This window comes from Apteryx mantelli, chromosome 8 (genome assembly GCF_036417845.1).
Source record: "Apteryx mantelli isolate bAptMan1 chromosome 8, bAptMan1.hap1, whole genome shotgun sequence".
Lineage (NCBI taxonomy): Eukaryota > Metazoa > Chordata > Aves > Apterygiformes > Apterygidae > Apteryx > Apteryx mantelli.
The window spans coordinates 6,961,622-7,105,800 of NC_089985.1; positions in this window are offsets into that span (position 1 = coordinate 6,961,622).

Here is a 144,179-nt window from a genome sequence, read left to right on the forward strand (position 1 = left end):
TGATTGTGATGATTCACCAGCTAGAATAAAAGCTTTTAAACCCCCTTATATTGCTCTAGGCATTGCTATAAAGGGGGCCGAATAGGAGGTAAAGATCTCAAATACCGTATTTAAAGAGAAAGCTTTTCCTGCCGAGAGTTAGTTCCATCAGTCCTGGGATCTCCTTCATACTCTGTGTCCACACAGTCTAAAAGGAGGACACGCGTATGATTAATTCATGAGTTTAATTTCCCTGAAACATTTTGGTGCTTTAAAAGTGCAAAAACAGCAATAGTTTACATGCTAAAGTATTCTGGCTTGAGAAACAGCCACTGGTAACACTTATGCATTTATACCTCCCAAAATTACAGAAGGAGGTTCTTCTCCTGCAACGCAGTGAGGTACAAGCACTCGTCAAGTAGATCTCATTGCCTCAATGACTCCTTAGATTGTTTGTTTTTTACAATAATATGTGAAAACAAAAAACAAACAAACAAAAAAAACAGGGGGACAGAACCAAAAGGAAGACTTCAGGATTAAAACTTCAAATAAATATGATGCCTCTCCTCTACTAAATAATATTACCGACATTTCCATGTGAAGTTCTCAAACTAAATATTACTATTTTTAGGAAAAAAACAGAGCAGACACTGACCTCATTCACACAGCTGAAAATGGTACACTATTGACATTAACAGATATTGATAATAAGATATAATAGCATAAATGACAATAAAATTCTGAAACTTTATCCCAAATATCAGCACATACCATCAAACATCCATGGGAAATAATGGATGTATACAACCCTGAACTCAAAGCCTCCTCGAGAAAGCAGTAATGGGGAAAACGGCAAAATACAGCATACTCAGAATAAGTTGGGCACTGGTGTACATTGCACTAGCATAATTTTATGGTTATTATGATTATCAGCACTGCTACAGAAAGGCCATTCTAATCCAACTCCTTAACGGATTATGCGCTTCAAAAAATAAGAGAGTTACTGACCTCATTCCCAACTTACCACCTTAAATATACAAAGATGAAGCACAGAAAAGAATACAAATGGAGAAGGGTGAAGAGTTTAGCAAGAATTATGTAACAGATCTCACAATTAGCCTTGAATAAAATCCTCATCTTCTAAATCTAAGGCTAATGTCGTTCTCAATCTTATCACCATATTGCAGTACTGCTGTTGTGGGTTTTTTTTGCAAAGGAATTTGCTTTGTTTCCCAAGTGTTTACATACACAGACTGTACACACACCCCTTCTTTGCAATTTGGCAATAAAGCCAAAGTACGACTGGCATATAAGGCTCACTGGAAACCACCCGCTCTGATGGATAAACGAGGACGATGACGGTGAGGCTCCCATCCTACCAAGCAGCGTACCCCCGGACAAGTATAATGAAGTGAGTAATAGTCACACAGATTATAGGGAGTCAGGCAAAGGGAAAAGAATAAGCTCTTATCCATCGTGCAGGGGTTACATTTTCAGAGAATAGAAAGAGGAAGAGAAGTACAGCTCTGCTCTATGCATTCCTTCAGAAAACATTTTGACATGAAGAGATTTTTAAAGTTTCCATATTTTAGAACACAGTTGAGAAGGCGAGATGCTTTCTTGAGATAAGACTAATCTTTTTATCTATTTTACACAGGAGAAAAAGGAAACAGCATGGCTCAGGTCTAAGATGCTACAGAGCTGGGTAATGCTTTATCAGTTTTGCAATAGGATTTTCATAACATTCAGTTCCAAATCCCTTCCAAGACCATTAGACTGGAGCAACCACAGAGACAAAGGCAAAGTGAAGGGAAGCCATCAATGACATAAGCCTTAAAGACTAATATCCTCAGCTGAGGGAGACAGATTGTCCCTCCTGGCCCTGACACCTGTGACACTGAACACCCAGCCAACACCAAGATCTTTTGTAGCAAGCGCTGTTTCAACACAAGGATCCCACCAATGCTGGGGGGGGGGGGAAGGGGGCTCTGCTATCCAAGGTTACTTTCTACAGACCTTAAGCCTAAGTAGTAGAGAACAGCTGAAAGTGGAATAAAGCATATGCCCCAAGATTAAATTTTGGTCCTGACTGAAATGAAGGGGAGCACTGCAAACCTTCTCCAGCATTTAGGGCTCTACAGTGAGAATTTCTTGATCTGACCTGAAAAATGCCAACTGCCTGTTCTTCCATCAACAGATGTTGGTCCAGGTAAGGTTCACAGGCTGTTCTAGTTTCACATCATGCCCAACATGTCGCACATACGGACATTTTCTGTGCGGGTATGTACACACACCATTATATAACAGCCAGCATTATTCTAGACTTTGGTAATTGTGTAAACCTCAGTCCTCTTCAGTTGCCATAGCAACAGGGCACTGCACTGAGATATGAGTAGTCTTGCCTTGATATGATTTTGATCAGCTCTTTCTGTTGCAAATTAATATTAAATTGGAAGTCAGTAATAAATGAAAATACCTTTCTAAGCAGCAACTGAGGATGTTAACAGGATGCACAGCAGGAAGTATTAAGCAATTTAGCAGTCAGCCACTTCCACTAAAAAACGGTACAATACAGAAGGCTACTGAATTTTATAAAAATACTGTGAAAATAGCTTCCAAGAGGGAATTTCAGTGCAGAACCAGTCATCTAAACAGCATGCAAAATAACATACTACAGTCTCCTCTTTTCCATTTTTAGGCCTTCATTTCTAGCTTTTAATTAGGCATTGTTTAATTCATCACTTGTCAAAAGGACTCAGTGACTAGAAGTGACACGTTGACATAAATTTTCCCCCCTCTCCCCCTGCCATCATCTCATGTAGGTAAAGCTACACTTATAAGCTTGTGTGCAGAAAAAAAAACAGTAACCTGCAGGAGGAGAAAGGTCAATTACTATGAAAACAAGGTGTGTGTGTGGGGGGGGGGGTACGTAACAAATATATTGTGCTTGACAGCATTAGCTGCCTTTTTCTTTATAATTAAGAAAATGTGAGTCACACTAAAACTGTAAAACCACATTAAAAAGAAATCAAAATATTTAGTTTAAGCTTGTAGAAAAGTGATTACATGACTTTGCAGCTAGCATCCAAAAGTATTCAAAGAGAAGTCCAAGCAATTTATGCAACCATCTACCACAATCATTTCTGAGGATGGAAAGTAGCTTGTCATGCGAGATTTACATTTAAAAAGTCAAAAAATAAACAACCCCACACAGACAAGAATTTCCTATTATTTACAGGGTTTCCCTAAACAGATTTTCTTTTCATTGGGAAATTCTGACAGCAGAAAATACAAGGATTTTGCACACGTGCTGCTGGTCTGATTACAAAAATCCTGACAGTTACACTATGTGCACACCCACATTAACTGCAGCATATGCCTAGCACACCCACAACTCTTTCTTACTATGAAATCCTTACAGCTTAATAACAAAAGCCCCAACAGAAATAAAAGCAGTGATCACAATCTGGCCATGCATTTTTCAGACATATGTATAATTGTATGGGTTACTTATCATAAAATTACAACTTAGACTGACATTCTTTATTTTTAATAGGTAATTGTTCATTTTCTACCAGATGAGCACCACTTTAACTGCTTTTAAAACACAATTTTTTGTGCGTGAACAGATTGTTAAAATATGGAGGGTACATACTCTCCAACAAGTCAGAAAGAAAAACTCAGCAGATAATGTGAACAAGATAGCATATATCGTACAGATCTCTATGCTCACTGTTTTTAAGAGCCACCTATTAAAAAAAAAAAAATCCCAGTAAACAATTCTGCGTTGGTTTGTTACATTTGAGGCAGCCTACTCATGAAAAACTTCACTGTATGGCATTCGTTGTCTCAAGGCATTTTTAAATTCTCACATCAAATGAAGCTCGTGCACCAGTTTTATTAGCTTCTTACACCATGCTTTGCCAAGAAATGTGAGACTCAAACAGTTATGTAAATTCATTAATCTCATAAAGCAATTAGTGTAAAATCCAATGACTGCTAAATGATTCCAAATGAATTAGTTGCAACATAACATTTAATTTTCAGGATTGCGTTGATTTATTTATGTAACATGGCAATCTTTACAAGACAAATGCAAATATTTAGGCCCTAATCCTGCAACCCCCACGAAAGAAAACAAGTTTTCCTCACTGTTATATAGGAAACGGTAAGGCTGTTTTCTAAGGAATGGATATTGAGAATCCCACAATTAGGGATCGGTTTCAAGAAAGCTCAGTTGATGCTTAGGTTCTTCAGCGTGCTCCAGATTTTCTTATTTGTTGAGAAGAGACTAGCTAAAGTTAAGATATTGTTAGGCAGATTATCAAAAATAATAATAGTGCTCAAAGCACTGAGCTCATCTGAAACTGATCTGCTAGCAATCTCCAGGGTCAGATATGTACAGAGATGTCTGCAATGCCACCAAAAGCAAATATTACTGAGAATTGCACAATGATGGAACACTAAGTTAACATAGATGACGTGGGAAACTAATACTATTAACAATGCTTGGGATTAGATACTCTCTAAAGGGATGTATATACCTTCATCATGAAAGGACACACAAGTTTGGGTTGGGGGTTTTTTTGGTGGTTCCAGAAAATGTTGGTGGGAGAAAAATGTGATCTGCTTGCCAAAAAGACCATGCAGAATCAAAGCATGAATGGTGCAGTTCCCACCTGGAGACACAGCGGGTCTAACAGGTGCATAGCCAGTGGACTGAGGGATGCAACTACTCAGTGCTCCTTGCCCAGCACCTGCTAGACCACATCTGGAGCACAGTGCCCCAGTTTTGTTTGTGGATCTGCATCCTTGGAGGTTTTCAAGACCCAAGTGGGCTGCTCTCCGCGGCCGAAGGGATTTGACATTTTCATGAAAACATTTCTTTTAGACAAATTTCTAACTATTTTCCTGGCTTTGAATCTCCTATCATACCTCTCCCCATTTTCTTTCCTTCCCTCTGTAGGCCTTGATCTAGTTAGAAATTATCTTATTAGATAATCATCTTAAGTCACTTGGATTCTTAGCAGGAGAAGAGCCCACAGAGTTAGCCATACATTTGCATCACTGAATGGGATCTTGTTTCTCTCACTTTCTCTTCACGTCCATTCAAAAGAATGGAAATATAATTTTATTATTCTTAACCCAGAAACTTTGGTGCTTTTGAGAAATGTTCACATAGTACACCAGACAATATTCTTAGGCAATGCAACTCAGTGTAATACAAATTAAGTTAAGGGAGATGGGTTGGTTTCCAATAGCTTAAGATTTGCCTTCCCTTTTTGGAGGAAACAGGAAAAAAGATGCCTCTTTCCATTTAAAATACATATTTTTTTCCTGAATATTTAATTTTTACCTAATGCAATAATAGTTCATGTCATTCATCAAGGTCATTAGACCCAATTAACTCTGAAGTAGGAACAAAGCATTACTAGCTATTACTTTATTATTAAAATTGCTAAAATAGCTGTATTAAAACAGAGCAATGGTTAAATCAACAGTTACTGTGTTTTAGGTTCTAAAGCACAGGTTTTAGGTAGTTTTTGGTTATTACTCCCTTTTTTACCAGCTAACTAAGTAAGCATTGGAACATGCGCCTTTTGGCTAGTAATAAATTAGAAGGGACAGCAAATACAACCAAGGAGACGGCAGGCTCTCTCTGAGGGCTGCATATTAAAACAAACAATTAAGATACACATATGTATTATCAGAAGCATTATTTAGTTTCTGAAGAGAGATTAAACTTCATTTCATAACTCATATTTAAATACATAACAGAAAAGCATGGGAAGAGAGTGGAAAAACTCCATCAGGAAAAAAAAAAGGCATCCCTAAAATTACAGTTTAAAATATGCAGGGTTTGTTCCTATGCTTTATTTATTTATTTATTCATTTTATTCTTACAGAGCTTCCCCTGGGGCTGCTTCAAGTACACATTCTCTTATGTCAATTAATTTCCCTTGAAAGTAGAACTGAAATGCACTATGATTCTCTATATTCTTTTGAAGAAACCATTTCTTTTCTTGGCAGTTCTTGAATTCAGCTGAAAAGAGTACATTATGTACCAATCATGTTTTAAAATCCACAAGTACAGTATACATTTACCTGTAAGCCTGGACAGGTAAGAAAGAATACCTATCCAGGCTTACAGGTAAACTTAACCTGTATATGCTTAAATTCTAAGGTCCATATGATTGTGACTTATTGTTTTATAAATTATTTCTGGCACTATTTAAATGAACATTTCATATTAGCTGGCTACATCCATGTGTTTATAAAACAAACAAAAAAAACAACAAAAAAATGACACACATAAAGATTACCCAGTTTCATAAACACCCTTGAAATATTATGGCTTCTGTAAGAGAACATGACAGGTTCTTTGCCCTTGTAGCCACTACAGTAAGCAAATCCAGTTTGTAAAACACCGAGTGGCTACATGGCGTTTTTCCCTCTTCCAGTGTGTGCTTATTGTCTTCAGCTTGAATCAGTAAAAGCGCAAAAGAGGAACGCCCAATGACAGAACCAAATCAATGAAATTTTACTTGCAGGGTGCACAAGCATAAAATTTATCATTCAATCGAATAACTAAATCCAGAATATCACATGAGTTGGGTTAGACTCCCTGTGCTGTGAGCTACGATGAGAGGCATGAAAATGGAAATTTATAGTAGAATATGCACATAGCAATTCCTGGAGGAAAATCTTGTAAGGAAAAAGGAAACAGTGTGTTCACAGAGCTGATAGAAACAAAGTAACAGCAACGATGCACTGAAGTTTCCAGGAACTATTTCATCATGACAATTCTTCGAAAAATAATTTAGCCCCCAGAGGAGCATAGTCTTCATTTTTTCAAATATACACAGCTGAAAATTTTCAACCTAGCTTTACCTTCTCCACAAATAGGGCTTTTATTTAGGCCAATGCATCTGTGTGTTCTCATGCATCTCATGTTCACCAACTTCTGTCACTCTATTTCAAATTACACTGTCTGGTATGAGGTTCTTCTGCCTCCCTCATCCCTCCATTACCCAAAGAATTAGCAATTTAGGAGTCAAAAGATGGAGCCTACAGCCGTATGAGGTTCTGCGGCCTGGGAGAGCAGCTAGGGAAAGTACTCCATTTGTATTTGGCAGAGTCATTTTTTGAGCGAGAAAATTTCTCAAATTGTCCTGCAGACCACAGTAAATACTTCTGGACTAGTTCCTCCACCAGCTTCTGTGATAGTAGCAAAGACTTTTTTTTTTTTTTTTTTAAAGAACAAGTATACACTGAAAATGACTGGACTTCTGGGATTTATACACACTGCAATGTATAGTTCAATTTATATTTTTCTTCTGGCTGATAAAGAAGTATTAGGCTCTCATTAGGACTGATAATCAATACCTTTCTAAGAGAAGACAAATCACAAACTTGGCTTCTGTTAGGTTTTGTCCACATTAGCAATATCAATGGATATAATGGATATCTCTCAAATCATCTGAAATTTACCTTGCATCCACATGCAAAATTGCTTCAGATGATTGATAGGGAGGCCAAAACTGACTGAAGTTACCTTAATAACTTTCAAAGGTAAATCTGTAACTCACTTCTCAATCCTTTTTGTAGAAATCTGCCTTAGAGCTGTGCAGGCACAAATGTGGTTTTTAAACTCAATGTATTTTATTACATGAACTAAAACTGTTCCAGTGGCCATTGGGTTATTTCAAGATGATCACTATGACAAGCAACAGCGACTATAAAGTCATCCTTAACGTAGCCAAAGCAGAGGCCTGTGACACCTCTAAGTGTATTAACCAGAATATAATTAATCTTAGCTGGCCCTGAACCCAAATATAAGCATACTAAAAATAATAGTGAACAAGTATTTCATAACAGTGTGACAGCATAGTGAGACACAGTGTTTACAGAAGCATGAGTAACGTGACCACCAAAGGGGCAACCAAAAGATGTGGGTAGTTGCATATAGAAGACACACAAGTGAAAAAATAAGTTGCCAAAAGAAAAGACGAGCATGAGGGACTGCAAACAGGCAGAGCATTCTGCCCAACACACAAGAAGGCTGTCTGACAAAACCAAAACCAACATAAGCAATACTGAGAGCAGACAAGATTCCTTTTTAGGGGAGAAGGGCAGTAGCATAAAAATCAGAGAAGAAAGACAACAGATTCCTGTTGGTTCCAACTTCTTTGGTCAAAGATCTCTCAAGATTGAGCGCTCTGACTTCAGTTACTAAGAGCCACCAAGGACCGAGGACCATCAGCACTATCAGCTCCATGATACTCACAGCTATTTTAGGATATGATTTCTAAAGAATAACAGTTTTCTATAGATGATGATACATAACATGTAAGAATTAATAATTAGCAGAAAGCATATGATTAAATTTTATTAAATTCATGCATTAAAGTTTAAAACTGGCTTGACTGAAAACAGTCTTCTAAACATTACCAACACAGCACTTTTAAATTCTCTGATACATATTATACGTGCATTCTACATTCTCTTGCAACATTAACATGTATTTTACTGTACATAAGTGTTCTTAACAAGAGCTTTGATAGAGAAGCTTTTTTAAAAATGTGGATTTCTGTTGCACAAGATGGATTGCTTAGTTTTCTTGTTGAAAGACAGGAATAATGAGTCCAAGCAGAATGGATATAGAGCCTTATTGCAACGGCACTTTTGAAATGCAGCTCTACAGAGTAAATTTAGGAAACAGATATCCAACAGAAAAATTCAAATAAAAGGAAAAAGGTGAAGAGAAACTAAAAACCATCCAGTTCAAAATGTCTATCTGTTGCTTTCTCAGACTTTCACCAACTTTGGAGGTAAGAATTAGGTAAACAACAGTGAACAAGGACAGCCTTTCAGGTAAGGCACTAAGCTGTACCAAGGACTTTCCAACTGCAGTTGCAGAAATACCTTAGTCACTTGGTCACAAAGTATTTAAATACAAAACAACTTAACCGTACTGATTTGTGATTTGCTGTCAGTGAAACAGTTGTATAGATCTTGCTTTTTCCTACCTAGTTATGCTGTTACAATTGTTCGTTGTGTCAAGTAACTTCCCCCTGCCATGGTGAAACTCCATAACCAGCTCAATGGCAATCTAGGATATCATCCGCTCTTCAACAGCGGCCAAAAGCAAGTGTTTAGAGAATAACAGAAGAAAAGGGGCAAGGGTATACACTGTCCTAAACATAGTCTCGTCATCTCCAAACGTATGAGGCTCAGGAGAGAAATCACGCAGTTGCAAAACATTTCATAACCCTTCAGGGCTCTTCGCTCCAATGTATCTGCCCAGCTCTCCCAGAAGCATGGGGCACCCCCAGCACCCGGGGGAAGGACGTGGCCCACCTCCCTTGCGATTACCCCCCAACCACCCTGGAAACCCTCCTACAGCTTCATCATCCACCTGACCTTCCACAGGAACCTTTCATGCCCTTTATTATTATTATTATTTTTTTTTTGATAAGGCACTCCTGTAGTATATACCAGTTAAGCCAATTAGCTACTACCAGAGATTATCAAATAAAGCAATAAATGCCAAAAGCTAACACATGTGTCCGTATGATCTGTTGCTATTCAGTATGTTTATTAATTTGGGGTCAGAACATGGAAACTGTTTATATAACTTCCAAGTGCTCCAGCAAGGCAGTGGTATAGTCTGCCAGAAAAAAATATACAGACCCTAAAATGCTTTGCTTGGATGATTACAGTAATTATTTCAGGAGATTATTCACCAATTAGGGACATAGGTAGCTTCAAAATAGACTGAAATATATTGGTTGTGTGTAATAATATGGATGAATATTTACACCAGTCCAACTGGGTTTGCTCAAATTGTACATACATAAGCATTAAAAGTTTAAAGAATTATATATGGACAGGGTTCAGAAGCAAAAGCCTCCTCACAGTTCCCAAAATCAATCCAATTAGTACAAGGTTGCTTGCATGCATTTTTAGCCATGTACAGTATTCTTTCGATTTTCAGAGTTTGGTTTCTTTCATGTATTATTTTCCTCTCCTCTGAAAAGAAATAATGTACATTTGCCCACTAACACAGTATTGAAATCCCTGTCAGAAATATAGTTACTTCCTGATAGTAGCTTTTTAATGAATGCTAATAGATTTGAAGGCCTTATTTTACAGACAAAGGCATTTTTGGCATTAAAGGTCTAAAAGAATTTAAAGTCAAACTTTGACCTTTGCCCTATGCTCTTTGGGCGTTCTCTGCTTTATAAACACATTGCCTCACGTGTTTCAGAGCAGATAAATTAAAAAGGTAAAGAAAATGAAACTTCATTTAAAAAAAAAAAAAACACAAGGAGAGAAAACATTGCTGTCAAAGACAGGTTCCAAATGCCACAACATCCCCTCAGTTTAACCGCGGTGGAAGTCACACACCTTTAGTTTTCTCTTCTTTCCCATCCCACTCAGGAAACCAGCATCAGAGCCAAGAACCTTCCACAACCCTTAAAGACCGCGCTGCTCCCGCCTGACCCGGACGCCCCGCCCCCACCCAGACCGGTTGGCCGTTGGGGCCGCCATTTTGTGACTAGGGCCGCCATTTTGTGACTAGGGCCACCATTTTGTCGCTCCTGCACCCCCGGTGCTCTCAGGCTGTTGTGTGGTGAGCCAGTACACAGATCCGCCACAGCAGGACCCAGGAACTCTGCCCCATCTTTTAGAAGCAATGAATCAATGATCGTCTGGAGAGGAGGACAAGGTACCGTACTTAGAGACAAAGTATCTGTAGATTGTTCATCTCTGGTATTGGTGACTTCTGCGTTAGAAGTAATCTTGTGGCAAAGTCACTGACATATGAAGAGCAGTGTTTCCTTAATCAGACACCTTAGGACTTAGGTATTATATATAATATACACATATATGCACAAGACACTTATTATTTGTATATAAACATGCATGGGCACACACAAAGAGATCTCCCCAACAGCAAGCAACTCTCATATTTAGACTCCAAAAGAAATGACATACTTTTTATATTATAGTTACATTTTCAGGTAACATTGTACCCTTTATAGTGTACATCCATATATTCTTTATAGTACCCTTTATACCTGTTATCTATACAAAATATGCATGATGTCAGAACTTTTATTTTGGAATATTAATTATCTTATAACAAATATATTTTTAAAAGAATACCTTTAGGACCGTCAATGAGTTTGTTACAGTATCTGACACATCAATGTCAACTGCTGTAAGAACCTGAGGTGGGGGAAACTGTACGCGTGCCTGACTTTTTTCTACATAAGTCAGATATATTTTAAATGAAACAAAATAAGAGAATAGAATTTGCTGTGTGAAGAGCCCAACAGAAAGTCCACTGAAGACAGAGGACAGATTCTTTTGAGGCTTTGAGAACAAATGGGTCAGGATATGAATAAAGGAAAGGAGCAACCACCTTGCAGCACTAACCGCTGACTGAGGACAGTAAAATACGTCCAGTCTGCTAGAGAAAATTATTTACCTTTTCCTTCTCCAAAAGTCAGTTTGACAAACTTATGCGTTAGACCCATTGTGTGATACTGGCGTAACAACTACTCGAGTGCCAAATGAAACGTGTATGATACGTTATACATTCTGGGCAATTCAAAAGGACCTCACCACTGTGTCCCTTTATTAATCAGCCCCCCAGGTTTTGGTTCTGGAACTGTTAAAGCTATTTGAACTTCATGCATTAGGCATATGCAGGCATTACGCAAAATATCAATACACATTCATTTTGTAGAGGACTATATATTGGGAAATACAGTATTTGAATCTGTGAGAAAGACCTAACGCTCAAATTAGTACAGGCAGATGGTTTCACTCTACGTTTCTCCTAAATTTCCCTGAGTACTCCAGGAGTCAACCAAACTTTAGTATATTTTAGCTTGTTTATCTCTAGATACAAAAGTAATCTAGATCACAGGAGAGTTGTGCTGTTTGGTTAACTGAAAACTTTAAGGTACTTTGAGGTTCTTCTGTGACGTGTTATACATTTGGAGAGTACTAGTGTGATATCTTCCCCCCACACACCGTCACCTCCGCTGGGAAGGTTTAGTTATTTGAAAGCACTGTTTACAGATTATGCTAAATAGCATGTTGTTCATCACTGCTTTCCTATATAATCTCCCTGACATGCTGACAACCTTAGATTTGTAAGTTGTCTGTTCTGAATTGACATTGGCATTGAAAAAAGCACTTAATGAGTTTATAGTTAACATTGAAAGGGAAATCCATGAAGAGGAATAGGTGGAGAATTAATTTAACCAGCCTTTTAAACAATCAAGCTTGCAAACAACCAATTTGCAAGATGTCGAAATCCAATATTATGCTTACACAATACTTTTAATCTCACTTCATAATAGCAATTATTCCCTTTTAAGTCCCAGCTCTTTGAGAATGGATAGTAGTAGTAGTAGTTGTAATTCATAGTAGTTTCCTTATTAAAGGAGCAGAATTTGTGTTTGGATATACAGAATTATATACTGCAGTTCAGACGACTAAATATTCTTTCGCAAAACTGGGTTGCACTTTAGCCTTGAATAATTGCAATCAAACATGATGAGGCTGGATAGAAACAAATATAGTAGAAATGTGCAGTGCTAGTTATTACTAGCTATGACTATATGACTAGTTTTAGCTAAATAATACATGTTAGAACTGTTCAATGAACTACTAAAATTGTCCAGTATTGGAACAAGGTTTTCTACAGCACCAGCCCTTTGACTGAACAGGGTCTCAAAAGCTAAGGAGCATTCTGGTATTTCAGCTAAAAGACAGGCAACCAGGATAAAGGGGAAAAAAATCCATTTCTGACATTTTACAAAGTAGCTGACACTTGTGAAATCACACCCCATATTTCCTTGAAATAACTTGCTAATTTGCCAATAACTCCTCTAAAATAACTAAATAACTAAATCATATGAGCCCTTGCAATGCCACTAATGTTACTTGAAATAAATAAATAAAATGGAAAACAAGTAAAGGCTCATTTCTTTGACAGCTTGGCTGACTGGATTGAATAGCAAATCATGCAAACTATTACTTCCTTGCTCCAATTAAAGTGATTGATACAGAGGCTGAACAATTGAAAATGCACAAGTCTGGCAATATCTAATTAGCTAAAACTAAAAAACGTATTACATTGAGAGCAGATCTGGGCAAATAATTGATTTAGTAGAAGAAGGGGGAGAATGAGGAGGAGAGTCTTGATCAAAGTAAATATTTTGATGATTTGTAGTGAAAGGAAGAATAGTACTTGGTTTGCATCAACCTGAAAATGATGTGACATTCTTTAAGGTCCATTTTTTCATCATTTTAAATTGTTTACCTGAAAATATGCTTAACTGAAATATGTCATTCTGAAATAAACTGAGAAGTTAATTTTGAAAGTGTCAGAATAAAATATTCAAGCCAATACTGTTTGTCAAAAATTTCAGGATATTCACTTTCTATCAAAAGCTCAAATGCTGGATCAGTGCACTTCACTTTAACTAGCCAAACTTGTGAACTTTAGCATTAATGATATTTGAAAAGTGTCCTACATGACACTATGTTTTAATTTGTCCATACTTAATTATATTCAGCTAAGAATTGGTAATTACATGCTTTCCTTACCCAACAGCTTTTTATCATTGTTTCAGCTACAGTTTCCCCCTTCAGTGTATGGGACACCCCGAACGTTCGACTTAAACCTTCCTTCACTTTCCCTTCTCTCTGCCATCTCAATTCCCCCGGTCTCATGGTATAATGAAAATCTCACACTTTTCTCAGGTGCTGCTTTTCATATGGACCCAGCATGACCCATTCAGTGCCGTCAGACCACTCAGCATTACTGTCCGCAAATTCCTGTTCAGTTCTCCAGTTTGTTTCTGTCGTTAGCACTACCTGTTTAAAGCATACACACACATAAAGGTACTTTATGTTAGCAGGTACTTTAAATGGTCCTCCTTGACCAAGGACAAAGGATTACATACATAAGCATCTTCAAAACAGCTTCCCTTGAAATCTTGACTTTGCTTCTCTCATGTTTTGTGTATGTATAGTACCAATCTCATTTCAAAAGTTTGCTTTACATTATCTGAGAGACATTGTACTAAAAATAATGAGCAGCCTGCAAAACCAGTCAGAAGCACTCCACTAATTAATTCAGAGATACTCAGTTAAGCATGTCAGTGTTATTATGGGAAATAAGATGAATTATCATTGTTCTGACTTCTAGCCCATATGACTATTTGATTTTGACAATTAAGCAAATACCTAAATAACCAGTCAAATTAAAAAAAGAAAAGAACTTCCATTATTGATATTAAGACATGAATAAATATATTGTAGGACACTAACAGTCTGAAATAAGGCCCAATTCTAAATATAGTGAAGTATTGGGAAGGCTGTCATTGACCAGGCCCTTCATGAGAGGTCCAGACATACAAGCCATCCCGTTATTTTAGGTGATCCTTCCCCTTTACCCAGCACTGGTGAGAACATGTCTGGAGTGCTGCGTCCAATGCTGGACTCCCCGGTAAAAGAGAGATGTGGAGCTGCTGCAGCAAGTCCAGCAAAGGGCCACAAAGATACTTAAGGGACTGGAGCACCTCATACAAGGAGAGGCTGAGAGGGCTGGGGCTGTTTAGCCTAGAGAAGAGAAGGCTCAGGGAGGATCTCACTAATGTATAAATACCTGATGGAGGAGAGTATAGAAGATGGGGCCAGATTCTTCTCAGTGGTATCCAAGTGCCAGGACAAGAGATAATGGGCACAAGTTGAAATACAAGAAATTTAGTTTAAATATAAGAAAAGTCTTTTTTTTTTTTTTTTTTTTTTCCTTCCACTGTAAGAGTGGTTGAACACTGAACACTGAAACAGGTTGCCCAGAGAGGTTGTGGAGTCTCCATCCTCAGAGATATTCAAAACCTGACTGGACACTGAACCTGCTCTAGATGACCCTGCTTTGAACAGGAGGTTGGACTAGACAATCTCCAGGGGTCCTTTCCAACCTCATTCATTCTGTGACTCCAAAAACCAAATTAAAGAAACACTAATGTTCTTATTCCCTGAAGGGTGTATTATTTTAATGCTCATATAGCAAACACTGAACACATATGAAATCATAACCAGAACCTAGCAACTGAGCAAAAGTTTGAAGCAACTGGTATTTTATAGAGAAAGGGCTATACATCATACTGTTCTAGGCTCAGCCTGATATTTTGTTGTCTGCTACCAAACCTTTAAAGTTCTAACATCCCTAACACTGTCTTGCTAATTACTTCTTGACCATTACAAAAGGTAATTCCGTCTTCACTTTCACCTTCTCTTAGTAAGACCTAGGACCCTTCTCTCATTTCCACCATTTAACGATAACTTTCTCCAGAGTCAAAGATGTCAGAGTTAGCTTTCTATGTCTCCAGAAGCATCCTCAGGACTGCGTGTTTGACAGGACACCTGTGTAGCAGCTTTGAGGTTCATTGTCAGCGCGCACAGCAAAATCCACTGAGAAAACTAAAAATGGTAAGCAGAAGAATAGTCCAGCTGTTAGTAGCCACTAAAAATGATAATCTGAACAAAGTTTGGATTATCAGTTGTATTAGTATCATATCCTACTGATTTCAGAGCACTTACTTAGCTTTTATTTAAACTGCTGCAAATTAGATGAGCAGAAGCCATGCAGTTTAACAGGTCAGCACCTGATTACTTTTTTTCTGTGTCCCAAGAGAGCACAGTGAAAAGAGTGGAATGATGGAGAGGTCGGTGCCATGGTTATACAGGAATGACAAGGAATAGTACTCCTTTTGCTATTACAGTATTTTTCCATCTCTCTTTTTCTCCCATGTAAATCAGTATTTGACAAACCTTTAATAAATTCAGAAACTCACTTTAAATAACAGCCCCAAAGTTACAGTTTTAAGATTCCAAGTTCTTCAGGTCTGCAAAATTGAATTGAAAGTGTTATAAGAATGATGCCTCCCCCAGGATTTATGCTGACCGGTTCTGTCTCATCAGCTAATTTGCTTGAAGAAAATCTTTGCGGTATATTGACATGTTTGTTTCTATCTGTCCAGATGAAGGAGGATCAAGACTGTGTAAAAATTTCTCACTGAATTTATTCCAAGTTTAATACATTACTAAAAAGTTATTTTGTTTTCTCTGTTAATGAAGGTTTTCTACAGTCCTTGTTCATTAAAGCAATGGATATGTTTATTCCTCCCTTGAAGGCAAGTACATATGCCCTGACTTGTAAATAGCTAGTTTTAGGCCTATTTGTAAAAATACCACATATTTTTGTGTATAAAACCATATGCTTAAAGCATAGATCTGTTTAGTTAGTCAATACCTTCACAGAAAGAAGGTGTGTTTTAAAAAACATGCAAATGAAAAGCAGTAACTTTACAAGCACCATATACATACAAGTGACATTCACATGAAAATGAACACTACGAAAAGCCTGATCCTCTTCTTACTTGCTGGCTAATCAGGCTCAAAGCATACTAGCAGATCACACACCTACATACTCTCCCGCACAAATGGGTCTTTCTGATAGCTGGTGTGGACCTATTACCTCTCCAGTAGTTGATTCTCAGACCTCTGGTCTCTTTGGTATCTGCTCAAGGCTTATAGTCTCTCCAGTAACCTGCCCCTGGACCTATGGTCTCACCAGCAGCTGGCTCTTATCCTAACTGCTGACTGCATCCATCTTGAAGTTCATTAGTATCGTACACACAAATGCATCTCACCAGTAGCTGGCTTTAGACGCTTAGTCTATCCAGCAGTTGGGCCCCAGAGCCTCGGGCAGTCAGACCTGTGGTCTCTTTCTCCAGCTGTTGCCACCCAAACCTCTTCCTCCACTTGACAGCTAATCTGACTTGAAGTTCACTAGGAGATCATGTGCATGAGCACACACACAGGATAGCGAGCACACAGACAGAAAGTAGTTACGTATAGAGCTTAGTAAAAATAAAGGATACACTGCAGTGATCAAACACCTGGCTTGGCCAAAGAAGCCTCTGACCCTCAGTTTGCTTACATGCAGCAATGCTCCTTTTATCCCCCCTCCTCTCTATTTTTCTATTCTTGTTCCACCCCAATCCACCTTGATGCCTCACTTTCCCCACCTTTGGCCCTTCCCCCTAATGTTTTGCACATTCCCACACTTCCTTTGAAATATCTGATGTTTGTTTTTTTCTGCTGAGACTCATGATGATCTCGTTTCCCTCTGGCTGAAGCTCTCCAATGCCATGCATGAGTGGTCCCTTCCATCGCCCATCCATTCATTACCTGAGGGCTCCACCCTCCACTTTCTCTCTTGTCTACAGCTTACCAGGGTTTTGTGTATCACCGTATTTAATTTCTTACTTTTCCAGATGCTTGCTTTTATCTCTTATGTTGAAAGGCATTAACCTGATAACCTTACAAACCAGACCGCTTAACTTCAGTCTCAGATCATGCAAATCACTGGCAAAAATGTTAGGGGCCTCAGTGCACCAACAGGCTCTCCAAACTCTTCCCCCTTGTCAGGGAGCAGCAAGGGCTGGCTGCTCCCTAAGGGAGAGGAGCCGAGGGTGACCACAGCACAGACAGTGCCCTCACTGATAGGGCACAGTCCCACAGGGTCTGGATACAGTGGGCAGAACCCGGTTCTTGTGAGGGGGTCCGTCGACAGTCCCAGACACAGCAAGTGATGAATCAGGTCTGGGGTCCACGCAGGAAGCCTAGTCAGGAGCAAAAGGAGACAGGGCAAGAGATGGGACTGGAGACAAGACTGCAGCATGGGTCCAAAATCCACCCTGGAGACAGGGCCAAAGAACAGACAGGAGACAAGCTCCAGTGTAGGCACAAGGGTCCATCCAGGAGACAAACCACCTACAATGTAGGCACAATGGTCCAGGCAGCAGGGCCAAAGACAGGTTCACCTGGGCCATAGATCAGACAGTGGCTAAAGGGGGCTGAGATTAAATGGGGCTCCTGGGCCCATGGGCAGAGGTGTGGAGGCCCCAGGTGAGGCTGGTCAGGGCCATTAAGGCCTATTGGTGATCACCAGGCTGACTGACCCTGGTTACTGACACCAGACCTGCTCTGCTCGCTTCAGTCTGATTTCTGCTTCAAAGATCTCAATGCAGTCTGTGCATCACTCCCTCACTCATCATAGTTATCCACACTTATGACTGCATGCTGACATAAAGTAACCTTTTTAACTTACTTTATTTCTTCAGAAACTTCTTCAGAGGGAAATTCTAATAATTTAGCAAACCTTTCTTGTGCAAAACTCTGTGCAGATGTAAAATACTGTCAAAGGATATATACAAATAAATGTAGTTAATACAGTGTTTGTGAAAACCTAGCAATAAAAGTAAATCTTGGCAGTCAAAGTCTTGCAAATGTACTTCCAGCTTTGCTGCTAGTAGAAAATAATTTGAAATAAATAATTTGCAATATGATTGTGGTATCCAGCAATTATATTAATATGCATTATAAATACTTGCTCATTCCACAAATGCCTACATTATTGTATAATTTAAAAGTGACAAGATACAGGCTTGCATATGTCAGGCAAAATCTCTAAAAAGGTTTGTTTTGTTTTTATTCTTCCACAGACTTCTCTCATTTATTCTCTTTTTTTTTTTTTTTTTTTTTTTGGTATTTATTCTCATTATTTCTCTGTCTCATTTATTCTCAGACACATCAGAAAAAGAAATACCTTTAACATCAGGTAGCCTAAAACCTGGCAAGTCTGATATGCAGTTGCAAATTCCAGCAACAAGGATCTCTTCACACAAGTGCTTTTAGCACCTAAACTCCAAATCTTCAGTGTGTCAGTAGATCCATAAAACTCAAGAAGTACAGCTGGTTCTAAAATACATGGGTACCCAGGACACCATTTTCTATATGGCCATTCTTGCTCTAAGCTGGGAGAGGCCGGTGCAAGTTAGACCTCAGAGACAGGCAGCAGACCACTAAACGCAGGGAAAGTGGAATGCTCTGATACATCGAATGGGGAGAAATTTCCAAAAATCTCTGCAAGTACCTGGGGTGAAATACTAACCCCATAACAGTCAATGGCAATTTTCCCCTCTTTTTTTCCCCCTTAAAGAGGCAGCTTTTCAGATGTGAATTTTTAGATGCAAATGTAGACCTAATGCAAGTTTTCACTACCTTCCCTGTAGTTGTTCTCGTTGAATATCAAATGAAGGATCCCCACAAATTGATGACTGGATGTTGCAAGTGAGGCTGGTCAGGGGCTCACCATACCTAATGCTCACTATACCTAAGTGTTTCTCCAAGTTTATAGACATATAGAAATCCTGTGGCTTTAGCTGTAGTAGCATTGCATGATGTAAGAGAAAAAACAGGGGGAAAAGGATCTGCAATAAAAAAAATAACAGGCAAACTCTTCAAGTACAGTTGAAAAAGTAAGTTTGAACCCCCTTCCCAACGCTGGTGTGTAATCCTTCCTTTACTTATCTTTCCACTATCTGGAGTTTGTTATACTCCTTTCTGCTTAAGGGGATCTGTTTTTTTTTTTTTAATTGATGCTGATTTATGTTAAAAATATTTTATTAATTTGGTAATCTTTATGCAAGGCTTTCAAAATGCAAACAAAACTCTCCTCTGGGAAATACACTCCGTTGGCTTGGGGCTAAAATAGACTGCTTTATAATGTCAAAGGGTGGCATAAGGGTGAGTTTCTTACTGATCTGAGATGCACTGCATAATAGTATCATACCTACAGCCATAATTTTAATGATAATTTATTGTTACTGGGAAGGGGAAAAGGAGGTCAGATCTGTATATTGGTTCAGTAAGCACGTGCTGTTACTCATTCCCTTGCTCACTTTTTGCAGAGATGATGGAGAGGAAAAATAAAGCATAATGCATTCTCAAGGTTGCCAGGAGCAACTAATGCTTCCAAATTGGTATTCATGTTTTATTACATCTTAAATTTCAGCACCTTAAAAACAATAAAGGAAATTGCGTTTTCACAAAGAATCTTTCTTTTGGGAATGTACTTCAAGTTTACTGTCTTTTTCCTGATGTCTTTGTCCATGTATTACAAACTCCTTGTTTCAAAAAGGAATGTGTGTGTGTGTGTGTGTGTGTGTGTGCGTACACCTATATATATATATTTATATATGTTCAAGGACAAGTGTATATAATTCCATGTTCCTTAAAGCTTACAACTTTGGTTTCTCTAAAGCATATATGTAGGGCCATAGTAAATCTTTTAGAGTAACCATATTTGTAATTTTTAAGGAACATGGCATTGTCTATGCATGTTTTTGCACAGCGCACATGAAATATGGGCTTAATCCAAGGGCAACTAAATTTAAAGGAGGACTTCAACTGATTTCAAGTAATGCCTGATCTACTGATGATGAACCCTTTTTTTTATTAAGAACCAATTTGACATCTACTTGGTACAGCTTCTGACTCTCTTTACCTGCAATCTGCCTGTATCTATGAGAATTCTCTTTGGGGCCACTTCTTTTATTTAAAGGTATAACTAAGCGCTTCCACAAACAACAGCTGGGGTGGGGGGAGGGATGAGGGAAAGCCTATGTCCACCCTTGTTATTTAACATCTATGCAAGTATTTTTAATGAAAAAATTGTCAGTAGCAATCAGTTGTTCCAATAAGAATTCTATCAAATTAAAATATTATAGGGCAAACTGTTAAGCTCTAATTTGTTCATACTGTACATGTAACTCGCACTGGTATGAAGACCGATGGACTGAGTACAAAAGAAATGGATATGAATGGATGTAAGAAAAAAAGGAGTAATCGTATCTTTGAAGTTCAGAATTTATCATTTAAGAGAGTTAATACAATTTGACTGTGGTAGTTAAGGGAGTTAATACATTGACTGTGGTAAGGTACTAATAAAAATATATTGATCAGAAAACTTTTATACACTATGAACCTTTAGAATAATTTTACTTCACACAGGTGGTACCTTATTAAAAGGAAAGAGGTCTTCAGATGAACTGTAAAGAAGCCATTCCCTTTTTGCTACTACACTTTCTTCTACTTTGATATAAAAAAAGAAATAATAGCAGTGAAAATTTTCTGAACTGAATTTTGACTGTAACAGATAAAAAAGAGTTCTGACATTCAGCTGCATTATATTACCCTACTCGGAAATATTTTCAACTTACTATTTCAGAGGTGGGGTTCAAAGAAACAAAATTTAAGTGCAGAAAAGGCTGGCATAGATTATTTCTGCCAATGTCATTATCATAAATCCAGATGAACTCTATTAGCTTTCCTCTGAGTTGCTACCAGCCACATGACTCCATCTCCCTTTTTTATAAAATGTATCAGCAGAGTTGACTGCCTGAATTACTAATCCTGATAATTATTTCAGTTATATTGCTACTTCCATTTGTGACCCTGGAAACTTTCTCTAATTTGATGATTCACAAGAAATAGCCTTTTTGCTAAATCTAAACATCCTTCCATGCCTTATTTCCACCTACTTTACAAAGAAATTTTGTAGAAGTATTATTTATTTTATTATGTTGTATGCTAAAGCTGTAAAAACTCTGTCTTCATGAAAATTACTAAAAATTCAAGGCAAAGACTACAACCTGTTAGAATGTAGGGAGTTGCATGAGGAAGGAATAATGTGTTATTGTTCTATTCTCAATTAAAATGTTATCTAAGAACATTGAAAAGCCAGTGATCATTTCTCAGAATATTTTTAAAAAGCATCAAAAGTCTAGAGATCACTAGCATTGGAAGAATGTCTTTGTTGATTTTGCAGTTTTTTTGCTTTACTTGTCAAAATGTCTCTAAAGCAGAATGAAAGGCTAAGGACTGTAAATGATCCACTAGAAACAGAGATAATGCTTCCTCTACCTGTGGATTCAGAACTCGTGTGAGGAAATGACTTTAGTGTTTCAGTATTCTCTGTCTGAGCTTTTCTTACCGATTCCGTTCAATTTACCTTAAATACTTGGGCATGTAATCTCCTTTTCTTATTGTTTTTCATCATATCTCCAAATGCCAATTTCCCTCTGCATTTTCTGTCTTGAATAAAGCTACAGAAACTATTCTTTGCTTCTGTCCTTATTCAAATTTCTAATGTCCCCAAACCCAGACTTATCTTCGGTCCTTCTGAGCACCAATCCTGACGACCGCTGTGTTTAGTTCTTTCACCATTTGTGACTTGTTATGTATCCTCATGCCATTCCCTATACCCAGGTAACTTAAAATCAAAACCACTTTTATTTTTCAAACAGTTTCATGAGGGAAGTAGAAAATGTTTCAATTCTTCAGAAGTAGCGTTATCAAGCCAGTGGGAAACTGGTCTCACTCACAAGATCTGACAGTATGCTGTAGTACATACCCAGTAGAAAAAAGTAACAATAAAGATCACATAAACTAGTTTGAGTTTTCAAGCAGTCTGTATCCTTCCAGAGTAAGATTCAGACTTGTGTGTTCTTTTCCGTATGTGATTCATTTCCAAAGCTATTCTTCACTTTATAACAAAGCAGCTGCCTCCACAAAAGATTGGGTACCATATAGGAATATAATACAAAGGAATCAGAAAATCAGATCGCATATGTTTCATTTTATACTTATAGGAGCTTAAGTGATTAAAGTGGAAGCAAAAATGTATGTAAGGAAAAGATACAGTACTATATGGTTCATTATTCTCAGGAAGTGACATTACAACTAAATCTACCCAGAAAATGTGTTTAACTGGTAGGTGCTATCTCCCAGTTGTAATGACTGGTTACAAGAAAGCCAGCTAACTCCCTGGGTCAAGTAAAGATGGGCTATAAGTGATGCTGAAAAATTTGCCAGTGTACATTTTTTCAATTATCCTTATTTCTATTGTTTCCTACTTCTTATGGAAGCCAGAGAAAAACTCAGTACAGGAGGACTGGGTAAAAAGAAAAGAAAACATCTGTTAACCTGAAGGCTTCAATTAACCTCGGTATGCTTTGGATTCGGTCTTGGGATCTTTTCATTTTAGGCTTACCAATTTCCACTGGCAAATTAAGAAAGACCTTAATAGGTAAGTGTTTTCTTGGGCATATTCAAAACTCAGCTGAGCAATCTGACCCAACCTTGGAACAGGCCTTGTTTTGGGCAGCTGGTTTGACCAGATGACTTTCAGAGGTCCTTTTCCACCTAAATTATTTTATGAATTTTTGAGTCTTAACATCCCCCTTCAAAAAAAAAAATTACTACAATTAATTCATATAACTAGAACATGAACTTTTATTTCCCATATTTTCATAAGGAGAAAGAGAATTAAACTCTTCTGAATGGCAGCTTGTAACGTAAAATTTTATACTGTATCCACCTTTCTCTTGTATTCTGACTTTTTCCATACCAGTGCTTGACTTATGTTTTGTGCACCTGATAAAGCAGCATGATACAATAATTCTTGTCCTTATTATTTTCATTTCTTCATTTTGTTGAAGAGCTCCTGTGCTCATAAAAGTTTGAATTTGCCTACTGGCATGATGCAGCAGTTAAATGTGATAGTAACCTCGGTAACAACAGATAAATGGCTTTAGATACAAGGAAAGTCAAAGAGATTGCCCTGGGGTGACTTGACAAATGAGGCCATAGGTGGCTTATGCCAGCCCTCTAAGCTATAAAGCAATAAATAGTGAAGACAACTAGCCCCTCATGGGGAACATCCATACGCAGACATCCAATATTGTGTATGCGTCTGACCCCGCAGTGGGACCATTACGCACAGGGTCTGGGCAACCAGCCAGGACCTGGACACGTTGAGTGGTCAGATGTGAGCATCCCGGCCCCCTGGGTCCGTGGTGCTGGTCTGAACGGGGCCAGAGTGGCTGGACCTGGTTTGGTGTGAGTGTGTATTCTGTACAGGATGTGTGTGTGTGTGTGTTGCGGAACAGAAATCTTGGAATAGAAATCGCTGTCCACCTTCTATACCCATTCCCCTTAATATTTAAAACTAAAATTTTATGTCACTGAGAAGCATGGTTTTGTTCTTGTGGCTACCTCACTCCTAAATCCCCCCATGACAGTAAGTCCTGTTGTAGAACAAATATTGCCACTCAAAGGACCAACTAGCAAATTCATTCCTTTTTCACTCTTGACTATTATGAACCTACTAAAATATCACCAATGACAAAACAAAACTTTAAGGATTTTGTCTCCATTTAAAAACCAGATACAGAACCACACAATTCTGCATGTTCACCGGTCCTCTTACTTTGAAATGTTACATCAACAAATAAAAATTTCCTTTAAGAGCAATATACTGATATTGGCCAGAATGCAGCGTGGCCCTGTGGAGGTGGTGTATTCAGGACAATCCTTCCTATAAGTTTCCACAAGTTCAGCGAGGTCACTTACGCTCCGTACTTGGACAGAAGCCCTCTCCTGTTGGCCTTAGTAGCTGAGGAGGGGAACTCTATCCTGCAAGTCGACTCTGAAAGAGGCATCGGTAATATTTAAGGAGCTTCTGTTATGTCTGAGGGCTGTCTTTCAGATGGAATGCAAAGCCAAAGCACTGATGATACACAGTAGTTAAATACCCCTTTGAGGAATTAGCTTATTAACCTTGTGTCCTGGCTAAATCCCAACTTGAGCAATTACAAATTTGCTTTCTGAAATTCTCTCTGCAGCACATGATTAATAACTTCCTGTCTTAAACTCTGGTTCTATTTTTACTGAGATGTTTAAGGGCTGTTGTGTTCCACTCTAGGGATGGAGGAACTGATTCAGATCCACTTTGCAAGAAGGTACAGCAGCTGCTATTTAAATGGAGGCCACTAACATGAATATCATCTTCATGTATGTAAGAATCAGAAAAAGTCTGCCAGGTTTTTAAAGACATTTACCATATAAGGCCAAAGAAAAATCAACAAAAACATAATAGAATCAACTATTTGATAGAAAATACTGGAGTTTCAACTGCAAAATTGTCACAACTATTGCATTTCTAAAATGGCAACTCTGTTATCTTTACAGCTCAGAACAATAAAACCTAGCAGAAGCAAAACAGCTACTTGAGAATAAATACTTGGTTCAATTACACTAAGAGGGCAACATTGATTAATTTTTCCTTTCTTGCATCTACTGTATAATGTTTTTCTTTAAAATACAGTCCTAGGAAAAAGAGGAAGGAAGCAGGATCAGCTGTCTCAGTCTAAGAAATTATAAAGTTATTTGAAAGAGCATATTAAAGTATTTTTATTTATGAAATTTCTATTTATACATCAGTTTCATTTGTGGAAAAGGTTCAGGTGATGTGAATGTCATCTCTTTATTAAGTACTACACTCTGGGTTTATTACTAATTCCCCTCTGCACCAAATTAAAGAGTGCATATGGTTATAAGTTTGATTTCTTAATTTCATGAAAATTACCCAACCAACATCTGGTCTTGAACAAATGAGTATGTCAGTGGCTGATTACAGGTTAATGACATAGCTATTCTTCAAAGTGGGGGCAATTTCTATTCAAATTTGGTCCAGGAAAAATTTAGGATGTTTAGTTAAAAAATAGGAATATCAAATTTATTCTTTCAAATATTCTTAGTACACATGGCTAGTTCTTACTAAACATTCTAAGAATACTTTATAAAGAACTATAAAAAAACCTGTATTCTAGGTTACAGAATTGTTCAGCTACTTTGTATGGCTGATGTTTCAAGTGCGGCATGAAGTGACTGCTAATGAAATGTGTCTCAAGGCAGCAGACACTAAAACATTAAAGCAGGTTTATTCAGGGTCTCTATCTTTTTTAAACTTAAGTTTGGCTTGTACTAAATTAAACTGCCTTTAAAAATATGATTTAACCAATCCATAGCATTAGCAAAGCATCCATTATGATCTGGGTTTATATAATTAAAACAGATTTGAAAATCTGGAAAACAGGCAGGACTGAGCAAGCCTAATTTGCATGTTAATACCACAGTGTTGAAGTAACAACGACATATATTTCCCATGCGTCTCTGACGTGCTACTGGTAGTTTTGCAGGTCTCAGTCCACAAGCCAGGAATGTCATAGATAGTCCAGAAATGCAAAGAGTAACTCATCTTTATGTTCATGCTGTCACCTGAGGTTCTGACTAAGTAGGTTCACATACCTGTTAGGTACAATCGTTAGGCGCCCAAATAATCTTTGAAACTTGACCTATAATCTCTCCTAAAGCACATTACAGAACTTGAAATTCCACCATATAATTCCTTCATTAACTTTGAGGTGCAGACTCTTTCCACATTAGATGCTCTTTTCTGGGGTCCTTTCTACCCTCTCTTGATTCTAAGAAATTCGCCAGCTGGAGAATCCGTTACATCAATAAGTATACTGTCCCTCATGGCTTTTTCTAGATATTTTGCCTGGTTTAATCTTCTAGACTTTGGTCATTATACTTCTGCTAAGAGATTTTTCTGCCTATTATTTTTCTTATGCAGGGTTCTGTAGATTAATCAACTCACCTGTTAGTTTTATCTTGAATAAATTAGACTTAGGTGTTTTACTATAAGGCACGTATTCCATAAGCACTCTTTTTGGACCATTTTTCAACTCCCTGCCTGAACTATAAACACCAGGGCTAGGAATACAGTGTATGTACTGATCAGTGTATGTAGGATTAACATCTCGGTCTTACTTTTGCTATTATCCCACATAGTCTTCCAGAACTGAACTCTCTCTTAGCTAAATCCTGCGCTTGAAGCTTATTTTCAACCACTTGTCACAGTCTGTACTTACATATCATTGCTTCTGCATTTCAGGGTAGTCTCCCTTTTTCCTCCCATCCCTATCCCCTTATGTGATCCTTTTTCCCCACAGACATATATTCTTATTCTATATCTGGCAGCCTAAAGAGTCCCTTGGACCCCTGCTTAACTGACAGATCCCCATTATCATTTTCCCCAAAACCAAGAAATGCATCTTGTGCACATACTGCCACAATTAGATGCCTGAATTATATTATTGTTAATAGCCTGGCCTTTTAATAGCCTGTAATGTAAAGATATTATGGAGGTGGCTGTGTTAAAAGTGTCTGAGAAATGCTACCGTGGATTGCCAATTCAAAGCCCGCTAAGCACTTATGAACGTAACATTATCTCTTCATCCCAGTCAATTTTCTTTCTGAATATTTACTGAATACTAAATGGATATCAAAGTCGGCAGCCATGGAAACAAAGGAAGAAGTAGGACATTATCCATCCTTTTTCCCGCCTTGATTACCATATGACAGAGACAACTGTAAGGATCACTTAAGGATTAGTTAAATACAGATTGCATATATTTTTTAAAAGTGATACCCTCATCCAAATATTCCCCAAATTTCCAGTTGATTTTTTTGATGATTTAGTTTAGACACACGCTTATTTGCATTATTTGGACCTATTATTCTAAATCTTCGTATTATGGATCCCCAGTGGGCCAAACTTACAATAAAGTTGGTCTCCTCATTAAAAAAAATATTTTTCTTTGGTTTCAAAATACAGTCCTATCAATTTTCCCAATTTCTTATTGACAGAATATGTAGCTTGAATGCAGCGTAATTAGTAAATATGTTTGTTTGCTGCAGGTGAAGGAAGTCTAGATCTTCTGCGCATCTGCATAGTTAGATTAATGATGACTGTTTAGTATTATTATAGTTTAGATAAAATATAGTTGAGATAAATTTCTCTGGTAAGCAATCTAACCGAAAACATTTGTAGTTCTGTGGGTCACAGCTATCTCTGCTGTCACTTCTCCTAAATGACTTATCCTTCGTTGTTATTTTCCAGATTAAATTGTGTTTGAAACAAGGAAATACAGCAGTGCGATTTTCACTGTAAACAGCGATTTTGTACACATATCAAGTAGCAAACTCAAGCAAACAAAATAAAAATCCATCAAGCTTTATAAAAATATTTTAGAGCCTTTCTAATTTTCTCATTGTGAAAGGCTTTATAAAGTTTATTTCCAAGAAATGAAATTTCCTTTTTATCCTTCTTTCTCCCTTTGTTCTTCTCCCTCAAGCCAATAATATATCGATAGCACATATTTCAGAGACATCAAATTTTACAACACTGCCAGTATCTAAGATCTCGTATCAAAGAGTCAGTATGAAAAAGAAAACAGCAGCTAAAAATAATATATATCATACTAAACTGTTCTTCTCCAAAACTGAATCTGAAATAGCTTTGCCCATGAGTATTAGCAAGGTAGTTTGGGGGACACAGAAGATGTTGCATCAGCTTTTTACCTCCAAACTTAATTTATCTATCTGCTGCAGTATCCATCTCACCTCAACTCATTTTATTATGCTTTGTAGGGTATTTACCATTAGCTTGATTCCTCCCATCATAATCTGGATGAAGAATATTTCTCTGTACTTTTAACAGAGCAACTCACAGAGTAAAGGCCCCCTGGAGTAAAAATAGGGGTGATATGACTAGACTTGATATTTTAATGAAAAATCCCACAAACCTGTAATGCTAAACACCCATTTAGCAATGCTACTCTCAAATGGTTTCCTCTCTTAGCAACTTTGCAGACTCAAATTCTGCTCTCCTGCCTGAAGAAGGTTTCTAACTATGAGATTTCCCCTGTGATCCCCGAATTGCAGCGTCTTGGCAAATGCCAGGGTGAATTTGCTGTCACCAGCTTTCACCAAAAAGGATGTCCATGATTTCTGCTGCTAGTGACTGTTTTATACTGGCTAGTAAACAGCTCTTTACTTCAATGACATCTAAAACTCTCCCCCTCCTTTCTTTTGTAGTTACTGTATGACTATACGTTTTATATCAATCTGCATAGTAAAAGAATACATTATACAAATATCTGAACAGGCTTATTTCTGGCTCTTATCTGAAACCAAGCACAATGATAATTAAACACTTTGGGATGCCAGTTGGTTTGGGTTGACTGATTCTCAACCTCTTCTTCTATAATATTAATCCATACAACTAAATTATGTGTATATATTTCTGTATAAATCTGTACTTCTATATGCATGTATGTCCATATCCACCTTTGTAAAGGGAAGTTTTGCCTATAACTGCATTTCCCTCTGCATTGCTTGCTAACACTTTTTTCAGCTCTCCAACCTCTCATAGTATCACCATCATCCATGTCATTTAAGACTCTAAGATTTTTGGAACATGGAAATTGTCTTCATAATATACCCGTGAGGAGAGCACATCTGCTATGGTAGAAACAAATGCTAAAAATTTTAGTCCTTGCAGCACCAGCTCCTCATTCACTGCTTCATTTTCCTATTACACTGAGGAATTCAACATGGGTCAAATTCTAAGTTAAAGAGTAAGAATTTTCTTGCTGTGAAAGAAAAAAAGTAAAGGCTGTGTAACGTGTAGCCAGGTTGATGAAGTATCTACCTCTAATACTGCTTGCTATAGATTTTTCATAGTGTTCCTGAAGCTGTAGAAGGCCTGCAGCTAGGGAACAGATGTGTTGCACTCAAATTCTTGTTGCAGGCAAAAAGGGAACACACCTGATATGTAAACCCAAGAATTTATTACTAGTACAACTGAAATCTTAACAGCGTAATCAAAGAATTAGTATTAGTCCAGATCCAATTATTACAGCAAAAGAAGAAAAGAGAATACTATTACAGAAAAAGTCCTAGCAATAATAGTACAGTTAAAATTGTTGAACACATACTTGCTAGCATCTACCCCTTTTCCCTGATGTCATGCTCCTCTGCACCTCTGGGTCCAAAGCTTGATGACTTTAGACTGGGAGAGGGGAGAGTGTGGCAAGTTGTCAGCATCCTTCGCTAGGAGGACTCTGATACTGATGCTGCTTCTTCCTCACTCTAGGATCCACTTGGGGTCATTCTTGCACATTTGCTAACATGCGCTATGCCTTACTCTCTCTTTCATCGGCTCCGCATTGCATCCAAATTTACCATATAGGGAGTGCTTTAGGTATATTGAATATGTGGGTTCTCTGGCCACTTTTTTTACCGTTAAGTTCTTGCCCATTTTGCATTTTTTTATCTGACCTTTGGGTGAGTTGCTTATAGCCCCGAGGTCTCCTGTGCCAGCCTGTGCCCCATCTTTTATCACCCCATCCCTGTGCTCCTCTGCAGACCATCCTGTGTCCCCACTTTCAAACCTCCCCTATGATACTGTGCCTTACAGGCAAAGGTCTGTGCAAGGCAGTAGATACACACACTACAAAAGAACTTGGAAAACTTATCAAGTGCATGTGTGCGTGCATGGATTTTTATTTTTTTATTTTATTTTTTATTTTTGGAGTTTAAGGTTCCATTTCTATTTTTCATTTAAGCTTGCAGGCATTTCTCTCTTTGGTTAATTTTTAATACAATCTTCTCTGATCAGTGCTGCAAGAATAAACTGATATTTGGAACACTTCTGATTTCATATTTATAATATTCTGTTGTTGTTAGAAGGTTGGGTGATTATGCTATTAAGTAGCATTCATTTTCAGTATTAAAAAGGACACTTTTTTAGCAGCCCAGCTAAAGAATACTGGACAATCTATGGTTGAAAAAAGATGACAGCTTACTAATTAGAATTGTTAAAAAAAAAATCTGTCTCGCTGCACAGGTGACCTGTACTTATTAAACATTTCTCTGTTGATTTGAAGAATAACCATGATCTTTTAACCATGATTATAGAGCTATATTCAGCACTTTATTTTCCACAGTTGTCTTTCTAAGAGCTAACAAAAGGTAAGAAAGACCATTCCTGAGAGAGGCTGAGCAGACTGAGCAAATAGCTCTGTACACCAACAGATTCATATATTTTTGATAGTATAATTCTGAACAGATTTGAAATCTAATATTCCAGGGGAAGAAAAACAACAACTTGATCTTTGAGAAAGGGGTTGGTGGGAATCACACACATACACATGCACTGAGAACAGTCTTGCGGGACCTGGGTACATGCAAGTACATGCAATCAAGTGAATATCCAATACTGGAGGAGGAACCTAAAAATACCACAGAAATATTATTTTTTGATTATTATGAGCAATGTGAATTCTTGCTTATAGTAGTGCAAGTATGTAAAAATATAACTCTTTTAAACAAGTAAAGGGTGAGTAGCCTGACAGTCCATTTGCAAGCTGTATGTAGACAATATACTGTTCAGTGTTACAGAGTATGACACAAGGCACGCTACTGATGCTATTTTAGTGCTGCATGATAGATATTAGCCATACACCCTAAAATTCATTAGTCTTTTTCTCAGATGCTGAATTTTATGGTGTGAACTTGCAACTGTACGGAGACAGCAGCACTACGATTGATAAACAGCTGTGGAGCAGGCCAGAAGATCCTGTTCCAAGGCTCAGCAGTTGCAATATGTTGTGACTGCCTCCTGTTATTTTGCCCATGGAAGCTGCGATTTCATCACCTCCAGGACCCAGACAAGAGGTATTTTTTATTCCTTCTTAGTATTCATTTTCTGCAATAACAACCTTAACGGTGCCATTAAACTATCTGTTGTAGAGCCACTGCTGTTTGCAAACTGTTTCGTGTTTTGAATAGTCACAATGTAAGCTTTCAAAGAGCAGGGTCAGCTCTTGGAAAATCCAACAATAATAATACGTGCATAATTCTCCAGAAATTAGCATCTACTTCTGATTCCGGATGCTTTCTTTTGACTTTCCATTCAGCAAAAGACTGAGGTTAAAATGCTTGCCTCATTTTGGCACCCTTTTTAAATTTAACAGGCTAAATACAGATGTGCTGCCTACTCCTTTTCAGGGTGCTTTATTCTTTTGCCAGTTTGCAAGCAGCATGTTGGATCAACAGGAACAAAGCCCTAACAATTACATGTTCGTAACAGCAAACTGCTTAAATTCCAGTGCAACAGCCACTACAGCCCACTGCCACGCATTTGTATGCCAAAGGTGTATCAAAATGGATATAATGTAGACAATCAGAGGTTTAGCTGTGTTTTCTTCTTGGAAATCCATCCTGCAAAAGTAACTGGAATAACAGTGTTACTTTGACACCGGGTTTTTGTTTTGTCTTGTTTTGTTTTCCCCTCCGAACATGAACAGATCTCTGCCTGCTTCACTGTGAAAGCGAGTTCCTCCTGCAGTACTGACCTGAGTCCCTTGCTTGGCTTTCCTCTGGCATAAAAGTTGCAGACTTTCACAATTTCAGTATCACTTTTCAATTTGAAGCTTGTGTAACACATTTCTGGCTTTTTCTGTGGTTTCCACAGTTCCAAAATGAAGCTTTTAAAAAGGTACCATTCCTCACAATTTACGTAGTCCTACCTAGTATTGGCAGATGCATTACTGCTTTTGGAGAGGTTGTGAATAAAGCAATATGGTACAAAGTAGGATGTACTGCCTGAACCTGATGGTTACTCAATCACATTCAATTAGGTGGTTATACCATTTTAATGAAAAATGTTGCTTTATTGTTTCACCATCCCAAATTAGGCCTGAATTTGAGATAAAGAGCCAAGTTTTTTGAAATACAAAATGTTTTAGCTTAGAGGAAACAAGCCGCCCACGGCTGTTTGCAAATACGCCTTTCTGAGCAGTACCTCTTGCACGTGCATGGGAAATACACCTTGGATTTTAACCTTGTACATTCGTCCCCATCTTGAGAATATCAGCCAGCCATTTTAAGGACAGTTACTCGTCGAAGCCGGTTTGGGGGTAGGCGGCAAAGAAGCTCAAGGAAGAAAAAGCCGAGCTGCTGTATCTCCACGTATTGCTTTAGGGACAGTGAGCGGAATCACCCGCCACCATCACTGCGGCTGGGCAAATCCACACGAGGTCGGTTTAAAAGAGACGCTGTTCCTCTGTATGTGCCAATGGTTTATCCAGTGTAAACTGTCAGCGAAACTTTTTGCAATGTGGTGTCCGTGAGTATTTCTAGCAACCAAATGCATTTAGGAAATCAAGATAAAGTCATCGAGAAACTATTATAATAATGATAAATATGGGAATTATTTAAAAATACTATAGAAACAGAAGTACTTTCTCCTACTAGTGTTATTCTACAAACCATAAAATATTTGTGTAGTCTCTTAGGTTTTGGGTTTGTCTTTTTTTTGATTTAACACAAAGCATGAATCAAAGTCTCCCTTTCATAGAGGCTGCAAAACAAGATTTCTTGCAAAACAAGAATATATCTCCGAGGAGGGAATTAGTTGCTTCATATCCCAACCTGTCATCCAAGAAACAATTCTGATGCTGGCATGATTGATTCTTAAGCCCCAAACTGGCAAAAGAAAATATTAAAATCAGAGATGGAAAATTATTAAAAAAAATATCCAGCTTTCAAACAACATAGCTCAGTGTGCCAGAGAAATCATCACTGGGAAAAAATGCTGTAAATGGAGAATGGGTGATCATCCCAAACTGCCTGTCACCTAATCTCTTATTTGAACATATCATGAGGGAAAGAATAACATGCTATAGCCATAGTGTTACATTATTAGTATCGTATTGGTACCTGTCTGTCAGGAGCTGTCCCAGAAAAACAGACATTTTAAAACAAATAGCAAGACAGGTTAAGGCTAAAGATGCAATAGAGAGATGGTTATTTTCCAGATGCTGATTATTATTAAAAAAAAAAAAAAAGTAAATATTCTGAATTTGAATTTCTGCCTGCAATCATGGCAGATAAATACCGGACAGGCACTAAATGGTTTCCAGCTAGGAAAAGTTAATGCTGTCTGCTGATGGGACAGGTTGCTCTTAGCTCGGCGGACTGAGCTGCTGGTTATAGTCTACAAGGATGGCCTCAAGCCCCAGCTGAAGGGATGCACAAAATCTTTAGATAACGAGTCCTGTCACTAGATGGCAGAAGCTTCTAATTAGTTCAGTGCAATTTGTTATTTAACCACCTCTGGGAGCAAACTTCTGTCTCAGTTACCAAAGCAGTGCAGCTAGTCTCGCTGGGCTTAAACTCTGCAGCCAACCAGTAATCTTTGCTGCTGAATCCAGCCACAAGTTTCTGTCATTTAGTGGTTCCTCCCAGGTATCCCATCCAGGGGAAAAATATTTTGTGTTATATAAACTACTTCAAAGCAAGCACAGAGTAATGCTGTACTAGTAATTCTGGCTCATATTTTCAAATGCCTCAGTATGGATTCAGTAGACAAATTTTAAGTCTTTGTTTCTAAAGTCTTTCTACAATGCACACTCAAAATTTGTTTCGTAGCGTTTGCTGTAGTAGCACGGAAAGCTCACAGCACTTGGACAACTGTAGTGGAAAATAAGGGTATCTTACCAAAAAGTGAATCCATAAGAAACAGTTTTTCTTATAGATTCACATTTTTGTAGCAGCAAGAAAGTGAAAGCAGCTCATCCTGCCCAGGTGGGTAGAGACTAGGCAGAGCTTTACTCAGCCTTACATGCACTGGTACCAACTCCAACTGGGAATGGCGGAAGGTGGGGACCAACAAATTTCTGAGCATTTCACTGTTCATCTTTATGCCTGCTGTCAGTAAGGAAACACTGCAGATTTTACAGATGGAAAATACATGGTTTTGTGCCTTAAGTGATGTGCCAAAGTCGCACAAAATTCAGAGGAGCACAAATTTAAATCTGAATTTCCCAAGTATCAGCTGAGGACACTCAGTTAAGTGGATTTTTACTCTTACCCCAGAATGAAAGATAATGCTTTGGCTATTTTTTTTCCTGAAAAAGAAAAAGGAGGTTGTTAACTGTGTGGGGATTGCATACACACACCACATTAAATCAAATCTTTTGTGTGGAAGACTCTTAAAAGACAAGGCCCAGACTTAAGATCCATGTTGGAAAGACCCTCCTACAGTAAGGGTTCAAGTGGACGACCTGGACTTGCTTATAATGGAGGGTGATGACACTGAGAAATATCAACTCCCGCAGTTAAGGTAAGGAGAGGGAATAAAAAGCAACTAGTGAAAAGGTCCAGAATGATTGCTGCAAAAAATACAGTAGCATTATCTCTGGTGCAGAAAGATATTGCCTAATGCAGCATGAAGTCTGTAGGCTTCATTTATTTATTTTAATAAATGATGCAGCAGCTTTTAAAATGCAATGAGCATTTTTAGATCATAGCTACTACGTTCATCTGCCTGCTGCAAAATCCTGACCTGTCACTTAGCAACCTCACATGGCTTTTCATCCAAAACAGCCCACTAACAAGTAGTTGAAGAACAGGCAACATGGCTGAACTAATGGTATTTACAAATAGCTGTGGAAAACACTAATCACTTAAAATTGTTTTGCTGCATGCTGGAATGCTCTGTTTGAATGCAGACAACCTACAGACACAACTTGGGATGCTAAGGGCAAAGTTGCCCACCAGCTTTGCTGATCTAACAACTCAGTACTACTGAGCGGGGGCATTTTCTTCCCTTCTCTCACTTTCTCCACTATGTCAGCAATCATCAGATCCTCTGCAGAATCAGTACAAGTTGCTGTACAGGTAAAAAAGAAAAAAAAACTGACCTGGCAAAACTGAATGATTGGGTTAGCAAATTGAATCAGCTCCAAGCAAAGGTCAGAGAGGGAAGTCACAGCCAAGAGAACGAGGAAGAGGCGAGTGGACTCTGTTCTGGAGTGGGAATTTGCAGGATTAGCTCAAGTGTAAAGCATAACGTCATTAAAATATCTGTGTTGTGTAACAGCGAAACCGATCCCCAGACTCTGCTCCTGCACTTGTGACTCTACAGCCCCTGCATCTCTCAGGAGGACACTGCCTCTGCAAACTTTCTGGGACACTCAAGTGGCAACAAAACCAGTATTTTGATGTATGTATAGGTTTTGTAGTGCGCCTTTGCCACGTTCATACTGTCGGTCTGCTTCTATTCCATTCTCAAAACAGAGCAGGAATTTCAGAGCCCTGCATTACGATGGTAACACGACTGCATTACGACAGTAGCGTTAGCTCCAGCATGAGGTGATTTGGTGACGGTTGACATAGGTAAGGCAGAGGTATTCAACGCCACCCTTGCCTTCGGTCAGCACCAACAAGGTCTCCCGGCCCCCCGCGCTCAGTGAAGGGGTTCAAGGAGGAGAAGAGCTCCCAGCGTGGATGAGGGTTGAGTCAGGGGTGACCAGGCTTGAGAACTCCGGTGAGAGAAGCCAGAAGGGAAGCGGCCTTCTTTCCTTCTTCTCCATCTTTCCTTTCTTGGGGCTGATATTTTTATGCTACTTGTCCCCCTCCCAAAAGGGGGATCTCAGCTGCTCCTGATACGACTGATTTTGTTTTTGCTTTGCCAGCCATCCTCCTTGCGTACAGGGAAGGATGTGCTGCCCATTTGCAGTCCCTCGTGCTTATCTTGTTGCCTACCTTGCAACTGCTTGCTACTTGGGTGCCTCCTATGTGCAGCTACACGCACCTTTGCCACTTCCGTGGTCGCATTGCTCACGTAACCTTATAAAATGCTTATATGCTGTGTCTGTCTATGCCATAACAAAATACTTGTATACTCTTTTATTATGCTTATATTTGGGTTCAAGGCAAAATAATATTAACTATATCATGATTGATACGTTTCCAATTTATAGGTGTCACAGGCCTCTGCTTCAGCTACGTGTGGCACTGAGTTTGAAACCTGTTGGCACAGAGGCCAATCAGAGCAGAGCTAGTACACCTCGTGCTAAAAAGAAATACGAGTATTCGCTAAATATTCTTAGCGAAATATCATATGGTGCTTATTCACATCCCAGTGTCTTGACCGGCTGTTACCCATTAGCCTAGGGATACACACGCTTTGGTCCCTGAGGCTACGCAGATGCGCTCTGGGCTACAGCAGCGGAAAGATTTAGCTAAAACAGCCATTGCAATGGGAAACTAGAACTGCGATGCATTACTCCAGTTCTGCTACCTTGATTAAGCCTGCTCCCTCTATGAAGTCTCATTACTTTCATCACCAGTTTTCAGATTTGGTGTTTTTTTCTTAAGTCACCAAATGCTGAAGTTATATTATTATGTGAAAGTCTCGTTTCTTTTAAAAATAAAAATAAGAGTGTCCAAATTTCATTGTTCTGAAATCCAAGCTGGAAGGAAAAAAAGATCCCCAGACTTCCCTAAATCTTACTTTGATTCCTTTAATTCCTGGAACTGGGCTTGGAAGTGCACCGGGTGCCCATCTGTCATTCCCCAGCTTATCCCTTAGTCTTTGAATCAGAAGGAAAGTAACTGTAAGAGGAAAAGTATTCAGTAACATACAGGCGCTCTCTCTTTTACCTGTACTTTACCTGGACACTTTTTTCCAGTCAGATCGAACTTACAGAAAACAATTCAGTGCTTGAATTTTTAATATCTTTTATTATTTTTAATTAGATTTTTGCATTTGTCAACTTAAAGAGGAAAGGTAGTAAGTTAACTGGATATCACAAAGCTGAAAGTGCAAATCTGAAAAATCTAAACTATTCAGGCCCAAACTTAAAACATACAAGTCTTCAAACTCTCAAACAGGCACAAAGATAAGCAAAACATGACATTACTATTACACAAACTCAACAAAGCTGGCAGGCTAAATTCAAGATTTCCTTTTTTAGTTTAAGAAACTACAGTAGGAGAGCTTGGAAAAGGCGTGTAAGAAAGTATCTGGACATCAAAAAAATTGCGGTTGGACATCGAGTCAACAGCTGGTGATGTAAATACGGTCAGACGGAACTTAAAATAAGGTCATAAAACTCTGACAGTGGGGAGGAGAGACCAAAGTCAGGCAAGCAGGCAGCCGCGGTAAGGTGAAGATAACCCAAGCAAAGCAGCTGATGCATCCTTTCTTTCCTGCCACGATCCGAAAGCTTGACTGAAGCCAATGCGAAAATAAAATAATGTGAAGCAGAAAAGCGGATAGGAAACAGTGCAACTTGTCAGGACGGGGACGAGCTAGCTTTGGCCAAGATGCATGTGTACCGCAGGTCCCCACTCTCCTAGGAGTCCCCATACCTGGCTGGAAATTGAGATTTAGGGGCTAGCTGAGATTTGCAGACAGAGCAGACCTTCGTTTCCTTCCATAGTACAGACACAGGGGTGAGATGAAGGTTTTTCTAGCTTTCAAAGCGGAAAAGAAAATCTTTTCTTACTTTCACTGATTATAGTGAATCATTTTAAAAACAATATTTATGGGAAATAACCCAACAAATAAAAGGAACGTGTAAAATAGCACAAACACTAAATTTGTATACAATTGACTGTAGCTTCTGAAATATATTATTACCTCCTGAACTGTTGAATTTAGGGTTTTTACAGGAAACAAACAAAAAGCACAGTCCGTTTTATTAACGAGATTAGGATGGGATGAATTGAAGAGTCCCTAGTCAGAAAAAAAAAAAAGTGCAGGTTTTGCAATTCCGTTACAGCGCTGCCACATATGTAGAAAAAGCGCTTCAGCGTCGGCAAAGCTCGGAAGGTGCTTGGCGCATTGACAAAGTAGCTCTAAAGCAGCAGCAAATTGCAGCTGCCCAGGCCTCTGGAGGATGCATGTACAGTCAGTTTGTTACAGTTTGACAATTACCTCCGTGGCAAAGCAGTTTGTTATTAGGAATTTAGAAAGGTGCTTTTTCAGAGAGCGGGAAAGACATCAGCAAAACCGGCACCGCGGAGCTCCGAGAACAGCCCTTGCTCACACAGCTTACCATAGAAATAGGAAGAAAGCCGCGGCTCGCAAGAGGCTTTGATGCCCTGCGTGCGCAGAAAGCAAAGGGCCCGTGCTGGAAAGGGAAGTGACACTGGCGTTGCATATAAATAACCGTACGCACAACCCTTAACAGGCACGGGCAGGCACGGGGGGAGTGCGGGCAGCCTTCGGCCCCTTGCTGCTGCCCTTCACCTCCTCCTCTGCTCCGGTGGCACGGACGGAGGCAACGCAAGGTAGGGCACAGAGAGCAGAGGTCTCTCTTTCTGCATTCTGCATTCTTCTTTCTTCATTCTTCTTTTTTTTTTTCTTTAAAGGTAGTATTTTTGCAGTATCTTCCAATCTGCCACCATGCTCACCTGTTCTGCCTGTTGCCCTAAGGAGCGTAGCCCACTGGAGGGCTCAAACACATCTTAGGAAATACCATCCCAGTCCATGGACTGTGCTTGGCCACCAAGCAGGGATGAGGCACGAATGTGCTAAAAGTGACCATTCGAGGGTCTAGATATCCCACACTGTGGCTAGGGAGATAAGAGTTATGAGATGGATATTAAGTTGCCCTGAAGTTTGATTGGCACATTCCTCTTTTTAGCTACGTTTTGCTAAAAAATAACAGCAGAAGGAGGAGCTTCTAAAGAGGAACTAGAAAGACTACCCTTGTTACATTCAGCGCTTTAGCCATAAAGTGACTCTGCTTTCTTGGAAGGCTTGGAATAAAAACCTTCTCCTTTATTCTGAGCTAAAATCTCTGAGAGTAAAATAAATGCAGCTAGATAGCAAACAGACCCCTTTCACATTGTAGCATATCAGGGTGTAACAGCCAAAGTAGTGTGATTCTTGCAAAACCATGTTATTACAAATTGATATTTTACTAATTTATTTCTAGACAATTTTCAGAAAGATTGGTCAAAGTCTTGATGAACTGAAAGATGTTCATTAACTAGGTATTTAATAGCCGGCTGATACGAAGGAGGTCTGACTTCGGTGCGTACATAATTGTTAAAATAATCTCTCGTGTACTGTGGCATGAAAAGAATGCGGCTAATGCGGCTGGGAATATCGTCAGTGCAAAAACAGGTTATGTTTACTACTGTAGTGGCCAGAAGATCCTCACTGAGATGAGGCTCCACCACGTCAAACGAAACACATGAACGCGTGGTGTAAGAGACCACACTCTCCCGGTGGAGCTGAAAATATAAATGGACTCCAATTGAAGCAAAAGGGAGTGCAATTATCACCCTTTTTCAGCTAAGTAGAAGAGACACATATTGAGATTCACTGTATATAGAGGTCATATTTTCAAAAGGGTAGGAACAGATTTTGAATGTTAAAAACCTTGAAGGCTGCCAGAACTGATAGATCTCATGACGCTCTGATCCATGAGCAATCTCACTAAAAATCCATGAACTCGCCCCTCTCTTTAAATGGCTTCACCGGGTCAAGCCAGAGCAGCCAACCAAAATGGCTAAGCGCACAAATAGCTTCTCAAACACCTCACCGACACCGCCAGAAGACGTTGACGGATGGCTTTCCCCTCCAGCGGGCCACGCAGCCCGTCCCGGCAGCACGGTGCCAAGCCCGGGGGCTGCCGGCGGCGCCACGCGGTGGCCCGGGGGCCTCTCGCTGGGGCTCCCAGCGCCGGCCCGCGCACCGCAGAGGCGCTCGAGCTGTCTGGCACGCTGCCACCCCCTCGCTAGCTCAGCCCGGCCCACGCTCGCCCAGTGCCGGGCCCGAGCCTCTCCCTTCTTTTTCTTTAATTTTCTTTCTAGACATATTCAAGCTTAAATCATGAATTTTGTTACCTCTTGTTAAACAGGCTTTTTATGCATACACTTTTAGAAATAAATACTTATAACAATTCATATATAAATCTGTATCTATATATGTATAAACAGAAATGTTGTTTGGACATATTCACTTTATATGTTTGTGTGTGTGTGTGTGTGTGTGTGTGTATACATATAAATATATATTATATTTACATTTATTCTATACAAATGACCTCACCCTGCCATGTGGCTCTTCCTCATGAAAGCCCGTTTGGTCCGGCTCAGTGAGCAGGAGTCTTCAGCAAGTTTTAGCTGATACTGGTCCCACCTAACGCTTCCTCCAACGAAGCTGCATTTCGCTGAGTATAATGTACGCTTCAGGCTGACCCTGTCCTTCAAGCCTGTCATTAGAGGAAAAAAAAAATAAAAATTTGCAAAGGAAGGCTTTCCTTTGAACAGTTATGAGCAGTCTTATCCCTACAATTAAAAATTTGGGGATAGTGACGTGTATGTAATGTTTTCCGCACCTATCTTGAGAGCAGTGGTTAAATCAATCGGTCGTGGGGTTTCAGTGAACCTGAAGGACGATAGCTCAGGAGAAGCAACCACAAGGCACATATGTGCCAGCTTTCTTAGCTCGGATCCCGTAACCCGGTCTCCGAGGCAGAATTTTGTCGTGGCTCTGGAACCCCTCCCTACAATACGTGTAGGGCTTTTCGCAGAACTGGAGTCCAAGAAAAATAGCTGATGCACTTTGAGTTGTTGTCCGATTATATAACCATAAAGGCATCTCTGGGGAAAACTGCCGTCATATTTGCAAGGCCTGCTTCAACGTAGCCAAAACGCCACCAGTAGTATTCCAACAGTGTCTGCTTCTAGGTAAAGATATATTTGAAATAATTATTTGGTTAAAGTTATAGTAAGATAAGAATAAATGTTTAAGTTCTTTACCCTGCGTTTTGTTGGTCATAAAAATAACATGCACTTCCTGGCTGCTACAAGTTTCCGCAAATCAAGTGCTACCAAAAGTCCCCGTGTGCTAATTTCCTTGTTGCACTATCAAACTTGAATTGCATCGCTGCCTACACAAAGTGTATATGAAGGGCCACCTCGAAGTGTATTACTAAACCAAAGCTGATACATAACTAAAACAAGTATTAGCAACTGCTGCCACATAACTCAGGCTATTAAATTCTTTCCCAGAAATAAAATAAAAGCCATGTCATGTACTGTTTATTCTTGAAAGTGAAAAATTTATTATACTCACAGACTTCCCTTTTAATAGGATTCAGAGCAAATCACCTCCTTTATTTTCATTTCAATTTTGTAGCACTCTTCTGTGCAAAGTGCTGGAAACTGAAGTTTTTCGCATTTGTTTGCAGTAATGGTAATGTAAATATCTCGAGGCGTTTTTGCAAGTCCAGTTTGGTGGGTACTGCTTGGAGTTTAAATGCATATGTCACATTTTGCGCAGTTAGAATCTGCTTCAGGTGGATAAGCAAAATACTAAGAAAGGTTCGATCCAAAAATTGCTTTTTTGCTGAGGCAGCCACCCTGCGTTGTAATTTCGGAACTAAAATACTACGAAAAGATTGTGGTACCTTGCATCTCTCATACTGAAGCCTTGTGCCCCTCACCAGCTGTTATGTCATTTTTTATATTACATTAATTATAAGAATATGTCACATTAAAAGAGATGCTTGCAAGGCAGCCTTCTCCAAGGAGCGTGGATATATTTGCTCTTTTTTTTCCCCATCCAATTAAGCTTAATTGGAGTATTTAATTCTGAAGATTTTACCTTTCATCTTTAAATTATTGTTTAATATCATAGGCTATTAATACGGTTGCATTCTCCAATGCAATTACATCCTGGCTTTTGGTTTTCTGCAGCTATCACTTTTCAGGACAGCTGGAGGAGGAGGTAACCAGCATCTTTTAGGTCTGTGGCTCTCAGCTTCCGATTGCCCTGCCAGGCAAATGAGGAAATGTCGAAAACCTGGCCTGGTTTTGCCTTCAATTCACTCCCACACAAAGCAAAAAGTTGCATTTATTTTGGGGGGGGAAATCCTGAAATGGGAAATCTCCTAGCAGGGAATGAGGAAGAAACTGTCCATTTTGGAAGGGAACCTCTACCGAGCAGAGGGTGCGTTACAGCTAACCAAGGCATACGCTTTTGTTTGCCCGGTCATTCCGTACTCGGGTTCACATTGCAAAATGTTATTTATCACTTTATTTCATTTGTGAGTTTGTTTTCCACTGTATTTTTTACCTTTCACTGTCCACTCTGTTTAGAAAGCGAATGTCAGTTTTCCTGAAATATAGCTCCGTCAACTGTCCTCTGGCCATCCCACACACAGCACCATCACACGTTCCAGCCGGAAAGGCAATTTTCAGCAAGAACTATGAAAATGTATGAGTTCCTAAAAGCCAAATCAAGATGTTTCTGCTACTGCTATTTATAAACACATATTTTTAAAATGCAGAGTGACTACCCAAGTAAAAAATAAGAACATAAAAACTAACAGCTAACAAACAAACGCTGAAATGCTGTAAGACATAAGACTGTTTTTCCTGAGTTAAATCGGCATCTCCTTCTGCATGCAGAGCAGCTAAGTCAAAGAAAATAGCACTCGCTCTATCCACAGACCAAGAACATCCTCTGTTTAAGCTTAATGAAAACCATGCTGACCTTGACTAATGGGCTTTAGCTGGTCATAAAATACAAAATTAAAAAGGGAACAAAATAGTCAGAGCAGCAATTTCTTAAGCAGCTCTAAGTCAGAAACACTCCGACCCGAAGTCCTTAAAAAGCTGTGTATTGCTCTCCTCTGACGTTTGAGCTCAGACAGTGGGAAAAAAAAAGGTGCAAAGGGGGCTAAATCGTAACTGGACTGTTTGAAGAGGCATACCAGCTTCTTAAAGCCATGCAAGTACAAAAAAGCCAAATAATTAAGACTTAGAAAAGAAGCAGCAGTGAAATCCATGTGCATGACAGCATCTGAATATTGCAGAACAGGTAGGAGAAATTAAAGGCATAAAAACACCACCCGTCTCTCCTCGAGGTAGCTGGTTGTAGCAGCTTTAGAGGTTGTAGGTCTCAGTGTTCTGTTAGCATTATATCAGCTATATGGAGCCGGTCCAAACGGAAAGGTGAGGATGGGAGGGCAGGCATTAGAATAAATAACAGAAAAATAAATCCCATTTGTGTACAGAGAATTTGGGGGTGGCATATGTTGTTTTGATGTGGATGAGCCTTCCTTCGCAGCCTGGGTGACTCCCCCCAGCCCCTTCCACACGGTCCAGTGAGTCACCTCACTTGCTTGCACTTAGGGAACACTGAAAGTGTAAAAAAGAAGCAATGTCCTGCTGTTTCTCCTGGTCGGTTAAAGGCCCGGCAGAGGACATAAGCAGAATAATATCTTCTAAATTGAAAAAAGCAATCCTCCCAAATGGTTCTTCCATAACTGACCACCTAAGGAAACAAATACGAACTGTATTTTAACGTTCTTCTTCAATCCAACATATATTTCTGCATTTCCACCCGGAAAGTGTCCGAGCGCTTGGGAGCTTGACTCTGCCCCGTACACACGGCACACGGGGGTTTTCCGATGCTGCCTCCCAGGATCGTGCGCGTACTTATGCAATAAGGGTTTCACAGAAACTTCATAGAGCAGCCTGAAACTTGAAGCTGCCAGATTCCTTCCTCTCTTCCACTTAAATATAGCGGTTTGTACGCTTAAATATAGCGATTCGCAGCCTGGGGGGAGACTCTCAGAGGCCCCGTGACTCCCTCAGGCAGGTCCATCCTTAGAATTGACCAAACTGAACCAAAATGGAGCATTTTAAGCAGCCAGCAGAGGCTGCTCCTCGTTTATTGGAGCCCACCCACTCTTTTCCCTTATTGCAATGCAAACTTTTTTCCGTTTATTTTCCAAAAGTTACAGCAAAATGATTCAACACACATTCTGTGTTGCTGAAAAACTAACAGCGTTTCTTCAGTTAAGCCATTCAACTGATCAAAAGTGCTTTAAGCGAAAATATTGTATCTGGTAAACATCCTGATAGCTTCACATTGCAACCAATGTGATACTGAAAGCAATTTGGATGACTTGAAAATTTATTATATTTTATTTTATCCAGCCCTGACAGTAACCATAACTGACTCCTGTTCTTCACCCTCCTTAGAAACTCCACTACATTATGTAAGTCAGAGCATGACTCAGTCTTCTGAAATTAAATGAGACTTTTGCCAATTATTATCCCATTAAAAACCACAGCATTGTTTTTCCCCATCTAAGATTATTTCTAAAAATGATCTACTCCAGGCAGTCCAGTGATCAGTTCTCTTCCTCAGCACAATACTTAAAACACGGGGCAGAAATCAGCAGCTTTGTCAACTATGCATTAATAGAAAGAAAAGAAAAAAAAAATCCCTAAGCACAGGTTAATAGAATTAAAAGGGTTCCTTTCAGAATGAGATTAGAGATGACAGAGACTTAGATATCTGTGTCAGCAGCAGCAAAACATCTCCGTATATTGGATGTAAAGGTATTTTGAGGACCTTTTTTTGATAGATTATTTTTTCCAGGGGAGCTTGGGAGGGTAAAGGGAGACTGCTGAAACTATGGCTCTGCTTTCCTCACTTCTTTTCAGTGGCTCAGAAGGACCGTGGGAAGCAGAGGCTTAATCTCCTCGGTGCACCTGGCATCTTGTAAACTCCTGCGAGCTTGGGACCATGCAAAGGACTGCGACCTCAGCCAGCCCTTCTGACCTGAAAGCCTGGAAGACAGTGTTGAAAACACGGAGAAGATAAGCATTCCCAGCAGTGATACCACTAAACAAGCACATAAGCAATTTTTAATAGAAGTGGCCTAATCACCTGTGAGCTGAAGGACCTTTATTAAGTATACTAGAGAGTACCATCGATTATAAAAAAGGTCTAGGAATACTGGTGAGTCTTCATACTGACATAATTCAAGCCTTTGCTTCTTCGCTAGGACTGTCCACTTCGCTATTTTAAGATGAGACCAGTGACGTTCAGACAAAATGTAACATTTCCCTGTTTGTTTCATTACAGAGTAAAAACTAAATGTCTGAGCTGCTGAAATACTAATCTAAAAGCTAAGGAACCTCACGTTCCCACCTGATTAAAATTCAGTCTCAAAGGGTTGTAAAAAGGACTGGACACAGATTATTTAGAAATGTGGCAGCCAACCAGTTACCCCATAATAAACTGGTGATCGAGAACGATGAGACTTCACATAACGGTCAGAGCTGGCCCCTGTCACTGACAAAGTAAGAGGGAACCTGTGCAACAGAGATGGACCCTTTTAGTATGAACTGCCTCATCACTTCTTACCTGAAAAGCCTTCTACTGCAAATATCAATAACATGACTGCATCTAGGACAGCGTGAGACTTCCACCTTACCTAATGCCTTCACCCAAAAGCTGAAGTCCCTCTCCTCTCTTCATTGCTTTGACCCCACTAAGTTGTCCAGTGCTCTGGGAAGAATCTTCCAAAACTGTTTCCTCTTGTCTCCAAAGAGAGCAGCTTCCAGGTGTAACCAGCTCCCTCCCAAAGCAAAACATTGCTCCAGCACATGACAGCTTGCAAGATCGCAAAGAGAGCAGATGCAAGAACTTTGACTTGCTTTGCTAAGATTCTCTGTGTCAGGTGACAGATAGCAAATTGTCTGGGAACCTCAGGGAAACAGATTCAGGGAACGCTTGTCCATCGCTGCTCCACCAAGAAAACGTTCTTCGAAAAAGAAAGAACAAATAACACCTGTAGGCATGAATGATTTATGAAACCGGAGCACCTCATTTGAGGGTTACATTCATATAGTCTGTGCTCCAAGCAAAGCAAAAGACCAAACACATGCAGCAGCTGTTCCCTGAAACCACCCCCTGGGGATCCCTGCTCCCCAAGCGGCTCCCGCAGAGGGAACGGAGAGTCTCCTGCACAGCTAGCCTGGCACCTTCCCTGTAAAAATCCAACTTACTGCATTTCTCTCCAGATGAAGGTCTTCTGCGGTGTTACTGCTTGAGAGCGCAAAGAGGCAGGGTGCTTTGTAGTCCTTTGGCATTGTTAAACAGAAAACAGCCATCAGGAAAGGAGAAACTGATGTCTAGAAATATCCTAATCTGTAAAAGTTCCTGAAAAACAATATGCCGTGTGCTTTACGCCCCCCCCCACCCCATTTCCAGAGGTGGAAATTCCTCCCCTGTGCTTGACTTTTTTGTGTACAAGTTCTATCACTGTAAGCTGTATTATTCACTTATTCTGATGTTTATGACATCAATTTTTATGAAAAGGTTGAAGACCTAACTAATCCTCTTCTCCTTAACTACTTTTTTTTATTCACTTAACCAAAATATAATTCACATAACATCCATGCTTATTTACTTCTGGAGTTGTATTTTGGAGCATGAAATTACTTTGGGATTTAACCATAGCAAGCATAGATTAGCCACCCTTGTGAAGTAGCAATACCAAGAAAAAAGCTGTGAAGGACGTGTATGTCCTGATGACAACCATACATCATGCCAGGGCGTTAGCCTGTAGCGAGTGGGGTAAAATCAGAACTGTCTTTCTCTGGATAGCAGGACTGGGACTGATTGACCAGCTTTGATAACTGGAAAACATGTTTGGGGTTTTCCCAATGGAGATCGTGAGGTGTGTACAAGTTTTGAAGTCCTATTCACGCAGAACGGTGACTATTTTGAAACTCTCTGCTGGACAGCACAACCGTTTAATGCCAATGGTATGGATTAGCCCCCTTTGATGTATTGATTCCTTGGGGGAGCAAAAGGACATCTAACATCCTTGAAATGGCCACCGTCTGTATTTTGTTCATTTCTGTCTTTTCCTTTTAGGACCAGGACATGTTTATACTGTGCATTGCGTTCCTAATACAGTAAGACTGGTATTCCAGTTGGATTTTTTTTTTTTTTTAGACCTACCATGCTATTATTATATTTCCCTGAAATACAGTTTTCTACCTTGTTTATAACTTGCTTATTTTTTCCTAGAAAGGAATTCTTGACCTACTGTAGCTGATGATAAGTTGATTAGGTTTTCCTGAGAAAACACAGGCAAAAGTCCAAAAGCCAACACTTATGCTCAAGAAAGGAAAGAAGGAGGATCTGGCTAACTACAGTCCAGTCAACCTTTCCTTAGTCCCCTGGGAAGCTACGGAAAAAGTCCTTCTTGGAAGACACTATTTCCTTCTCCCCAGCCTCTGGGGGGAGGCATTGGCAGTCCCTCTAACTGGAGATCTGAGAGCCATGTCTCCATCCAGGGCTTTGCTTGAGTTGAAGTCTCTGTTGTGCCAGAGAATTTGCTCCTGACAGCGCTGGCGACCATAACAGGAGGCACGTCACCACCAATTTTCAACAGCTTCTAGCAGACCTTTAATTCAGACCAGAGCACCAGCTCTTAAACCTTGTTGGTACATTGGTGACTCTTCAGAGAAGTGAACAGAATCACAGTGCTCTTCCTAATGCAGCCCAGGATACCACTGGGCTTCTTTGCTATGAGGACACACTGCTGGCCCATGGTCAACTTGTTGTCCACCAGAACCCCCAGGTCCTTCTCTGCAGAGCTGCTCTCCAGCAGCTCAGCCCCCAGCCTGTCCTGGTGCATGGGGTTATTCCTCCCCAGGTGCAGGACCCTGCACTTGCCTTTGCTGAACTTCATGAGGTTCCTCTCTGCCCATCTCTCCAGCCTGTTGAGGTCCCTCTGAAAGGCAGCACAGCCCTCCGGTGTATCAGCCACTGCTTCCAGTTTTGTATCATCAGTAAACTTGCTGAGGGTGCTCTCTGTCCCTTCATCCAGGTTGTTAATGAAGATGTTAAACAGTATTGAACCAAGCATTCACCTCTGGCCTCCAAGGAGCCTTAGTGACCCTGATCACAACCCTCTGAGCTCTGCCTTCAGCCAGTTCTCAATCCACCTCACAGTCTGCTCATCTAGCCCATACTTATTCAGCTTGCCTATGAGGATGTCATGGGAGACGGCATCGAAAGCTGTACTGAAGTCAAGGGAGACATCCACTGCTCTCCCCTCATCTACCCAGCTGGTCTTTCCATCGTAGAAGGCTATCAGGTTGGTTAAGCAAGATCTCCCCTTTGCGAATCCATGCTGACTACTCCTGACCACCTTCTTGTCAGTCCTGAACTAATTTATTTATCCCGGGAAGTACCTTCAGAAAGTGTTTAACATGGACTCAGAGGAATTTTTTTCCAGAGCTTTTCACTTTTTCTTCTCATTTGAACAACATACTCTATTAATAATCTAAGGATCTGTAAGTGAGGAAAGTATCACACGATGTAAACAACTAAGGTATTGGTGCAGTTCTGATCTCAAGGACACATACGGTGTAAACATGGCCTATGATACTGATTTGAAAAGAAGTTTGATAGACGTTGCATTAAGTTTATTCAAGATGTAACACTTTGAGAACCTCTCCTTCTTTGACGTTTATTTTCTTGTAATAGGTATTGTCCTTGAGCCTGGAAGTGGGCTGTAAGTGCAGTAATAAGGTGGGAAAACAAGAATGTACTGGACAATAAGCCTAATGAAGAGATGCTATCCACGTCTAAGAAGGCAGCCAGTTCCATTAGCAATCTTAATGTTCCAAAGCCCTTCTTACAATTAATACTGCTTCCCATATTAATATTTCTTATAAGTTATTTGTTCTCGTTCTGAGTCTAATTCCATTTATTATGCTTGTTTTATTATATTGAAATAGGAAGATATTTATACATTCATTATTTTCTTCAATTACTGTTTTTCTATTATTTTAATAAATTGACCCTGTTGTTTTTCCCCCGCTGTGAAATGGCAAGTTATCTTTTTATGTTTTTTTTTTTCATTTCCCTGCCTGAATTTTTAAGTCAATCAGTTACGCAACCTATGGTATCAGCAAGAAATAGTATATTCTCCATTATAATTGAACTGAACTATGAAAAATGCACTTGTTGAGTTATACAGAAAATTATTTTTTCAGTGTTCATTAAATGAATCTAGTGAGAACCTGTGTCATTCTACATGTTCGGTACTCTGTGGTTTTTGGTGGAAGTACTATTCTTGGTGGAATAAATCTGAAATTGCTATCTTCTTTCCATTATCCTATTTTTAAATTACATGCAGCATGTATTCTTTACCATGCTGTTCTTTGGCAGGCTATTGTTTATGCACCATTTTATTTTTAATTTGAAGGTAAACACTAGATTCTTTATAACAACAGCTCAGTCAAGATAGAAATAGGAAATATTTCCCATTTTTTAGACATAACAAGATTAATCAGAAGCTGACTATCACTTGTATTCTTGTTTCCTCCTTTTAGCAAGCACTTAGGAGGAAGAAAAAACATCTCAGTTTACCTGTGTTTTTAATTTTGAGCAATCACAGGGCTGACCATATTTCAAGCATATTTCATAGCTGCCACAGACCCCAAAGAAACCAAGGGGTGATCTGACTCAGTGCATTCTCAGGTCTTAGTTTCAAAGCACCCCTTAGCTTGGCTTGTGCTAAAAGAACTACACGTAGTATAAAATGCACAAGTACCAGCCTCTTCACCTAGATCAGATCATCTTTATCATTTCCCTAATAAAACAAACGGATAGAAGTTTTCCTACTTAAATATGGCTCCGATTAACATATGTCAGTAGACGTTCATAACATTATCTTAGATCTGTTGGTTGGCCATTCTGAAGCGAATTAAAATTTCAAGTAAGCTCAGGAAGAGTTTCCTGTTTTTCATTCTGAAGGTCCAAAGACCCAGCACAGTGAAAATGTCACCTGAAGCCATTCTGGGACCTACACTGAAGCTAATACAAAAAACAAACGATGACGTCCGACACAAAGCCTTCGGTCTTTCTCTGCTTTTCTTGAGATACCACCTGCAGACCCCTGACGTACCCAATTTCATGATTTGAGTACGCAGGTTCTTCTCTACATCTGTGTAGCACGGTGCTTCCCTGGAGCGAGGCCCACCTGGAGGAACTCTCTCGGTTTAGATGCTATGGGGGATTCATCCCCGATATCCAGCTTCATTAAGATGCAATTCCTTCCAGTTGCCTTCATTAGGAACAACATTAATCACAGCTTTCTCAGACACCGTGTACCTCCCTAAAGCATCAGCGGCTGACCAGTTTGGAATATGTAGATCAGAGAGACTGTTTTAATGGCTTTTGACACTCCTGAGCGGGTTTTGTGAGACTAGGAAACGGTTCAGTTATTTAATAGCTCTAAAAACATTCCCAATGTTATAACGGACCACATGAAGCAGGAAGATAATCAGGTGATGCCAGAAGGTTTTCGGCGCTTTTTGCCTTCTGTTTTTCCCCTAATTTTGACATCCCCCTTTCTTCATATGAGAAGCAGCAGCCAGTTGTCCTTTCATCCTCCGCGGTGTCTGACAGCGTACAGTGTGCAGGCCAATAAAAGTTGTGCCTGAAATAGAGGATATGTCTGGGCTTATTTATTCCCGAATTTATCTCTTCTTGTTACTTTCGTATTGAGCTTCCTCTTGCAGGAAAACAAGCGCTGGGAGGGGGCTGAGGAACTAAGACTTCAGGGAGAAGGAGATGAAATACACAGAAAACGTGACAGATCGTGGTGACACCTAAGTGCAAGATGAATCACTTCATGAGGCAGCAAAATGAATTCCCCGACTGCATGGTCCATCCCCCATTATCAGCCACTCCTATATTCAGGACTATTTACAAAATGAAAGAAGAGTGGGTTTTTAAAGAAAGCATTTTTTTTCACAAAATGAAAACCAGTGGGCTTTTAAATAAATAAATTAAACATCTACAAGCAGTAGGTGGTGTAAGAGCTCAGAAATAAGACACCTGGGGGATCTTATTACTTAATTTTAAAATACTAAAGACTCCTGAGTGAAAGTTTATATTCATCACCGCAGAACCTGACATCCCCGCTTCTTCACGTACGCGTTATTGCATGTTTCCTCCCTTAATACGACAAAGAACACGGAACAAAACGGACCAATTTTCATTCTGGAATTTCCAGGAGGAACATCTCGGACTGGCACATCCTACAGGATTATAACACAGGGTTTTTGTCAAATGACTAACGGAGCAAGAAAACACCCACAGAATCAATCCTTACAGAGTTAATCGAAATAAAGACACGGGGAAAATAAAAAAATAAAGAAAAAAACAACAGAGCAAGAGCGAGGGTGCACGGGCTGAGCTACCAGCTTGGAACAAATTCCGAGTTTGACAGTATTTCTATTCAGCGTTTTGAGGCTTAGGTAAAGGCTGTATCTTAAACACTATGGGTCATTTTCCTGTATGGCAGACAACACATCGACAAAATATGTTAACCCTTCTCTGCACTAGCAACATCCTTTTCTTGTCTAAAGGAGAGTGGAAAAGAGGTAAAATGTAGCTTTTCATAGAACAGAACAAAGTTATATTTTAACGAGAAAACATAATTACCTTAACCACTATGAAATGAGGCAATATATATTTGTTTACAAGTTTCATTAAGGTTTTGAGGTTGGATGGAAATAACACAATTATAAATTACAATACATTCATATTGCTTATTTGAACTGAACGTGCAATGTTTCAAAGCGGGTATTTTAAATACAGAGAAAAACAATTACACCATACGATAGGAAAAGACATACGATAGGAAAAGACAAACCTCTCTCCTGACAAATCCCTAAAATTCAGGTAGCTTGCAGCGTTCTGCAGCAGCACGTGCATTGGGCATAACTGTACAGTGCCGGTTCAGCCAGGAGGATGACTGTGATACACCATGAGAGGATGCAGTTTAGGCAATTTACCTCCCCTTTTGAAAGGCAGATATCTGCAAGCACTGAATTTGCCAGCCACCAGGTAAGCCACTTTAAAAGGATTATGGCAAAAATATCTCAAAATATTCAAAGTAAAGGCAGAGGGGAAAAGGCACCTACTTCATGGCAGGCAGTAAGATTTCATTTGGCAGTCTGTTATTAAAAAAAAAAATGAGGAGGAAAAGAATTTTACTCCCATTAAAGTTGTAAGTTGTCTTCCCAGATTTATTCTGGGTTTTCTTTTTTTCCCTTATCAAGTATGCAGAAAGCACATCTGCAAAGTGAAAAAAAGAGGTTTGCAGGCATCTGTCTATAAAACTGGAATAATCTCTCTTTGGACATACCTAAGTGAATATATATTTCGCTTTAAGCACCAAGACTGTGAAGACTTTATAGTTTTCAAATCTATTTTAATATGGAGTTTAATATGGAGACAGACTTTGTCCTTTGATATTTTTGCCACAAAATCCCCTCTGTAGATTATGCTTGTAAACCCTGGAGATTGTCCACCCGAAATGGGGGAGCAGACGCAAACAAATTTAACATCTCTTAATCTGAAGCCGGACGCTATGCCTTGGTGGCCTGGGGACTAATGTCCTTCTCAGCTCTTCTGGGTGCCTCCTCCCGCCGTCACTGCTAACACTGCCGTCACCTGAAAAGCTATTTCTTATTTCCTCTCCTAAACCCCAGAGGTACCTTCCCCTCGGTCTTAAGAACGGTTGGAGATAAGAAATATCAAATCCTCTGACAGTAAAAAAAATGCTAATAGTTTCAAAAGAGCGTCTTTGGCCCAGATGGCAAGATTTTACCCCATGTTAAGAAGGGCACAAGGGTCTAGCCCCTACATTTGCTCAAACTGGGCAGCCTCTGGGGCTGGTTTCAGACATCAGTTCATGTTTGCAATATGCAGCCTCTTCCACCATGCACCAACTCTGTTTTTCAGCAGTGGGGCTAGTCTATTAACAGAACATATATCCATCCTAATACATATATCCTAATACACATATCCTAATACATATAGCCTAAGACATTTTTGTGAACTATTGCTCTTCGCTTATCAGACTTCCAATCTTCTTGCAGGAATTCACCAGCCTAATAAGTAGCAAGATCCTCTCTGAATCCACCTTCTCCTACTACACTACCCTGAGCAGAAGTCTGACATATGATTCATTAGGAGGAGCTGAATAAGGGGGGAAAAAAAAGCAGGAGCAGATTTTCACATACTATAGTGCTCCAGAGCCAGGTACCGAGGCAGCAGCTCACAAACAGCTCCAGGCGTCAGTGTTTATTCCAGGGATCTTTAAATCCAGTATAAACCCTTTCTCACAGAGTCTAAAGTTGGAGATTTCTTTCTGAAATAACTATTTTAGCCAGTTATTTCCTACACTACCACCATAGAAAAGGCAGGAGTAGTAGAGTTTGGGGGGATCATTCCCACATAGGTAACAGGTGGAGAAGAGAGAAACGGGATCTTCATGCAGATGGTTAACCAAATTTCTGGGACAAACCAAAAAAAAGTTGCCCTCCCAAGTGAAACTTAACTTATATCGAGGAAACCTGTGTCGTTAGGAACTCCGAGTACCTACAACAGGAACAGGACTGGAGGCAATGGCGGATCCTCCTCAAGGAAAAGGCATTATTCCTTGAGGCATTAGTACTTCCCAGTTGATCCACATTTCCAACCTGCTAGGCTTTAGATCACATAAGCCCTGTTACACTAGCAACCGCTACACACATCAGGAACAAAATGCTTTTCATTTCTAGCAAACTGTATTTTAGTATAATTTCTCTTTTCCATATGCTAAATAATTTTTTTGAACAGCTTCATATCGAAGTGCTGTGTAATACTTCAGGCTGAGATTTTTGGAAATATATTCCAAAATGCTGCTATTAAGTCAATATATGTATCGGTGACATGGGTTAATAGCACAGTTATCACATGATTCTGTGATATGGTAGTGTTAAAGTTTTTTACCATACCCAGAGGTACTTACTTCTTCTTCTTTTTTTTTTTTTTTTTTAAGAGTGGAAATAACATCTCACTGGAAAGATGTTCAGGGAAGTCTAATGGGAAATGTAATATATTGCAACCTATAACCAGAAAGGAATTTGTTTATTTATTTATCTTACAGTGGTACTTTATAAAGCATTGCACAAATATAATATATGAAGCTTTGTTCAAAAACACATTTGCAAGCTGATTTTGTCGGGAGATTTATAGTGCTCATCTCTGGTGGTGTTCAGTGATTGTGATGGAAGGCAGAATAAATACGGTCTAAGTAATTCTATAGCTTAGGTGAATTGCCTCCCCTCCGTCTGCGAGGAATAAAAAACCCCTCAGCTATTTTCTACCGCAGAAATGTCATACTCACTGCGTATGCATTTAGAGAGACAACATACGAACATGTCTGGATGTATACGCAAACGGCTACACTGTGAGACAGAGCAGACATATCTGTATCGGTTATATTAAGTCATGTAGTAAAATAGAATTACATTTGGCACGCACACCGTATTCTATATATATTCTGTACCCCAAAACCTTTCATGGAGTTGGGACCTCTCAGTCCCCTCACCTTCTCGGAAAAGTCACTCCTGGTTTTCCATCAATGTATTTGTAAAAGGGACCTGCCACGAGAGATCCTTCGCTCTTCCCATGTCAGACACGCTTCAGTCTTAACTCTTATAATGAACAGTGATAACTGTCGTGTAAAACACATGAAAGGTCCACGAATATGTACACTTTTTTTTGAAGTGGAGTTCAGGGCTGGGGACCTTCTCAGAAGCGTGGGGCACAAGGGTGGAAAACACAAACGACCGCACGCTGCTCCATATGCGGCTGCAGCCGGTATCTGAGAAACATTACGTAAAGTCCAACCAAGTCTGGAGAAGTATATAAAAGGTATGGCTATCTTTAGTCTTTTTTCTTAATCCTTAAAATGTCTTCTGAGATCATTCTCCATGGGGTGTGAAGAAACTTGTACCGGTTTGCCCAATCATGTGCTTTGTATGAATGAAGAGGGGATTTCTGTTTCCAGTAATTGCCGTGGAATATCTTTCGTACAATTTAGAAAATTAGTATTAGATATTTACTAAAGAAATATAGTTCCTTTTTATGAAAACTGTGTATATTTTGTGGATATCTTGCTTCCCCTGTCAGTTCATTTCTCATTTGGCTTATTAGACTCTTCCAGGTGGGGACTGTCTTGTCATCTGTGTAACAACGACTTGGAAGAAAAACAGGCAAACAAGCAAAAGCAGATCCGTATAAGGCTACTGGGTATGAAAATAGAAATACTACATACTATTAATACATTATACATGCATATCATACAATTAAAACAGCCCATGTTGGAGGAAAAGGGAATAAGCTAAACTCACAGAAATGCTAGAAAAGAATAATTGTACTTTTTGTCTAAACCTGAAGACGTATACGGTATTTGTCAAAAAGACCAACATGTATTTCTTCTTGTGAAGGGAAAAAGAAGTAGAAATACAAAGACTTTTTTTTAGGTCTTTTATGCAACTGAGTAAAACCACCATTTTGAGAGACAAAAGAAAAATCAATTAATAGAAAATATTTTTAAAAAATACAGAGCATGAAAGTAGAAAAGCCAGAAATCTTCCATGATATCACTGTGAGATGTAACAATTAAAATCAAATAAGAATAATTAGGAAATGTCCCCTTTCTAGATCTTACTAACTATATATTAAATGAGTAAAATTAAGCAGTCATTTAATATTTAATGAAACTTGCAATTGATGATCCCATTCAGCACATTATTTCATCTAATTAAAAGGTCATTTAAATTTTGCAACATATGGCGGTTCATTGTTATTATCATTGGTTACTAACCCAAACAGTTTATGGGCTCTTCCTTACAGTCTGCAGACCAGCTGCTATTGAATTTCTCTGTTTTTTTATCCAGTGACTTGATGAGAATATAATTCACGGTTTACGGAGGTGTAGTTTTCCACGTGTTCAGGGAGAGGCGTACCATCCTGACTGCTTGCTCTAAGAACATATATGCTCGCTCAAATGTAATTATAGTGATAACGAGTCACAAAATAAACTAAGAACATTTTAAAATATAAACAGAAAATACGCTGCGTGGCTGAGAAAGCAGAGCAACATACTCATCAGGGATCATTTCGAGCTCAGCTGAGCCAGACAAACTTAAATCTAAATTTTGTTAAGTCAAGAAAAGCATTTCCATTAACTCCAGAGGCCTCTCTGCTACCACCTACAGAAGCACAACTTGAAGAAAATATCATCATTTGCCGGTCCTCTAAACTCACACTGGACGTGAGGGCAGGTTGCACCAAGGCATCCTGCCCACTCGCCAGTCTGCCCACGTTCATCAGTCCTGGAGAAAGCTGGAAAAGCACTATTTACCGTACACTCAGTAATAACTGTCATTAATATTTTTAAATGACAGCCTCGATCTATTAAAAAAAAAAAAAACACAAAACTTTCTTCCTCTTGCAGGTATACAGGGCAAAGAAAAGCATCTTTAACCTGCCTGCACTGCGAGACAGTCCTTGAATGTCTGATCTGTCTGTAATCAAGTACAACGTATATTCATATAAAAGCAGTGCACAAGAACGAATCTGAGTTACTTTTAGATAGTGTTTCAGTATAAAACAGATATTATTGCAGCTACAAATAGAAAAGGTTGATCAGGAAGTTGGAAGAACAATATATATTTTTTCCAAACATTACGTTCTGTAAAGCAGATCCTACAAATGTCAAATAATAAATCAACACCACAGAGTTATTATAAGCTAAATGACAATTAAAACTTTTAAATGCACCTATCATACCGTGGGAAATGATAACAATATCGAAAATCTGCAGCTAATCAGATACGTAACAAGTAAAAAAATATAGCAGCTTCCAATTAAATCATCTTAACAAAAGAACAGGCGAAACAGTGATTCAGCAGGATGAGCAACACTTTGGCCATGGCACAGCTCGCGGAGGGGCCGCTGCTCCCTGCAGTCGAGCTGCTCCTGAAGGGAGCTCGCGAAGGGCCTCCGCGCAGACCTTGCAAAGACTCAAGCAAAACATCAACATATTCTTTGATTAGCAAGTAAAAATATTTTTGTAAGAAATTACCCTTTTCTGTAATTAGTTGCTACGAATATTCTATCCTGCAACCGAAGTAGCACTAATTAGATGATTTTAATATTTTAAGACTTTCCCATCAAAAAAGTGACAGAACTAAAAATAAGTTTGTGGGGTTTTGAATCTTTAATACTTCAAACCTAATTTGTTACTGCCACAAGAAGAAATACAAGTGTTTTATTACATTCATTAGAGAATTAAGGTGGATAAGACTGATAACCAGCCAAAAATAAATCTTTCAGCAATACTGAGAACTGAATATGGCAATAGCTCACTGTTGTCATAGAGGAGCACGTTTTCCATGATTTAGGGCTGTAATGAATAAAATCTTGCTCTTACAGCTATGCCAGGATTAACCTGTAACATCAAATGACTGAAGCGCCTAGGACAGCGGTCAAATTATAATGCAAGTTTTTTGGCCACTTTGGAGTTCCTAGTCCATCTAAGACTCATTTGCACACTTGCGCAAGAAATAAAGCAGCTGCTGAAATACATGATCGGCTTGGATGGAGTAAGCTGTATGGGCCAGATCCATCATTTCAAACCTTGCTGAAAGCAGGTCTTCAGTGAGCCTGTCCTCAACGGACTTTGGAGCAAACCTTCTTACGAAGCACATAAAAAGGAGTTGGTGTTTTATATTTCCAACTTAATAGGGAAAACACCCATGTCAGACAAGCAAAAGACTTCTCTAGCAGAAATGAAAAATTCATTGATGCAAAACGCATACATGTTAGCTATACCCATAGTTGAATATAATATATGACTTGAAAGAAAAGGAGATCTCTTAAAAATTTCCTTGTCATTTAATCTAATGTAGTTACTCTTGAAAAAACTAGCTTCAGGTGGGATTATTAGGGGCTTCTCCTCCTCCGGGTGTTGAGCAGCTGGGAAGTCAATGCCTGCACGGCTTCCAATATAAATACTGCCTTGCAGCCCCAATTTGGCAGCCATGGGAGACTTATCTCGGGGGTGCATTTCAAATGACCTGCCGTACGTTATTCTGTCCGCCCTGAACATCACTTGAAGGATATTTTCGACTGAAGTTTTACGGTCTGACTCAAACTCTTTTGGCTTGCTTTGCCAAACGCAACCAAGGACGTGGCTTACAGCAACGTGCTCCAAAAGGGGCGGTTTTTGAACGGCACAGGGGTGAAGTTCCCTGGCTGGAACCTTCCCAGCACGATCTGCTGTCTTCTAAGTTCTCGGAGACGCCCTGGGAAGCGAGACTTACCTTCACCTTTTGTATTCCTCCTGGTAACTAGGAAAAAAGGCTTTATTTCTAACCGTGCCTTGCAACGGTACGTCAGTCGCGCAGCACCATCAGTAACTGAGGCTCATTCGACTAAAATACCCCTCATCTATTGCGGAACTGCCCCGCTTGTGCATGTGTTTAGAGACACGTGTGGATATTTCTACCTCCTGTTTCTGCAAGTGGCCTGCCAGAAACGAATCAGAGTTTCATCTTTATTAAAAAAGAAAAAAAAAAATCACTCCTCAGCGATGTACAATAGTAGCAGTAGACAAAAAGGAGCATTTTGGCCTAGAAACACAGAAGCTCAGTTCGAGTTTCTGTTTCTGCTAAGAGCTGAAGTTCTATTTTCCAAGTTTCAAAATTAATCTCTCCTTAACCTTTTTATGAAGTCTCAGATGGGGAATTATGACCTAAGTATTGTGCGTCTTTTGTAGTCCTATATAAACCACAATTCTGGCAAAAAATATGTTGTATTTAGATATGCTTATCTTACAATATAAATTTTTTTATAATTAGTAAAAGCCATTAATCTTTGATGCCAACTGTCAGAATAAATTAAGCTTGGGAAGAAGCAGCTATTGTTTTTCTTAGACTGGTCCTTGGCTAGTTTTTCTGACATTAATGCAGGCATTTTTCCAGAGTGCAGCGAACCTAAGCAGCGAACAACATAAGCAGCTGCAGTTTGCAGAGTGGTTCACGCAGAAGGACGAGCACAAGGGAGCCAGAACCCCTGCAGAAGACAGCGCAGGACTGCTCAACGACATGCCACAGCACCAGCAGCCCTGGAGGCAACAAACCCGGCACTTGAGAGGCCTCTGCTCAGGCGAAGCCTTGGCTGGAGATGTGGCCCCGCAGGAACTGCCAGTGCTTCTCCCACAGATGGGGACCTGGGAGGTGGCGTCCTCCGTTTGAGGGTGAAGGAGCTGCGGGAGCAGGAGATCAGACTATGCAGCTTCCATGAGGAAGAAGAGGAGATCAACAGGGTCTTCGCAGAGACCATGCAGAGACGAAAGCCTGAGCCCTGCTTTGCACCAGAAGAGGAAGAACCAGAAGTTATGCTCAATATCAAGGGCAGGTGGAGGAGATGTAGGAGGCTGGAAGCTTGTGGGTTCTGGTACCAGAAGGATGGTCCCTTTCCCACCTGCACGTCTGCAACGGTTGTCAGTAGGTTCAGTACCCTGGTAGCAATGAGGGGGAAAAGGCTCAGTAAGAGCGGATGCATTACACAAAGTCAGTGCCTGGCTGTGTGGCTGGTGTCCTAGGCAGGGCTTTGGCTTCTGAGTGGTCAAGAAAATAGACAGTCAAACTATGCAAACAACCTGTTAATCACCAAGAGGAGCAGAAGTGTCCAGAAGTGTCTGGAGCAAGCAGATTGGTCTTAAACCTCAACACCCTGACCTGGCTGTCTCAAAGTTTCTCAGTCATCCAGGCAGCACTGCTCAGGTTGCGCTGGGCTGGATATTACATTTATTTTCTTCCCTTAAATGCACACATCCTTGCATGTCTTGAGCACAGACCAGGATTCTTATCTCACCAGAGCACCAGGCATTTCCAGACTCTTTCATAGTATTTTAAATATGCTCTAGCAAACTAAACACACTCATTCACTTCTGAGCCATCTTACTGTGCTGTGCAATTTTCATTTCCTCAAAGTAAAATGCAGTTTAATTGTTGACAGATGAAAGAAAAAAACCCAAACAGATGAATGCAAACATTAGAATATCATTTCTGAGAGGATTTTGTTGGTTTTTTTTTTTTGCTTTTGTTTGCTTTTATTTGTATTTTGTCAAAAAAAAAAGAAGAAGAAGAAGAAGAAAACTGATCAACTTATGAGCTACAGTAAGTCAAGAATCCCTTTCCAGGAAAAAATATGTCAGTTATGAAGAAGGCAGAAAATAGTTATTTTCAGAGAAAACCTATTTTTTCCTCACCATTTTGATAATATTCTCGTAAGGCTTAAACCAACCTTCTTGTATGAGGAAAGCAATTCACAGCATGAACATGTCCTGGCCTCAAAAAAGGAAAAGACAGAAGTGAGCAATATACAGACTATGGCCAATTCTAGGATGTTAGGTGCTCTTTGGATGAGTTTGAAAAAAAAGAAGTTAAGGAGAAGAGGAGGATTAGTTAGCTCTTCATGTCCAGGACAAGAGACTAAGTTATATTCCAGATCTTAACCTCCTTTTCTGTTTCCAGAAAAAGTGAATTCTCTATGATGCTTTGCTACCATGAACGTAGGAAGAATGAATGTCTGTTGTTTAGAAGAACCTATCAAAGAACCTATAATCACTTTGCAGGTGGAGCTGGGTTCCAAGTATAACACTTGAGTTTTGATACTGTGGGGGGAAAAAAACCAAACCTGATGTACAAAAATCTTTAGCAACCCTGACTCTCATCGTATTCCAATACCACCCTTTAAGATAGTAGTTGGAGGTTCTCATTTATTACACAGAAATTATTTCTCCTTTAAACAGTCCATTTTGCTGAAATGGCAATGCCTCATGGAAAAGAGAGAAATTTGGTGAATTTCTTTCTGTTTTGGTTTGAAAAATCATATTTTGAGGTGAACATCAAATCTCAGTTTTTTTATAGAAAGAAGAAAGACCGCTCTATAAAGCAAAGCAGTATCATATGCAAAGCAAGAGGTCTAAAAGGCGTGGGAGTGGGACGGATTTAAAATAAATTGCCTGCTCAATCTTTTCCCATAGAAAACAAACCAAATATTTTCTCAGTTAAAATAGTCAGGTTGTACTTTCAGTATTCACCAATACACTGTACAGCTGATAAATGATCTCATACTCAAGCCTTCGCTAGAATTCAAACTGAAACAAAGCCGTTCCTATACAGATACATAGACTCCTACAGCTCTGTGTTTAATTCTGACTGATCGTCCAAAATAGATTAATTTCCAGAGTAGTCAAGCAGGAGGAATGCCCTATGTAATAATTTATCCAAGCATTCAGGTAACACCCATATTTTTTGGCAGTTTCTGAGATATTTCCCCCCAAAATGAAGGGATGTACTCATAGGTTACAAAACGTGAAAAACGGCTAGTGTACGTTTACTAGAAAGGAATATTTGCAATAAACAAGCTAATTTTCTGAAAGGTAACAAAAATAAGATTGCACCTTGCAATTCTGTGGAGACTTACGGTCACTATAGAAGAGTGAAAGCAGAAGAGAATGCAAAATCCTATAGATATCCTGCAAAGTCAGTTCTTAATCTTTACTCTAAAGTATGCAACGTTAGTTCATCATTTTACCTGTATGTGCGTGAAATCTGTCTGTACAAAATCACTACATTTATTGCGATTTCAGTTCTACTGGAACCAAAATGACAACACTAAAAACTACCACAAACACCACAAAAGTTTCCAGAAAGTGGACTATGCTTTTTAAAGGACAGCACAGAAGTGACAGTCTGAAAGCTGTCTGGCCTCGACCAGTTCCCTAGCTATCGCCATAAATCAGCACGCCGTAAATGACTTATTGCTGAATCAGGCACTGCAAAAAGCCTAACAGGTGTTAAACCCACTGGATTTTAAAACTGTGTCTCTGGGTATTATAAATGTCTGTAACAATATGCTAATTACAAAACTATTAATGAAGTAAGTAAGTTTGCTGCATATCAGCATATGCATCGGGATAAATGCGATTAGCTATGAGCACTGTCACCAGTTATCAGTGACGACTGGAACAGCAATGGGATTTTCCAGGAAGAGTGTCACCTATCTCCCCAAATGCCTCTTTTAGATCAAATGATACACGCTGTTTTCTGCAAAAACTCGGCCACGTCTTAATTTGGTGAGTCTACTTTGTGCGCTCACTTCTGCTGAGGGAATTTGCTTTTCCAAAATGAATACGCTAAAAAAACCCAGGAAGCCTGGGCCAAAGACATGAAAGCGGTAAAAGGAAAGCATTCAATTATTTCAAGGGATGGAAGATGAATAGATTTCTCATTGGCTATTGATTTAACACATACCTATGAACTCTTTAAATTTTAGTTTCATTACTATGAAATTAGTGAAAGCTCAGCAAATATTCCTTGCAAGATACTTACTGGTGTAGAAAATGCCGATAACTGTGAAAAATGAGATAGATAGTATAGTTGTGGTATTTGCTATTGGTACATAAGAAATCTATGTTTTCAGTTCAACTAATGGTTTTCCTTGGTCTAATGTAAGTTCTACTGACTGAAGATCAGATTCATCAGGAAAAAAAAAAAGTGCTGACTACGGGAGCTAGAGGATGTCTTTTACAAAACCTAAGCTTTTCATGAGAAAATTTTCAAATTTCCACGTGGAAAAATCAAAACGATGGCCAGTGATGGGAATATGTGTATCAGCGAAATGAATTTCTCACTTACCTTTAAAAAGTCTAGAAAATACCGTGAAGAAGAATACACACTCTGTACTTGTTTTGTCATCTTCAGGGAAGATGTCTGAAAGTCCAGTTTACACAGTGAGGCCCTATCTCTAGACTTCTGCATTTTCTATCGCTTCTGGAAGAAATATATACAAGTGACTCTAGAGCCAAAGACACAGAATTCAAAAAAACAACAAAAAAAAATGGTTTTGGCCATTACAAAGAAAAAGCTTTGACAAGGGCAAAGTCTCAGGATTTGTCAGGGCTTGCTATGGCCTCAATGGGCTTCAGCTGTTTGGAAAGCTTTCTGATGGTCAAGTACCAACTGTCTAAACTCTCTTACCTTAAGCTCTAGGAACACCACATATGGAACAGGTCAGCATAACGTAAGCCCTTGATGTGAACCGAGGCTGAGGGAGCTACTGTCCCACATCCAGTCTTCGGGGGCAACAATCAGAAGGAAGTAGATTGTGTTGAGAAAAGTTATAAAAATAAGCCCTAGCATAGCCAAGAAGACGAGGAAACCCCCATGATGAACATCATGTTCCTCCTGTCAAAGACCTCGGGATGATGCTCATGACCCACCACAACCCCTCCCTTCCCATTCTTCTGGAGGAAGCCCGGAGTGCAGACCCTAGGCCGTAGACCAAAGCGTGAGCATAACACACAAAAAACACAAAAAGCAGAAAACCTTGGAGGCTTTCCATGTAATTATTTTCACTGCATTATTAATGAGGTTTCTTTAGGCTGATTAGATCATTTGGACTATTAGACTGCTAAAACATTCATCAGACTAACAATAAATTCTTCGCTGCATATATATGGTGTGTTCCCTTTGCCTGTAACAAGATTTTGGGTGTAGGAGCATTTAATTTCACCGTGACCTTGGAAGAAAACAACAGGGCCGCTTGCTGTGCAGAAACCACAAACCAGTTTTCCCCAAGAATGAGCAACTGTATGGGCCTTCGAAGGTCTGAGCAAGTGACTTGGTGGAAACCCACTGCAGTTCTCCGCAGGAATGGCAATGCTACATCCTCCGTTACGTCACTGTCTGACTCCTTCACAAGTAATGCTACAGAGAAGGACAGCCAGGACAAAGTCCAGTCCAGAGCAAATCTACTTCTATTTGAAAAAAAAAAAACACGAGGAAGAGGAGCAAAATGCTGAATTCCACTCCCAGGACATTAAAAACCTGTGAGATTTCAGTGTGAAACTTCTGATTTTAAGGCAGAGTTTATTTCTGGTGTACCTCACCTAGAAATACGTCTCCCATAAAGCATCTGCCATAACTGAGCAGGAACTCTGAAGTTTTAAACTTGGCATAAATACTTCAACAAAGTTCTTATGCTTTCCAGTTTCCCACCTAAGCTCAGAATAATAAATGATATAGAAAAATCAGTGAAATACCAAAGTCTCCTTAAGATACTTCAATATGAAGCATAGAAAAGACAAGGGCCAGCTGTGAAGAATTACAGAAATCACTCATGATACTGAACAACTCAGCGATGAATTCACAGATGAAACTGCATGTAGACAGCGCAGAGTATAAATAGTCCTGGAATAAAAATTCTAGTTAAAAATAAATAAATTTTTTGTTCTATAATGAATCATTTCTCTTCCCTGCCCTGGAAAAGCTGCATCCTTAAAATGGCTATGTCTGACCTACACTGTTTTTTTTAAATATAGAGGCAAGCTTGTTGATTACGACACTTTGTTTTGCCAATATAACTGCTTGTAAAGACAAAGTCATAAAAATGTGAAAGTGCTTTATACGAGCCATTCGTTTGCCGGCCCTGTAACCCATGCTAGTATACTCATACAACCATGTGGATGCTGCGGAAGCGCGGCTGAATTACAGTTATTCCAGTATCAATAAAGCGGCACGCTTGGGTTTATGCGAGCAAGACGCACTTGCACAATCCCAGCTGCAATACTCTATTTGTTTCCTCCAGGTGAATGTGATGCGACTTACCCATTAGTTTAATTGCTCTAGTAACATGATTTTTCCATTCATAAAGTTTTAAGAAGGCACTGTAAGGTCTAAGTAATATTAGTTTCCAAAACAGGATCTCCTTTCATGCACGGTATGAGAAGCTGGAGAGGCACAGACCAGTGATTCTTCTAAAATGTATACTCTAATAAAGCGTTTTCATGACAAAATACCTGGTTTTCACTATTTGCATAGAAGCCTCAAATGATACAGTGAGATAAAGTACCTAGGCTGAAAATTAAAGAAAAGCACCAATCAAACTCAGAGACCTGAGCACTGAGACCAGGGTTATGGTATCAGAATTATTTTCCTAACATTACTTCGTGCTCTTATTTTAAGATTTCCGACATCTTTGAGATTGCTTCTGAAATAAGACACGCGTTCCTGGGAAAACTCGGAAGTAAAAGGGAGATCAGAAATAAGTGAGTAAACAAAGAGTACTGACAAGTAATTATTAAATAAATATTGGATTATCAAATGTATTTTTCCCTTTGTAACAGGCTTAGGAATAGCACAAAAATATTAAATTAGTACAGCACTGATAATATAATACATACAGGCTGAATTTGTCTTTCTCAGTGGGAGGAGAGCCATTAAACATGAAACCAACGGTTCTTCATAACGCCAACACACAGACGTGGTCAGAGGTAGGATTTTACTGCCAGCCTGCCTTATTCCTGCTCGGGATATTCCATGGGAAGAGGAAGGGAAACATAACAGTAAGACTACGGTTGGCACATTAAGGGAATCTGCACAGCGAAAGCAGCTGAAGATGACCAAAACTCAAAACTGTGTCTACATATTTATCATTTAATAGATGAGCCTGCAATACTTAGAAAAGAAGCACCTACAGAGCCAAGGAACTAACAGTGTGCCTTTACTGTTCCCCTCACTGTACACCTACAGATAAACGTGGTTTTCCACTGAACCCTACGTGTATGTACTTGTAATTGATACAGATATAGCCCTTTTTAAAGGTTTCCATATTTTATATTCTTTCAGCGTGTAGACACAGCACTCCTGAGGGATATGGTTAAAAACACAAAAATTTAAATGAACGCGCTCAGATTTATGTGCATGGCTTCCAAGTTCGTTGTTGTTTCTTCTATAGCTTTCAGATGGATGAAAACAGCTCACTCTGAACTAGAGAAGGCTTTGGATTAATTTCTGAAATACAGTATGTCAGAAGTCTTCAAGTGTTTCAAGTCTGGACATGACGAGATTTCAGAGTGGGATATTGCTGGTTCCCAGTGAGGCTCTGGTAAGGCATGCAGACAACAGGAACACAGAGAAGGAAGAAAAACCTGGAAAACTGGCACTAATACTATTTCTATTTCATTGTATACAAGCCCCCGTCTAGCTGGGAACAGCCTTTCCTGAGGTCAAAGCTACTGATATATTCAGTATTAAGACAACGAACGATATTCCTGAGACTCTGAAGAAGTCTAACTTTCTCTTGCCATTTTTAGCTTCAGATATACCTGGTACTTTACAAGTATTTTCATCATAAAAGAAAGTATCATAGTATGTCATTACAGCAATAAATAAACGTAAGTGACTATTAATTCCCAGAAATCTATTAATGTCTTCAGCAGGCATTTTTGTATGAGCTCATAAAGTTACTTTCAGTCTATTTAACGTGGCTCAGGTGACACACTGCGGAGAAGTGAGACAATTTTAAGATCTGAATTCAAGGCAAATGATCGTCAGTCAGCCCAATTCCCTAACTTGCGTGAGATGTGGTACTAGAATGAACAATCTCAATAGATTTTATTATACAATAGAAATTCTCGAGCAAACGGTTATCCTAGCTCAGGAATAAAAGTGGTTAATGGTGAAAAAGGACTTCATATTAATCAGTTAGAAAATAATTCCTATTTTTACCCCTTCCAGGAAAACAGTAAGCATATCACGGATCAGCAGCAGACCACAATACAGAGCTCAGGAATATCCAACTCCTAATCCAGTGCTCATGCCATTTGAATATGGTTTATAAAAAATGTCAAGCTTTGAGAAACCTATATAACTTCATACCACCAGCAGTCAGCTCGTTGCTAAAAAAAATAAAATTGACTCGCAGTAATGCAGCGCTGGAGCTTCAGTTTCTGGATAAGTGCTTTGAAAGTGTGATTAATGCCCTGGAACATTTAAGGAAATTTTAAATGTTAAATGGCTTGCTGGGATTAAGTGCTTTACTAAAATCGTTTTTGCTCATTTACAGAGGGTTAAAATGATCACCTTCCTCCCCTCTGCTGAGGCCCAGCTCTAGATTTAAAGAAATATTCTATTAAGAAAGACCTCAGCAACTTATTGGCTTTCACTGAGGACCTAATAAAACTCATCCTAGACCGCAGTGAAGCCCTACCCATGGAGATTGCTTTCTTGTGCAGTCTGCAGGTGAACGCGTGCAGCTTTGTATACCCTAGTGAACAACAAGCAAGTCTCACAACCAGGAGCAACGCTTATGAACTTGCATACCAGTTTTAGGTATATTGGCTGGTAAATTCGGACTTTCAACTAAATACTATTTCACCTAAAGATTCTCGGCTAATACGTGTTCAATATCCGAGCGTTTTCCAAATCCCAAAGCATATTTTGAAATAATTAGAAGTTATAATTGATACTTTTCACCTATGTGGATCTCTTGGTGATAAGCTGTTAAAATCCTTTACGCTAGTTAAAGGATGAACACTTGCTGCATTTTTACACAGTTATGATGCCGGCTGAGCTAGTATCAAGGCCCACATTTCACACAAGTATTCTCCTCCTTTCCTGGCAGCCCTCGTCTCTGAACGCTCGCCTTTCAAGGTCCGGGGCTTTGCCCTTCTGCCTTTGCAGACTATCAGTAGCCTTGGGGCTATCTGGGAGCCTGCTGCAAAGCAGGTGCATGATGGAGCCAGCTTTTCTTGCTATGTCTTTTTCTATGTGTTTGTTTTTTAATGCTCTCACCTAGTTTCCTTCCATCTCGGAGATGAGCTCCGCACGCGTGAGCTGCTGCTGCCATCCCTGCCTCTCCTTCCTGACCAGCCTGCTCCCAGCCATCCAGGTGTTGCGCTGTCCCAGCGAGGCTCGGTAATTCATCTTTTATGCTTCGTATTAACCTTCAGAAGCAAAGGTGACACAGAAGATGATTTATATTTATGCTTGATAGTACAGAATATATAAAGTTAAACTGAAGACTGAAAAAAATGAATGTGTATTAATTGAACGATCCTGTATATGGTCGACCGAAATAAAACAGAGGACAAGACTAATAATCTCAAGCTGTTTTTATGAGAAATATATTAAAGCTAAACTGAGAACAAGGTGCTCCCTTTTCAGTTTCCATGGTCTTCTGACACTTTAAAATTCATGTAGAATAATTTCTCCCTCCATTGCATAGGTTAGCAATGCTGTAATTAGTAGAGACATGAGATGGTTAACCAGCAGAAATGCAGAACACTGAAGTCACTAAGGTAGATGATATCTGTTATTTATAGAATATGCTCAGTATTAATATTCCCATACACTTTCTGTGACAATTTCTAAAAAGATGAAATGAACAGCAAATTAATTCCCCTTCATCATAAAACATGGTAATGAGATTGAGAAAATAGTACAGAATTATGCCGCTCACTTCTAGTTTAAAATTCCATCATTTTTCCTCCTCTTCACCCTCCCTGATGTATTTTTTATTTACCAGTCTTTCAATAAGCATCTGGAAACTCAGATCTGGACTCCATTTTCCTTACTTAATTTTGTTCGCGCTACACCACGTCAGATTCTGCCCTAGGACCGATGTTTCTTATATCTGCTTTTGCAAGCGGCCATGCCCATCAACCAGAGCTATGAACTGCGACGGCTACAACAGCGGCAGGCACAAAAGACAGCCGCAACGTGCATTTATTGGAAATGCCGGGTTGACAGCCACCGGAGCACTCCTAGTAGAGAGAAACTTCATTTTAGAAGAGCAGACTGCTGCTGAAGCACTCCGTAAAGCATCGCCTGCTAACCTCTAAGCTACAGGTAGCAGCAGAAAAAATACATCTATTCAATTTTGCTTTCAGCTTCCTCGTGACCTTTCAGAACGGCAAGGTGGAACAGGCAGTCCATTTTCCCAGACCTCTGAATTCACCTGCATTTTAGTACTATCTATATTAGTTTTGAAGTGTTCCTTCCACTTTTACTGTAGACATTATGTTTTATCCCACATAGAGAGTTTTCTGTTCAATATTCATTTTTTCTTCCTTAAAATTATCTTTTACAATACCACATATATAATGTATATATACATAAACCCACACGTTCTTTTAATTCAATGTTTAAATTTTCTTAAAAGTAGTTGTTGCCTCCAAAAATACAGATAACACATGCAAAAGTTTTGAACTTTCTTGAACTTTTAAAAATAGGCTTTATATTTCAAGGAGACTTAATACCAAAACGTCTATTGACCCTGGAATAAATTTATATTCTTATCAATTCTATTACGCTTTTTTTTTTCAATGCACTGGAGATGGCAGTTGCTTCTAGAGTTTTTTTTTTTTAACATGAAACCAGTTTCATGTTTATCCATGCTAGAATAAATTCATTCCATGGTGCATCATTCAAGCACTTTACTAACGCTGATTTCCTTCAGAGTTCAAGAGTCACTAAGCAGAAACAGCTTCAGAAAGCAATCATCAAGCTTTTACTGCCAGTAATCTGCATTCAGGTTTTAGCATTTTCAAGTGGCTGAAATGATCAAGGCATGATGAAGGCACTTTCTGAACTAAAACGACCCCCCCCAAAAGCATGCAAAGTTCATTATAAATCCATGATGCTTTTTAGAGCCAGGTTTGTGTTAGGAACAGAGATGAAACAACTACGGCATCTGAAGGATGAGTAACTTCATCTTTCCCATAGTTTAGTAGTTTCTCCAGTAATAACTACAGTATGCACCAGTGAGCATTCGCAGGAGGATTCGGAAGGTGGTGGAGAAGGCCATTTTCACCACTACTACTGTTCAGTGCCATAAGTAACATGAACACCCTCCCCTTCTCTCAAAATTGGGGACTGAGGCACCCAAGCAGGCAACCTTGCTATGAGAACCTGCTGCTCTGGGTGGACAGCTTTGTGGAGCTCTGCCTCCAAAGGCTGCTGAGAAGCTGGGCAGAGGTGACCAACTCTTGGCATCCCAGAGGAAGCTCTGCAGAAGAGCTGTTTTGATGCTGCAGGCTCCTGAGAAATCTTCCAGGATAGGAAAAGGGATCAGGGCTCTGACACCGTCTCAGCAACGGTGTGCCAAAGCAAAGCTTCCAGAAGACATTTTGTTTTCAGCAACTTGGCATTTGCACATTTACATGTGAATACAGTAGAAAAAAATGCAGGCAGCTCTACCTTCAGAGGCCTTATGCGCTGGTGAATCACTGGAGATGTAACATATGCTGGACGAAGCACGTGCAGCTTTTGCGCTGAACATGAAAAAATATTAGAGTAATAAAGAAATGGTATCTGTGCTTTCACCAATTGAAAAAAATACCTGAAACTTCATTTTTACTGTCTCCATAAATACACTCTCTTATGCCAATTCTATGTTCTTTGTGTTTAAAAGTGGCAGAAAGCTTATCTAATTTAAAGTCTTCCCAGAAACCTTTAAAATATTTTCCATAAATTCACTTTCTTATTGACGCTACTAATAACTGACATTTACCTTTCAGCTATTTTTACAATTGCTTTTCCAAAGAAGCAAATGGCGAGTTGCCTAACACGGGCAACTCTGCCATGTTAGATGCTGTAGATTATTGTAGACAAGCTGAAGACTTGTCTGTGGCTGCCACTCTGGAAGGACAAGAGTCTCCCAGAGATCCTCTTTCCTATCTGCCACCCCCTGAAGATGTCTCAGATACCCTGAGGAAACACAAGTGCCATCAGAAGTCCATGTTGAGGCTTCTGACTTGTCCAAAAGACCTGTATTACATACTTTCTCTGTAAACTCATTTACAGAGATTTTGTAAAAACAGATTTACAGTTTTTTCTAATAATATAATCTATATTGTTTTCAGGATTTTTCCCCCTCCCCTCCAAATGTGGAATAAAATGAGGAATAACTCTGTATGAGCACGTTTGGAAATCTGTGATGTGAAGCCTCACCAACATGACCCTCGTGCATTGCTACGGAGAACAGTTAAGGCTTGGGGGTCTGTACTTCAGCTTCCTTTCATGTAAAACAAAGACAGTATCTCCCAGAGCAGTGAATCAAGGTTAAGTTCAAAGCCTCAGCTCCAGAAAAAGAGGGAATTACACTATAAAACTATATTGCAACTAAACAGAGTTCTAACTTCTGCATGACTTAGTCATGCTCAAGCTTAAGCTTAAGACTATCACCGTCTTGTGATAGGAGGGGTCTTACTATGGTGGTGTTGGGAAAATCGGATTGCTGACCAAATTTACTCCACAGACCATTTAAAAACAATTTTGCAATTAGGCATTTTGGGGGGGTTTCTTAACATGCTCTGGCCATACAGCAGAATCTTCTTTCTGTAATTTTTTGACATATTTAGCTTTTCTGTCAGCATCTGTGCAAACGGGTGGGAAGCTTCTTGCTTCAGGCAGTAGCTGTAGTTTTATATAATCTGAAAAAGGGATGTTCTCCCTCTGCTCAAAATGCCCAACCCCGCAGGTATCACAGCCCCTTCTCCAGAGCCTGGTTCAGTCCCGGGGTTCACCAGGTCCCACACGGGCTCTTCCTTCACCGCTGCGGGTGCAGAGGGCCTGGCAGGTCTCAGCACAAGGGACACACAAGGGAAACAGTAACTCACCATTTACCCTTCACCCTCTTTCTCGTACAATGCGTGACAAGTCATCCACGTACTCTCATTCTGGTACCATCTTGCAGGCCTCCCGTAAAATTTTCATATCTTATTGGTAATATTAAGATGGTTCATTCTGAAGGTCAAAAATCTTCTCCTGATTAGCTCTGTGCCATGCCAAAGATGATTGTTTTTTCTCCTCCAGCACCACACTGTCCACACCATAATACTCCAGTCGTGGAAGAGGGCCTACACAGTTTTGATTTTCAGTGGTGTTGAAAAAACGGTGGGGTTTGTCATGTATGTGCATTGATGAGAATGAAAAGTCTGGAAAGTGAATTGAGGGCTGTCTACTCTGAATCTCCAGACTGAATTCGCTGATCCATTAGTCAGTCACCTCAGAAGAATTGCAAAATTACTTATTCAGGTAAGTTGTGTGTTCCCTGTGATGCATTTGGATTCTGTGCAGTAATCACAGGAAGGAAAACCAGAACCGCACATAAAACCCACCTGGTGGATATAAGTGGAGACTGCCTGTAAAAATGTGTACTTAACTTGCAGCGGCGTTGTGTCACACGGTGTCCTCTTGACTTACAAGCTAACGATGAATTACAAATGTGGATCTGAAAGGATTCTTAGCAGCAGCTCTTCCTACGGAAAGACGTTCTACCGTTACACTTTTTGTTTAGTAGCTTTCTAATTCGAACCTCTTTGCTGCTGCAAAATGCTCAGTCACGTTACTGGAATAGCTGAAGGACAGAACACTGCGGGAGGAGTAACAAGTCTATACTACTCTTATAACTTTTAACAAGACTTGCATAATATTTTAGTTTATGAATTTCTATGTGGGAACTGAGAATATGACTTGCTCACCATACTTTTAATTTTTCACCTTTCAGTTACATTTAATTTAAAAAAGCCCAAGGTTATAATTTCTTCAGTGTGCTACAGCTTGTCTTACACGTTCCCCCCCCAAACCTGACCTTTATCCAATGCTGGCAACACTCTAATTAAATTCAGCAAAAGGAACAATGAGCAAATATAAATGATCATTTTTAAATGAAATCTGGATTACCATGCTAGCAAAAGAATTGCAGTTGCAGTCATTAAAATGTCAAAACAGTTTAAGGATTAGAACGTAATCTGCAGGAAATACGATATATCCTTAAAGATGAGCTAATTAAAGCTTCCACTTGTGCACCGTCAGTGTTACTGGGGATGGTTTTTGACGGATGGCTGAATTGTACGTCAGGATCTTAGTTGCCATGACCTGGGCCCCCCACCCACATCCTCTGCCCGTGGCCCAGTGGCTCCAGTTCAGCTCAGGCCTCTGACCCCGGTCCTCGCCTGAGCTATGTGTGTAGGTAAACCTGCGCCAAGCCCTGCGCCTTGCTGACCCTGACTTCTTGGCGGGGGTCCTCCTGGCCAAGACATCACCTTGCCTTTCTTTGATGCTCACTCGAGGCTGTTACTGTCACCAGCCTGCCGGGGTATGGTGGGCCTGCACCTGGTTGGTGAGGGCGCTGCCTCGTGCGGTGGTGGTCTCCCTTGACTTCAGCCTCATCTTCCCGGGTGGAGCAGCCCCACGCTTGCTGCTCTCTGATGCTCTGCAACTCTCACGATTGCGTCTATGAGACACATACTACACTGCTGCCCTGTGTGGTCTGGTTGGTTTCCAGTCCTTAAATGCACATTAAAAACTTCAAGTGTCACTGCTTAAATAATTCACTCTCACTGAATAATTTTGCCTGCAGCAAAATACATCCTGCTCATTGCTGGGACTGATTATCTTACAATACATCAATTAAGTGGTCAGAATTAGTTGGTATGACTCAAAAAGAAAAGGTCAATATTCTTCTCATTCTCCCTGTAACGTGGCTTTCCTTTGGCAATGAGTTTAGGCAGAGAGAGGAAATTAAATACTTTGCTTATTATGGGGGATTGAAGAATTACAGATGGATTATTTCTAAAGTCATCGGTTTTAGTCATTCAGCTTTAACTACCCTATAGCAACTCAACAGGGACACACATTTACAAACTGCATTTGAACTTCCTTAAATAGAAAGAGATTAAAAAATAATAATAATAGAAACTGTATGAAACGGAGGCAGCATAAAATCATGTAAGCAAGTATAAACCAGTAAAAACGGAATCTGAGGAAACACACCAATATTAATCCGCGGTCCTATCACTGATTCATTATAGAGCCATAAACAATCCAATGCTTCTTTAGACCTCATTAACTCCTTAGTATACCAGTGGGAAGCTCCTCACAGGGGTGTTTGAATTTTAAGAAGTTTGTTGCATTAAAAGTCTTCTCCTGGGCTAAAAGGGGAAAGCACCTCATGCAAAGCCAAGAATATGCTCTTAGGGTAATTAACGTCATAACGGTCTAATCCAATTGCAACAAAAGGATGTTGGCGATCAAGTTGCTACACAAAACAGACCCCCTACTATCAGCCCTCTTTCTTGGGTGTTATATTCACCTTTCTGATGGTCCCCCGGGTGCAGGGAGTTTTCAGCATCCTGAGGCCTTGTCTGGGAGATGGTGGTTTCTTCCTCCTCATTGTCAGGATGAGCATGATGCTGGTATCTCCTTCCTCCTCAGTGTGAGAATCCACTTGGGTTTATCTGCATACTTTTCCTAGCACCGTCTGCCAGCATGCTCCTTCTCTTTATTTGTTCCCTATTATTCACCTTCTGTTCTCACTGTTATCTCTAAAACTGGTTTCACCTGAACAATATGATGTTGCACATCTGTAATGACCATGGATTGACCATTCTGGTTTGCATTTACAGTGTGCAAAGCTGGGCAGTCCCAAACTACCAACACTCCTCCCAGGCAAAGACTAACATGGATAGGTGAAGTGGCATTTCACTCTTTAGTGACATGCCTGGGAAAGAGCTACTGTTTTAACTATGAGTCCAGTTTTTCAGCCATTACATTTCACAGTTTTGCCAAAGCAAATCAGTGTAAAGCTATTAGTGTATTCTTTCTTCATCATCGTCTTAACCAGCAAGCAAGAAGTCCAGCATCAGATACAAAGACTTCTGGCTGTAGCACTATTTCTATGTATTATGTGTGGATATTAGTGTGATCTTGCACTTTCCTTACTAGATACAGCAATAGTGATATATGATGAGCAGTAGCGATGAACAGAACGTGAATGCAAAATCGCTCGCTTTAAGGATGTGTGCAAGACTCGTAAGCTCTTTTTTTTTTTTCCAGAGGGACTTCGAACAGTCCATAGGTGCAGCTTGTGAAAAATATCCATCCTTTAGAGATGGGCTATTTCATTCATCCTTAAAAGATTCACTGTAGTATCCTGTAAACTGAACCGCTATATTAGAAGTACTGTTTGATTCCTGTCTTTCAAAAGAGATGATAACGGAGAGCAAACAACACAGTTGCAGGTTACCATATTTCAAGAAGTGTCAGGAAGTTCTATAGGGGATTACAAGGATGACTTTTGTTTTGGTTAAAAATTATTTCGGTAGACAACGAGACAAAGAAATTGCTCTCTACATTGTCATCCAAATGGTGTTTGTAAGGAGAGCGCTGTGGACATAATAAATTGCGTGTTTCAAAGCTGCTGCCTGCATAAAGATAATGGACTCGCTACATTACTTGAGATCTATTTTAGTTTTCTAGAATGCAGGACACACACACGCAAAAAAAAAAGCTAAGTGTTTCTTCCCCATCAGTAGAACAGAAAGAATCTTCTAGAAAGTTACATTACGTTTTGCACAGCGGGAGGGAGAAGGAAGGCAAGGGTGAAACGCTTCCAAGAGGTCTGGCAAAATTATTTCTTCCTGTGTATTTGGGTAGAATATGACATTTCCTTCCCCTGCCATTTATTCATGATTTCAGGGGGTTCTGTGGATTCCCTGGAATAGGAATAGCTTCCATTTCAAAATATATGAAAGACAGAAGCCACTTTCAATTTCTTGCAGAGGGTGGATGCAGTCCTTACTGTTCTGTGTGAATATCGGGGACGAAAAAGGATGATTTTCTACCTATACCACAGGCCATTAAGCTTGACTTAATATTTCTTTGGGTGCAATATTCTGTGTTTGACTGAACCATACGTTCCTGAAAGACTTATTCTGAAGACGCCGTGAAATGAAAAATACCTATTATTTTTCTTGATAGATTGTTTCCATTACAAATCATTTTTGCTCTTTCTTCCTCACCTATCCCCCAATGCAGTTCCAATTTGATTCTCTCTAAAAATACTTGTTATTGAATTCTTTATCAAGTCACATTTCAATCTTCTTTTAAATTAGCTCAATAAATGGTACTCTTTACATCTCTTACTCTAACACATGTTTTCGGCACATTCTGTGGTTCCTTTACAGCTTCTTGAATTTTTCCAAATCCTTTTCTTTATAGTCTTTACATGTACAGAATGTATTTGCATATGGTACTTCAACACGGAGTTGGCCAATACTATACTTCTAGTTACAAGTGACCTGTCAAATATTATCCTCTCTCTTTCACCTCCTCTATGGACAGAAAGATCAAATTAGTTTTCCTGTCCCTCCGAGTGAAAATCAGACCCAGAAGCTCACATGGACTTTCCTGTGATGGCTGCTACAAGTCTTTGCACGATCTGATTTCCCATTTTGTAAGTTAGCCTGCATTTTTGCTCCTAAATATAGCTCATATACGACTATATAGTGTATTTGTGCTTTATCCTCTATCAAAGCATACGAAAAATTTCTTCAGTTGTAAAGAGCTGTTATTTCAGCCTGTGAATAAAGCATTTTTACCGGCTGTCTTTTCTCTGTGGAGAATACCACCCTCAGAAAGTCTCGGCAGGAGCCAGCCCCAGTGAACTGCTTTGCTCCGACCACGTTGTATGCATCAGTCCTTTCTCCCCCCAAGTCATCCATTCTCGCTCTCCACTTGCCTCTCCCAAAAATCCGAACTGTAGTGCCAGTCTAACTGCTGTGACTAACTTAAGTGTTTCACTGAAGGAGAGTCTTATTCATCCAGTAAAAAAGAAAGAAAGAAATTCATTAAACCACCCACAAATAAGAAAGACTGGAGATGCCTGCGATGCAAGAAAACTTTCCTGAGGACAGTGATCTTTGAAGCCCCATTAAAAATTGCTCATTTTAACACGCCTAAAGCAAAAGAAAAAATGTTGTCAACAAACTACTGTTTTTTAACCAAAATCATAGTTTACTAACTTAATACCTAATAACACAAGCACGAAATTCTGTCTAAAATATTCTGAAGTCAATATGCTTAGCAAAATAAACCAACACAAATTTATACTACTTGAGGCAAGACTCGTGTGTATGCTTTACCTGACTCAATACCTCAGATTCAGAAAGGAAATAAACAGTAATTTGTAATATTACCTCCATTCCCTGAAGCATACGTGATTTTGAGTCAATATAACTTGCATATCCAGACATCAGAAGATGAAAGAAAGTGAGGACTACTTTCCTAGGCTCTTTCAAAACGTAGCATCACACAAAAGTAAAGGTTGGAAAGAGCCTCTCAGAGTTACCTGCTCCATCCCCTGCCCAGAGCAGGCCACCACGGATCAGGATGCTCAGGGCTTTGACCAGTCAAATTTGGAGTATCTCCAAGCCAGGAAGTTATACTACCCCTCTGGCAACTTGTGCCCATGTCTGAAGATTCTTTCAAGCTCCTCAATATATGAATTACTGCAGTGGTTGTGACCATCAGACATGTTTGCTGTTTTGATGCATAAGCGTACAAATAAAAATGAGACTATGTATCAGTAATTTATGTGCCACCTGCCACCAGTCCAAGCCAAGATCTCTCAGGCTAGGTAGTACTGCTTTGGTTTGTTTTCTGAGACTATCACAGAGAATTAAAATCATGGAAAATAAGGAGAGAAGAAGCTGCAACACGGCATCTAGTCCATTCTTTTGTTCCAAGACAGTATCAACCGTACTCAGGTTATTTCTGAGACATTTCCCTAACCTGTTCTTAAAAACCTTCAGCGGTACATACTAGAACAGATTACCTGGAGTCTCTTCCACTATGGAAACATCCAACCTAACCCCCCAGTAAATCCGTCACTATTTCTGTAATTCACCATGCGTTCAGGAGAACAGTTTACTCTCCTCTCCTTCACAAGTATAACTGTATAATCAGTTGAGTACCGGTCTCGGTACTTACACATTACTTGCAAGTACCTGGACAAATTCAAAATCAAGTTGCAAGCTTGGAAACGTAACAAATGCATCAGATTCGTTTCCACATAAATGAAGTTTCTCCCATGTGTTCCAAAACCAGCCTGCTCCACTTTCTGTCCAAATAAAACTAGAAAATACTTGTAAAAATCCAGCTCTCCAGTACGTTTCACAATCTAACTTGAACAACTTGTATGGAGATGGTGCTTTTCCCACTGGAGTCTATATTAAGCCATATTTTCTGTAAGAATTAGCTTCCTGTCTCGCTCAAGCTGTCTGTGTTACTACACTTGGTTTTTGGCCAAGCAATACTTCAACTATCAAGAGCTATAAACTGTCCTGGCAAGTGATATCTTGTGCGAAGGTGAATGTCAAAGTAGGTTATTCCTGCCTGCCCTCTTTAAAGTTAAGTGTATTTACTGCTGTTCTGGGTTGTTATAGGTATAAATAATAGCACTTTCCCCACCCCCAAAATGTTCAAGCAACTCCTTTGTGTAATGTTTCTGAAGCACGTACACAAAATTTTAGGTGAATGGATTTGTCTGTGGAACGTTCTTGCCTTCTTTTGACCAGGAGTGTTGTAATCCCTCCACTTTTCTCCCTGCCTTGGAGATTCCACTAACTGTAGTGACTCCAACGAACAAATTCAGTGAATACTGCCACGGCCTGTTCTGTTGGCAGGTATATCAGGCTGCACAAAGAAAGATGCACAAGTTTTAGGAGCATGCAATTACAGTCTGCACTCAGGCGAAGTATGACCGAGTTAAATTCCTTCCACCTCCCGACGGCATGTGTGCTGTTAGTCTAATTACCATTTGGATATGCACAATTAACTAAGAGAAGCAGACTTATTTACATTATTATGATATCCTCTGAAGTCTACATATTTCACATTTCAATAGTTTTCCATCTTAAAAAAAACCACAACAAACCCCCCAAATCTCAGTGGTTTTGAAATACCACCGAAGACCATCAGTCAGCATAATGCGCATTAGAAACTGGGACATGCAACATCTACATCCAAACGTGTGCCACATCGCTTGGACTGAGAGTCAATGGGGTTAGAAATCAGTTATGGTTTCCTAAGTTACTGGCCACAATTTCATAAATTTCTCCCATTAATATAATTCACAGAATTTCCTTGTGCAGGTTTATAATGATAAAGTTGCCAGGGTCCTCTTCAGCGTGTAAACATCTTGTTCATGAAGTTAGAGTTTACAATGGTATTCCCATATCCTGAAGTAGGTGACTATTCATCTAATGATGCTTAGGGCACTGGTGTAAGCTTTACTTACCCAGCATCTCTCCTTCCCCTATAAACTATTGTACAGATAGCTTTTCTCTTCAACTGACGGAAACTGGAACCATCCCAAAGTCAAGTTATCTTGTCTGAGTACAAAATGTCTACAATATATTCAGCTTTATAAGGAGCCCTAACAGAATAGCTAACATGACCGAGAGCATAGTCAGCAAGGTTAAAATAGACCATCACTTTAGAACATAGTTATGAGCTGAATGTGCAATGAAACACCCATGAACTTAAATTCTAGAAAACTTGGTTCAGCTTTTGAGCTTGAAAAAGCATCTACCATAGTTGCCTCACTCGTGCTTCCCCTCTTTCCCCACCCCTCCACCTCCAAATGCCACGGTTATATTTATGTCCTTCCACCACCAAGATAAATGCTGATGTTTATGAGCTGCTGGAGTGTATGCATCTACACGAAGGCATAGTTTAATCATGGATAATGACTCTTTGCTCTGAAAAATCAATGGCTGGTTATTAAAGAAAAAAAAAAAAAGAAGAATACTTACATTTCCAGTCAAGCACAAGAGAGAAGAAAATCATCAATTTATATTCATGTTTAGGCTACATGAATCATAAAATATGCTGTAATATACTGCACACTATAAACATCTTGTTTAAGCAGTTTTCCTATTCATAATAGGATTTGTCATTGCATAAGGAACACTCGCATTTGAACAGACTTTCAGCTAATGCAAAGCAATCTTTGGAATTTTTGATACATTTTTAATATTTTAAGAGAGTAAACTTCTTCAGTGCATTCAAACCAGAAAACTGTGAGCAAACGGTAGCCTCAGCCGCAGAACTGAATAGCAAGAATTGCTAGTCATGATGTATATAGCTTTGACAACTACCTGACCTACATACGCATGCTTTCCCTTTGCATCTTTTTGCCTGTATTGGGAATATTCTCTGCCAAAATAGTTACTGTTAGTTACTGTTACCTCTTAATTACTTCCTATTGGAACGGGTTTTAATTTTTTACGATTAATTGTTTAAATGATCGTGTCTGGAAAGAGGTTTCTGCCTCGCCCTGTTCTTCAATCCTTTTTCAGAGCATTTGCCAAGCTTACAATTAATTCATGAATAATTTTGCCTGAAAAACTTGAGAAAAAGGAGAAAAAAATGAAGAGTTGAAATCAGACCACATTTTAAAAAAGAACACTTGTTGAAAATCATTGTTTTTTTTTCATATTTGCTCAGACAAGGCATTGCATTTTTTCATTTCACCACGAAAAATGTTCTGAGTTGAACTGCAGTTTTCTTTCAGCCAGGCCGGCAGTTATCGATATTGCTCAAGTCGGCGGTACCTTTGGTAGTTTCAGCACATTTTTTTCAGTGATGACGAAGAAGTTCATGATTGCTTGAAGGAGAGGTTCGAAAGCCAGACTGGGAATGTGGAGACAGGGAAGTTGCGATTGATTCTTATCAAGATAGCATCCCGGGTGATTAATAGCGCCAAGCAGAAGTGGTAAAAATTCCTTAATGGAATTCTTGTCATAACTACTGTTTCATGCCCCTTCACCAAAAAGCAAATGAATATTTTGCAAGTTCAAAACTTCCATTTCAATATTCTCATAATGGGCCATTTACCTTTTTAGATTTATTAATATAAATAAATAAATAACAAACTTTAATATTCTGAGTAAATGAAACAACTTGATTTTACAGTTCTCTAAGTAACACTTCTTCAGAAGACTTTTTTTTAAAGCAAAACCTGAATATATAGAAAACAAGGAATTTTTTTTAATGCCGTTAAAATACAGGGCAAAGTCTCTGCTTGTCCGGATCTAAAATAATGCTATTTTATTTAGCTCTGTGCTTTTCCTTCTTGAGATTGCATTTATCAGCCGGGTTACTTCCTTTAAAAATCAGTCAGAGTTAGCATGACTTAATTTCTTTTAGGAAAGAGCTGCGATTAGGATTTCCCCCTAGTAAAAAAATTGAGTTATTACCTACAGGGTTGTATCCACCAGGATTTGTACAGCCTGTAGGCAGAGGCTTTATATGTTCTTCTATCATGTGAACAGGCAAGAAGAGAGAATCAGCGGTCACCCCAAATTCACCTTGACCACAACAGAGTTGCGTCCCGCAGCCATCGCACAGCCCTCCTAAACTAACCCGGTTTGTGCTCCGGCTTAGGAGGCCGTTCCAGATTCTCCCTGCCTCAGGTATTGGAGCCTTCGTGTCATCTCCGAACTAATATAATTCAGGTCCATTTTATGCTCATGAAATGTAAAAGTATTGCAAGGATGGCATAAGACGAAATCCCATCAGCATCACTCTTTACTTCTGCTCTTCCAGCGTGATACTCCCACCTTCTTCCGTACTGGCAGTGCTACTAAACTTTATGTTCTATGGGAGCTTATTTGGAAGCAGTATGTTTTGTCCTGTATCAATACTGACATTAGTAAAGGAAGTATCAGTCTGTAATTTCAGAAAGGAGTAACAGCTACAGTTCAGTGAATTTATAATTACACTATTAACCTAAAGAAGGGAAACAAAACACCAGCCCATGGGCAATTAGCTGACACTTGTAAAGGTGATGTCCACCCCCAGTTAAAACACAACATAGCCTAAGGTGTAGCATCAATGCTACATCTATATATTTCAGAACCTATATATTTCAATGCCCTATATATATCAGAACAAGACTTATTTTAATGTAACAGCACAACTGAAAAAGAAGGGATAATCAACAACAAAACCCAAACAAAAAGTGCACGCACATTCAACTTTTAGAGGAGAAATAGATTCTCCTGCATTTCAGGAATAGGAAAAGAACAGAAATTAATGCAAGTCGAGTAAGAAGGAAGGACTTCCTATTAAATTTCTGCAAACACCAGCACAACAATTTGGGCTTTGCTCCTTATTTTTTCTGTTAAACTAGTCTTCTTAAATAATGTTATTGACGTGAAATATCTGGGGGGAGATTATAAAGGAGCCCCCTGCATCCGTCCCTTTATTCCTTCTCACTGAAAGAATCTTGCATGCCTCCTCCGGGTTTGAAAGCGGAAAAACCTTTTTGCTCTTCTCTTTGAAAGGACATTTCTGTAAATATAATGTTCTTAATCACCACTCTCATTCCAAAAGTATCCACTTAAGCTTTCTGTCCAGCTCCTCTAAGGCATTTACAGCATCTCCATCCCAGTTATAGTCAAGCAAACAATCGCAGTGTGGAGGGGAGGAAGGCTTTAGAAAGCCTCGCTCCTCAGCGTAAGGCACTGCCTCGATAGACTTGTATCAATTTTCCCAAGACATAACGAACAAAACCTTCTCAGGTCTAGCAGCAGCATATTGCCACGCAGTCGCATTTCTCTTCTGGCCCTAAAGTTGCTTCGATGTGTTCGCTAACGCTGCTAGGGCTTACCATAATAACCACTAGTAGCACGGCAAATTATTTCAGTTTTCACTCACTGGATGATAGAGGGGGCAAAATGACCTGCCCAGGCAGATGCACGGGGCTCCTCTCTTATCTCTGCGGGGAGAGAACCAGCACACACTTATTTTTACTTTCACGGCACGTGCCAGGAGAAGCAACACACGGATATACGTACATTCAGTTGCTTCAGTCATACTCCACATCACACGGAAATCGAGTAATTCCAGCACTGCCCAAACCCCAAACAAATTAAAAAAGAACAAACCAACCAATCAAAAAAAGCTGTTTCAGTTTAATTTAAAAGAAAAAGTCAAAAATGCATCTTGAGAATTTAATGATAACTCAAGAGTTCAGGCCAAACCATACTGAATTTTTAGTGAAGGCAAGAAGTGTCAAATTTACCAAAATCTTTTTTTTTAATACAACACCTGTTATGCACAATTGGGATGCATCTATATAAGATCTGCCAAACTTTTAAACACACTGGCTTCTCTGGAAATGCAAAGTATGCCCTACTTTGATTGCCACAAAAAGTACTCTCCCTAAAAGAGAAAAAAAGTTTTTTATGTAAAATGAAGGTCTTCATAAGAGCCTGGATGACACAGGCAAAACTGAGAGCTATCTTCTTGTAAATAATAGTATCCCATAAATGTCAGCTAACAGTTTCACAGGCTTACCCTGTTATAATTCCTTCCCATGTTTCAAGCAAACAGCTATGAATAAGTATCTCTAAAATTTTTTAGCTCCACTAGCAAATTGAGCTGTAACGGCAATCAGCTAGCGCCAACATTTCATTCTGCATTATCTACTTCAAACCACACTTTCTAAGAACAGCTGGCTGCACTGGAAAACAAATATTCACAAATATTTATAGCAGGTTGCTGTTGTACATGGATGCTAATAATTATTATTTGGGTAACTATTGAAGAAACACTAGTGATTTTTCTTTCTCAAATAAACATGCATGATTAACTTACACTGTTTTTTTTTTTTTCTGGAGACATTTCTGTGGAATTTTTAACTTGTGCCTGAGACAGTTTGGGGGAATTTCCCCAGGCAGCTTCTCCTGGGCACAGACCAAGCGAGAGGCGCTGGGTGCTGGTGCGTTGATCAACCTATCGCTCCTTCCCTCGGGGGGACGAATCCAGGCACATCTGGACACCGCCGCGGGCATTTCCTGCTGCAGACCAAGGAAATGGCCGAACTGTATGGAGATCGTTTTAAATTGTCGTTAGAAATGGCTCCTGCAGAGGCAGGAAAGGTCACAGAGAACGGACTTTTGCACATAGCTCAGCTAGTTCAGGCTTGTTTTGTGCATAGCTCAAGCTATGGGCAAACTGATCGTGCATGTGCTGGCATGGTCACACAGGGCCACGGGCAACAAGCCCCAGGATGGAAGCGCTACCAACAGTCAAGGAACGGGCCAGTAAACACGATCCTCAACATCAGCTTTGCACCATGGCATTATACCTCCTTGGATCTTACATATGGGGGAACATTATCATTTTACTTCATATATAACCCCCTCCATTAATTTGTCCAGCACTATCTTTTCCTTGTCTCCAAACAAATTTCAGGTTCCTAAAATATGCCTGAAACATGGACGTGCTTAAGTCCTTGCAGAATGAGTGCCTAAAATGCTTCTGCCATCATGCAGTCACGTTTGATTGAATTTCACCTTGGGTAAAGGTGACAAAGGAATCCAAAAGGTTCTCTCAGGTACGTTTAAAGAGAGCCCGTGCATTATTTTAATGTATAAATTAATAAGCTGGTGTCTTAGGCAAAATTTGCATGATTTTTTTAAACTCCTAATATTTATATGCTATGAAGATTTAAAATGACTATAGCATAGACTACTTTAATGACCACTCAATCAAGAGAGGTCACTGACTTTTATGTCAACCTTGGGAATGAAGAACAGAAAATCACAGTCCATGTTTTACATCTGCCTAGAAAATTAATGATATATTAAAATTTAATGAGAGCAGAGTCTATCACCCCTCATAAATGGTCCATCTCAGCGTGTCAGTGTGTACATTAAAACGATGTGTCTTAAAGTAAATGAGAGAGTGATCAAAAATTAACCCAATCCTTAAAGTAATTACTATGAGGCGATGATTGGACTAACCACTCTAACTCCTGACAGTGATGGAAATTCGATTATACTTTTCAAAGCAGACCTCTAACCAGGAATGAGGACCATATGGAAGACCAAAGTCACCCCACCAAGCTCCACTGACACCAACGAAACATGAATCTGACTCCATTAGGATTTTATGAAACCTGATTATTAGGTCAAATAGAAGTCAGAGTAAGTGTCATGAAGTGGCAAAAAGATACTGTATCTTCTATAACGTTTACTCTACAATATATAGTCTATACGTGATGTGTATTTATATTTTTACTCTTAGAATACACGAGCATATCAGCAGCAAATAAAAAGGTTCATTACCACTGAGAGCTTTTCTTTGCAATGCAAAGTCTATGCATATGAAGATACACAGACTGAAAACATCTCCTATTACCTGAGGCAAGATAGCAGCTTTCCTCGCAGTGCATTTAGGAGGCCCCCTCATGCCAGACCCTCCCTTACGGTCAGTGTTAGGATATACGATGTGGAGCTCACCTATTTTAGCTTCAGCCACAGACTAACATCAAAAGACTCTAATGGAGACACGGAAGGGGAACAAAGATTTCCTCCCAGGTGGTTAGGAAGCCAGAATAGCCGAGAAAATGTCTACTGCAGACCCTTCAAGGTGCCTGCACGGAGAAAGTCATTGAACACCAGGGTCCCTTAATGCCTCTGCTTCAGACAGAAAACGTAACAGTGGATTCATTCCTAGGACCCACGAGAAAGCTGCCCAGCTGGGTTACAGTCCACACATCCTCAGAGGACTGCAGGACTTCAGCACGCACCGAGGCTGAGAAAAAAAATCTAATTCCCTAGGCTGTTCAGGCAATTGGCTTTTGAAGAATGCAAACCTCAACCTTCTCAGACGTTGTCGCAGGAAGCACGGTGGGCATTAAGGATATTCTGGTTCCTTGCGACCTAGAATTTTCTATTAACATCTTAATTATAGGATGAAAATAGCAGAACCTTTCAAAGAGAACTCATTAGCTTTCATTACGGACAGCAACACACCAGATGCAGAGGAGTAATCCAGGAGTATGAAACAAACTGCGGTGACAGTCCTATCCTCAGGGATCATTACTGGGACCAATACTGTTTAATGTCTTCATTAACAACCTGGATGATGGGATGGAGTGCACTCTCAGCAAGTTTGTGGACAACACCAAATTGGGGGAGGTCTATACACTGGAAGGCTGCTCTTCAGAAGGACCTGAATATGCTGCAGGCTGGAGAGATGGGCTGTCAGAAACATCACGAAGTTCAGCACGAGCTGATGCGAAGCCTTGCATCTGGGATAGGACAACCTCATGCAATACAGGCTGGGGCCGACTGCCTAGGAAGCAGCTCTGCAGAAGAGGATCTGGGGTTCCTGCTGGGCAACAACATGAACGTGAGCTAGCAATGTGCCCTTGCAGCGAAGGCGGCCAACCACATCTCGGGGTGTACTAATAACAACACAGCCAACAGGTCAAAGGAGATGATCCTCCCACTCTATCTGGCACTGTGAGATCACATCTGGAGGACCGTGTCCAGTTTTGGACTTCCCAATACAAGAAAGATACTGACCTACTGAATGAATGCAGTGGTGGCCTCCAAAATGGTTGGGGGCTGAAGAACAGGATGTGCAAGGATCCACTGAGAGAGCTGGGTCTGTACAGCCTGGAGAAGAGAAAGCTCAGGAGGGACCTTATTGTTGATCAGAGGACATAGAGAAGACAGAGCCAGACTCTTCTCTGAGGTGCTCAGTGATAGGACAAGAGGTGACAGACCCAAGCCGGAACATGGGAAATTCTGATTAGAAATAATGTTCACCACCAGGAAGGGCCTGTGTTGCTCACTGTACCTAGAGTAAACACTGGGTTACGAACTGATACAGTCCACGGTAAGACAAAAATTAAGGCCAAGCTTCCTTTTCTCTGGCCCAGGCAGCAATTTCTGTTCACTGGCTGCTTCAAAAAGACAGATACATCGAGCAGATGGGAAGCAAAGGTCTAGTGCCTTTGGCTGCATAAGTACCTGACAGCTGAGACTCTCCAGCTGGCTGGAAGCAGCCTGGAAACCCTAATCAACCCCTACTACAAAGCACTACTCCTCAGTAAAAAGGCTGCGAGGATGGTGGAACCACTGTCAGGGATTCCTGTGCAAAGCCACGCTTTCCCCCAGAAAAGGGAGCGTTTGAACCTTTTCCCCATCTCCTTTCCAGGGGTTCCTTTCCTGACTGTGTGCAGAAGCCAAGAGGAGGCAAACCGGCAACGTTCCCTTTCTTCCCCCTAGCCACACCACTTAAATAAAACACACCATACAGTACACATGGAACAACTGGCAATCAAAACCAGTTGTACCTGCCATCATGTCTGCTTTATCTCTTTTTCTTTAATATAATAATGCTGCTGGGACCACTCTTGTAAAAAGAGCTTTTCAAAAATAAGAACTCAGTCAAAATATCACACATAAATGTCATCAAAGCAATGGATTATTGATATGTAAGAGCACTGGGAATCCTCTGAGAGCGTGCAATAGACCTGACAATGGGAAAATCCAACACGTTCCTCAGAAATAATATTGATACAGTTTAAGAGCAATGAGCATACAAAAACAGTAAGCAGTGAAGGAGTACCCGAAGTGGAATCTGTAGTTTTGGAGAATGACATAGGAACAGAATGCTCAATAAAAGTATATTTTTAAATGGCAAAGTAGAATATCTTTGGATATCACAAGCTTGAATTTCAATCATGAACATACATAAACATACAGATGCAAATATACCAACTTGACTGATTCATCAGCAAAGTGGAAGCTCACCGACAAAACATCAGCAGGGGTTAAAAAATAAAAGCAAAGCATACACAGAAATAACACAGAAAAACAAAAATGATATTGCTAGAAAAATCTCTGCTGTACAGGATTATCAACGTATTTCAGGAGAAGCCTTGCAAGCAAAACAATTTGTTCTGAGTAGCGTATCTTTAAAAAAGAAACAGCCTCCGTAACAACATAAATTAAGGCAAATAAATACTTCTAAGGAGCTTAAAAAACAGTGGGGAGAGAAGAAAGAACACAAAGTTCAATTGCCCATACCCAAAGTGTACCTGAACTAACGGAAAAATAAGTATGTGACTCAAAACAGTTTCAAATCAATTCAAGATGGGGCCCAAAAATCTTGGAAGGAAACACACTTTAAAAAAAAAAAAAAGGCCTTCTTTTATGTGTCTTCGTTTCATAGGACTAGAAAATCTTTCCCAGCTAACTTCCAGTAATACCTATCGACCTCTTCAAATGTGTTTGAGACTAGTAGTCCCAATCCATGGCTCTAAAATTCTTTGCTGATATGGGAAACAGGGAAGCAATAACCGAGATCAACTATCCTGTTACTTGCTCGGTCTTTTTGCCCATGGGCTGGCAAATATCAGGCACTACTGTCTGGGACGACAAGAAAGTATCACTGATGTAACGGAAGACATTAGAAGAGCCCTACGATTGAACATCCACATATAGAGCTTGCTTCCGCTTAAAAGCATCCCTTACTTACTGTGCTAGACAATGTTTGCCGTGCACTGACTGAAGAGAAACACTGGAGTTTTATTTCCCAGGGGTTCAGATCCCTACATGTGTCACGCGAGATGGAGTGAGGATCAGAGCTGTAATTCACTGCACTCGGCATAACTCGCTCTCTTCAGCGCAACGTCGGCACGAGTGCCGCTACAGCTAAATGGAAATCAGCTGTACTTTTCATACGGTAACTGCTACTCAGTGCCAATGGTTTTAAAGGATGAAAACCCAAAGTTTCTTCCTAGTTGCTTACTTCCAAAGACATCACTCAAAAGCAACCCTAAGTCTTCAGGTGATATTCTGTGAATTCATAGCTACAAAAAAATCAATCGATCAATCAATACGTTCTTTTAACAACTGTGGGTAGAGAAGCCTATTTTTTTAACGTAAGCCACAAGTTTCAGAGATTGAATTCTAGACATAGCCCTTAAGTTATAACTCTTTTCCCGCATACATACGTTCCACTGTAAATCTTGGAGGAGTCTCGCTGCCCGAGTAAACTGAAAAGGCTTCATGCGTTAGCCTGAATACAGCCGAGGCAGAAATTTTTACCGGTGGAAGGTTGACATTCAAACACATAGCACAGGGCTAGTTGTCTGTGCGGTGTACGGATATATCTGCCTCTTGATATGCTCTTTATGTCTCAGAACTGGAACATCATCTTCCTTCCTAGCTACGTTTCTTTATCAAGCTTTAGTAACAGGTCTTGCTGAGCCTATAGTTTTTATTTCATTGTGCTAGCTTTTAAGAGTAATGTGGCATTACCTGCTAAGTGCCAGTGGTTTTTTTCTTAACCTGTGCAAATAAATGTATTTGCGAGCACTAAATGAATTGCTAAAGGTAAAAACAAATCAGAAATAATTGCTTTCTTTGCAAAATGAAGCCTACTTCTAATGTACAGGAATTTCTGGTAACAAATAAAGGCCTCTAGAGCTTAATCGTAGAAAATTTGCTTCGGTTAATATTGAATTATTGACCTTCTCATATAAGTACTGCTAGTTCAAGCAATTTCTATACTTGCGAGAAAGTTTACCATTTGAAAAAGATTGAAAACGGATTGACTGCAGAAGGGAGCACATTTGTGATTTCCAGGTATAAGCATATTCTTTATGTGTACACAGGGGCACGTAGACAACCACATAAATCACTGCCTGGCAACATTTACCGCTGCGGCTGCAACGTCCCAGTGACTTAGAACTGATGGAAATGTGGGCTGCTGCCCGCAGGGGCGGTTTCTTCCCCAGACTGGGGCTCCAGTGAAATTTCCTTTTTTCGCTTCATTAACTTTCGGAAAGACCGGCTTCCTCCTACGGCTGCCCGCACGAGCAGCAGCGCCGGCACGATGCTCAGGGACAATGCACGCGAGCGGGAGCAAGATGAGGAGAACTACCTTTCCCTTTGGGAATAGCCTGCTCCTCGTTCACTTTAAATAAATCATGAAATTGAAGCCTGACTCCTCTGTTAATATTATACATTCAAATGTCTATTCTGAATAATTTACTGTGACTAGCTAATTTCTTCTGTATCTCCGTGAGCATATTTTTCTTCAAAAACAGTTACTTCCATGCAGAAAACAGTTTGCCAGTTTCTACATTAAATATTACATACATGCATACATATACATATATGTGTATATTTGCATCATTATATTACATTATACATTATATTTGCATCAATATGTATATATTTGCATCTAAGGAAGGGCAGATTCTCCTCACTTTTTGCCACGGCCTTTAAACATGAAATGAGGTTCCTCGGAAAACAGGTTATTTTCATTGCTATTTATTTTCTTTCATGTAAGTCTTCCTCTGCACCATTACAGCTATTTTTTCCAGTAAGTTTTATCTTATCTTTTACTTACAAAGTTGTTTTTACATTTGTCAAATTCTCACACAAACCCATACGGGATTTCAATCTAAATGGATATGTTTGTTTTACTGATTTCAGAATAATCTCTTTGCATGCCAAATAAAATATTAGAAGGACGTGCTATGTGTTTTCACTTGAAACTCTCCAGTGGATACTGGTTATATGCTGTCTTCACCTGAAAAACACTATTTCATTACTCAAAAGAAATACCACCCTAATTTTGCCTATTTTGGAAGTGTTAAGAAGTATCTACTTGCAAGGCTCAATCAACCTACCAGCTAGGCATATATTGGTCTAAACTGGTAAGAATACGTTCAAGGCTATAGGAAGGTGGTAAATTCTGCACCTTAATGCTAGATCAATAGCTGATGCCCTACGTGATCAGATAAAGGTTCCTGTGCCTACAAATATCTGTCACGTTCAATCCTGCATTTAACTTCAGCATGTTTTGCTGGCAGGTTTATTATTCTGTTCCCTGTATGTTTGCTCAGAGCTTAAATAATTATTGTGGCATATTCAACCTGTAACCTCTTGCTTGTACCAAATCATCCACAAAATTTCTGTTGAAAATAAGGATTTTCAGTGAACGACCACATACTGGTTCTCAAATAATATCGCACACAAGTAATATCTCACAACAGTTTATAACTATGTTTCTGTATTCTTAACAAAAAATGTTGTGTCATTCTACTCCTTCATTACTTCAGTCACAGAAATACAATTCTCCTGCTATTTGAGAAAATGCATCAGTTGCCCATTAAAGTTATCCCAAACTTTAAATATAATTTTTAACGGAAAAGAATATTCAAATCAAGACAAGCAGCAAAGAAAAAAAGACAAATATACGATAAACAGAACAATGAGCACAAAAACAATCCGCACCAACTGGACGAAGTTGCTACTGGGAATTAGAAGTTTCTAACTAATAAAGGAGCGAGTTATGAAACAGTTTCTCAGTAAGAGAAATCAGTAGCATAGGCAGAGCCACCTCTAGGATATATGTAGGACTGCAGTGAAGCTGGTTGTGCAGGCATCTGGCTCCACCACTGGGTATACAGAATTGATAACTCTGGTATCCCGTATTGCTACCTAAGTATTATTTTATCATCATCAAAGGGAAATAACCTTCACTGCCTGTGTTTGGTCTAGCATTCTACTAATATTTTTGGTCTAGTATCCAGCCCTTGAGGACGGATGGCAATCTGGATGCCACATCTGTGACTGCAACAGAGGATCGAATTAATTTATTCAAGAGGTTTTTTGAGTCTCTCGCTCTTAAGAAAATCCAAAACAAATGTTATCTTCATGCTTAATATTGAATCAATGCTAAGTCCGAGTGCTTCTTTCACTGAAGGGTCCATGTTTGGACCTTGCTAATATACATCTCATATTTTAGTGAATGTAGCCAAGCCAAAACTTGTTCTGAAAATCATTGCAGAAAGAAAAAGAAAAGTAGAACAGAATTATCTACCCTTGCAGCAATAAAGTCAGCTGACTATGAACTGTCTGTCTTGCAATGGTGCCACGACAGAGTCACCACAGCTTCATAAAACTACTGTCACAGATTTTAATACTAGAAAGCACCATCAGGGTCACATAAACCCACTTCCTACATAGTAATATATAGCCAAAGATTCTTGCAGGAAACCTATTACATCTCAAATAGACAATAACCTCCAACCAGTCAAGAGAGACTGCCAGGTCCTTATATCAGGTACTCAAGTACTTACATTCACCCTTAGACACTTTCACCAAATTTCTACACTGCAGTTGCCTAATTTTAGCTTCTAATCATTGGGTTTCATACCTTTTCGCAGCATAAATCCCTTCTCCAAGTCAGTTTTGTAACTGATCAAAGAGTCTCTTAATAGTGCCTTGAATAAAAAAAAAAATTAGGCTATATGTTCCTCTCTTCTTCAGAGGCCATATTTTCAGCTTTCAAATCTTTCTTTAAGATGTGAAGAAAGTCTTTAAAAATCTTGGCCATGGAACAGAAGTAGCAACTGGTTTATTAAACTACGAACCGTTAGCAGTTATCTGAAAACTCCTTCACCAAAGAAAGTTTTCCAAAGCAGAAGTACATTAAAAATATTGTGACTTTTTTGGCAATACTATTTAAACATGTTAGACTAACTAACATTATTTCGAATACGAATGCTTTCCACATCTCTCATTAGGTGTTTAAGCGCATAGGTGAGAAGTATTTATGTCAGGCACTATGCTAAAAACTGAGAACGCATGAAGTAATGTGCCTTTCCTACTATTTACAGAGTGCTTAGCGGGGAGAAGATGTAAATTAATCTCTCTCTCTCTCTCCAGTTCATTTTCCATTTGTTCAAAATTCGCAGAATCTTATTACTACAGTCTAGAGAACACTGATCTCTTTCTGGTAGACTTTCCTTTACGTCCTCATACCAAGAGAAATAAAATTGATTTTAAAGCCACTCAGAACATAAACACATTGTGCTCACAGCAATAAAATACTCATTTGCATAAATAAAAATAATTCCTGTATCCCAGCTTACTAGCCAGCCTTCTTGCTTATATAAGTAATCCTCTCGTGCCGTCCAGGGCTAAAATGGATTTTTATGCAACTAGAAAGGTTCGAGTTATAATTTGCAAATAAAAAGTTTATATTAGATGGAAGGAAAAAAGGGCATGATTAATTCTTTTTTTTAAAAAAAAAAACCTTAAAAGTTTAAATGATGTGCAATAACTTTAGATAAATTGATAGTGGTGACTGCTGGCTTATATAAGAATTGCAACAAATTTTTTTATCTGAACAGCACACAAACTGGCAGTGCCCACTGGATACAGACAGCTCAGACACAAACATTACATCACCTCAAAATTCCTCACTTACCGCCCTCGCCATTTGACATTTTTTTCCGCAGTCAGACCAAACGTAAGGGAATTTTCTATAAAGAACCGAGATGGATGTAACCTGACATTCAAAGCTTTTACCCTCTATTTATGCCATTTTTAAGGAAAAGAGCTTCATTGTTATCACAACAACTACTTCAACAAAAAGCAGCTTATGCAGTGTACAGCGCCTGAGCGATGTGTTTTGCTCTGGTCCTGTACAAATGGGTTTAGAAGACATTCAGTTGTCGTAAATGGTAAATTCTGTATTTCTGAACTGAAACCCAGCACCAGATCTTGACGCTGACCTGCTGTGAAGGGTCACGGGGATCTAACGTTCAGCAGCAAGAATATTTGTGCCGCAGGTACTTGGAACTACAACAGGAGTGGGGGAACGTACTGAGAAAATGCCTTTCGGTTAAGACTGGATGACTCTAAAACCCAGGCCCTTTAAACAGAAAAAAAAATTGGCTGCTAGCCTGGTTTCTTAGCCTAAAGGAGACTTCATCTCATTTCAAACCATGTGATAGGCATCAAAGAAGAAACAGAACAACTCAGTTATTGGAAAAAACTAAGTTTCTCTTCTGTTTTGAAGGTTAGAAAGCACCAGCAATGGTCACTGTGGATGTAGGACCATTTTAGCATTCATGAGCCATTCACTTCCTAACACAGGGCTCTTCTGATTTTGAAAGCACGTATGGTCTCAGCTGCGTGAACATGAACTGTCACATAGTTCACGCTAAGAACATACCCTGCATGTCGAGATGAGTAGCTATAGCTGTGCTAAGTTCTTTCTATTTCAACCTTTAGCCTTCAAGAAAAATTCAAGAGGAGTCAAAGGGGCCTCCCCAATATCTGTAAAGAAAGTCTTTATGCCTCTTTCAAGAGCCTGAATCCATACTATTTCTAACTGTTACAGGAAGACATTTCACACATCTGATGGCACAGATGCAAAGATGTGAGCCGAACCTAAGCTTCCTTTCTGCCCCTCACAACGATTAACCTTTTTCCCTCAGATCTCGGAAGGCAGGATGAAAGATCCCTAAAGATCAGAATTCCCGCAAGACAGTGTGACCCAGTCTGTTAAGGGCTTTAAACGTTAAGACTCAGACCTTGAACTCAATCAAAACGCCAACAAGCAGTTTGTGCCGAGCACAGCAGCGGGAAGGATCAAAACACCTCCGCCCAAGCTCCGTAGTAATTGCCCTATGGTATCCTACACAAGCTGGAGGTAATTGCCCGGCTTTTTTAGAGTACGTTTGAAGCAGTTTGACCGTGATATAACAAAAACCTGCAATAATGCTACGTCAAAGGAGAGGGAGCGCTGCGGTCCAGCGACACTGTGAAGCTAGTATGGAGACCAGCCTGAACAGGACTGTCACTTGCTTATGCGGCGGTCCAGCATGGAGCTGCACACCTTCTGCAGGAGAACTGGAGAGACCTGCAGAAAGGTCTCTCTAAATTCCCCTAGGAATTGGTCTATGTTTGGTCAAATGATGTTGGGGTTTAGGCCCTGCACAGCTCTAGTCGGATGAAAAAAGTTGCTCAGAGTAAGTCACAGCACAAGGATATCATGATTATTCCTCCTTAGGATTTATTAGATGACTACTTCATTTGGAATATTGATAACATTTAAAGGATGATTCTTGACATGATTCTTGGAAGTACCGGTGGAGACCTGTTTTAACTGCGAGTTGAAAGCACCTGTGCTTTGGTCTGTTATGAGCAGATTGCCCACAGTTAATCTGGTTTGCTTAGTGCTGTGGGGAAGAGGAAACAGTATCACAGCCTAATGCTTGAGAGAACAGCAACCCCCAAATATATGCCTGTACGATTCCAACACATATTTTCCTGGAGGATGAATACCCTTCTTTGGAGTGGAAACCACCTACCATTTGCAAAAGTAATAGCACCCAGAACAAGAGAACTCTTATACATGATTTAAGCCCTTGGGCATAGTCAGACTACAAACAAATATAAATATTATTAAATGGTTGCTTTTAAAGTCCTGGTCTAAACTTTTTTAAAAAAATGTCAGTGGTGTTCATTAATACTATAACTATCTTAAAACTAATAGTCTATATACAGGATAAACATTCAGGTGATAATGAAATACAAGAAAAGCCTTAGTCTCAGAGGGAAATGTATGCAGCAAAAGCCAAAAACAGGACCCTGAAATGCAGTCTTTATGAACGACTCCCAGGCTACTGTATCTTCACGACCATCAGTTTCTACAAGTTATCTAAAAATTATCCTGTTCACAGTAGCAACACTTCTAAAATCACATTACCTTTCTAAATAATGAGCAAGGGATATAGAATAATATCATGCAATCTAGCATACATGCAGAAAACCTTTAAGGATAATCAGTACAAAACTGCAAGATATTTTATGCATTTAAATACTTTGCAAGCTTTAGCATTGTTTGCCTTATGTATTTTTATAACAGACATTATAAAAAATTACTGTATGGTAAGTATTTAAATACAAAACTAAGTTAAAGCTACATTTTGAGCCTATAACATAATTTCATCTTCACACACAACCAGTCACATGGAAAGAATAGTTTAACTTCTGACTTCTTTGTTAAGCTAATTCCTATGCGAGTGTGAGCACCATACAGTGGAGCTTCAGCGAATGGAGTCTGCAGCTCTGAAATGAATCAATTTACTCCTGATTTATGTGCGGATAAGTTCTTCAGTGGTCACCCCCAGGAGAAACCAAACATTTAAGGTCTACTTTAACAGCACAGTTTCCCTGAGCAATGTTCTGTAGTCATTAGTTATGAAATAAATGCTGCTGAGGACCTTCAACTTTCATGAAGTTGAACTGCAGAATCCAAGTATGAATCAACTGACCTCATCTGAAAGAGTCTGACAAGAGGAAACTAGATCCAGCAGGTAACCAATGAAAGTCAGCAGGGATTCTGCATCTCTCCTAATGGAAAGAGAAGTGCAGTCTTAAAGGTTATTAATGTAGGACAGGACAGGTCAAAATCCAAATTCACACAAACGCTTCTCTGTTGTCACTGTGGTTTTTTTACCTACTTATTGTTTCTTTGTAGCTTGGCACCACAACAAGCTTCAGTCCAGCTACAGCTCAGTCCATAGGGAGTATTCTGTGAAGCAGTGCATAAACAACGACCAGAAGTTATGCGTGAAAAAATCTTCTGTCTAAACCCAGTGCAGGCAAAGCACTTCTTTTCAAAAGGCAAATCCGAAAATAGGTAAAACTATTTCTTCCACCAGCCTTCTTTCGTCCAGGATAGAGCAGAAATGTAAGATCACTCACATAGATGGCATGCAAAGAGTAAAAAGCGACTTAATTTCTTGCGCACTGCTTCTTTGAAAATGAAAAAGCTGTGCTGACAACGTGAAGAGAAAGCTTCCAAATTCTGTCTACATTTTATTTTTAATACAGAATTAGAGAATAAGTCACTATCTTACTTATTCTTGCTCATGCCTATGGAGACTGCACCAAATTCTCACCAGCGATAACTGGCTTTTCTTGGCTTATGCTCACACAAAAATTTACATAATCCATACATAACTCTTGTGCTTCTTTTTCTGTAACACAAAATGGAAAACCGGCTTGACATCATACTGATGCAGAACCAAAATTAAAGGTGAGTTTTACGTATTCTTGATAGAGCACGTGTATATTAGCCATTTGAAAATTCTAGCTGAATTTTATGTCCTTGAATTCGGTGTTGCATTTAAAATTTCCCATCAAAACAAGCTCCTATTTAAAGTATTTAGCAGTTATTTAACTCTATTTACTTAAGGAGCTTTGAAAAATTATTAGGGCTTTTAAGTCTGCGCTCCCATGATATACGTGCTTGGAAATCAATCGTGTTCCCACGGGGTCAATGGGCAAACTCCCCCAAGCGTCAAGTGGATCTTGTAGTACAAATAAATCTGTTTTTGTAACACACTAAAGTACTTACATTACACATGAAGAAAAAAAAAAAGAAAAAAAAAAGAAAAAAGATGCATTGCTTTTATAGTGCTGAGGCAAACCATTCCCTTTAGTTCTGTACACCTAGGCATTTATTCTGTCTTGGTATTGTCTTGGTGTTTAAAACAAATGAAGAACTAAGCTATCTATCTTTATAATTAAACTTTTCACACACGCGCACACACAAACTTCAAAACATATGCCGATTTAGCTATTTCTGAACTTCCATAGTTCACGTGTTCTTTGCCCCCAAATAAAAAAAAAGAAAAAAAAAGAAAAAAGCAAAGCAGGTAATGTTTTATTAAATGCATATCTTGGTCAAGAGGGTTGGGGAGGCAGAATTACTTTTACATAAACAAACAATGCTGAACTATGTATGTTTAAATATTTACATATTCTTCTGTACTTACTAAAAGAAAGTACAAAGTGTCCTTTTGCATAAAAAGCATTCTAACTTGAAACAAATAATGCAGTTCATAATAAGCTCACTTGTAAGGAAACCCAGCTCCAACGATGAGCAATGGAACAAGAACCTTAAAAAACAAAGACACTTGCCGTCATTCCCATAGGACCAATGCACTGTAGAGGATGCTCTTTTTAATCTCCTTTTGGCCTCTAAAGGTAAATGGCGCACGAACCCAGCTGATCTGGCCACTGGCAAAACTGCCAGGGAATGAAAATTCCCCAGGCGCTGCAACAGCTTTGCAGAAAATCTCTCCAAAACACCTACTACGGGAAGGATTGAGGTGCGTGCTTGCAGCGAGCGAGCGGTTGGAATGGGAAGCGAAGCCTCAGGAGAACACAGGAGGGAGATGACCAACATTTTGCTTTGCTTTCCGGTATGGATAACAACCACGCGTACAAAGGAGAGTGCTTTTCTCTGTGCATCGCGCTCCTGTCACTACACTCGAGCTGAAAATGCTGCCCTTCTGCTGAGCCAACATGGGAGGGAGGGAGGAGGGAAGCAGGGAAGGAAGGAATATTACTCAAATGCATGTGGCTTTAGTGCAAATACCACATGTTATTTCCAAGTCAATCCCACTCCCTATTCAGCGTCTAATTATCCCAATTAAAACAGGTTTTATAGCTTCAAACATTTGGAGTTTTGGATTATTAGTAATAAGGGGAGAAGGAGCCAACACTCTTATTTCTGATTCATGTATTCATTTCTCCACTCTGAAAACTCAAGAAAAACCCCAGATTCACCTTTTAAAAACTTTCTCAGTGTTTCTGTCCACCATCTAAGCCAACTGAATTTTATGACATCCCCTAACAGTTATTAATAAGAAAATATCAGTATTGTATTTATTCCACATGAACCATCACAGGTTATGTGAAGTGGTACTGAATATTATTTTCAATATCATCAATTTTTCAAACTATTTATTTAAGAAAAGTTAGTAGTGCTTTTGAGACGTCCTGAAAAGGCTCATCAGAAGCTTCTACTTCACCATGTGAACTGCGGTTACATTAGTGCTACCTTCCACACCTAAGAAGTCAATGCAACGGCATTGCCACAGACAGTATCCAGGGGGGTTATTTCTAAATCCATCATTAATCAGGGCAAACTTGGCTTCTTTTTTTCAGGCTTCCAAATCAAAACTTTTTTTAAACAGGTCTAATTCCAAACATTACAATCCCATGTTTCTTAAGGTTTTTCTCATGGGTCAAATGTACATAAGGAATCGCATGCTTCCTCCAAAAGGGAAGGAAAAATGCTCCAAGGCATACAGCATTTGAACACAGCATCAATCCGCTGCGGCAGCCAACCAAGCCTGACAAGAACTCATCATCAATTTTAAAAGGGTATCAACCAACCTGAACACGTGGACTGAGAGGGTGAAACCACCATATATATTCTCAGTTGATGGTTTGGGGCTGAAAGCCGGAGTAATTATTTTCCTTTAGAGCTTTGTTTTCGTTTTAATCAGGAACAGCTACACTGTTGTCAAGCATGCTGACAGCACTTTCGAACTACAAGTGTGCTCGTCGTGACAATTTCTTCATCAAATTTTCTGTATCTCAGTAAATTGAACATGTAGAGCTGATGGTCTCAATGCTAGTATTTTGAAGAAAGAGTAGTTCTACAGAAAAAAAAGGAAACAATTAAAAGAGTATTGATACTACTACTGAAACATTCGCTTTTGCAAAACCAGCAGCCCAAGAAGAGCTACATATCCAATGGATATTTCATCTATTCCATTTGGATGAGCTTTACCGAAATTCCAAAGGCCAGCACCCTCTTTCGTTAGTTAATGCAAACACCCATAAAGAGATAGCCCTTGCCGTTAGGACTTTAGATACATTTAAGAGATGTTGATGAGATGAGGCCTGTCCGAGCTCTGAGCACCCAAATCTCCAAGCGCATGGTGGGTTTCCTCTTCAAACATGGTTTAGGAGAGCAGAAGGGACTGAGGTATTCATGGCGCAGTCCTACAGGACTATCGAAGCCTAAACTTCGGCCTCATCCTCCTCTTGTATACGGAAGTCTACAACTGAAGATGGAGGACACACTCTAAGTGGTTAACAAAGGCCTGTATGAGAGTATGAGAGTGAAATGTTTCAAGGTTTTTTGTTATTTTATTTAGCAGAAAATCTGTGAACTCCTAAGAATCAGAATGCCTCAGCAGTTAAAATTACAGCAGAAAAAAACTTTTTCATGACGAAGTTATGAACACTAGTTCACACAGTGATAGCAGATTTGTTTCACATCATGTTTTTTTCAAGCAGAAATCAGAACCATCCACAGCAAGGAGGTGTCTGAATCACAGAATAGCCAGTCTCCAACAATCATTTGACACTAGTATGGAAGTAAACTAATTAATTGGTATCAAGTTGGTAGTGGACAATTAAATTCAAGAACTGATCCTGCTATGACTTACCTTGTTACTCTCTAATCTACATCATCTCTGCACCCACAGAAAAACACGTGCAGAGGTAGTTTTTAGCACCATTATATTTATTTTTAGTATATCCCCTCATCTTCATTCCCCCAGCCCAAATACCAAGAAACACTCCTTAGACCACAGCTAGGTACCACGTCCAGGTTTGGGTGCCCCAGGACAGTAAAGGCATCAACAAACCTGAATTATCCTACCAGCCTATGATCCTAAAATACTTCCAGCCAGCAGAGTGTTTTTACTGAGGGAAGATAGTAACTCCAAAACCGTGAAACTTTATAACATACTGAGATAGATGGAAGTACACACTTAACACATACTTAGCACATGCTTAAATCATGCCTTGTCACAACAACACTTCAGAACTTGTTTAAACCCTATTGACTTTCCCTCACCTTTGATAACATGCTTAAGTGTCTGAGGAAAAGAGGACCAGTAAGCAGAATATCTCTTGCTGTCTCCCCTGGTGTCCCCTAATCCTTTCATTGTCCTTAACCTCCTAGAAACATTATAGAGGAGGTTCAACATGTTAAAAGCTAGCTAAGAAAATGCTTTCCCGGGCAGTTAAAATAACACAAAAGAAGAGAGTAAGAAGACTTACAGAAGACTGTAAGTCTTATTACAGAAAGCAGAAAAAGCAGAAAAACAAGTCTCTTTATATCTCTGAAGTTAAACAGTTTGGTTAAGGAAGACAAAACACCACCTGTGACCTTTAAGAGATTAATTTTGTTCCCTCACCCCTTCTCCTGTGCGAAGGATTAAAACATTATTCATTCTGAAGCTATAAAAAAATCTGTCATTTACACTACTTTTTATTTCCCTCCTAGCACATCCATTATGTTTCAAATAAACATTTTCTCCCACTACCAGAGTTCTTAAATAACTTCTTCAAACACTCAGGAATAGTGTTGACAAAACTGTGAATAATGTTCAGCTGAATTGCATGTGTCACAACCAAACACCTCACCTACAAGCACACTCTTCCCCCGAGACAACACGCTAAAGCACTGCAAGCTTCAATTCTGCAGCGCTCAAGGACAGCCTTCTTCCCCGGGTATGACAAATCTGATCACGCCACAGTGCCCTTACAGAATAACATTTTCACAGCTTAACAGTTATCAGAATATTTCAGCAAAAGGGCTGAATATTTTAATTGCAGCAGATTTGGATTTGTTTAGCAAGCATTGTTGCGTTTTATATGTGTTCTTCATCAGTCTGATCCAATTTTATGTAACCTTATGTATTGAGTAGTGACATTTTATTAAATTTTATATATATATTCATAAATAGAATTTCATCATATCCTTCTTACCTTATTTCTTAATAGTTTAGCTGTCATTGCTGGATTGCTGTCCCATGATCTGATCTTAAAGCACCTTTTCCTCAGAAAATTATACACATACCCTGGATGGTTTCTGGAGGCTTCTCCAGTATGGACTCAGACATTACTGAAGGCAGCATTTCCGATCAATGCGCAAAGCGCGTCGCATTTGTGCACCTTTACAGTTAAAATGAGTAATGAAGCTCCCTTCTCCCTCTTTCTCCCCCAAAGCTCTGCCGAGGCATTAGGAACAGTGAGATGTTGGCTTAATCAGCTGGGATGATTTAAGAGATATTGTCCTATTCCCAAATATGATCTTTATGCATACGTTAGCAGATTTTACCTCTAGTACTACCTAGCTTCTTCCACAACCTGCACTATTATGTTTGAGCAATACGCACACCTAGACCTTGCTGCCGTTCAGCAGAAATTAAGAATAAGTGTCACATGGAAAGGTCCTCCTGTGCCTGAAGTTCACTCCCTGAAAAACAAGACCTTTAAGCGAGAACACTGCTGCCAGTCTGTGCAAGCGTACCGTCCTCAAAGTCCTCTGCCTGACACTTACTCACGCGGCAGCCTCACTGCTAGGGGAACTGCACGGCACAGCAGCCAGGCAACCAAAACAGCGACCACCTTCTGGGAATAGGTTAGCTCACTCCGCTACTCACTGAAAACAAACACAATCTGTGGTAATTAGGCATCTCCAAAAATACACTGCACCATGAGAAAATCCGCAGAAGGAAAGCAAACTGAAGACCCATACATGATGCAAAGGAAACACTGATTCACACCCCTCCATGGCATTAAAGATAGAGCCAAGCATACTTTTAAAAAGGTTAACAATTCCCCGTATTCAATCTGGAGAGTTAAAAGAGTCTAAAACACTAAATCAGGCCTGCACAATGGTCCCAGCCGGAGGTGTACTTGCTGAATAACTGGTTTCAAGTGGGCAGGCCATCTCGAAAGCAGGCAATTTAATGGATTCCCAGTGGTCATTGTTGTTCAAAATTCCTAACACTGACAAGCTGCCTTGATCTTTTATGTTTTCAAGTGTGAGCCATGTGGCGTGCAAGAACTAATGACAGATCATCATCACTTCCCATTGAGTGACTGAGCTATTATTGTAGAGTTAAAAGCAATTTAATGTAGTCAAAGCAGAAGCCTGTTTCACTCATAAAGCAGAAGCAGCCTAAGCAAGATGCAATTAGTAATTTGCTTGCCTTCAATCCAGACAGAAGCACACTAAAATAGTCACTGGCAATGCTACAAAATGAACTTTACAGCATTTTAGTAATGCTGTACGATTACTAAGTCTTTTTTAATACAGCTAAGGAGAAATAAATAAACAATATGTAACCACAAAGGGGCAGAGACCTAAGGTGCGTTTGCACAGATAGGGTACAAGAAAACAGGTGCAAACAGTAAAATCATCAAGATAAGAACAGGGAATTTCAAGCAAGCAGGAGAAATCTCTGCTGAAACCGGAATAATCATACAGAATAAGCAAAAAAGATGCCCAGCGAAACCAGAAAAGCTTTGGTCTCCAAAGTAATATGTAGCATTAGGCACAGCGGTGTCTAATCCCTAGATATAGATATAGATATAGACAGATAGATAGATAAACATATAATTAGGAAAATATATGCTTAAATAACAACATATAAACTACGTATATATAAACATAATATATACAAATGTAAATTATATCTATATTTATTTTCAAATTGCAACAGTAAACACTTTTTGATTAAAATTACATCCTACCTGGGTTGCACTGTTGATCTGATTTGAAAAATGAGGTGTAAAATCTTCTATCAGAAGAGCAGTAGAAATTCCTCTGAAATAAAAGAACATGCATTTATAATACACATATATAAAAAGTATATTAAAAGCATATAAACAGAGATTTCTAATTTAGGCACCTACAGTTTATCAGTCGTGTCCCGCCCTGTTAATCTAGAGATAAATGTATTTAGTTTTCAAATTGACCACTAGGGAAGTGTATATACAAGACCAAACTGGCCTCTTCTTGCATAGACACAGTCATGGATGGAGAGTGAGTTAATAAAAAAGAGAAAGAATAAAAGAAAAAAAAAAGCTAAATAACTAGCAATGTCCCCCAGGGTCAATACTGGGTCTCCTGCTGTTCAGGTTATTCATCAGCGACCTGGACGATGGGACAGGGTGTTTTGCTGATGATACAAAATGGGGAGGAGCGGCTGATACCCCAGAGGGCTGTGCTGCCACTCAGAGGGACCTCGACAGGCTGGAGAGATGGGTGGAGAGGAACCTCCTGAAGTTCAACGAAGGGAAGTGCAGGGTCCTGCACCTAGGGAGGAATAACCCCATGCACCAGGACAGGCTGGGGGCTGAGCTGCTGGAGGGCAGCTCTGCAGAGAAGGACCTGGGAGTCCTGGTGGACACCAGATTGAACATAGGCCAGCAGTGTGCTCTTGTGGTGCAGAAGGACAACAGTATCGTGGACTGCTTTAGGCAAAGCATTGCCAGCAGGTTGAAGGAGGTGATCCTTCCCCTCTGCTCAGCCCTGGTGAGGCCACACCTGGAGTACTGTGTCCAGTTCTGGGCTCCCCAATACAAGAGAGACATGGAGCTCCTGGAGGGAGTCGAGCAGAGGGCTACTAAGATGATGAAGGGACTGGAGTATCTGTCATGTGAGGAAAGGCTGAGGGAGCTGGGCCTGTTCAGCCTGGAGAAGAGAAGACTGAGAGGGGATCTTATCAATGTGTATAAATATCTGAAGGAAGGACTGTCAAGAGGATGTGGCCAGACTCTTTCCAGTGGTGCCCAGCAACAGGACAAGAGGCAACAGGCACAAACTGAAACACAGAAAATTCTGTCTGAACATGAGGAAAAACTTCTTTACTGGGAGGGTAATAGAGCACTGGAATCGGTTGCTTAGAGAGGTTGTGGAGTCTCCAGCCTTGGAGATATTCAGAAGCTGTCTGGACAGGGTGCTGGGCAATGTGCTCTAGGTGACCCTGCTTGAGCAGAGGGGTTGGACTAGATGATCTCCAGAGGTCCCTTCCAACCTCAACCATTCTGTGACTCTGTGATTAATTTATTGGGATCTTTTGCATAGGGTTAACACTGACGGGGGTATCTAATCTCTTGAACAGGGTGGCCCAGGGCTGTCCAGATGGTGACAGAAGTCTCTGCCACAAGCATCCTTGTAATGGCGTCTGTGCCTGGGTCAGCGGAGACTCTCCAAACTGTTGTTCTCCTGATTTCTCACCATTCTCCAGAACTGCCTCAATTCCTGCCCCCGGGGAACTCCATATGACAGAAAGAAAATACCTGAAAGGGCATACTTTTAGGCTTGCTGTTCAGACAAGACGTGCTCACCTAAGACTGACTGTGACTTTAAAAAAATAATGCCTTCTCTCAGGCAAGATGACTTGCAACCAGATTTAAAGAAACAATTTTTCCTATGGCAATGAAGTTTCATTAAACGACTTAAGTCTCAGAGCCAAGAAACAGAGAAAGTGAACTGGCCTCAGGCAATCAGCTGTCCCCAAATTTACCTTCGCATTCACTACAGGGAAATCGTTCATATTTTTAGGAATATAAAAATATTACATTTGCACATAAAAAAGTCTGGGCAACATAAGCCGATTAATGCATATTTGCCCAGTGTAATGAGGATAGTGAGAAATGAGCTATTTACAAGAACAATCTAAAACTGTTTATTACAGGTAGAGTTAATTTATTTGTAGAGACATCCTTAAATGACCCCAAAATACCCTACAGTATATGTGCTATGCTTCTGAGATTCATGAATCAAGGGAGCTAAGAAGAACGTTGTAAATACTGTCAGATTCACTGATACAGGAAAAGAGACCGAAGAGGCTGAATACTTGCTCTTCATTTGACAAAAAGCAAAACTTAAAATTTAAGTCCAATATTAACTCTGGCAACCTTACACCGATCTGTGAATTGCAGAAGCATGTCCTGAATCCGTGCCGTAATTTTCCATTTAGCAACCCACCCTCCCTCAGAAATGTTACTGTTAGCCTTCCTGAAGAACTAAAAAACTACATAGCAGAAACATGCTACGGCACGCATTTATCTGCAGACGCAATAATACTCAATTTATTGCCCACAGGAGGCAGCTGCTGTAGGTAATATACATTTTTTATGCCCTGACTTCTGAATGCTTCGGTTGTGAGTTTATTTATTTGCTTTACGAGACAGAGACAACCACTGCACCTATTAATTGACTATTTGCCACCATTTCTTTTGTTCTTGTTTCAAGATCTGAAGCTTTTGCTCTTGGCTAACGCTTGCCCAGATAGACTTCCACTTTAAATCACTTCCAAGAGTAAGAATTCAGGGCAAAATGGGTTTGCTGATTTATTTTTTAAAGATATATGAAACAATTTATTAGAGAAATGATGCTATTGATTTTTTTATACAAGAGTCTCACTGGATCTCACTGTCTTTTTTGCCCTCTTTGCTTCCCTTGCCGAGAAGCTGTTTCTATAGTGCTTTTGTGAATGATGTCAGCATGTGCTCAAATGACTTTTCTGAACGGAGGAATAAACTGCTCAGTGAATCCTGAAAAGATGAACAATCCCAGGCTGAATCCCTTATCAAAATAAATTAAGGTAAATTTAGTATTTGAGTATTACTAAGGTACATTCTCATAGGAATTAGCAGCTTTCCCAGACCCGAATTATGAGATGACGCTCAAGGAGGACATAAAACACTCCATGCCAACATGTAAAATTTGACAATGCTTTTTAAGAGAATAATGCATTTTACCTCCCCAAGAGTAGATGTCCCTCATACAGGTTATGCTTAGTTTTCAGTCTGTCAACATCTACAAGATGACAATAGCAGATCAGCAAAAAACCTCTTAACACATCACTTGCTTTTTGATGCACACCAGAGTGAGAAGTTGTGTTTAATGTAGCACAGTCGTGAAGAGATGCACGACTCACATAGTTCAGGGAAAAATCTGAATTTCAGCACAATGTATGTAGCTCTTCGGTCACCTGCCACTGGTTACAAACACAAAGAGCCAACAAATATTCTTTTTTTATTTATTGTATTTCCAGCTAAAGTAGAAGTAGTTAGGTGTCTAAGCACTAAAGATGTGTTTTTTAAAGTACTGAATGTTCTAGTTGTCCTAGACAACCTTTGGGGAGTTTGGGGGTTTGGGGGTTGTTTTTTTTTACACCCCACACATGAGCTGAAATTTTTAGAAAGCTCTCCTGGTTTGTTTTCAAAAGGGCTGCCATGATTATAACACTTAGAAAAGATCTTTTTCTGCACCTGCCTGATCACGTATTTTTTACTGCAACAGAGGAGCTGTGCCAGGAGACTACTCACTTGACACTGAAAGTGATCTTTGCTGCTTTCACAGGGACACATCTGCTTTTTGGACACAGCCATGTACTGAGCTCCCGCTACAAGTGCCTGCTTTCCACTCATTATAAAAGGCAGGGAGGTCTAACCTAAAGTTACAAATCTTCTTTAAGCTTGGAGCTTTCCTATTCGGTTGAAGCTGTATTTTTTTCTACCTGCCTTTACAAGTAGCTCTCATTTCACCTCTCTGCCACTGAAAACATTTTTTTAAATGCAATAATGTATTTTCTATATGCGCATCTATACAATTTACATTATATAAATATGCATATGTATGTGTAAATGTATGTGTATATCCTTATACATATGATTTTTATATAAATACATATATTATATATTTGCATGCATGTGTGTGTGTAGATATGGTGTTGCTCTGAGGGGAGGGCACGTTTGTTTGCCTTTTTGCAGCCAGTTCCCCTCCCAAAGCCTGATCAATCCAAGCACTCATCCAGCAAAAACACAGTGGAAACTAAAAGTTTCCCTGCCCCAATGGATAGGCTAAAGCTCATTCAGTCAGAGGTCTGCACTCCAGTAAGTCTTGAAAATTATACCGTTTATAAGTTTAGAAGGTAAAATAACATGAGAGACTGATTCAAGCCCTTTCCAGCACTTAAGGTCCCTTTCCTACGAACGAGTACTGTGTATTATTGTGGATGCCTTTTGGTCTGACAGCGTATTTCAGCCATAGTTTGAAGTAGAAAGTGGTTTTCAGAGGAAGGAGTAGGAAGCTGATCGTAGCTTTGGGTGGCTTACACTTCTTCCCCAAAGCACATCGTCATCGGTGAGCAACGCCTACGTACAGTATCTAACTGGAAATATGTCCTAAGGAAACGATTTGTAACTCGTCTACCAGACTGAAAATACATAGTTTGAAAGTTTTCATTATACATCAGTCCTGCTGTATGATTAAGTTATCTGTGCTTTGTGGAGCCTTTAATTCATTTGCTCTATGTGGCAATTATCACAACGAAATCCTAGCTATTATTTCTTAATCTGATCAGATGTGGTCTAGTTTACTTCCAGATGCGTCTTATTTACTGAAAAAGAAAACTCTGATATTTCACAGTTGCTCTATGACTGGTTTGTCATCGTTTGATTAATTCCTTTGTCCGTCTTCTTCTTGCCTTCTAATGTAATAAATCAGCCTAATAAAATTATTGTCATCTCCATAACAAACAGAAAAAAGACAGTTTTTCTTTCCCGGCAGTGGTTGTCAGAATCATAAAATATGAAGATTTTTAGAACATACGAACAAGCAAAAAATGCAGAGTACAAAAATGACAGCTTCTTTCCACACCTAAATAGATTTGGGTTAATTATTTGTAAAATCCTATCTCCTTCCTATTTTCTGTCCTAGCTAAACACAGGAGTTTTCAATCAAATTTATCATTGCATATGTAACTGGAATGGGGGAAGAAGGAGAGGACATTTTTGCAAAACCAGTAATTCATGAGGGGAAATATTGATTTTGTTGTACAGTATTTTTTCAGGAACTCTTTTAGATTCCCGGCCTGGAGTAAGTATTTCATTTTGGTTCCTATTTGCCATTAGTCTGTAACAGCCCATAGCACTTCTACTGTGTAGACAACGTGGAAAGCCAGTATTTCTGTCCCAGTATCAAATGCCGTATTTCCTGGATAAAATATTGCCTCCTCTGATGTATCTCTAGCTTTCTTAGTGTTCCCGGTGTTATTATGAGAATCACAGGTTTTGCCACATCTTCTAACCTCAAACTACTCCAAGGATTAACCTCGTTAATTTAGGTTTGGAAGATTTTGCTTAGGTAGAGCTTCACTTGTATTTCACTAAGTGTAAATTTGACTTTTCTATGGAGCAAGTTCAAGCAATTAATTATCTTTTTGCTGCCAATATTACATGACTAAACTGCATTACAAAATGATATCATAACTGGGAAGAAATAAACCGATTCTGCTTATTTTATTATTTGTTTCCCTAAAACTGACAGGCGTATTAGAAAACACGGGATGGAAACCTCAGCTGGAACACTTTGCTATTTATAGCCTCATTTTGAGAATAACACAATAAGATTTGAAAAGGTTATACAAAGGGCAAGGCAAATAATTTAGAGTTTTGCAAGTGTAGATATACTTGGCTCAAATCACACAGAAAACAAAAAGGAGAAGGATTGCAATGAATTATATAATTTCCTCAAATTCATGCCACAGATTGATGCCACGTTCCTGACAAAAGAGTTCGCAAATGCACGTGAAGGAGGAAACTTTTTCACAGAATCAGAGGAAAACTTGTGAACAAAAAGCAATTAACATAGGGAATAAAATGCTACAAGCATTTTTTTTTTTTTGGTAGGAAATTGCTATGTGTTACTTCCAAAAATAGAAAGTGCAGATAGCAATTCTTCAGATTAAAAGGTTGCTAGACAGCTGTTCACAAATTCACATAATGAGATCAAACACTTTTTAAGTCTGACCTCCGCTGAAGTACAGTTTTCCTGCAAATTTTTCCACTACTTATTCATGCAATTTAATTACAGGGACATATCTGATTATGTCCTACCTCCAGATGTGGGGCTTTCACTGATATCTGGCAGTTCTGAACACAGGACTAAGACAACTGTTAAACTTGCCAAGCTATCAAAATATAAATCTTGTCTTTACCCATTGAAGAGGTGGAAGAGGACAAGCCTGGACCAGACTGTCCAGTACCAAGTGTTTTAGAAAGAGGTAAACCTGGAATTCATAAACAAATTATCCAATTGTAATTGCAGCATGATAGCATTTCTGGATGTTCTGGATTACCAGCTGATGAAAAAATAAAAAAGATATTGGGAGTCTCTCTCTTATCTTCTTCTAGGAGATAAAACAGTAAGTCTGGCCAAACATTCTTTGTCAGTTTGTCTGCCAACTCACTTTATAGATATATCTGGATTTTTAAGGATGAAAGCTCACACTTTAAAATCTACAAAAAATAATAACGTGAAAGATTCCAGTGGGCTTACTCATGTCGAATGACACCTTATTCAGTTTAATTGAGCTATTCACAGATTTAAATGCTTTACATAAAGAAGTTCTGGAACAAAGTCCCCAGTGAGAATAGAAAGTATTGGAAAGTGAGGTGGCAAAATCGGAAGAAAACTAGCAGTGGAAGCTAAATGCAACCTCCTGTGGTCAGTATTTGCTCCATCATACTCTCCATCAGTACATTTTTGACAAACCTCTTTTGAAAAATCTAGGTAACTCAAAGCCAAACCCATAACTCTGAAACATACTGCATAAGACCAACTGGGTTTACTCACATTTGGAAACACTAAAATGCTGTTTTGTGCACATCAGAAAGTGTACTTCTCCAGGAAATGCGAATCTGCTGCAGCAAGGCAAAAGCATGTATAAAAGCGTATACAGCTGATCACAAAAACAGATGATGCAAGTGAAATCAGATGGTTCTATTAAAACAGAATTCATCTTCAAAAAAGAAAAAGTAATAACACACAGCAACTTATCTTGAGTTCTGATACTTAAACAGCCAAATGTGTCTACTCTACATCAGAGAATGGATGACCAGGACATAAAAACATGGCCTAATCATGAAATGAGACTTAAGTGATCTAATTAATGCTCCCACTTTCAAAGAAGAACAGAACATCACACTACAGGTGCGGGTGGTCCTTGGATAAAGCAGATTCTGTTTGCTCGCCTTTAAACTATGCGCACGTAACAGGATCCATGTTACACATCCCTCTCACTGAAAAACATCACGGTATTTGACAGCAAAAGGGTGCGGGCCAGTTTTAGAAGAGGGTTATGATAGCCAGCTCAGAAAATATTTTTTCTAACAAATTCATTTCCTATATCTCAAATAAGCATGTTTCTATAGATGCTAGTCAGAATCTACTTCTCTTAGGTTTCAAACCCCACTTTGAATCATGCACTCATGTTGTAGTGGCAAGTTACCTATTAATGAAAGAACAGGAAATAAATTCTGTGCTGAAGGAAAAATAAGACCCAATTTCCAAAAAAAAGGGAAGTTTTCACATTATTTGGTAGATCAAGTTCTTTTACAAGACAATTATCAGCAAAATAATTGAACTGCTGTGGATAAAATAAGAAAGTTTCTTCAGCACATTTCTCAGTGCACGGTAAAACAAGGCACTATCAGTATGTTATACTGCTTTGAAAGGCTCAGACAGGTGGTAATTTTAAGCACAACAGTGAAACAGTGGGAACCAGCCGTCTCATTTTCAGGCCTTTCAGATGTCAACCAGTCCAGTTACTTAAGTCAGAAGGTGTTTTTTTCTTTTCTCATGGGCTCTGTGTTTCAAAATTGTGACATGTTGCATCCGAATGTACATTGGTTAAGGAAATAGAGATCACTGTGATGGCAGTGTTCAAAGGAACAAAAAATCAGGCCGGTTTTATACTTTAAAACCAAACTTCACTGGATCCATTTATTCACAACGCACTTCATGCTAATATTTAGTTCTTAAACATTTTTAATCATCATCACTACAAGCACCAAATTGTTAGTCTTTAATACTCATAGTTTAAGTTAGCTGTGACTATACATTAGCATGGAGCCACTGCCATAAAGGCGCTGAGGTCAAGGCGCTCTGTCTGGAAAGCGCTTTGAGGAGAGAGATCAGAACCAAACTGGGCTTGTCTCTTTTTTAATTTTCCTCCCTTAGGCTTGACATCCTTATGCTCCTTCCTTCCCACCCAAAAAGGGGGATCTCATCTCCAGACACTGCTTGTCTTGCTTTTGTCTTGCCGGCCATCCTTCTGGGATATTCGGCAGGATGCCCTGCCCATTTGCAGCGCCTTGGGCTTTTCTTGTCCTTAGGCTGGCAACTGTTCGTTACTTGGAGGCCTCCTACCTGCAACTATCACATCTTTGTTTGCCCCTCTAGTGGTCACATTGCTCAAATACTGACGTAAAATACACCGTGTCTGGCTATATCATCACAGTGCTACCAGTGCTAGCAATGTATACTGTAGCTGCTGGTTATTATACCCTGATTAATAAACTTAAAAGTGTCACAGATCCCTGCTTTGGCTTTGAACACAAGCACGTATGCAAATAGAAATCATGCGATGCTTGTTGTGATGAATATATACTACTGCTCTGTTTCAGGGCTACCTATGCTACTGAGGCAGGCACATTTTCTGTCCCTTATGAATATCTCATTACACCTTTTGAATTCTCCTCACATCTTCATCTCAATATAATCTATCAGCAGCAAAAATTTCAATAAATCTTCCTGTGTGTTAGTCCAACTAATGAGCACCGGTTCACTCAAGAAAAAAATGTGTCAGAACTTCTAAAATGCTGTGCTACAGATGTATCAGTGCACTAAAGGCTCTGTTTTTCTTTCTGTTTTTCCTGTTTCTCTTTGAGGTGGTTAGCACGTACTCATGAAGCCCATGCAGTCAAGGAAAACAGTAGGCAAATCACCTGCAGGCATTTCATTAAATTGAGTTCACAGCAGAACCTCACTGCCAGGGCTCAGCAAGGGCCAGCTGCTCCCTAAGGGACAGGGGGGTCAAGGGAGATCTCCAGGTTCAACCAACAGTCCAGATCATCAGGCAAGTTCATGGTGATGGGGCAGGTCCAAGGCCAAGCCAGGAAGCCCATCTGTGGGTCAGGGTCAGGATCAGTTCTAGTGATGGTAACTAGAGTCAGACACTGCCCCGTGCTGGCCTGGCAGGTTCATGGCCAGGCCTGGGCATGGCTGTGGCTGAGCTGGAGAGGTCCTCCTACTGCATTAGCTTGGGCAGCGGTCCAGGGGCAGGGCTGTGGGTGGAGACCAGTGAGGCCGGCCAGGGCTGCTAAGGCCTGTTAGTGCCCTCAGGATCCTGACACTGATGAAATCACCACTATTAGACTGAGCTACCAGCTATCATCACAAGTCTCTGAAAAGGTTTGGGACAGAATCCTGAAACTTCCACTTAAAATTTAGGTAATATTTCTTACTGAGCACAGAGTTTTTTTGAAGAGAAGACAGCAATATGGCTAGAGCATTCTGGAACCACCATGTCCCCACATATCAGAATTGTGCTAGAATTGAGTGGTTTCACACATGAAAATGGGATTTTTTGTGTGAAACTGCTTACAAAAAGTACAGAGAAATGGCAAAGATATGTATGTATAACAGTAATATAAACAAGTGTCTCGCTTAAAAATCAAGCTCTAGGAACTAACTCTTTCCTCCTTTTCTCCAGTATAAATACCAGCTTCTCAAAGAAGTGAATAAATCTTTTGATGAGCTCACTAAGCTGGGCCATGAAAACATTAAGTAGAATTTCCTTCTAAATCCAAGAAAGAGAAGAGCATTTCTTATACCATTAGGGATGATATTTCAAAGACATACATTCAAACCATTACAGAAACAACATGCCAATCTAGCTGTTCATCATAAAAAGAAAGTCATGGAAATTCAACTCTTCAAAAGACTAACTAAGTATTTCTTCAGTTAACATTTAAAAACCCCCAAAAAAGACAAGCTTAGGCTGAAACACCTACTGTAATAAATCCTCTTCAGCCTCTCATATGATAAGCTCCAGTTTTGCTTGCATATTGACATTTTACAGTTAGGCTGGTCAACAAGCTGGCCTTAGGTCTAGGATGAGGATTAGGAAGGGAAAAATATGCATACTAATGGTCATTTTTAGTTACCCTATATTTACAAAAAACACAGTTCAGATAAAAGATGATACAGCAAACAACTGCCAACAACAGTCAATTGTTTGCTGTCTGTGCCAAAGAATTGTATTATTTTATGGGCCTTAAATAAACTGTTCCACACAACTGAAGACTCTTACCTGTACACTGATCTAGCTATTTCAGGTATATATTAAAGCCTTAGCCTTGATGTTATGCTAGCAAAACTAAGACACAGAGAAACAAAATACCTGCTGAAGGTTATGCCGTGTCTGTGTCAGAGGAGAGAATGAAAAAGTATCAGTGAGAAATAAAACTCTCTGGCTAAAAATTAAATTTGTGATCTATGAAATACTGGTGATAAACAGAAAACACTATTCATTTGTTTCCTTACAGTCCATGTCTTTGTGGCTGGAAGGAATAATGGATGATATAATGATTCTTCTAGCAAATTGAGGTCTAACCTATGAAAGTCATAAAATTCTACATCTGCCTTAAGTCATAGTGGGATAACATTTGAGTACAGAGAGAGAAAATGCACAACCTGGCTGATCCCAGGTAAGCCTGACTGCTTGAGCCAACACATGAATGATATTAATATCCTCTTCCAGCTTCAATCTTCACTCACCCCCATAACTTCTGAGTCATCTTCATGACACTGTCTTCCCTCTGCTCTGTGAGACAGTCTGTTAGGAAACCCACCTGCGTGCAGCGTGGCTGGGAAACTTCTGTACGGTTAAAGAAATTTTTGATGGTATGAAACTGAGCAATTATTTTAGCACATAATAAATCAAGCTGGAAAGTAACATTCCATTCTCCTCTTTAGAGGGATTTAATATGATTTTTCAGCACTTTAATTTAGCTTGTATTTCCCAGCTAGATGACCAGATGATGATTATTTGCTGCTATTAAAAAAACAGAACAGCACTTCCTTCTGAAGTAGATAGTCCTGCACCCTATTTCATGACATTCTTACTCATCCGTGCAGATGTGTGTAAATCTCTTCCAGCTTCGAAGTCTAATAAGTTAATTGAAGGCCAGAGCTAAGGCCTAGGTCCAGCTTTCTAGGCTTACCCAATTTCTAACCTGGGCCTTCTTTCCCCTTCAAAGGTCTCTTCTCATCAGACTAACCATTTCTTAATTCTTACATTCTCCATACTAGTCTTATGCAAGAAATTTGTCAAGGCTTACAGCTTTTTCCTTCATCTGAATTTTCTTCTAGGCTTTTTTCCCCCTTAAAGAGGGCTCTATGGTACAACAGTCCCAGATGAGAAAGAAAGAAGCTTCCCCTTGCTGCCCAGCAGTGTCTAGTCTTCTCACTGTTCCTTTGTGTGGGACCTCTGCCAGCAGACAGTCAGACAGGTGCGCTTCTATTTTCCTCCAGGCTTCAAGGATGTCTGCTTTACCTCATTTCTCAAGAAACATCATATTTGCTCCCAGCTGTCCTTCTACTGCTGTGATCATTTAGTTCTCTCCAAAGTCTGTCTGAACAGACATTTTTTCCTCTACAGATGGAACTGTCTTCTGTGTCTACTAAAGAATAGGTCAAAAACTTTTAACACAACTAATATACATTTATAGAAGCCATGAGCAAACCCATTTGTAATGGATTAGCACATGCAAAAATGTTATCTACTCATGTAAGTGGCAAACAGAACATTATTGTATTGCTATAACTAAGCATGCTTCTCTACAATTCAATGCAGCTTAGTAAATTAAACTGAATATAGCTGAATTATGTTTAATTATAGTTGAAGTCTGAACAGTTGTGTTATTTTGACTACTGTGAATGCCCATTGGTACTAACGTGGAAATTAATGAAACAGTTGTCTTTCGTAACAGAAGATGTGCAATACAGCTTTGCGGTTTCTGGATGTCCTGTCACTGCAGGAAATTAAGCTCTTCCAAAACCAGCAGAATTATTTCAAAAGCTTCACAAAGTAGTTTTCTCATGTCATAGTCCCTGTACTTCTCCTGCCTTATTTCTTTAAGGATGTCTGCATGAAAAGTAGATCTTTGCTACAAATAACTCATCTATTGCTGCTGCTTAATTCTCTCCCGGAGTCGTAATGCTCTTTCTGTGGAAACCTACAAGTCTATGTGATCCAGGGAAAAAAAAATCTCTTTAAATATATTAAATTATATTAATATTAAATATATTAAAAGTGTGAAGACACTCCTTTTTCTTGGATAAGAATTCAGAAGGTGATGATAATAATGTTTATTTCAACTAATATAAATAAACCTTAATTTTATCTGCTATAACTGAAGATGGACAAACAAATCTTTAACACCAAGATTAAATCTCCTCTCCTTTCTGTTATCACAAAGATAAATAGGAGGTGGGGTAGGGAAAAAAGTGTAATATATTCAAATACCCAACACTAAGTTTTAAAAGAAGAGGAAACTCCTTACCATTTATCATCTCTCAGGTTATCTTTTCTCTCATTACCCCTTTGTCTCATTTACCCTCATTTAACAGGTTCTAGTATGAAAAAAAAAAAATCTCTATTTTCTATCTGTTCTATTCATCTAATTTGCTCCCCTTTTCACGCCTAGGAATTTAACTCCCACTAGCAGTTCAGAAAGCACAATCTTGCTATTACAATTTGTCAAAGCAAAGAAATTCAGGGGGGCCTAAATACATTGAATCCATGTACAAGTCAGAGGCCTATTTTAAGTCATAAAAAGTTTCCCATGTAGCTTCTTAAAGTAACAGTTTGGCTTTATGAGAAAACAACTGAAACCGTGTGATTGTCTAACCAGCCTCCCTATATTTAGCAGCTCTGGCAGGAAGGTTAGCTGATGCAGATGGTTTGAAAATAAAGTGTTTTACACTAGGTGCAGAGTTTTCAATCTGCCAAGAAAGAAATAGAAAATATGAGCCTTTGATGTATAAGAGAGTGACTGACTCAATGTTAGAGCACAAAATTTTCCAGAAAGGAGAGTATCAAATAAGCAGGCTCACTTCCTTCAAAATTTGCATGGCAGAAACTTGAAGGTTATTAGTTTGCATTTTCACTGAACTGGTTTGTGTTAATGAAAACGAGATCAAGTCATGAAGAAAGGAAGCCAGGTGTACCTTTATCCAGAGATGTATCTGCTAGGATGATGTTAGAAGGGTGTTAAGACCATCAGGCCTGGAAGAGGAACTGGCACGGAGACGTGAGGATGCTCAAGCCTTCCGCCCCTTGTTAGCCAGGGAAAGCCCTCCTGCTCCCCCAGGTCTGAGCGGGGAAGCAAGGCACGTGTATGTGGTATGGTCAGGACAACAGCTTTAGTTTATTGTCTAGCTCCAGGTTGTGGCTGATCAAGTGCGCAGTTGTGCAGGTAGGTATCTCCAAACACATCATTTGCACACCTTATCATCCCATCTCATATTTCTCGACCCTCCTTTTCTCCACCCCAATTCCCTCTCAGAAAACAGCCTGACTCTAATTACTTCTTCCCCGGTAATTCCAGTAACACCCCCCCTTAACCACCTGTGAGACCCAGCCATCCCTCATGACACGTCTGTAACTTGTGTCAACTTCTCACATCATCTGTTATGTCCCGCAAGTCTTATGTCACATCCAGTAATTTCCACATCTTGTTCACTTAGCTTAACCTCAAGCCAAGGTACAGTCATCTGCCTGCAGCCCTAACAGCATCACCATGAGCAATAACTTAACTCTGCTCATCTGACTTTTCATTTTCTGTATTATAGCAGGACTCATTATTTTCTGTACATCAGCCATGCAGAAAAACACATTCACTAGTTAAAACAGTTCATAAGTAACGACTTGGATTCCTTCTGGTGCTTAAGTATATGCTTTAATGTAAATACATGCTAAATCATTTATTGAATTAATTTGCAAGTCTCTATATAAATAAACAGAATATTGAGTAGCAAGCATCCTGATCCTTTTTTATAGATTGTGGAAGGCATGACTGTAACCTCCCCTATTTCTGGCAGTATTACACTATTAATAGAAGCATTCACAGAATGACTGGTAGACTAAGAAGCTACTTAAAAAACAAACAAACAAACAAAAACCAGACACCTCCCCCCCACCTGGAATGAGTATCCTTGCTCATCTGAAGTCACTTGAGCTATATATTTTGCTATGGCTCTTTGCGAATTATCTTGGAAGCTGGAATCTCATGAAAACAGATCCTGGGGAAAAGTGACGTGTCTTCTAACTAATGGTCTTCCCTGATGGAGCCATATAACCTTTTTTTTTTTTAAATACTTACTAGTATAAAGTTATCAAATTAAGTAGAACCTTTATTTGTATGTGGACTCGCCCTGAGAACATTTCTTATCTTCAATTTATTTATGTGCAGAAGATACACAAAATGCCTGCAACCAGCCCCCCACACCCCCGAAGGTAACACTTGTCAACCCACATAAAATGCAGTTGGAGGTGGCAGTAAAGGTTAGCAGTAAACTTATTCTGGACAATATGTTTGTTTTATTTTATCTGCTATATAAATACTCTTTCCGACTAGAATCTCCTTTATACCCTAGTGTACGGATTGAACAAGCACAACACATCTCACCATGTTTCCGTAACTCCTTTAGAGAAGAAATGCATTCTTCACATAGCATTACTTGTGTTACTTCAAATTAATCTTGTCATTACATTTTCCTAATACATGTGCTTTAACATCAGTCTACAAATACTTGTAAGAAATGATTCCACTCTCAGCATTTCCTGTTTTCTTTTTCTGAAATCAGTCCCGAAAAGAAATGTATATCCACTGACACACTTGCAGCATCTTCCCATAGATGCCCTTCCACTGTCTACTAAACAAAAAGTACAATTACGTTAACTTTAAAATGAGTTTATTTCAGTTCTTTCCAAGAAACTCTAAGTTTTAACCTCATGATTGCTTACGTGTTCTGCAGCCTGGGACAGCAGCAGTCTTTCTTCTCTTCCCTCTCCCCAGCTAAGACCAGAAGGTGAGGACTGACAATAATTATCACTTAATTTATTATTTCTCACTCAGCTTGAAGCAACTGAGCAGTCCCATGATGACAAAGGCTGGAAGCTGGTGACTTCTGGCACCGGGAGGATGGCTACCGCTCAGCCAGCAGATCTGCACCTGTGGAAGTGGGTCATTGCCCTCGCAGCAGATGAAGGGCTGGGAGCACTGTCAAATGAAGCATCCACATCAGCAGAGCCTGAGCCACACAGCAGCATCAGCAGGAAGAGACGACTGACAGCAGTGGGAGGCTCCCTGCTGCAGGGAATGGAGGTGCCCATCTGCTGTCCTGACCCATCATCTAAGGAGTCCCAGGCGCTCAGATTTGGGATGCTGTGGGAGGAGGCTTGTCCAGCCCTCAGGTTATCCCTTGTGGTTCTTCCACTTGGGCACAAATGATATTGCCAGGGGAGACCTGGAAAGTATCAACATGTCTACATGGCTTCGGGGATGATAGTCAAGGGCCTGGGAGGCCAGGAGGTTTTCTCTTTGATCCTGCTGGTGAAAAGGAAGGACTTGAAGAGGAGTGGATGGATCCTGTGGGACAACAGCTAGTTGCACAGCTGGTGTTGGCTTGTATGACCATGAGACCCTGTTTGAGGATTGAGGACTACCTGGAAGAGACAGGATACATCTGACTCAGTGGGGTAAAAGCATCTTTGCCAACAGGCTGGCCAAGCTGGTAAGAAACCCTTTAACCTAGGAGCGACAGGAAGGGAGAGGCTGACCAACAGTCAAGTGAAGAAAACGGTGGCCTAGGTTAGCAAGCAAAGGGTGTGGGGTGATGTGAACAGAAGGGACCTCGTAATGAACAAAACAGGACTGAAAGGTGCCTACTTCAAGTGTATGCACATGAAGAAGGAAGCGTCTCCAAGACAGCATGATGAGGAAAGCTCTCATACCGTTTCTGGGAAGTCAGCACAGCTGGGCACCTCTCTGAAATGCCTGTACACACTAATGCATACAGTATGGGGAACGAGCAGGAGGAATAACTGCGCACAAGAGCTTTGCGTGCAGTTACAAGACTATGATCTTACCGGGATCTCAGAGATGCGGTGGAATAGCTCATTCGGCTGTGGTACTGCAACAGCTGCAGTATTATCACACTTAGAACTTCACAGGAACTACACTTGCTATTCCATAGACTGTTTCAATTCTCCCAGAAAAGTCACACAAATTTAGGAGAAAACATTTGTGGCAAAGGAGTCTCAGGAACTGTATTTCTGACGCAGTGATCAGAGATCTTATAATTTTTGAGTCAGAAAGTTCTAAACATATCATTTTCCTAAAGATAAGCAAGAATGGGAAAAGGATGGTTCAATGAAAACAACACAGGTTATGATCTGCTGGAGGCCTGCCTGAATCCTGACAAAGTCCTTCTTCAATTTCCTTTAAAGTGGATTTGGGAAATGTTTATTAGTTCCTCCTAAAGTGCTTGTAATTACTTTTTCTTTGCTGTTCAGTGTATGCCTGGGGGCTGTTTTGAACACTACCTATTGCCATTCTGTACAATGTACTTTGATAAGAGATAGTAAGTCTCCAAAATAAAAAAGCTACCTTTTTAGAGGTAACCGGTGATCCTGATCCATGCAGAGTTGCTACAACTGATTTTGAGAAGAATTCCTTCAGACCAAAATAAAAAAAATATATTAAACAATGCTTTGTGACAGTATGTCTTTACTTATTTTGTTTATAATCTTAATTTTAGTTACATGGTACTACACAGTGCTTAAAGACTAGACTTTGATAGCCTTAAATTATGTGGAATAGCTGCTTAAGCAATAATGCATTCTTACTTTAGTAGTCCTGGATGGTTTTCATAGGGTATATCTACGCTGAGTACTGGTTTGATCACAAGAGCACTTTTGAAGCAACTCTTCATCATCCTCACTTACTGCAATTAAATTTACATTGTCTAACAGTCCTGGAGCACAAGAATTGGATCCGTTTTAGAATAAACGAAATCAGAAATGCTCTTCAAAAGTGTACCTAAGGCACTCCGGACACTAATGGGCATTCAGTCCATAGTATCAGCTTAGACCCAGGCTAAAGTAAAATCCCCAAAATATTCACTGCATGATTATTATCATCTCTGCAGCTTTGCTGTACAGATTTGTTCCTATCTTACTGCACTATTTGATAATATAGACATTTTCTTTTTCATAGAACTTAATCAACATGCTATAACAACTATTTAGAGTTGTCATTCAAAAGTTTATCAGATATTATACTTATTAAATGGCACAAGTAATTGCAGAGCTGATAAAGTAGCTATCTTTGCTCCTAATACCTACAGTCCAGTATCGTATCTAAGAATACAATCCAATCGAGGCATCAGTTTTAAGTGAAAGCTAATTTACATTGTGATTCCTTTTCCTGTTATTCCTAATGTAAAAATGAATAGTCCTAATGGATATGGGGCACTAATTTATTTGTTCAGGAAGTTAATAAACCTGGGGATATTTATTCCCCTATTAATTTTATTAAATAATTACAGCTTCCATTCAGCAATGCAAATTCAACATGATCTGAATGAAAACATAAATGTGAGATTTCTGAAAACCAAAACTGCTTAAAAAGAATATTTTAATATTTTTTGATTAGTTTAAACAGGAGGACAAAGTGTTTAGAATACTAGTGTGCCTGGTGCCATGAAATGTATAGTCAAAAAATCCAACTTCAATTCATCTTGACCACTTTAAGAAAAAAATAAATATTCCAGAAGGTTATAAAACTTTTCAAAATAATTTTATATTCTATTCCACGATAATTCTGAGTTATCTTCTGGAATGAAACTTGAAAGCACAGTTTGGGTAATCTTTTAGAAACAATGCTTTCCCAGAATTACTAAAGTGGAAAGAGAACCAAAAACTATTTCAGCACTGATCAGCCCTTATGTCTTTTTTTACCGATATTTCTATCTTGAGTTAACTATTCATGATCAGCAACGGAATGAAATGCTCCAAGTTTTCCAGCCTTTGATGAATTTTCTCATTACGCCTATTACTAGGGTGCTGTCTGTTCTCATCTAATTGCACAGACGATTTGGCAATATGCACCAACTAAAGGAAAGGGAGGTTACCAAGAGATTATTTTCGTTGTAAGATAGGAGAGAATGAAGTGAGGCCTCAGGACACCAAGGCTGTTACCTTCTGACAACACCCTGAAAAAGCCAGAAGTATGGAGCCTAAGGTTTACAACCCTGACAAGAAAGCCCAGCTGTTCTCTGGTTTGCCATTTTGATTCATTACTTCTTTTTGCAGATCTCAAACTAAAGACTGTCATGAAGAAATGTTACTCTTTTTCATAAAAGTTATTTTAACAAGGCAGTTTCATACAGTCATCTGACTGGTCTTAAATCATCTGTAAAAACTTTGAAGAAGTTCAGTGATTGGGAATTTATCTGTTTACATGATGGTAATGGCCTAGAAACCATTAAGCTACTACCTGTCCTCCAAGGAAGGGTCTTGCAATACAGTCCTTTGGGGGGATTTTTAAGATATACCTTTTGTTTTTAACATCTTTTGAGACCACAGAAATACAATATTTTAAGTATGGCTCAGATAACAGCATCTACAATGTTATTTAAAACTAAGGAAACCATTCTCTAGAAAAAAGTCACGTTCACTGTACGGATTATTGTTGGAAACCCTTGGGATGAGTAATGGAAGTTTAGGTAATTTAAGAAGATTTTCATGCATAAAAATCTGTCCTTTTCCATATATCACAAAACATTAAAAGGAAGCGTTTTAGTTGATCTAGTTTCTGCTTTTGATTATCCTCATTCTGCATCCAGGTTATTCTTTAAATTTATCTAATAAAACTCCATTTCTTTAAAATTATTTTTACAAACTAATTTTTATTCCTTCCCTACTGCAAGATAAGAGACAAATTACAAATGGGATGACATGTCACAACCATTACATCATTCTAGTGGAACTACGGCAAATTACTTGAATGTAGCTTCTTCCCTAAGAGTATAATACTAATTCTCTGCAAAAGGAAGAAAATCAGGAAATAGATCTTAATTTCAATGCTGGGAGAAGGAACAAGTAAAAATGAAGACATTGGTTTTATCCAGTCCACTGTCCCTTTTGCATATTAAGAAAATCTGAATGACTATATCGGCTCAGATCAACCGCCCATCTAGACCAGTGTTCTGTCTCTCAGATTCAGAACAGGAGTTCTGGTTCACCAGGTTTTTGGTACACTTATTGTCATCAGAAATTTAAGAGGAGATGTCTGGAAGAACTTCCTAAAGGCATAAAAGCAGTTAAGTTAGCAGTAGGACAAGGAAGGACAAAAGACAGGGCCTTAGTTGTTCATTTTTCATTTCAAGTAGGTCTGGCAAAACACTTTCATCAATAATCAAAACAAAAAACACATGATGTTAAAAAAAAAAAAGATCACATTTATCAGGGGATTTGAACTCAAGCACACCAGTTTAAAAAGTCTGAATGACTTAAAGAACAATCAGTAGCCCAGTCTTTCCAGGGTTTCCTACCCTGAATTTGATGCGAAGTTTGATCGGGGCAATTCATTTGCCATGTTTCACAGCTTCCCAACAGATTTATCTGGAATTTTTAATAAGCCAGCTGATACTTTTACAAATCAAATGCGCATTTGTCATAGAGCTGGAAAAGGAGAAAAATAAATCAGTTCTAGTCCTTTAAGAGGTATCATACCGCAGCAGGGGTATCAGAGGATCTTTTTTTCTAAAGGTCACATAATATTTTAAGATTATGACTAGACTGTGCCAGCCTTATACACACGTAGATTAAGAAGGTATTTTTTGTTGTTCTTGTTAGGAGTCAGGCAATAAGGTCTGTAGAAAATGCTGTTTCTCAGCTCACCATGGCCAAAGGAAGTTTTCTGCTGCAAGATGCAAGCACATGCTGTATCCAAAAACTGCACATTAATATACATTGTCCATTCAGACAGAACTTCTGAAGGAATTTCTGCAGCACAGAGCATGAAAGCATAATGTGGTATGTATTCCCAACGCTTATCCTCATCCGCACAGTCAGATTTTGAACTGACAGTGGATAATGTCTCCAGAAAGAGAGCATCAGTTAAGAAAAAAATAACATTCTAGGCAAAGTGATGGTTTTAAAAAAAAAATCAATAGGAAGTACTTAATGTAAGGAAAGGAAAACAACATTGGAAAAGTAACATTCTCTGAACAGAGAGATCATTTAAAATAATACAGCACATGGTTATTTTTAATGATTTTTAAAAACAAATGATGCATAGTATTGTACAGAATAAAAGTTAGAACTTGACAGAGTTCTGCATTTTCTTTGACTTTTGGAATAAAATTCCTCCAAATGTCAGAAACATTGTTAGCATTTAAAATATATGTCAGCTTTTTCACTGATGGTAAATGAAGATCTATCTGGTTCCCACCAGTTTTAAAATTAACAATGTAATTAAAATTCTCAGTTTTCTATTTTTAAAGAAAACTACCAAATTAATTCTATTACAAAATATTACATCAAGTTTAAAAATGAATCGGGCAGACTAAAATACTCAAATATAAAAGAATCATTTCCAAATGAACTTTTAACACTCATTACATCAATTCTTGCTTTCGTCCAGCAAATAAAATGGAGCTTATGAACAAAAGTTCATAACAAATGAACAAAGTCCTCTTCTGCTTCACTGCAGATGGTTTCAAATCTGACCTTTTTTTTTTTAATAAACAGAGACTGTTGTTTCCAAGACTTTTAAAGGACATTTCAATTTTCATCTGTCTGCTTTTGGAGGAATAAAAGGCCTCTTTATTTTCAATAACACTTTAAACTGTAGCAGACTGACACCATGTACTACTTTTGAGGACAAGCCGTGTCACCAATTAGCTTGTCTTCTACCCAGACAGTATTTCAGGGACTAGTCTCCAGGCTGCTTATTGGAAGATTTTGTGATCGCTCCTTTACAATCACAACTTTGAGTTGTTTTGTCTCCTTACGTTAGAGAACTGGATCCGGTTCCCACTCTTCCTATGTAAGGCGTTTAAATAATTTAATCTTTCTTTGTTTCTGCTCCCCTTCCATAAAAAAGGTGACGACACCTACTTTCTTCTGCTCTTATCCCTTGCTTTCACTTTAAATAGTAGACTTTAAATGAAACCGTAGATAGTGCCAAAGTGGGGGCTAGAAAAACCTCAATCCTTGCTTTACTATCTACATGATAATATATATAGCTGAAAGTTACAGCATGCAAATACAAATAGGAGATTGCCACAGATTCAGTAAATTTACTTGTAAAATAAGCTCAGAGATGTGTTGGGTTTTCTAAATTATGCTCCATTTATACACCAGCAGATTAGACAGAGGAAATCACTCAATGAAATCTATGGTTTATGTAAAGCAATTCAGACTAACTGACCAAAATGTCCCTCTTGTCCCATGAATCTGTAAAATCCGACGCGCTAACTAGCGGCATAGCTGAGTACTAGAATGGGACAAAGTACGTGAACTCGGTGGGGTTTTTCAGCTGAACTGAAAAAACATTCAGAACTGAAGAAAATGATTACTGATATCTTCCTCCGCTATGAATATTTCCATTTTCATTTCCTGCAATAAATTATGTATGAAAGTATTTGTTGACTTTAAAAAAAAAAAGTGTTTTTTTCCACAGTTCATCATTTTAGGTAATATCTACCTGGTATTTACCTGTTTTCTTGTTTTACCTTGTTACTACCCACGCACACGCTTTTTTTTGTCTCATGTTTCTGGTTCACATTCATACTTTCAACTCAGATCCTCAGCAGCTACAAAATGATAGCGTTTTATAACAAGTTGAACACAGGTTCAGTCCTTCAGCAGGAAGATCAATTCAGCGTGACTCTTCTTTAGCACTTTCTTACAGAACGTGCCTTTCATTCTGGCAGTATGGGTGCTTCTTACGGCAGCAGTTCTAGTTGGCTTTTTTCCTACATTTCATTATTTAAGTGCTAATGATTTAGACTTCTTCCTGAAGTAACAACGTACTATCTTACAGCAGCAAGCCCAGTGGTCTCTGGCATAATTTGGACCTTTCCGACAGGGAGCAGCAAGGCTCAGCCAACAGCCCAGGCATCACCAGACAACTCTGTGACGAGCCAAGCCAGGGAATCAAGTCAGCAAGGCCAGGCACAGCATGCTTAGCCTACATCAGGCACAGATCAAGGACGAGGGCCTGAGCTTAAAGCAGCTCCTGAGCCAATAGGTGGAGGCGCATGGGTGCAGGCCTGCTAAGAAGCTTCTCACAGCTCTTTCTCTCAACTTAGCCGTTTTCATGGAAGTGCGCTGCAAGATGACCCAGTCATACCATGCACCACGGCAGACCATGAAGGCAAACAGCTTCCCCTGGGGGCAAACGTGGAAGAGGTTGCAGAGGAGAAGAGAGAAAGACGGCTATAGGCTGGTCCTAACCCTAGCCCTAATTATGTCGATGCATTCAGGGTCCTGACACTTTCATTAGTAAATGCCGACGCCAGCTGCACCGCCAATTGTAGGCACGCAGTATCAGTCCAGTCTTCCTCACACCCTTCCCCGTCACCAGCAGGACCAAAGAGAAAAAAACACTGGGTCCCCATACCTCTGACCATTGAGTTTCCACTTACCATCCCACAAGGCACAGACTCTGGGACAGCGGCTCCAACAGCTGCTGGCAACACCCCCTGTGGCACATCGCAACCAGACCTGAGGGCATGTACACTACTCTGGACAGAGATAAGGCCCCCTTCTTTGTGCTCTTCTGCACAAACTATTGTATCTATCAACTAGGCTCCGGGCCTGGTTCTCACATAAGCCTCTCCCTAGCACTGGCTAAAAGGGTGCTTCACCCTCCCCAACCAGGGCTCAGCTGGAACAAGGGCCCCAACTCCCTCTGCTCAGGGACAACCGACAGCTCACTAGCAGTAGCTAGGGTTTGCTAGAGCTTCCCAGGAGAAGTTAAGGCCTCCTGTGGCTGTCCTTACCTGGCTGTCCTTACCTGTCAGCAGCAAGCACTCTCTAGTTCTTCAGAGGCTTCCCAGAAATCACCCCCAGTCAACAAGGTTCTCACAAGATCTAAGTAGAGCCTAGAAACTGCTGCTCAAACGGCTTCATCTGTTGGCTGCCTTTGTAATTAGATTCCCCATGCCCTTCGCCTTCTCTTCTCCAGGCTAACCAAAGCCAGGTCCCTCAGCCCTTCCTCGTGTATCCCACGCTCCAGCCCCCTGGCCAGCCTAATGGCCTGACTTTCTCCAGTTGGGAATATTTCTTTTGTACAGTGGTGGACCCCAGACTGGATATAGTATCCCTGGTAAAAGCTCACAAATGGCAAGCAAAGAGGAATATCCACTTCCCTCAATCTACTGACTACACTCTTGCCGGTACAGTGCAGAATGCCTTTAGCCTTCCTTGCTACCATCAAGGGTATACTAATGCATCATGTTCACACTTGATACATCTGGGTGTTTTAGAGTAGCAGTTTATCTAAGAAAAGTATTCAAGTTAATTCAGTCCAAATACAAAAAGCAATTCAGCTAATTTACTAATTTCAAGTACTATTTACACAGGCATGCAAATCTGCTTCAAATTCTGGACCAGAATATTGGGTTTATACCAAGAAAAAAAGAACAATAACAGCAACAAAATCAAAGAATTCAATTTAACTATATATGGCTGGATCGTGCTGCTCCTTCCCCTGATATCTGAGTTATGTTGCTGTAATTCAGTATCCTGAATATAGCTTAGCTAATTTACATCAGGATAAATGGGACAAGAATCAGACATTATAGAACTAATGTATTACTATACATCTGTTACAAAGAACTGAATGACTTATTGTCAAACAATTAGTTTTGATTTTTATGGGATTTTGCCTTCCCCTGTCAACCACCGTGCAAAGCACCCTCCTGTGCACAAACGTCACTGCAAAGTCCATACCAAAGGCAGCGGGGTAAGGCAGGGCTGTCGCACAGAGCACGCAATGGGCTGTGTCAATGAGGCTTTCATTCCACTCATGCACTTACACATTAATTCATAATTTAACAACAAAATCTCCACTAATTCAAGTGGGAGCTGAATTTTTTAATGTGTTATTCATCATTTAATATTAATATGCAAAGCATCATGCCATCTGGACGCACTAGGACAGGAGGCTGTGAAAACACTGCAAATCTCTCTGCAGCTTCTTCCCCCATTTCCATTTCTGTGTTTAAAACAATTACCTGTCTTCACTCTGTTATCTTCTACCTAGCATAAAAACGTGTTTCTTCAAAACATACTACAGTATCCCAAACCTTTTTAGGTGCTTACCAAAAAATTTCTGCTTCAATTTGCAATGTTTTCTGTTATCAGTCCAAATTATTTTTAAAACTTACTTAAATTTTGGAACACTAATTCTAACAGAGAAACTAAATTATTTCAGTTCTTCCTAAATAACTAGGCTACAATAATGTTAGAGCTAAGCTGTTTCATCAGATAGTGAATTTTCATAAAAAATAAATTTTGAGGGAAACCACAGCTTTTTTATGAGTCTAATCCTGTTTGACAAATAGCTTTGTTTGGAAAACTAGATCTAGATTACTATTTGGTCTTGGACTTGGCACTTTTGGCACTTTTCAAGCTACTTTAAAAAATGCTAAGCAACAATTAAATAACTCAAGAGCTGAAAACATAAATTAGGACAAAATGCTTCATTTAAGGATCAGCAAAATGTGTTAATTTACTCAAAAGCATCTAAGTGTGATTAAGTGAAAGGAAAAGCCAAAAAAATGTAATAATTTCCACGTACATTAATCCACACCAAAGTAACTGTTTCGTTTTGTTTTCTTGGTTTCTCCAACCTGTCAAGGTCCCTCTGACCAGCAGCTGTAGCACATATTGACCACTCTCCCCAGTTTGGCGTGAGAAGCAAACCTGCTGAGACTGCCCTCTATCCCATCATCCAGGTCATTAAAGAAGACATTAAGCAATACTGGCTGCAGTATCGATCTCAGATGGGCACCACAAGTAACCATCCACCAGCTGGATTTTTGTATCAAAATTTTGATAACTACCCTTTGTGTCTGGGATTCCAGGCAATTTTCTGCCCACTTTATCGTCTACTTACCCAGTCCATATCACTCCAAATTGGTTATAAGTATACCTTGGGAGACTGCGCTGATGGCCTTGCTAAAGTCAAGGTATGTAACACCTACTGTTTTCCTTCACCCAGAGAGAGTAATTTCATCGTAAAAGGCTGTCAGGTTGGAAAGTCAGTGCTGGCTGTTCCCAGTCAACCTCTTGTCTTTTACATGCTTCTCACTTCCAGAAGAATACGCTCCACAGCCTTCTCTGGGGACCTGAACAAGCTGAAGTACACTCTCCTGAATTCCAGGGTTGTAATTCTGCTCTCAGGATTTTAAACTCCAGTCTATGGCTGCTGTTGCCAACAACGCCCTCAACCCATCCCAGGTAAATTCCTCCTTGTTTGTGAGTAGAAGGTCCCGCAGACCATCTCCTCTAGTCAGCTCATCTATCACCCACATCAAGGACACATCTTTGATCCTAGCACTGTTATTCTTGACACTTGAAGCTATAAACCTTGTCCCATTCAGAACTAAAGAAAGTCAAAACAGGATTTTAGTGACAAACTCAGCTCCAGATTGTTGCTAGGCATGACCTAGCATCCTTGCTAGGCAGAATTTCTCTTCTTCCACCTAACTAAAAAATGACGCTCTGAATGCCTTTAACATGACAGTTCACCCCACGGTAGATCCACAGCAGGCACAAAATTCCATTTGTTTAAAGATCATTGCAGTACTGATGCTTCTACTGGACAGGAAATTTCCGTATTCATCTGGAAATATTTCTGAATAGCAGTCCAGCGATGCATTATCTACAGCAGAGAGACAAGTCTTGTAAGAAACATGGACTTTTTCTTTGTCTCCATTCAAATACATATTTTTTAGACTATAGGCTATGACTTCATGTCAAGTTAGCTGAACATCTTGAATTACAGATGTTTTCTGCATTTCAGTTCACTGAGACAGAATCTCTGCTTCAGTGTGAAGAAGTCAAACATCCAGGAGAAAGCAGTGTAATTATCTGCACTGTCTCTGACAGCTCTGGCAGGATTCAAGTTGTAAATACAAGATCCAAGACAGAAGAGCTGCTGCCCTCTGAACTCATTTAAACTGCTAAAACCTTTGTATTGCTGGATTTATCAAGTGTCCCATACCACTACTTTTAAAATTAGCAGGAGGAACTCTTTCAACTTTTTTCTTTTGCAAATAATTTTGCTTATTGCATCCTTTCTTCAGCTGAAATGGGTTTTAAAGAGTCTGATTGCTAGTTTGACAGCTTCTGTCATATGTTGTTACAGACATAATAAAACATTATCAAAGTATACTCAGTATCAGTTTTCTTATTTTGCCCCATGCAAACATTGCCCATAACAACATTTACACCAATAACTTCCTTTCTTCAATACTTTTTAGAGCTCAGATGTACATACAGCAGGAGCGCTAGCAAAAGGACTGCATTGACTTCATTACCTTCACCCTATACACAATACACAATATGTTGCTCATCAGGTGACATGGACATACTAGCTGTTTGCCACTCCAAGTGGCAAATTCATATTTCATAAACAGTCATGCTTTAAAACTAAGTTACTGATTGCAAAAAATATCAAGTATAATTTGGGACTCAAATCCCTTTGAGTTTCAAAATTAAATTGATCTCCTCCCCTTATCTTCATACTACTTTAACCTAAATTAACTGGTTGAGTTGGCTAATGCAAATTCAGAACAGAATTGTTTTTTTTAATTCCATTTTGCCCCTGCTTTCTAAATCTGAATCAAAACTTGTTCTTAATATGTATATGGTACACATGAGACTAAATTTGAACCACGTGTCCCAGTGTTCTACAGTTCAGCATCTGAGTTATGAAAATGGATTTTATCTTAACTAGAAAGGGATGGGAATGGAAGGAAACCAGAGAGAAAGTTTTCAATACAATGTGGAGACGTTTATATTATAGGAGATAGAGGAAAACTGCCAGACATCTAGATATGCATGGGACAAGCTATAAAATTAACAGGTACTATGAACAGGATGAGAAGCCAAGAAAAAGAAATTAATTCTGAACCATTTTATTCCCAGAGGAATCTGCAATTAAACAAAAGGCTGAACAACCATCAATCCAAGCAAAAGCAGAGCTGTAACTCAATCAGCTTATTAATAACTCTTGCAGCAGAAGCAAAAAGCTTGGGGGAAGAATATTCAAGAGCAGAACGCTTGCAGAGGACTGCTCAGCATTGGGAGCCCAGTTACAACTCCAGCAAAATTCACGGTGATTTCCCATGTCTCTCTTTTGAATGGTCCTACAAATCCCTTCATGAGAATTTATTTCTAAGGCGTTGTTTTCTAAGAATCAGTACTTAGCATATGGAATAATTCTGTCTCCAGAAGTATGTTCTGAACAAGCTTCTCACAGAGGATATATACACTAGAGGTATCATGAGTCCTCCCTTCAAATTGTACAATCAAAAGGCTTTTAGTTTTGAACTACCCAAGATAAGAAGGAAAATGAGCATTCTCTACAAGAACTCGTGCTCAGTTATATACAAGATCTTATCAATCTGCTCTCCAGTAGAGACAAACTATTTCCCTATTTTTTTTATTCCCTGAGTATAGTTACATGGCATTCAACTGTATTGAACATAGGAGTTGTTCACTGCATTTAAAAAAATACTTTGTTCTCGTTAAGTACAGATAATTTATTTGTCCATCTTAAAGGTTTGCATGCAGCCCAGAAGCACAAATTCTAATAGATAAAGTATCTAAATATCTGATCAGTGAACTGTACCTACAACTCCTGTTTCTTTAGCGAATTACAGTATTATTACAAAGCAGGAAAAAAAAAAGAAAGAAAAAAGTCAACAAACATATAACGTTTAGTTTATGAACTGCCTGAAGTGGTACCTAAGATTAAACTGCCAGGAAGAATTAGGACATTGTTTGTAATAACAATGAATAAGGACAACAGTAAATGTGTCTTATCCGTTAAAATAGGGTCCATTGTAAACTCATCAATGGATTTAATCAGACAATGAGATTCTCTGTAAAGTCTCTTGTGTTCTGCTCTGTCTTGTATAAGCACGTTCCAATAATTGTTCCCACTGCCCTTTGTACCTCCTAAATGAATGATGAATAGTTATTAAAAGTATGGCTCAGTAGGATTGTTTATGTGACATATTTCACAAAATACATGTTTAATTAAAAATCAGCAATGCAATTATGAACATCATAAAGGAAATAAGAAAAGCAATATTAAACAGTTAATTAGGTTTTTTCTCTTAGAAATGAAGTCAAGGTACTCCATGGGCATACATAAAATGCTTCATTGAAGTTACTTCAGCTACTTCTATTGGTATTAGCAAAAATACTAATCAAAACATCTGTGAGGAAAAAGCTTTCACCAAACATCACTGCGGGGAATTAATAATATTAAACTGAACTGAACTGAACTGAACGGAGCCTGCTTTTGCTTCCCTTCATTTCTCATAATGGTATAGCAAAGCCTTCCATTACCAGCAGAACAACCTTGCTGTGCGTACCTGCATTTCGGTTTCCTGTGGTGGGGCAGGCCCCGGCGCTGGGGTACTTCCATTTCCCGAAAGAGGGTCATCACTTTGCCACTAGCATACCCTAGGTGATCTCTGAATGCATGTGTATGTATATTTATATGTGTGTATGAATATATACACACACACACACACACACACATATATACATATCTATATATAGATATAACTCCTCTGTATATAACTCCTCTAATTATGAACGTTATACTTGCAGTTTTTATGTAATTAAGTATTTTTTCTATTTCCACTTATATCATACCATTGGTATGATCGTCCCATCAAAATGATACTATAACATACAGATGAAAATGTAACTGTTTTTCTTATCAAGCTAAACATTGATCATAAAGATATTCCTTTTCAAGTATTTATTCAAAGCTGTTCAGCTGTATAAATTTTTGAAAAGCCATTTTCTGCACCAGTTCCCTGCAATGACAAACCATCAATGTGACTATGATATCACTTCCACAAAAAATACACTCTGTCAGAACGAAGAGCTGATTTCTATAGTTAAACATGCGAACAAGAATCTGTAGAGCTATAAGTACCAAAGCTTCTTTCAGAAATGGACTTTGTAGCCCTACGGCTATTTTAAATCACATTTTTGTGCTGCGCCAAGCACGGGCAGCGCAAACGCCAGCCCGAAGCTCGGCGCCCCAGCAGACAGCAGCAGGCAGCGCGCCGCATCCACACTGGATGCCTCCGGACAGCGCAACCCCTACGAGCCATAAAGCTTTAGAGCTGTCACCGGGCTGCAGGCTATTGCAAGCCAAGTCACAAGGGCTCTCGTTAGAAGGGAGATATTAGAGGTGCTGCAATAAATGATGTTAGCTTAAAATAGGCTGGGTCAGGTAACGATAGTGTCTGCTCGTACATTAGTTTCCCTTTGTTTCCCACTAATAAGGCTATCGATTAAAGCCAGTGCAAATAACTGGCAGTGCTTTACGAGGAGTGCTGCAACTAAATATATATATATCAGCTAGAGATCACTCTGATGGGAGTGTTTAGATATATCAGGCCAGTCTTAATTAAAAAAAAAAAAACTTTACTAAATTCATTCCTTAGCAACACACATTGTGTTAATGCCTAGCTGTTAATCCTCATCTCTAAAAATACAAAAATGTCAGTTTTTCACACTCATATTCTAAATTAGCTGCATGTATACAGTAGCACAGAACTACTGCTGTAGAATCAGCACCAATAGCTATGGTCTTTGTTGGGACTTAATTGTGACCATCAAGGTTGGAGAGGTCTCTGATGAGAGAAGCTGGAACAGAAGTGAGCTTGTCTTCTCTCTTCTCCATCCTTCCTTGCTTACGCCCCATTTCCTAAGCTACTTGTCCCGCTCTCAGAAGAGCATCTCATCTGCTCTGGATGCTGCTTGCCTTGTTTTTGGTTTTGTTAGTCATCCTCCTTGTGCGTTCAGCAGGATGCCCTGCCTACGGGCTGCCCCTTGTGCTTAGCCTGTTCCTTATTCTCTATATCTTGCAACTTTTTGTCAGTCATGCAACTACAGCTGTCTTTTGTTTGCTGCTTTGGAGTCACACTGCTTTCATACTTACATAAAACGAACGCTCATGCATTGCGTCTGGCTATGCCATCGCAGCGTTAAAAAATGCTTATATCCCGTCAGACTGTTTTAGTAAGGTTACGTTTGGGTTCAAAGCAAGCTAACACTGATTATATTCTAATTAGTGTACTGATAATTTATAGGTGACACAGGCCTCTGCTTTAGCTACCGAAGGTACTGGAGAAAGAACAACAGAAGACCTAGGGCTGAGTGGTTCCTATAGGTCTGAATCCTGGGCAAGCCATGCACCAGTTTTTCTGGGTTGAGTTCAGGAATAAGATAATGTCTGAAGGGATTTTTCAGATGATTTTGAGTTATGTGAAGAAAGCGAGTAGAACTTCTTACTCACTGTGCAAAGGAAGTGCCGAAGGTCAGTTCGGTTCTTTTTTTTTCTATATTATAGAAAGCGCTACATGGGTAGTCTAAGTATGGCTTGCCTCTATTTAAGCCTCTTGCACTAACATTCCCTACACATAAGAGTAAAGGAAGATTCACCCCTTGCTCTCAAAGGATGCACAGGTTTGCTCCTCTCCCATCTCCGTGTGCAGGATGAATCCAAAACCGAGCACCCCGTACCCATGTAGTAACCAGTGAACCTGAAACTTGCACCCGGAGCCTTGAGGAAGGGGAGCATATTTATTATAGTAATGGTAGATGACATCACCTGCCATTACTAGCAGGGTCATATTAGGCATGCCTCCCCTAAAGCCATAGAACCGCTAAGCAAAACACCCCTGAAACTCCACTTTGCTGTTATAGCTGTCACTAATTAAAACAGCATACTTATCCGGTTAAGAACAGCAGGCTCCCAGAGCAGATACACTTTCTGTTTCATCTATGATTGCTTATGGCACAAAAAGGAAGGGAGGGAAAGGAGATGAAGGAAAGGCAGCTTCAGAGTGACACATTTTGGATATGTTGATACCGTTCTCTAAGTCTTAAAACATAATAACACTTCACAGAATTTTAATTAACAGGAGAAAAAATAATGAGTTTTGCATTTCTGTACTTTATCAAAGGAGTTTTAATTGGCACAAACTCATTGCAATCCAGGCAAATAATGGAGTAACTCTGCTAACGGCTTTCCTTTCTGGAATGGTATCATCCCATGGCCTTAAGCACAGCCAAGTGTTAATGATCTGGGAAAGAGATATCTGAGAAACTATGGAAGAGGGGGAATCCGAAGAGGCTGCCCACAAGAAGGGAGGGCTACTTGCAATCAATGACAAGCAGTCCTTTTCTTGGAGGGGAAGGAAGGGATTTCCCATGGCATTGCTGCCAGAGTAGGCTTTGGGTTCAGTTGAAGGCCAGCGTGCTGAGAAGATGATATCCAAAACACAGAAGTGAGCATCTTCAAAGAAGTTACCTAAGAAAAGCTGAGGGCTCTATTGGCACTTGCTCTTGAGCAGTGTTTCTGGGGAACTGGAGTGTCCTAAGGCATTGCTCTCTGCCTGGCTTCAGGCTTCTAGGAAGGAGACATCTAGGAAATATAGTGAGATATTGGGTTGAAATATGGAACAGTATTTCAACTTTTGCCAATATATCTGTATTGGTATACTCAGCCATGAGCATGTTGGGAGAAAATGGATTGTACGGTATCAGCTCATCATGAATTAAAGAAACAACAGGTGCTTGTTTGTGCCTTTAACTGATGACTTGCTTTAGAAAACCATGTCAGCGTAAAGGATTTCATTAAAATTTTACCATGTTAGAAAAAAATCAAGACCAAAACTCTTATTAACCATTTTAAATCCAGCAGATAAATTTTTCTCAGTTTCATGCTGTTAAAAAAGTTGGTGCAAATGATTTCTTTCCAAAATATATTTCACAAGAAAATAAAAAAAGAAGTTGGTGAATTGATATATCAAATAGTATCTCTATCAGTCTTGGAAAATAAAAGCTTTTTCTGATCCCCTTATGATGCCTGATCTGTCAAACTTACTATGCTGCATTATTGTTATTCCATGAACATTCTCACTCATTTAAACGCTTATAGTTACTTAAGAAAAAGTTATTTTGAAAACCAAAAACCCCCCCCGGCATTTTGTTCCTCATTCACCTGAGAATAGCACTTTTGATTTACTCATTATGGGCTTAATAATGACTTATTAACTATTATACTAAGTACAGTGAAATTATGGGAGTTAATGTTTTTCAATCAGGCTCTTAAGACCATTTTAGTCCTAATTTGCAGCTTGAAGAGTTATGATATTGCTGTGATATTTATTATGTCTTTGACATATACAAACTAGAAAGTAATTATCAAATAGTAGCTAGAGCTGAGGATTGTTTTTCATTAAGTGTAATTATTACAGAAGATTTTTACTAAAATAACTAAGAAAAGCCTTAGAATTTGGTCCCTAACGTTTGCTGAATACCATATATGTGTGGGTCATGTGTATCAGCTGAGCAACAATTAGTATATTTTTGGAGGAGGAGGATGAAAACCCGTTTCTATGTTTAATTCTGTGCTGCTCTTACAATTTCACTGACTTGGGAAAATTTATTTTTTTTCCAACCACATACAGCAGCCACAGAAGAGAGTATTTTTGATACAGTTCATTACTCTCTGCTGGAGAAACTGCTAGTGGGCAGATACTCAGGAGGACCTCGGATCTCTGATTAATAGCTAGATTCAGCAAATCTTGCCCATATTAAATTGGACTGTAGTGTCCTCTAGACCTACATAAGTTTATACCAGCAAGCTCAAGGATGTAGATAAATGTCTTCTGTCTGAAGCTGGGCTCTAGATTGGGCTATCCCTATCTACAAGTCTGACCTCTGATCTAGGTCTTTCTTATCTTGGCTTATTTGAGTGTAACGGATAAGGAAAACTGGCAGATAAGAGAGAGCAAAAAGCTCTGGCAGAGGGATGGTAATGAGCACCTTGAAGCAGATTATGGGAGATAAACTTCCAAATAAATTGGGTTAACAGTGTATTCATTTACTCTAAACTCCGTGTTACTGCAGCTGATTATTTGCTTTTTACTGCTTCACAGCTGAGTTTACCTTTTCTACATCTAGGAGGTCACAACTTAGCGTGCAAGTGTTCCTTGTATGGGAATGTACTGTTAGCCTGAACACAGATTGAAGAAAATTTAAAATAAGCTCCAATAACGTCTATGCTGTGCAGTAGTAACAGAGATTTAAATGTACTCTAAGTCAGACAAGTTGCTGTGATGTAGTCAGGTGGCAGAAGATCGTCTGGGAGATGAGTTTGGGGAAAAAGCAATTCCAATAGCATCAGCTTTGTTCCTTACCCAGAGTTCCTTACCTACTTCCTTACCTGTTTTTCCCCATCTAGTTCAGATAAAAGACCTTTCTAAGGGATGATCCTGGAAGCTCCTTTGTGCATGCATCTTAACTTTACTGCAACAGATTTTATTTTTTATTTTTTAGAATTAAGCTGAAATTTAACATTTAAACAGGTGTTTTACAGTGGTCTGTAAAACATAAACCCTTTAAGATATTGTTCCGTACTTGAGACAATTGCACTCTGCCCAATATTTATCCAAGGAATTATTATCATGTAGTTTCATCATTAAATTTATGTTAATTACTATACTGCAATGCAAAGTTTTTGTTTTGCTTCTTAAACTTCTTCTAGAAAATCAAAAAACGGGGAGGAAAAAAGACTTATCATATATATGGTTTCAGTGCTGATCTGTTTCTTTCTGCTAGTAAGGCTGCTGAAGATTCATATTTAAAAAAAAACAACAAAACAACAACAACAAATAAATAAAGCCCAACCACACTATTTTTTTCCTTTTAAAAAGCAAGTGCAGTACTGGGCTGATGCTGCTCAATGCTTTTTTAATGAAGCATCAGAAGCTTTCTCTTACATGTAGATAAAACAGGTGATTTCCTAGGGCAGCAAAATGTTTACTGAATCTTATTTGTATGAATGGCTGAGGGATCTTGTACATTTTCTAACCTGCCTATGGCAGGAAAGCCAGTTCTGGCTATAGTGAAATATATTTCCTTTCTAACTTAACAACATGTTGCAGCAGAACTACCATTTGAACATATGTAGTAAGTTTGGGCCCAAGCTAGAATAATGTGCAGTGTTAAGAGAAGCTGCTGTTCAGCAACCTGTTACAGGCGCATGCGACAGGTTCAAATGACAATATACCAATAAAGCTACACTGCAGAAAACGAAATTAGCTGCAATTACAAAAAGGCTGTCTGATTCGTAAAACAACACAGCTGTGTGCCAAAAGACTTCGACCCAACTAGTAGATGCCGTACAGATACAAGATTGGGGCGGGCGGTGCTTATGCTATTGACTGTGTTTGCAATATGCACATCAGTGCAGTAGCTACGTGCCAAAACTTTAACAAGTTACTTCAAAAATTCCTGTTTAAGAGAGTGCATTTTTTAGATCACTTTATTTAAAAATAAAAAAGGTACGTGGCACGGCAATATGGAAGAATTTATATTTTTTCTGATTCATGGTCCCACTCCAGCTGCTCTCAGAGGAGAGCAGAATTAGCCCATCCAAGGAGAAGGATTCCTCTGAGATGAGGCTCTGATTTTCACTAATTAGGTTTCCAAGGTTCCTCCACTGGTATTTTTTCCTTTGATCCCTGTGGCTTTTGTGTTTACAGATATAAGTCATCAGTCACGTAACCTAAATACTGTCCTTTCACCCAAGCAATACCGATCTTTGTCTTTCATTTTGAAAGCCTTTCAGAGCAATTTCTGTCATCTTCAGTTAGCAAAGAGCAGTTGCTACCTTCAAATACCACGTAAGATAGTTTGGCTGTCTCTTAGACATGGAGAGAATTACAGGCCAGGTCAGAAGCGAGTTTGAAGAGAATTCCAACAGCCAAAGTGGGAAAATAAAATTATGTTTTGTCACTGAGCTAATATTAAAGATGAAACACTGGAAATGAAGTTAAACTGCCATTATACAGTGTGAGACTAATCCCTATCATCTAAATAGCAATATAGCAGCTTTGAAATTGATTGAAAATAAGGCAAGATACCAGTATATCTAAAACAAATTTTTTTTTTACAAAACCTACAATGAAGAAAAACATAATAACCCCCTTTATGTAGATAACTTTAAAAAATTAAATGTATTGTATACAAAGATTTTCTTTACCTAATAAATTTCTGATGAAGTAATTTAATTTTTGTGAATAATAGAAATATTTAACTTAGACAAGAACATTTATAAAACCCCAAAGAACTATTTTTGTCTCAACTTAGAACTCTATTAGCTCTCCATGATAAATTATCACAGGAGATTATTTTTTAAATGGATCTCTAATTAGGCATCATTAACGGCAATGTTATCTCTTACAAGTTCCTTTCCTTCGTTACGAAGGAGATGTTTCCGACTTTTCCTGTGAAATATTCAAATGAATTATTTAAAAATGTACACAACCTTAAAATAACACAGCCTGAAGATGGACGGTGTTTTCAAGGACAAAATAGGAACTGGCAATGCCCTTTCATCGACAAATGAGCTGACTGTTTTGCCGTTAGCAACACCCCCTCTGTCTCATGCAGTATCAGGTAAACAGTACTTAAGTCAGTGAGATAAACTTCCAGCTATGCCTCGATTCTGCAATGTCTAATAAGGATTGAGTCCATGGTATAGTCATTATGGTGAAGGTTGGGCAGGCTTTGACAGTCTGTCTTTGAAATCTCTGGTATCCCTTTTTCAGATCTTTACATTTTTTGCCTAATTCCAACAAAGCATTCCAAATTTAGCAGTAATTCTGGCAAATTCAGGAAGTCCGGCATACATGCACACAGAGAAACTGATTCTTTAAGTCTTGTTTTCCTTAAGAAAGCAAGCTAAAAATCAAATCCATTTAATTTGTAACAAATGTTGTACCGGGATTTCTTGCAATCTCACTAGCTCATCAGGGCGACAGTATGCCACCTCTGTCGCCCGGTGGATGGTTTTCTTCTGCTCTGCGAAGCATAGCAAAAACCTGCGTGGGTCTAGAAGATCTTCCCCATCTTGCTCATTAAGTCATGATACTGAAGATCAATGGATATTGCATGTTCTTGGAGAAATCAAAAACTTGCAAGAAATTTTTTTAATAGAAGAGACAGCTAAAAAAATTATAAATATTCTTTGTTTCCTGTTAATAATTCCCACGGGGATTTGAGTAAAATAGCATTTATGCTTCCAACAAAAAGGCATATTTTAATTTTTTTTCAGTGTGTAAAATGCATCAAGATTTTGAATTATCTGTAAGAATATGCTATGCAAAATGCTATTACTATTTGAAGGAATAAAGGTAGAGACACAAAGAGGATTCAATGCTATACAAAGCACACAATGCACATGAATGCAAAATTTCTGAATATTTTATAAATGGGTAATCCTCTGAATATTCTCATCTGTACAGAAGGATATTCCTTGTCTTCTGACATAGGAACAACGGCATTCAACTGTCATTTTTGGCAGAGATTATATTTTATAGAAGATGTAATATATGATGGATTAAAAACTCTTTTGGTTTAGCTTCAGCCATTCGTATGTTTTTCAGTTTTTTGCATCTTGTCCCATTGAATTTGTTTTCTCAACAATTATTTGTTTTGTTGCTTAACTAAGCAACAAAGGCTTAAGTAAATTCCACTTCCTGGTTGTGTTTCTATTTCCCCCTTTTTAATACTGTTTTATCTACTACTGAAGGTAAATATAGTGGTGCTCAGTACCAGCACTTCAGAAGGAATTCTTCTTAATGTTGCAACAGGATAACTAGAATGATCCTCAATATTTTTTCCAACCAGATCTAGACAGGACTACTCCATTCTTCTATGGAAAACTTACTTCTTTCTCTCAATTAAATGATTTTGGAGAATCTGAATTATTTTGTTCTTTATAGCCTCAAATCCATGCAGACTCCTGGGAAATGGGGATGAAACTGTGACAACAAAGGTCAAGTGGAAGGAAGACTGAAAATACCTGGAAAAGTTCATAAAGAGACCACAAACTGGAGAGCCGTTGTCCCTCGGTGCACCACCAGCCTCAGAAAATCTTTTCAGAGTATGCAGTTTATCCTGCCTTAGCTCTCACACTAGTTTATAGTTCTCCTTTCACATGGATTTGATCATATCAAAAATTGGTCCAGTTTATTTATAAGTAGTGCTAGTCCCTGAGAATTTGGGAAGAGTAGCCTAATATTCTGTGAAACCTTTAGAGTTACAGCATTTATTGACCCCAAAGGATTAACATTTATAGATCTTTCGCAGCTTCTAACACTGTGCACCATTGCAAGTTACTGAGCTAAAATTACAGTTTAAATGAAACTCGGATGTGCTGAGTTCTATAGTTTCCTGTGTGAGGCAGCACTTACTAAATGGTAAGAATCTAGAAAGTGTTTACAACAGAGATGGATAAATACTTGTGATTTGCTGCATTTGTATGGAACAGGGGAGAGCTTTTATTAATACTGGAATTATCATCTAGTAATAACATCATCCATTTGTTTTTGTAATGAAAACTCAGCTTCTCTCTGTGTTTGGTTACTCAGGGATCTGTACACACGGCATTTCATTTTCAACTGCATTTATTCAAATGTCTTTTTAAAAATCAGCTTGCTATGGTTTGTTTACAAAGTGGAAGAAAAACTAATAGGAGGGCATGGAAGAAAAATGCTGCCTGGAAAATAAGCATCAAGCTATTGGCATCAGAGAGAGATTTAGCCACCCGTTTTCTTGAATAGATTTTAAAGATGAAACAAGACAAGGCATTTTACATTTTTGACTGAACACAGGGAACAAGCTGTACACATCAGCACAAAAGTAAGTCTTGCATAGAGCATGGAATAAAGAAATTTCTGTGTTGGCTCAAGCACTTCAGATCAGACAGAAAAGGAATTAATTCTGGTCTTGTACTCTCTGACTAAGTACTCCTGATCTTATGACCTATGCTATGAGGCGGTCATAAGAAAGGCCATACTGGATTGAAACCAAAGGTGCATCTCCTTCTAGATCTTGTTTTCTACAGTGATGCCAAAACTGATGCCTGAGGAAGCTGCAAGACCAGAGTGACTACCGAGTGATACTCCATGGATGACTCTCCCAGGTTCCTAGGCTTCCCTCCTGACACCCAAGACACCAAGAGGTGTCTTCCTATTTGATAGAATTCATTATTTTTTTCTCCACATCTTAACTACAAACTGTGTGAAGAGCTGCCTTCTCATATTTATGGTGAAAACACAAATTTCATTTGTATTGGAAAGAGAGAACACTTGTCTTTTACCTCCTCTATGCTACTCCTGACTTCATAATCTCTGTTATCTCTAACTCAGACATCTCTTTTCCAGAATAGACAGTCAGACTCAGCTTCGCTATTGTAAATAAACGTGTATCATCAGCAAAGTTTGTCACCTCACTATTCATTCTCCATTTGGGAACATGCTGAACAGGTACCAGCACAGATTCTGCCTGAGCCTCCAGTAGTTATCTACTGTTTTTAACAGATCTTCTTGTCTTGTCTTGTCTTGTTTTGTCCTCTTATCTTCCTATCCATCTTCTGATGCTTGGCTTTGTAAGCGTTTTGAATAGCTTTGATGAGATACCTTGCCAAAAGACCTTGAAAATCCAGGTAGACTGCATCAGTCAAGTCTCCCTCATCCAAACCTTTTTGTTTTATTTATTAAAAGCATCCAACCATTTCAGTTCCACAAACTCACAGTAATGTCACCTTTTCTGTGACAAGTCAGAAGATTATGAGAAGGTCTGACTGCAGATATAAGAAAGTAAACACAGGACTGTAAAGAAATCTTGTTTTCCCAATTTTTCTGTCTGAAACTCTGAATTTATCCAGAGCTGTTTTCGACAGAATTTTATTGACAGGGTTTGGTCACTTCTCCAATTTAAAAGTGATGTTACTTTAGAAGGCCATTATATTTCCATGCAATAGGACCTCCTTATCTCTTTATAGCTCTCTTTTCTAAGCTGCTCAGAATAAGAATTTCTTACCAGGTAGCTGATCTTCTCTAAGATACTTTTGAATGCTGGAAGGGAATTAGTTATTTAAAACCTAGACTAGTATCAAATTTTCTTGCTTCTTCTCACTGGGACAGCAACGAGATGGTATCTGACATGGTGTTAAGAGTTCCCAGCAGTGTACAGTAAGCATTAAAACAAACAAACAAACAGTAAATCAGTACACTCCACTGCAGATGCATCCCTCTTTTGGTACCTCTGTTGACTTCTCAAAAGTTAGCAGAATTTTAAAAATAAAGGAATATGTCAACATAGGAACTGTGAATATGAACTTCTGCTGTGTACCTCAGTGCCTTACTGCAATGTTGGTAAACAACTGAATGATCAAAGATGCAAACATAGAGAAAGAAGCACAAATACATAATAGTTCTTCAATAGAATCACTACTGTGCTTGTTTTGGACACTTTCAAACCCATGAAGGACTTCTTGCATACTCTACAGGATATAAAATAGTGCTGTATGATGAAACACATTTGACATGTGAGAGATGACAGAAATTTTGTCACTGAAACATTTTTTTTCAATCAATACTGGAAAAGAATTGAGTATAAACACAAAGCTCTTCTGGTTCTTAACACAGCCACTATGTGTTTTTTCACAAAACATTATGTTGAAATTTTACTTCTTTTGTATTCTCATTTTATTATTATTTTCTTGTTCAAGGAGACAAATACATAGATAAAATAATTTTACTCTCTTTAAATACGGTGTCAAAACTTATTTGACTTCGTGAAGTGATTACCATAAATTTTTCTCAAACTCATGGGACATCTTTGGGATCTATCTACTTATCAGTAATGCACTTTGTAGAAGTACACATTAGCTAAACGACCTAGATCTCTATTAAATGACCACTGCTTAGAAGACCTCTCGCTAACGAACTCTTTTAAACTGAAAGCGCTAAGTGTCATTGCAGCAGTAATAGCTATAAAAACAGAGCATTAACTGCTCTACAGAAGTTTAGATTCATTTTTTCATTTAATAAACTTATTTTGGGGTAGGCACATTAGGTCTACTTGAAAAATCACAGAATGAAGAGCAAAAACACTTTTTTCTCATAAAGAATAATGCAAGAGAAAATGCAAATGTACATAATCCTAGACAGGACATTATACCATCAGAAGAGACTGATTTTTTCTGGAAGCTGAAAATGGAGTTTTGGAATTTTCTACTCTAGGCTATTACATTTCAACTGACTTAAAGTATCATTCATGATGAATTGTTAATATCTGACATCCATTGTCAGAATTCAGAGAGTAAAAATTAGTACCTCAGGAAATAACATGTTTTAACACTCACACTGTTGGAAAAAAGTGAACTGGAAAGCCATAAAAACTGAGTTATTAGCTCATTCTAGAGATGGTCTTCAAGGTAAGGATGTTAGCCATCAAGCTTCATAACTGTAGAAGTCTAGACTATCACTTCCAAAAGTGTCCCAGAAGAGAGGACTTAAATCTCAAGCATATCTGACATCATTAAGAACGTAAAATCATGAACGTAGTATATGCAGCAAGCTCTCGCAGCGAAGTAGCTTGCTGCATTGCGCTGTTACTCTCATTATAAAGCTGCTTATCCACACAGCTGTCCTTAGCAAACAGCACCCTACCACCACAGTGAACCAAACTGAGCATCCCGAGAACAAGCTGGCAAGATTTTCTGCTTTGGAGCACAGGCCTGATTCAATTCGTAACACCGTTCCTCAGCTGATACAAAAGAGCCAAGAAGCCTGTGTTAGTTAAAGCCTTACACATTAGTCTCAGATGCATTCCTGCAGAACATCTTGATAAGGTAGGTGTTTCCTGACAATACCTGCCTTTTCGGTAGGCTGCTGATGGCTTATTAAAAAGAGATGAAACAAGTGAGAAATAGAGTGAATTAATTTCACAGAAAGGAGCAGAAGTGTTTTCATTCCAAACCAGAAAAGCACTGTTACCATCAACCAATACTTAATGATGTTCTTGT